The sequence below is a fragment of the Trachurus japonicus genome, chromosome 14 (assembly GCF_045865225.1).
Source record: "Trachurus japonicus isolate A0001 chromosome 14, Traja_1.0".
Classification (NCBI taxonomy): Eukaryota; Metazoa; Chordata; class Actinopteri; order Carangiformes; family Carangidae; genus Trachurus; species Trachurus japonicus.
Window position 1 is genome coordinate 12250370 of NC_140920.1, and position 121896 is coordinate 12372265.

At 40.1% G+C, this 121896-nt stretch overlaps 1 protein-coding gene across 2 annotated transcripts; it reads left to right on the forward strand.

The window, feature by feature from the left end:
* The first annotated feature begins 45400 nt into the window (after positions 1–45400).
* LOC146974350 (roundabout homolog 2-like) lies at positions 45401–121229 on the forward strand. 2 transcript variants are annotated; one of them, XM_085797548.1, is made up of 28 exons: positions 45702–45961; positions 49213–49539; positions 87389–87546; positions 87686–87806; positions 87954–88092; positions 90403–90539; positions 92238–92249; positions 92789–92913; positions 93771–93942; positions 97704–97909; positions 101054–101135; positions 101250–101415; positions 101764–101930; positions 102017–102138; positions 103986–104217; positions 108136–108260; positions 108369–108540; positions 109671–109847; positions 110810–110836; positions 111006–111045; positions 112642–112769; positions 113437–113709; positions 114599–114761; positions 115104–115361; positions 116151–116359; positions 117879–118031; positions 118171–118425; positions 119733–121229. In XM_085797548.1, coding segments are annotated over exons 1-28 (4203 nt in total). In that variant the 5' UTR covers positions 45702–45906; the 3' UTR covers positions 119735–121229. The 2 variants fall into 2 exon arrangements, with proteins under 2 accessions (XP_085653675.1, XP_085653674.1); XM_085797549.1 differs by lacking the exon at positions 92238–92249 and having other exon boundaries at positions 45401–45961.
* The last annotated feature ends 667 nt before the right edge of the window (positions 121230–121896 follow it).

Here is a 121896-nt window from a genome sequence, read left to right on the forward strand (position 1 = left end):
ATTGTGAAGAGGAAGTTAACCGACCAACCTGGCAATTCTAATGGTTTCTAAGGTCAAATCACCAAGACACTCTTGCACACAGTCTAACCTTAGTCAATTTGTTTCATCTAATCAATTTATCTGGAGTGATTCGGTGCTAGACCTTCATCAGACAAGGTCAAGACTGACCTCTTCCCATGTGAAAAATATTGTGCTCAGGTGTCTGGGAACATATAGTAGCTATCAGCTATTATATGCCTACAGTGATGTGTACTCAGTTGCTGAGTGATAAAAGCCAGTTTCAGTTGCAAAGGCGTGCAGGCATGTTCTCCATTCTTTCCACTTGCTAATATGGATCATTTATTTTTCAGGCATCACTATGTCAGTGTGCAAAAGGCAGGTGTGTTCCCAGTTGTTTGAGAATGCACAGTGCAGTGCAAAAGCTGTCAACAGCACTTTCATACAATAATTGCTGTGAGGATGAGAAGAAATGGATATGAGGTGCCACACATGCCTTTGTCCATTGTACTCACTTTTCACTCCCCCACAGGCCCTCAACAGTTCCTGCCATGTGGCACACAAAATGCTGGCTGGAGATAGCGCCTAACTGGAGTAAACCACTTTGATGAGAATCCAACTATTCCTAGAGAGGAATCACTTCTTGAATATTGTTTTCCAAACATCTCTTTCGACATTGAAATGCAACGAGAGATACTGCACCAACCGTGTTTAAACATGCAATGTCAGTGTCTGTTAGTAGAAGAAAGAAGCTGTCTCTCAGCTATGCATGGCATGGCAGAGGTTAAAAGAACAAGCTTGTGCTGAGAAGTGGTGTCTCTTTACCAGCCGCAAATTTGGTCAGGAGGCTGAGAGAGGAGTGACCCCACCTCTGTCATCCACCACAGCTGAATACCCTTGAGCAGGGCATTAAACAAGGCATGGAGAAACTGCTTTGCTCTCAGGCCAACAAGACAAGGTTGTAGTGTTTGTACTCGGTAGCTTGGAGCTATAAGTGTGGGTACACATAGCCTATAACTTCCCCCCACAGCTATTGCTGTAAATAGGGATAGTATTTTTAGCAAACATGCCTTGTTAAATCAGTAGTAAGAATTCTAGTTGAGTCAATGCTGCCTGTCGAGTGACAGTAGAGTCCGTAAAGTCCGATAGTATCTTAAAGGTGGATGCTTCTCTCCACCCCAGGCAGTATATTTTCCTGTGTATGTGAGGCATAAGCACAAGTTTTCATCAGCATTCTTGTAAATTCGGTAAAATAGAGTGTCGCCATTCCAACATCTTGTGCTCAGCATGAAGTAACTTGGCTCCCTGGTGTTGGTCTTGTTTAGTTTCTATGTTAGTGTGCGATATAATGAATGATATGCTTGTAGTTGTTCCTTATGAGCTAGCACAAATGGCAAGCATATATTTGTACACTGAAAATACTTCTACAGAGACTGTGTGGGAGGAAGAGAAGGAGAGAGGAAGGGGAGAAGGGGTAATTGTTTGAGAGCTTGTTATATCATCACGGAGTAATAATTGCAGTAATTAGTGAGAATGTACATCCATCTCCTTCAGATCGGCTCATGGAAAAGGGATAAATTTGACAATAGGGCAAACAGATTGTTTTGTTGCAAAGCTTACTCGGAGTTTAAAATCATATCAGATGTGGGGAAAATCTCCTCTGTATTCAAGCAGTTAGTGATAAGAGTCTCTGGCGATCCATAATGTTTGTCTGCAGCAATTAACTCGAGGTGAAGATTATGGGAGATTTCTTCTCTAGTGTGTACACATCATGCAGAATTCATATTCTGACCTAAGCCCAAAACAATGAGCCTCATTTATAGCTTGTGCTCCAGCTGATGGAGAATGGCTTTGACAGCGATCAAAACCTCACTGTAATCTACCCAGCTGGCATTTGTCATTGATATGTATTTATGGCACCCGCACCATGCATTTTAATGCACTTTTATATTATAAGCAACAGAACAAAAGGAAATGTTTGCAGTGTTGCTGCAAGAACAAGGCCGACAAAAGAAGTTTTGTAAGACTGAAGTGTCAATGTTCAGGTAATCATGCAATATCAAGGTATCATGGCTGCCATTTCTTTGCATAGAAGTAAGTCTCGGCTCAGGTTTGTCTTTTTCTGGTGATAGACCTTATATAAAAGTGAAGAATAGAAAATAAATTGTGTCTTAAAAAAAGGCATTTGTGTCATTTTCTATGGTATTATAGTGTGGTTCTGAAAATGTATCTTTTTTTTTTTTTAAGTATTTTTGGGGGGGGCTTTTTTGCCTTTAATGTACAGGAGAGTCGAGAGAGAGACAGGAAATGGGAGGCAGAGAGGGGGGAATGACACACAGGCGTGGGATTCGAACTGGGGTCGCCTGCAGTGAGGACTCTAGCCTCAACACATGGGGCGGGTGGTCTACCAACTGAGCTAAACACCGCCCCCTGAAAATTTTAACACCATAACATGTCGGCTAGAGATTACTTTTTTTTTTTTTGTAGGTCAACCTGCAAGTTAGCATCACTCTGACATTTAGATTACATATATTATTGCAGAAGATGGCTATGTTTTGCACAGCATGATTTATTATCCTCACAAATCACATCAAACGCAGCCAACAAAACCATGATTTTTGGAGCCTTACCTCTTAAGCTGTGTACACACCAAAGTGACAGCATCGCGTGGTTGCGCGTCTTGGTCAAATTAATTTGTCGCCCTTGTCCCAGGAGTGACAGTATGGAATAGGGGCCAAGCGCAAGCGCCATCGTGTCTTGGTGCACAACATCCTGCGGAGGCGCACGCAGCTTGGAGAGTTTCATCGCCTTATCCGGGAACTGCGCCGTGATGATGGCCGTTTCCAGCGCTACCTGAGGCTGTCCAGTGCCCAGTTTGACAGTGCATTTTGTTCAGTGGTGATTGGCTGTTTCTGGCCAGATTTTGTGCAACACACTAGTCGCCTCCCGGCACCCGCTCTGTCAGGTCTGTTGAATCATGCCATTGACTTAGTATGTAATTTCGTTGCACCACAAACAAAAGTCACTTTTGGTGTGTCCACAGCTTCAGTCAGTAGGAGTTTGCAAAAACTCTAGACACAGTGAGGTGGAATTGTTTAGATCAGCTTTGAAATTCAGCATAATGTTGTTTATCGTCCGTGACAACCTCATGGTCTCATTAGCCACTTGTTATCAAATAGTCTTTTTATCAATATAGCTAAAAGTCTTAATTTACAACTTGAGTATCTATTGACATGCTTTTTTGTTTTAGAATAGAATATGCAAATGTCTTAAACTTCTTTTAACCACAGACCTTATTTCAGTCATCATCCATTAAAAAAACAAACAAACATAGACTTAAGAATAAGGGAACTGGAAGTGGTAAAATGCTAACTAATTTAAGGCTCATTCCTGTGGCAGTCTATTACTTAATGTAATGGAATAGTTAAAAATCTTAGGATCAGTCACATTTTAAATGTTAGAGCATGACACATTCTTTTTTTATTTGACTAAAGATCCAAATCTAAGAGTGAATAAATTAACTTGGATTGAAGAATACATATAGTATTTCACATACAATACATTTTCAAGGTAACTGTCTTCATTTTTCATTTTTCCATTGTATATTAAGGGTTTGAGTCAGTTAAGTAACTGTGGCTGGTGTGGTCCCATTAACACAGGGGAGACCTGGTATTTGATCCACACAAATACCATAATACCACCACACAAATAATCATAACTTGTGAAAAAGCTTCTGACATTAATGGTGCAAGGCATTGAGAGATGCAGGCATGCCACAGTGCTGCTGGCTTTGCATGAGTAGAGCTTCGATTTAAATATGGAAAGTCAAGTCCTTTTATGATTACACATTAGCAGATTCAAGAACAATTGTAAACTCTATGTGCCACTTTCCAGTTAATCCATTATACATCCATCACCTATCTTACAGAAGCCACCTCTTGTGCTCTCTGAGCACGGCCCAAGCCGCAGAAAAGGTTTGACTGTGGAAGCTCCTGCTATTAACAGAATTAACTCCAGCCAGGAGCACAGCTCAGGGAGAACACACCAATTCCATTATCTCAGCTGGACGGAGGCCATTCTCTCTCTGCCACTCTGCATCCAAAGTGCTCCAAGCATGGAGCCCACCAAACCCATTGTACAGAGACACAACATGCACCAACTCTCAAATGCACTCTATCAAAGCCTTTCTGCTTGAAATATTCATCTAGCTGGAAAACCACATTTGAATCTTCTGAAAAAAATAAAAAGGTACAAATATTTAATTCGTTTTTCCTTTTACTGAGGGAGTTAAGTGAACCACAGTGAACCCAGAAATATTTGGTACACTTTAGTTTACATAAATACCCCTTCCCATGACACTCTCAACACATTTTTTTTTCTCAGCTGTCCTTACCCTTCAATAAATACAGTGAGGTGCAGACATATACCAGTTTAAAAAATATGATCTAAATATAGAGACAAATAATTGATAGCATATTACATGGCTCAGTAATCATGCAATAGAGGGGTGATACAGAGATTACTTGTAATAACCAGATGATTATATATGAAAGTGTTATAATGTGGCAAAAACATTAGGGTAATGATAGCAAAAACTAATTGTGAAGATTAGTATTTTAAAAGTGGTATGAGAGTAACAATGGAGTAATGAACAAGCAGTAATTACTGAAAATTAAAACTGCATAAGGTAAGAATATACTGTAAGAAATCGGCACAGTGATGAAAAAGCTATGCTACTTTGCCTTTCAGTGAACAACAATTCTGACGATGTATATTAATGTAATTGAATAGATGTACAATGTTACTGTATATTCCTTATATTCAGGATACAGTACATGCCATTTTAATCCTCAGGAACAATGATATCAGTGCCAAGAGGGAAAGTTTCAAAATATGCTTTTTTCTCTTTCCCATTGTTATTGAGCCGGTGTATAATAACCATATATGAATATTGCTGTAGAGAAACACTGCACTCGAAGCTGCTTGACTGTCTCTTGAACCCAGAGGAGGGTGCAGGGTTTGTTTGTGCTTCACAGTCAACTTGTCACTTACAAAGTCACAATACAGGGGGAAGCCACAGACACTGGAAAGTGTAATTATTATGATTACGGCTTTAAACAAATTGTGCAGCATATTTCATAATATAAGGCAGTTTCTGATAAAGATGGATATAATGGATCATGTTCAATGTGTTCCAGGTATGAAGTTTTCCTGTGACTGAGGATATGTTTTAATTCAGAGAGGAAGATAGCTGAAATTTTCAATAATGTATTTTTCTGACTGGGGTGATGGAAAAGCTGCAAACTCAAGCTGCTAGGGTCGTTCGCTTCGTATGTGAGTGAGTGAAAATATCTGACATTGCAGGCAGTGGTAAGTGGTTCCTTTTGTTAAAAAAAAAAAGAATGGCAATCAATGCATATGCCTTCACATTGCACGTGTCAGGGTAAAAATGGAACATAACATTGCTTGTGGACAGTCAAATGAGTGCATGATACATTGGTTAACCTTTTCCATGTCATTTTTTATGACGATTGAAAAAGTGTGCTACAGCTTTGTGTCCTTAAATTGCATACAGTGCATGACTGTATGCAAGGAAAAAGTACAAAAAGAGAAATGGTACAATAGAGCAATGTGCTGCATGTGGTGGTAGGGTTCAGATCAGGTCAATAGGTGTACATATTCTGTTGTATGTTTATACGGACTAGTACAGTATATTACTCATAGTAAGTGAAGGATTGATCAATGGGAAAATGTCTGTCATATAGTGTGTTAACTGTCTGGTATTATTGGTAGCTGGATGCAAGTGTGCACTTTTAAAGTAGGACTGTTTACAAAGGCAGTACAGTTGTCGGGTGGAAAAAAACATCATATATGGTAAAGGCTGTATCCTCACATTTGAAGGTAGTTTTTGTCATCTGATTATAAATTATTCAAGTCATGAGGCAACTTTTCTAGGTGCTGTCTAAACATGAAAGTGTCTGTTGCATGTCTGTCTGTTTTTACAGAGTGTGTTTTATAATTTCTTTATCTGTATACATCCTGAATATCCTTGAATATAAATGTCACATTCAAAGGTAAAGCCGAGTCATTATGTTGAGAGCAGATAATATGAAAGTTTATGGACTCACTGCCAGTCTTTCACCCATGGTAGTGGTTGCTAATGGAGCCCACCAGCCACCCACTTTTACAGGCAAGTTATTTGTCAGCCAAATAGCTTATTTTTGCACTATATATAAACACATTATGTCCTTGCAGTCGTGTAGAAAGCCATTAGCATTCTTTAAGAAGTAATATTTCTATTCACTTTAATGTTAAATTCAGAACAAACAAACACATGTTTGTTTTTTCTCTTGGCTGTTGTTAAAGCAGGATCAGACGCTTAGAAAAAGATGATCAAGCCCACAGGCAATGAGATAGGAGAGAGGAGCAGGTGATGATTAATTTGGGGTATAATAAAGTATTATCACAGAGAGCGTGGCTTGAGAACTTGAGGACTATTTCACGCAAATATGCCTGCTGGCTATTTAGGTTTTCCGGAAGATTACTTGTGCAGTTGTCTCTTCCAACATGGCCTCTTATAACCACTACAGTGGTGGAGCTGGAGAAATATTGGAAAGATCCCAATGTTATGATTGTACTGTGACTTGTTTACAATATCTGGTGATAAAGAAGCACATTTATTACTATTTGTTTGACACAGAGTAAGTGTTGTTCCCTTCTAACATAGAGGGGGAAATATGCATTCTTTGAAAAATCTGCATTCTTTCTAAGCACAGAAACACAACAAATTTATGTCTTAGTGTTTTTCAGTGCAGAGGCATCAAAGAGAGAAACAGACACAATGAGAGCCAGGCAACAAGAGGGGAAGAACAGCAAACACTGTACACTGTGAACTGCATTGTTATTTCACACAGCCCACTCCTGTGACATTTTCTGCAACATACATGGGTAATTCATAGCAAGTGCAAGATCAAAACAGTAAAATAAATTGTAGGGGAATCGTATTGAGCCTGTCAATACAGGCATCCCAGGGGAGGCAGGGGATGTTAGAAAGAGAGGAAAGAAAGAGAGCATTACAGAGAAAGTAAGTGACCAGGAGGCTCATATTATCAAATAGAGCATGTCGCTGATGTTTACACATTATTCTCCGCAATTTCCTCCCCAAGGCAATCCATTCTGACTGACAGGAAGTGTTTAGTGATGCAGACTGATGACAAAATGGAAATGTTACTTATATCAATGTACATCTGTTTATGTCCAAGTAAGCTGAAACTAAAAGTACATTTAATGAGGCATACCTTGCAGTGTTCCTCAGAGTCCAAGAGTGTACACATTGCACTTCTTCCTTAAATGTCCTGAATAAAATTGGATAGTAGACTCCCGTATTGTGCTTATAACAAAAAACAAACAAACAAAAAAAACAGCTTTTCTCACGGGCGACTGATTTGAAGAATTCTATGAATGTAAGGAACTGTGAAGTGAGTTACTGATGAAAACTTGCCGGCATCTAACACCAAGTATGATCAAGAGCACTGCCAGGGATTTGGGGGCCCATAGAGACTGAAAACACTGTGCAGACCTGCATGTAACATTATGTATACGGTCCAATTCACTATTTGATGCAAGACTGACACCCTCGGTTTTTCTGAAGACTCTCAATTATATTGTCATCATAACCATCCATTAGCAATACCTCTTATCCTTATGTGGATGTGGGGGAGCTGGAGTCGATCCCAGCTGACACTGATGGTAGACAGTCTATAACAGGGCTGACATATAGTGACAAACAACCAGTCATGCTTACATTCACGCTATGGACACTTAAGAATCGTCAGTTAACTTACTGTAATGTGCATGTCTTTTGTGGTAGGAAGGCAGATGGTACCCACACAGGTACAGGGAGAACATGCAAACTCCACACAGAAAGGCCCCGAATATAAACCCAGTACCTTGTTGTTGTTGTTGTTGTTGTTGTTGTTGTTGTTGTTGTTGTTAGACATCGTTAACCACTGCATCATAATCAACAATACCAAAATGTCACCCACTGCCATTTTGTTAACTTAAGTTAACTTCATAGACTACAGAGGACATAGATTCTGGATTACCTGCAGTTGTGTATCACCAAATGGCCACATTTCACTCTGCATCAAAGCCACAGAGACATACAGAGCCCTGGCCATGTGACTTGAAGATATTATTTTATCACTAGCTGTCACTTCAATAGAGTCTGAGGCACTCAATACTTCAAACTGTCTAGCATCCAGTGCAGAGTGCAGGGTGTTTTTGTTTCTTATGCTGATCATTATATGGATGGAAAAACATCATCAGTGAATTTAATAGCTTGTCTTTATTTTCTTTATCAGGGACAACTCATTTAGTATGAATAGCTTGTGGAAGGGTGCAGAGGCACTAGATGTTTGGCCTACTTTTATCGCCAAAAATAAGAAAAGAGAAACCTTTAGTTTTATTATTGCTTTGTAAATAAGATATGATGTTAATGATGACTAGTTAATAATTTAATATTCAGAGAGATTCATTGTACTTTCTCTTGAATTTTGCAGTAAAGGTCTGAGGAAATAGAACACAAGTCTAGTGAATGCAACTTTACTTGTGTATTGTCTGATGGAGGTGGCTGTGATGATAAAAGTTGCCTTTTCTTTGAAACCCCAGTAACTGCAATGAGAGGGAGAAGATGACTCTTTTAATTCATGCGAGCTGTTCAGCTGCAGTGAATATACTCTGGACTGGTTCATTTGATTCATGATTAATTCCTGTGAATGTGGCTGATCAACCACTTTTTTTGGCGAGCGACCAGCCAGAAGGGAAGTCATTCCCAGAGGTAGGCAGGAAGTAATTGTGTTTGTCCTGAGCACTCCCTTTGTGTTAGCGAAGTTGCCAGTACACTTAGATCTGTATAGACTCGGCTGTAGCACAATCTCTGGACATTGATATATTTGCAGTTTAAGCTCAGTTGAGCTGAGCCATCCAATTTAATATATTATTCAGTGGCTCAGTGATATTAATGCCTAGAGTTGGGGCAAAAAGTTGTAAGTGCCATAGATACCTCATGCTGTCGTTACAGCAATCTATACATGGGAAGGGAAGACATAAAGAAAGCCAGTGCTAAGATGAAGTATGGGCAATGCAGTGTATTGTTACTATAAATATATTTTAAAAAAAAAACCCAAAACAACAGAAAACACACAGGCTAAATTTATTCAAAAGTTTAACTTAATCACTCCAACAGTAACGTTGTGATTTTGATTAAAGCAGAAGGGATGATGATTTTTTTTTTTTGGCACTGTGTTCTGGCAATAGTGTACACTTATTTCAAGGTTACAATTTCAAACATTGCAAATTCCATAACTGAAACTTAACCAGAAGGGGAGGGAAATTACTTAGATGTTATCTTGTTTTACTCTCATTACTCTCATTCTCCTACAACTTCTTCTGTATGTCCTGTATGTTGTTGCACTTTAGTTAGAGGTTGGGGAGGAGATCTTTTTCTGGAGCATTTTTTACTTAATTGCATGAAATCCAGATTGCAACTGATTAAGTGCTTTTTCCCCAAAATGAAAAATGTCAGTCACCTGTGGAACGGACAATCCTGTAAAAACACCATCCAATCATTTTGAACGCCACAAATGAATTCAGTTGTAATACATCTATCATTATTTCTCACCCCTCTGCGCCTACCCCTCTCCGTACACTAATCACACATGCTCAGAGTCATCAACAGTTTACGATACAGAAAAGACAATGCCAGAGCTTATGCGAGCTTGCTAAATTCAACAAGACAGTTGTACCGTTATGGCAAAAAAAAGAAAAAAAAAAAAGATTGAGCGTTCTTGTGTCCTGGAGGCGTGGCTTCAGAGAAAAGTCTGAAGAAATGGGCTTGGGCTTTTGGATTGTGTATTATTTAAATGCAGCGTGCTCGAAACGTTTTTCCAGGATCTCCTATACTCCACCTTTAAGTTAATCTTCTTTTGATATAGAAGTGCCATTTCACTTTGATAGTGAGAAGTTACAGTGTGTTTTCTTTACAAGGTATCTGCATATTGCACAGTGTCCCAAATCAAACCACTATCCATGTGCAGCATACAGCAGCGTCCTTGTCAGACACCTAGCTGCTTGGCCCAATGACTTAAGGTGTCGCTCAATTAGTCATAAAGCACTTATGTATCTGCTAAATGTTGAATATGTCTTTATTTGTCACAGAATCCCATTGGAGCCTTTAGTTTTCAAGAACAATTTATAAATAAAATATTTCAATATAAATTTGTCTCCCATATGAAATCTTGTTATTACTAAAAAAAATTTAGAATGTCTTGAAGACGCAAGAAGATATATATATATATATATTTACCAGAGACAACCTGGTAAAATAAAGGTAAAATAAAAATATAAAATAAATATTATTTCTTAACACCTCTAAACAAATAAAGAACTGAAGATGGGGGGTTGAAAAAGCCTTTAGTGCGCAGATAAATCAGGCATTAACTATTAATGCGGTTTATTTAATAGTATAATCAAAGGAAGCATAAATAAACTGCAGTTCAGCACAAGCGTGCACCATTAAGATACAAAACAACTTTAAGTTGTAACAAAGACTCAACGACAATAAACACTTGTTTGGTGTTTTTTCTAACAGTGCTGCAGTAGTTGAACACATTTATAATTTACCATCCAGACAAATATTCTCTAATGCTGTAGTAGCTCAGCCATAATAACCACATTTTTCTTTGTCTAAGCAACCTTAACATGCAGTGTGAAGACATTATTACTACTCCTTATACGTCAGTATTCTCTCACTGCTCAGCATGCTACTAGTTTCATTTAAATTACTTTAAAAATTACTCTTTGTATTAAAATTTGATTGTGGGCATCCTGGTGGAGGCGAGGTTAGAGCACATACCATGTGTGGTTTCATTTCCTGTTGGTCTACACTATAAAACTGTCCAATAAAGGCAGAAAGTAAGAAGACTTACTAGTTCAGGGTATAATATAAAATAAATGTTAAGGGTGATAACTGCAGCCTTTTATATATTGCCTTGCATATCATAAATGAAAAATGTGTGCACTAAATTATTATGTGTATCATATATTATGCTATAGACCTGAGCATTTGAGACACTGCATCAATTGTGTTCTCCTGTACTCTGCTGGACTAAGGAGAGCCTTCTTCATAGATGTGCCTTCTATGCCGGCCAATAGGGTCGATTATAATGCACTCCAGTATGCTCAAGCTTACTGTAAATGATGCAATTACATGTTAGCCTAATTTCCTTACAGTATAGCTTTATATCTTTTTTGTAACACTGAACAGAGGCAGCAGTGTGGTGATATATATATCACCACACTGCTGCCACTGGGAGAGGAAGCTGGACATGGAAACTTCACACAGAAACATCCCGAGTACAGAGGCAGCAGTGTGGTGATATATATATATCACCACACTGCTGCGTCTGTTCAGTGGGTAGCACTGTGGCTTCACAGGCCACTCTGGACTCGGGATGTTTCTGTGTGAAGTTTCCATGTCCAGCTTCCTCTCCCAGTCCAAAGACATGCTCATTAGGTTAATTGGCAACTTGGCAAGTAGCCCTAGGTGTGAATGCTCTTTCTTTGTATTTAGTATAGAAGTGTTATTCCCTCTCCAGACACATTGGCTACATTCCTGTTCTCTCAATCTTCTTCTTCGCCTGAAATTGGAAGCTGCTGTGCACAGTTTTTAGGGTGTATCTTCAGTGTATAGCAGCTTTATAAATGAGCCCTCAGAGATCCACGTCTATGATCTGTCATGTCACAGTGATGTACAGCCCCGAGCTGTTCTTCTACTTCAGTGGATGGGAAACTGACTAGGTGGATTTTTTAACCATTATTTATCCAACGAAACCTGGATAAGCACACATGCCTGTGTTCAGCGCGACTGTACTCGATTCCCTCGGCTGTTTGGTAGAAACATAGAGTACAGTGGCATGATACTATTGATCAGTCAGCCTCTGCACTTAACCGCTGTAGCATTTTGGAGGCACAATTTGTTATTCGAGTCTGAGCAAAATGATTGACCCACCATCAAATGTCAAAATCTCAGAAACTGTTAGCACTGTCAGAGTGATTGACGAATCTTTTAAAACCAAAACTAGACAACAACTGAACCTTTTCATGCCTGCTTGCTTGTATCAAAGGATTATTTGCATCAATAACACTATAAACACACCACCAGTGTGTGAAAATACCTGTGCATCATGTGGTCATAAATAACTCATTGGGCCTTTTTGTGTCGGGTTATGCTGTCTCGTTAGTTATGCACCACTAAACACAGCTGTCAGACGAAGGTATCTCAAACATCTAATTTCACTCCGTACCATTTTAGAGTGTTGATGAAGGCACTACATCTGTGAAAAAAAAGAGTTTTTCATCCGTTTCTTTCAGCATTTGCAGCAGGTTTTGAGATCCAAATGAACAATTTCACAGTCACTTGTCCACATTTCTCACTGCAGACCATTTTTACACTGTTCTTATGAGCAATAACATCTTTTCAGTATTATTTGAGAAATCTGTTCAAACCAGTAAACCTACCCTTAAACATCAAACACTGTTCTGGTTATGTCACAGTTTCCTTTTCTGTCCTTTTCCAAATCAATTATGCATCAGTGTGGTATCTCAGATTTAGGGCCTGAAACAAACTGTCTTTTGACAATTTTTGTCTGCACAGGAGGAGACAGCGGTGAGGCTTCAGTAAAAGCTGAACAAACTGTCCAAGGGCAAAAGGACCGCGTGTGAAAATTCACAGGTGTTCCCCTGGAACATCCAAATTTATTCAAATTCACTCGCATGAGGCTAGATTGAGGATGTTTAATAGGCTGCTGGAATCCAATAAGTCTCTGCTGATTCACCTATAAAAGCTCAAAATTATCTGTCCAGAAAGAAAAGAGGAATATGCAAGTTAAATGTCACAGAACAATTTCTGCTCTTATGTGGACCAAAAGGTTAAAGGCTTTTCATCCACGAGGAAAAATGCTTTTTCCCATGCATTTATTTATACACTGGCTGTTATGGCTTTTTCAAGTGTCCCTACAGGGCTGTCTGCACTTCCAGCACCTCTCCACTCTGACGCACTTCCCCTGGTGGGGCTTGACTGCACTAGTGAGCATGTAAAGCTCGTCTCAGAGCACTCTTCCCCCTGCCTGGGGAACGACACCCTCAGAAAACACCTACATGAAAATGCAATTAAAAGCTTCTTTCTCTGAATAGTACAGGCTGTTTTAGAGGACAGTGGCAGGAAATGTAGTGTGAGAGCAACATGGTGCGGGATGGACAGAGAATAAGGGACGGAGGTGGGGTGGAGAGAATGCCATCTGCATTCCCCATCTAAGCCACTTACATCCATCATTTCAGCACTCACTCTTAATTTAGCATTTTTTTATCTGATGAAACACACTAACATCCACACACACACACACACACTATCTATTTATAGCAGGACTAAACACAACCGATACTCTACTACACCCACCAACGGAAGATGTAATATGACTTTTCGATTACAAGGCGCAGAAGGTCTCTCTCTTCATACAATAACCAAACCAGTACAGCGCATGACAGCCTAACAATACATGGTATGAGATATATTGCACTTTGCTTTTAATAATCCTTCCTCACATATTAATCAGTTAATTGAGTAATCTAAAAGGTGGAGGGATTATTTTCCATGAGCAAGTCCTACCTTTGAGAACCTGCAGTGAGTGGAGACTCACAAGGGAAAGCAAAGCAAGTGAGCCAAATATTTAATTGCACAAATGTTTCTGTAAAGGATTAGTCCGTCTCCCAAGAATTCCATGTGCATTTCAACCCGTACTGTAGTTATGGATTTCAAACACTACCTAACTTTTTCCCATGAGCTTTTGGATATAGTTAAGCATACGCTTACAGGACATCCTCCTTAAACGTGATTTTGAGAACCTGGCCAATCAAAAATACCTCATATGGCCGTCAACCGGTAGCTTCTGTAAGCATTATTATTTTCACAAGTGCTTCCAAGCGTTTTTGCAGACCTCTGCAAGAAGATGCAAGATGAGCATTATTTGGCAAAAAGAAAAGGCTTATTTAGTGGCAAGGGACCAAGCAGTACATTCCTTGCCTGGCATCGTATGTGTTTTTGTAATCATGTGTGGAGATGTGAAATATCTTTTGCGGTATATGGAACACCCCCCTAGATAGCATTTGGTAGCGAAATGCTTCAAGTGAAGTAATCTCTTCTGGAGAGTTTTGGGTGATTCTGGTCCTTTATGCAAGATACGACAAGATCCAGGAGGAATCTTTTAATTGGCATAAAATAGGGCACATAAAGACAGCGCATCCTAGCCAGCACAGGTGTCTTTGGGCAAGTTATGCCTCAGATATATAGATCAGAGCGGATGTCTTATAGGCTATGCTCTGTGTGCAGCAGATGTTAAAAAGAATTAAATATTTTCCTCTCGTGCCCTCAATCTTTTGATTTAAACACCGAGGCAGTGTTGTAGAAGTGAAATTTGTAGCATGGAGGACTGTTGATTTAAGGCAGCAGATGACTTAAGGCTTAAGAAACACCTCAGGTGCTGTGCAAGGATTTTAACGAAGGTTTCTGAAGCTGGTTAAAGGAAACACAGTGGTGTTGTGGTAACAGCTGGGTCATTTATCAAGCGTTATCACCTCCGTTAAAAGAAGGAGCTGGAATTCACATGTCCTTATCTGCGTGTATGGAAATCTGTGTTTCTGTCATGTCTTTGCTTGTTGAATCAAAAAGAAAAACCTATTTAGCTACAACAACTCGTCTTTGCTTTGCTTTACTACGGACTATTTGTGCACTGCTGGAGGGCCATCAGAAAAGTAATTATCGTCAAACAAAGTGAAATATAGTTGTTTTCAGATTGCGAGCGTGAGACTATGAACTAAGTTATAATTATTTAGTGATTATCATTACTGAAATCTACCCCTCTTATGAATTTGTTGTTTCTATGAAGACACCATAAACTGTGTGGGTGCTTGATTGTATATCTCTCATTAAGCACTTGCACAACTTGCATTCACCATCATTGCACAATGCAGACATTGATTGCAGATTTGAGAAACCATTATATATATGACTAAAACCCCCTTTCCCTTTATTCAATACATCTGCATTGTTATCCAGCCGCATGGAGCTGTTTTTCAGCAGTGTGCTGCTAAAACACCATAGTTGAAATATGCAGCATTATTGGCCTTTGAGAGTTGCTGTGACATGTGTAAGTGTGGGTTGCCTTTGAGAACATTATGTGCAGGATGTTGGATATGAGCGAGTGTACAGTTTAAACACGATTATGCTTGCAAAGCAAACGTCAGAGAAAATGACAAAGCTGTTAATACACAACAAGCAATAAAATCAAAAGTATGGAGGAAAATGTGATAGAGGAGACAGGATTATTGCTACACCACTGTACGTCTCCTTTTTTTTTTTTTTTTTGCTTTAACAGGAAACAGAGTGCAAGACTATGAAAGACTTGCAATGATATTATTTTTCAGTGGTTCTCTTCCTCAGCACAAATGAAAATGTTTTGTTTTTTGGTAGCATGTTCGCCCTCTCGCTGCAAGCATTCCACTGCACAGTGTGCTTTAACCCTAGGTTCAAATTGCCTGCACTGAAAATTACCATGGGCTTCTTCTCTTCTCTAATTGCTTAAGATGCTAATTGGACTGTGGAAACATCCTCCTGCGTTTCATTGGGGAATTCTACAATCTGAATTCAGAAATAAGACGCAAAAAGGTTTTCCAGATGCCACAAGACATCTGGATGGCCTTGCCCTGAAAGCATATTCATAATTAATACACAAAGTCTGGTGGAAGGTGGCTTTTTGATTGAAAGGTCTGTCTGCATTACCCCAGCTAAATTTATAAAAAAAAGGAAGATGTAAATTTGGCATGCAGGAATATGACATCTGAATTAGAGCACGCTGCTTTCATTAAATTTGAAGTAGAGGGGCCAGAAGTGATTTTTCTGTGCACAGCCTTGCCACTAAATGTAAAGGACAGAAAGTAATTTAGATGATCATAAAACCTCATTACAAACATCAGGATTTTTTAGTCTGAAGCATTTTTTGATCATGTATCTCACACCACATATTGGTCTAAAAACCCCAAAGCCGTTAAAAGTTAGCCAAGACTTGCAGAAATTCTTTCTTCTTTCAAAAGGCAGTGCTCCTCATTCACATAGCAAGCTCTGAATTCGTAAACAAATCAGTAAGTGTTTTATTTCAGTGTATTCACTGTCCTTGATGTTGTAAAAAGTGGAGAAGGGGAAAAAAAGAGGAATGGATCAAATGTGAAGAGTTGCATTTGCGGCACATTGTGTAGCATCAGACATAAAGGTCATATAGTGCTGTGCTGCCGTTGTTATGTTTTGAAAAGTGTGCCAATCTGAAAGCGATGGCTGCCTTGAATGACTGTGTTACAGAAAGGCAGGGCAGCTAATGGAGACAAGCTCTTTCCATTACAACACCATCTGTTCCACTGAACAGTACTGCTGGCAGCTGCACACATGTTGGAGTGAGACCTAGAAACCAGACAGAAAGGTCCGAGTCCCTGTGCTCTGAAGACCTGACAGAACCAGTTATTTCAGCACAAAGGTCCAATTAGCTGAACTGATCAGTGGAAGTCCTTTGAATCCTCGGCCTGATTGGAAATGAGCAGTGTTTTTAGATGCTTTAATATTGGATTTCATTGACTGAAATGCAGAATCAAAGGCAGTAAACAATTATATGGAAGCATTAATATTTTTTTTGCACCATGAGGATGTGATTAACCAAATAAAACATATGGTATCATTTAAATATATTACAAATACAGTGAAGCGTACCTAAGCCACTCCAAGCTAACAATGTTTTTTTAATGTGTATATGTGTGTGTGGGTGTGTCACACTGGACCTTTCTGTCACTGCCATAGGACCACTATAGAATAAATGAACGCAATAAAGCATGGCTGTTGATTTGGTCAGAGGGATTCACCGTCAAGCCATCCTTCTACATGAAACATTTATTTCTCCTAATTCTCCTTGCAGAACCTTTGAGTGGTAATAACATGTTTCTTTCCGCTTGGCCGTGCCAGACGAGCGACAGGAAGACTGTAGGCCATAATTATCCTATTTGTTCAGAGGCCCAGTGCTTTTTATTATTTAAATCTCCTAGGGCTGTGAAAGTGCTGAGAGGCAATTCTTTCTCCCATTTTTCGCCATGCTGTGTTAGTCAGTGTTAATGCCGCTCTGTAATTTTTTGATGTTCTGTTTGCTCAGTGTTCATCAAGAATGTGAGAGATGCCTAAACCAAGGAAAGGAAGTGGCATGACAGTGTAAACAAATATCTTGAACAAATTGTTTAATTCAGGCATATGCGCTGATAATAAAAGACACCAAATGGCCACGTTATTATGAAGAATTAAGTTTTGGTCTGGATGTGCCGTGGACTGATCTCCTCCAACAGTGCAAAACACTGAGGCCAAACAGAAGTGGCAGTACTTTTTCACTGTGAGCACTTTCTACATTAAACCACACTACAATTTATCCCCAGTCTTAACCGAGTGCTGTGAGTGCCTCAGCATAGCTATAAAAAGAAGGTTTAGCAGCGCTATAATCACAAGAAGTGGTTAATGTCGTACAAAATGTTGTACGAAGTTTTCTGTATGTTTTCTAATTTTTAATTGTAGGACAAGTGACAACAAATAAGAAGGCTACATTAACAACAGTTCCTCATTAAGTTAATAGAAAAACATAATCCACTAATTGCAATTGAATTTCCGACAATTTGTATTTGCTGTTGCAAATGAGTTATATGAATGTACTATTTAAGAGACAGGGTGGCAATCTGTGTCCTGGTGCAGTATTTATGATTTCTTATGACTGCTGCAAATGCCAAATGTTTTATTATAATTAATTGATTTAAACAAGTAATTAATTTATTTGAATTAATATTCATTATGTTTTGAAGTAAGCTGAAAATCTTAAATGACTAATTTCAGTGTGTGGTAGTAATGATGTTTATTACTTTGTACACATCTTTTGACGGTTGCTTTTTAAATACACTGTCATAGATATCCATTCCCACCTGATTTTTAACTGAGATTTATCAGATGTACAATGTCACTTCATACAGTCACAGATATTGATATTATAACATATCATTCAGTTATAACCCAAACCAAAAACAAAATGCAATAAAAATAAGTAATAACCCTCCCCTAAACCTCCCACATCCCTTCAGATGGAGTTTGTGACCTTTTGGTGCCTGTGGTTTGGAATAACTTGACAAAGTACATAACTTTACATGAAATGAGCTCGACCCTGATGACCCACACCAGTAGGATGCTGCTGTATTGATGTGCTAATATTGACAGGCTCAACTTCATTATGTAACATAATATCAGTCACTGATAATATCTAACTCAACTAAACCTTTGAGTTTATCTATTGATGCTTTTAATATTGTATTTTTAATTATGATTGGTAAATGATTGAAAGGATCGGAGGACTTCTTCCATTATGATCTTACAGTCACTGAAATACAATACAAATAGACTCATATCCACACTTACTGTATCACATTTGGCGAGAACAACTGCATTGGGCTCATATTTGTAACTTTTATCTTGTATTCTGCAATTTCACATACTAACAAATACTAGGAGTCACTCTTTTCCCCATCTTTTTATGACAATATTTACCATTCATCATTAAAATACTTCCTTTCTAGTTGTCAAACCCCCCTGCAGACTTTCCATGAAAATTAATTCAGAGCTGATAGTGGGCTGCCTCTCTCAGCACACGAGCTTATACAAGACAATTGTACGCAAGACAATTGGAAGAGAAGGAAGCCGGACCCTAGGAGAGCAGAGATATTTGAGCATGGCTGAAGAAGCCTTTGTGTGGCTTATGCTGCTTGGAATGAGACCCCAGCAGGGCAGCACTGTATCCTCTGTATCAGTGGACCATAAAAGGTGCTTTGGTTAAACTCCCCCTGTCATTTGTAGTCATGCTTGTCTTAAGTTTTTAACAAACTGATTTCAGCACTTGTCTGACCGTGAAAGGAATGTATGCTTCATTTCCCCTCATTAAGGGCTACTCCATTTCTCTGGCTATGTTTTTATCACAGTATGACCAATATTTGGCTTTTATTAGACGTCAGTCTGTCGCCGAGGTTCCTCCTCAAACAAAAAAATAAAACCTGTCATTAAATTGTTGTTTATCATATCAAATTGCCCCTAGTTATGTCCACACTGTCTTGCAGCTGGAGAAACAAGCTGGAGATAAAAAAGCACCTTTTCCCTATAACAGCCGATCATCACAGGGATTCAGCAACACCTATTAAGTAAACACATTTTTGTTGTTTGTATTTGTTGTGTGCTTATGGGTAATTTATTTAATCATGCATTTACACTTTTTCTGGAAATATCTTAATTTTTTTGGAAGGCAGAATGTCCTGCATCAAATCACAGTGGTTGTGGTCACAGCTAAACAATGTTGTGTTGTTGGGCATGTTTTCTCCCTTTTGTCTTCAGAACAATTCCTTATACATTAGTTATATTTACTCCTTCAGCAGACGCTTTCATCCAGAGCAGCTTATAGGTGAAGGACGACACCAAAGCTTCAAAGCTTCAGCTTATTAATAGAATATTTTTTCAGTCTAGGCTTTTGAGTTGAGAGTATGTGCTTAATTACAAGAGCAACCCAGGAACCTGCAGACTACCTTGGAAATCATCTTGTCAATAAAGTGTGCCTCGCTGTCCTCTTGACCCTCTTCTAAACCTGCTCTATGACACTGTCTCCAAAAGGATAACAGCCTGATGTTTACAACCCTTAAAAGCCATTAGACAGCCCTACTATAAATTAATGAGACATGTTTATCAGCAGTTACAGGACATGTTGGGCATTTTAAAGAAACGATCCTCAATAGATTCAGTTATCTTTCTTATACATATCGGAGACTGTGCTTTAATATCTTATCTTGTTGTCTAATTATCATATAGTTGGACATTAAAAATAGCTATGAGAGTGGAGTTTTGAAACTAATCCTCTTTTTCCTGTTTAATCAATAAAATACAATCAAGCAAAGTGTGGAATTCAAATTTCCAAACAGCAGTGATCAGTCATGCCACAAAAGCTAAAGGTTGATATCAGTTTGTCATACGTAGACATAACAGTGGGAGCATCCTTCTTTACAGTATGACATTTAAGTATAAGACCTAAGGGTAGCACTGTCCTTTGGTAAATGCTGAGACAGCACAATAGCATCTCTTTGCCTCCAATGCTGGTTGTTTACAGTAGGCTGAGTAACAGAGTTTGGGATTTATAGGCAGTTGTGATATGGGCGACCACAAAGACATGAAAATGTCACAGTTTGTCAAATGGCTTGTGACCTGGAAAAAAAAGAGTACTGTTCAGAAAGCCCGGTGAGCCAGTACAGTGTATACAGTATCACATGCATAACCACCAATAATGATTACCCTTGAATGCTCATATGCAAAAGTCAGTGTTTGTGCCTATCACATACATATTGTGACTGAATGAGCATTAATGATTAAAAAATCAGCTGCAGGCCACTCATACAGGTAAAACACAATGGTTTCCTGCATGCATAATGACGTTGATTGGGTTTTTATTCTTTCCTTTACCTGTCCAATATCAATACAAAAATGACTGGATGAAAATAGATACATAGATATTTAAAAATAAGATTAAATAGCTCAGTTTACTATGTATTTGGTGTACAGTACAGATTTGAAGAACAGGGAATGTAAAGACTTTTCTTCTTGTTTATTTGTATGTTGTGATTTAGTTTTTGAACCTACAGTATATGGAAGGCCTTTGTCCACAAGTCATTTCTGTTAAGTGAAGTGACGGCTTTGTCAATCTCTCATTGTGACCAGTGTAAACATCTCTTCCCAGACAAGTACTGTGTATACCTGTTTACCTATACCTGTTTCTACTGCATGCACTCCAGTGGCAAACACTTGTTGTGTCAGTAACATTGCACATTGACAGATATAAATAACATAATAGCACATTGACAGCTATTCTCCAACAGTCACCTGCATGTTCAATAAAACATTATGTAACCGTATACTGTGCATATAGGTGCAGGGGTCTATATGTGGAAGCAGAGCTCACTTCTTACTGAAACTATTCTCAAAGTAGGATATTATTGTTGCATAGAGATGTTGGAAAAGAGTAATTTTTGCATTAGGAAGCAGCGTGTGTGACCCATCTTTTCCTTAACATTGCCCACGAGAGAGAGAGAGAGTATAATTACAAATATTAATGTATCATGATTGCTAACTATCTTAATTTCAACATAAATGTTGGTAGAAACCATTATCAAGAAAACTTTCATTTAACTGATAGCCTCACATTGGTGTCATCAATGCTCTGGCACATTTCTTAATTTGCTTGTTGTGATTCAATACGGTTAATGAATCTTGCCGAGTGGGCTGTGGGACTTAATGGGAGTCAGCTGTGCAAATCTTCAGTTTTAATAGCTGATTGTTCAGATGATGCTTTGCTTACTTTGAAGCACATTATTATTATTATCATTGCATGATGTAGATTTTCAATTTAACTATGTCCTTAATTGATGTTAATTTAATTAAAGAAATATGATTTAATTGGTTCGCGTTGGACGCTAAATGCAATCTAGGGGTTGCATGCCATAGGAAAAGCCTCAAGGACAAAGACCTCAATTGTAAAACATTTGCAGCAAACATGAATCTTATTAGGTTGAATGACAATTGGCAAATGTTATATAAGTATAAAAAAAGGACTGCCAAACAGTGTTTGCAAAGCAACATGAGCCAATAGATAGAGCTCCAAAAAAAGGCCAAATCATCTATTGCCAACAGCAGAAGTGGTGGTTTATCTGTGGTGCTTTCATGAAGTATTTATGTTATTCCGTTGTACTCTGTATACTAGTCTAATATTTTAAACAGGGCAGTTTATAAGTTGTCAGTTCCAGTTGCTACCTCCTCCCATCTGGTCATCTTTGCATCTAAACAATTACCTTCTGTGTCCAACATGAGTAGTAAGGCAATTAAACAACAAGACATGTACACAACAACGGCAAAAACATACACACAAAATAATGATGATAATAATATAGCACCAAGGCTTTTTTGGAAAGTGCTTAACTTAGCAAGAAAGAACCACATAAAAACTGGAAATGCATAAAAGCAAAACCATAAGAGAATGCATATTAAAGAAACCACAAAAAAGAGAAGGAAAAAACATAAAAACAGTCAGATGAAATCAGTTAAGCTCATATGATAAAAAAAAACATACTCTGTACCTAGATTTAAACAAATCCACTCACTAAGCTTGCTGCATCTCCTCCACTTGTGTATATTTGAGCCTCAAGGCTGTTATTTCAAAGTATCTGAGGATATACTATAGATGTGGTATATGGCTTGCAAATATTTAAAATTATGTTAAAACAAATGGTAAGGAAGTCACTGTAAGTAGGTCAAAACTGGGGGATGTGTTCAAACCTGTTTACTATGGTTAAGTTTCTGTTGGTCTAAAGTTGAACTTTTTATATAAAAAAGCCCCAGTAATCCAGATGCGATGAGATGAAAGCATGTAAAATATTCTTAGTTATTGTAAAGCTTAACATAGGTCAGAGCTGGCAAAGTTAAGTTATTGATCAAAAATGTTGGTATTAGTTATACAACTAATCAAAGCTTAGGCTATAGTCAAACAGCATGCTCAGATTTCTATCAGGAGGCTGTACTGTATGTATTCAGAGAGGGATCCAGTAGATGGCCGTATTTGTATGTTTGTGTTGCTCCAGCTACGTAATAGCAAGTATGTGTTGTGGTTTAGTTCAGCTGCAGATGATTCTCAGTGTACATCTCCTGCAGAGAACTCAGCATACTGAGATGAGCGGGCTTAGCATACAAGTGTGTTGTCAGTAAAACAGTGAAGGCAATACTGTGAGAGGATAAAGATAGAATAAATTTGGTTGAGAAGATCAGCCCTTGAGATGCCCCATACTTGATTGTAGCAAATGAAGACAAATGGTTGTTAATGGACACAGGATTTTCTTTCTGAAAAATCCAACTCAGAGCAGAACCTGCATGCCCTGCTTGATGGTATCAAAGGCAGCAATTAGATGAAGCAAAAAACAATAATACAATACAACTCATACCAGAATCATGCATGATTAAAAGGTCATTAGATACTTAAAGAGGGGGGGGGTTGTGCTGTAAAACTGACAGAAACCTGATTGGGCCACTTTGAAATGTCTGTTTTCTTCCACAGCAGCACCAAGCTGCTTAGCTTTGATTAGTAGTAACAAGTAGTTTGGAGATAAAGGGTAGTTTTTTTGACACAGGTCTGTAATTTTCAAGAACCACTTGGCTATTTTTGAGGAGTGGCAGTGAACAGTAGCAGATTTGAGTCTTGGATGCATCCCAGAGACAGGGAGCTGTTCAAAGCTGAGTGCAACCTGGACCCAACTGTTTCAATTACACCAATTAAAATCTCTGTTGGCATTGTATCGAATGAGCAAGAGAACATCTTCATGTCGGATAATATATTTAACATTTAAGTGACAGAAACTGGGCTGAGGTGGCTCAGGGTGTCTAGTCCTTGGGTATCAACATCAATGAAAGCTGTACAAGGCATTGCATTGATTTTGATGGATTCCTCTCTGTCTGCAAAACAAGTTAACAATATTTCAGTCATCGTGACATTCAACAGAAATATTAGGCAGGTCAAGATTTACAACCTCCTAGTTATGAACGTGGCCCTCCGGCAAACTGTCCGGCATTTATTTATTTATTTCTAAAATCCCTCCATGTTTTCAACAACCTTTACCAAACATGTCGATTACAGAGACACAAGATTAAAGGTCCCATTATTTTACATTTCTGCAGGGTTTTTATATTCATATAAGAAGAAATTGGTGGAGTGGTCCATGGCTGTGCTGCTAAGGAAAAATGCACTGGTTTTTCAGACAAAATGAACTTTAGCCACTGGTTTTTAATGTTTGTGTGTCCTTGGGAAGGCTGTGCAATGATATATTGGCTTCCTGACATACGATGGTTGTGGTGCATTTACTCGCCTTGTAGTTTGCTCGCTCAGTGACAGAATAAGCACTTGGCGTTAATCTCTAAATGAAATTAAAACAGCCTAAAAAAGCCTAACAGTGGCTCTGGGTGGGCCATGTTGGTGGCATGAATGAGAGTGGTGACAGTGAAGTTTGACATAACAGCATTTGGAAAGTCCTTCAAGCTTGTTTTAGTACACAGTTTGGCAAATATTTTCAGGTTTAAGCTGTTTTTTAGTTTTGAGTTGAAATAATTTAAACTATGTGGGCAGTAAAAATCTAACATCTGTGCAGAAATCAACGAGTCTCTGCTGCAAGGTTAGCTTAGCCCAGAATTAAACAATGGCTCAAGCTGATGGACAAAAAACCCCTGTTTGTGTGTACAGTATACTGCCTGGGAGCCTTAATGTGAGAGGACCTATGTTAAGCTGTGGTGTACTTTCAGTATTAATACTGGATTTTGAGTGGCATATACTGCTAATGAACAGGTGACAAAGTGTAGAGCTTGTAACGGTTGATTATGTGTTAATGAAGTCACCTTTAACCCCCAAAACCACAGTTTAAATCAGAGCTAAACTGGTGTTTCTTTAGTAGCTCACTGAAGCCATTTGAATTTTGGACTATCTTAGAGAAATCTGAGGGAAAAAAAATCTTAATTCCTCAACCAAAACATGAAAGTGGATTTGTGTCTTTAATTTCCTGTTGTTTTGCTTTTGTAAAACAGAAACAGTTGTGTTAAATAAGGAAGGTTTGATGTAAATAATGCAATGAGACCGTGTTACCAGAAGATGGCAGCAAAACTTAGTTTCAGTGACAAAGTAATTGTTTTTTTTTTGTTTCTGTGACTGGTGTGGGTGTGTGATGGCAGGTTGGTTTCCCCATTGTTTATTCACTTATTATGCATTTAACCAAATGCCTCAACTCAGAGTCGTACATGGTGCACACTGCACGTTGGTCTGATTCTCTCCATGTAGACACACACATTTACATGGACCAATTTTCAATTTTCACATTTTATCAGTGTGACAACTCAGACCACATCAGCCTTTACCCGATTATTTACCCTCCTCCATTCTATTCCAGTTTATCTCTGAATCCCAATGAATCATCTGTTACTACCATACACATACACACACAATGAAAATAGAAATCATACACATGAATCCAAGTAAATTGTCATAATATATTTTCTGCTCTGCCCTGGTGGAATTCTTCTCCGTTTTTATAAAACCCTACAATCATGTTTAAGCCAAAGACCTGAAGGTTGCTGTCAGCTGATGGAAAAATAACGTGATGGGAGGAACATGACATTTATCGAATGCAGGCAGAGAGAACAATGGGTTTGTCAAAAGGATTGACATTCATCCTAAACACTGGTTTCTATTTTTCACCACTTGATGGCAGTGTAACTGTGGACATCTGCATAAGCCTCTGTGATAAAAATTGCAATTGCCTGTGCCGTGAAAAATTGCTCATTACCCATGTTCACAATCAGAAAGAGTTATTCTTTTAAAATATTTAAAAAGTAGGTCACACATAGACTCTTTACTTTATCTATACAGATGAAATAATGTCACAATCATGTCACAGTGCATCAAAGAAGACACTATTTAAGACTCCTGTAACTGCTATTCATTAACAGACAATAGTTGTGATAGAAGAAAAGTCAGTGAAAATGTGAAGTACACACCACTTTGAGAGCAGAATAGCAAATCAGCATGTGTATGTTTACCACTGTGTCAGTGATGGTGTACGCTAGCTTATTTCATGGAAAATCAAAGTGTCAAACAAAAACAAATTGCTTTAAAAAACCGTCAGACCCTAACTGATGTTTGTTCCTCTGCTTTTGAGTACCCGCTGTACGTTGTACTTGTAGTATGTTGAGTGTGGGTGTCTTTCTTATTCAGCGGAGCAGTGAGAAATCCAGCAGACAGCACTGTTTGAAATGGTAAACAGCATGTTGTGGAGACAGTCACCATCAGTGTTATGAGGACTAGAGGCAGCCCGCTGGCCAACTTTTAAGCAGAACACTGCGTACTGAGCGACAATGACCATTTCATTATGAATGTTGTAGCATGTGGTGAGGTGACCCTGCCACTGTATAAAATGAGCAGCATCCTGCTACTATCTAAGCAGTGCTTTGGCAGGGATAATTAGATGAATCCATGCCCTAAAGATGTCAGGCTGTTCTCGGGTCATGGGGGTGTCCAGTCTGGTGCAACATGGGTGTAATATAATGTAATTATGTACCTAGTGTCCTCCTCAGTGAATGTTTTTAGCTGTTGACATCTCCAAGTGGGCAGCCTGTAGGCATTTTAAGGCCACCAATTTGTCTCTTCATGACTTAATCTTGCTCCTTAGCCTTGTTCCCATGTGGTTGCGGAAGACATGTTATTTCACAGTGAGAATTTGTTCTGTTAGCAATTTTTAAATGAGAAAAAGCAGTAGGAGGACAAAGTGTAACAAGTGATCCTTCCAAAAACGTTTATTTGATATCTTGCTGGTAAGAGTATGTCACTATTTTCTATCTAAGTGATTCTTTATTGCTCTCATTTCACTTTTGTCGAAATTATCTGCAAATTAACTTTTCTCCAGCTCTCGGTGTCAACTCAAGTTAGGCTCCGTGGCTGTCATTCAGCGGGGAACATGGTGAAGTTGTACAAGGTGTGTCAGCGAGATACAGCAGAGTCAAAAGCCTGGGGCACAGTGTGTATTAAGGTTAATTTGAACTGATTAGATTAAGCAGTGGGGCTGTTGCTGTGGGGAACGAGAGCACTGTGGTGTGTCCTGCCATGAAGGGTGCGTTGAGTGCTTTATCTCGTGCTTCTAAGTGATCTTGGAAGGGTGCTACAGTACTTCATGCTTAGGGAGACCAGGTCACATGAGTTCAACTTTTTGATAGTATATATCCAGCAGCTTGTCACGCTTGATGGGAGAGTCAAATTGGCAGTGTCTGAAACTAGGGAAACACTCTGGTGGAGGTTGGTAAATGCTGGATTTTATTAATGGCAAATCCTCCTTTGTAATTTTCTATTTCTGTTCAGATATATTTTTTCTATATGGTGATCTGTCTCAGGTAAGCTAGAGTCATTTCCCCTGTTTTCATCATTTATACGTCCCTATGCTGCTGCTTGATACTACATCTGCATGTACATTACAGCATCTACTTGCCTTTTCTTCCTGTGTGTGATTTCTGCTCATCATACTCTTCAAAAAAAAATCAATTTTTCAAGCAAGGTCCTTCCAATGCTCTCTTTTGTTTGTCCCTGGGCCTTTTGGAAACCCCATTTCCCATTACACAGTATTTCCACCTTTAAGAGCGCTGTGTGCGTAAACCCAAACTGAGCTACCACAAAATAGCCCATTCAAAAAATACTGTTGGCCTTAACAGATTACAAAGACTTGACCAAAATCTATGATTTTTTTTTTCTTTTTGCAGGCTCGAAGATGTCCAAGGTAAAATGTGTCTGAAGCCATAACTCTGTCAGACAGATCACACAATTATATTGACAGTGGCAATGTAATGTACTGATGTGCAGCTTGTATTTTTCATGTTTTCCATGCAGCAAGCTAGTGTTACCACAACATACAAACTATGGGGATAATGTCATTATAGATGTTTTGTAAAGGCAGGGGAAAAAATCAAATGTTTGACCAAATTGCAATATAGACATGTCAAATGTGCAGGTAAAAAGTCAGAGGATCACTGGTGCATCCCATGGGGAGCATGAATACTTTTTCCAAATTTCATGGCAGTCTATTCAGTGGCTGCCAATACATTTCACTCGGTGTCCTAAGTATTGAACGGACTGGCTGACTGCCACTGCCATCCCTAGAGCCATGCAAGGACAGTAAAACAGAGAGGAGAGACTCAGTGAAATTCTACCTCTTCCCTCTGCAGCTTGCAACTGACTGACTGAATACATTTTTCATATTCTAGCCCTGACTCAGTGACCCAGAAAGATTCAATATTAACCCAAAATAGTTTTCTCGACTATGCTAAAATGTAAACAAAAAGGAATGGAAAGTACATCCTTATGGCTGTAACTCCAGGCATTATTTGATACAAACTGTTCTGCAATTCTCAGGTGCAGTTTGCTTCATGCCCATGGGGACAAATGTAATCAAAATAAAAAGTGGAGAATATATCTACAGGAAATGAAAGTTCTGGGATGATTGTATGCGAGCATCACAGAAACAAAGAGGAAAGGAGAGAGATGGAATTTACCTGGTTTAGTCAGAGACACTTAGAGGAAATGATGAGCAGCTCGGTTAAGCTGACAGATCTTTAATCTGCCTGTTCTGTTTAGATATTCAAATTTGTGGTTGTGGAGATGCGGCAAAATACAGCAAAGTTGAATGATTATAAGATAGTAAACAGCTGGTATTAGCAAAAGGAGAGACAATTTAGACCCATCCAAATGTCTGGATGTAACTGTAAATATCAAATTTGGGTTACCATGAATTTTTGATAACATAACAAATTCTACCACTTTTATTTTGCTTGGGTTTGGGATGAAAAGATTAAGATTAAGTATTTTTTTCCCCAAAAAAACAATTCGTTTTGAAAGCTTCATTCCATTTATGGATTCATTTGGATGTGACTGGCCCACTTTTTAATTGGGAGTCAGAATGATATTAGATAGTGAAGTTGACTACTGTAAACATGAGGACTACATGCTACTGTAACAGTGCTGCTTTCTACACAGTGAGCAGATCAGATCTGCACCACTGAGGTATTCAGGTCTTGTTCCAGACAGAGCGTGTTATGGATTACACTTGAAAAGAAAACTAAAAAAAGTAACATAACTTTATCAGAAAGTTAAATACTCCGCACGCACAGTTTAACAACATTTCCTGTCACTATGATGGGATGTTTCTGCAGGTGTACTGCTCATCTGAAGCTTTGAACCAAGCTTAAGTGCCAACTTCCATCTGAATTCAAATATATATCACCTAGAGGAAATTAAATCTCATGAAGACAGGGCTGGATATGGATGGTACTCTTGCATTAATGTTAACATTGTATAAAATTTCATCAGCCAGGAATGAAAGTGTCTACATCTCCTTTCCAATTAAGCTCCCTTTATTACATATTAAGTGCTCAACCTAAGCTGTAGGCAGTAGAGGATGCATTTCAACAGAGCTGGATTTATTTTCATTCTGTCTGGCGTACAGTATATGTGAAGAAATTACTAAACCTCATAAGATTTTAGTTTTTTTTTTTTTTTTTTTTTGGTGGGGGGGTGGGGGTATTGCAGCCAAATTGAGACTCTCTTCATCTGTAAGCTGCTTTAAGTCTCACTGAAGGCTTAGCTATTCCTTATTAGTATTGGCTGCTGTGTAGATCCAGCAGACTACTCCCCTACTTCCCTGGCTTTGCCACCCAACTATTTACCTTTGATACAACCATGTGCACTGATCACTTCAAGCAGACCCCTTAAGCTCCCTCCCCCCGTCATGGAGCTACATACTTAAAACCAGAGCGTGATGGTTATATGTGAGAAGATCATGCTGATTGTTTGCCCAGCATGTGTGTTCTTCAAATACAGCGTTCAGTCAAATCCAAACAGTTGACCAAAGCAAAATGTGGTTTATTTTATCAATACCACAAGCTGTCCATTCAATTGTAGATTCTTTTCCATAAAAATGTTTCACCATTGGAGGTAAGATTAAAGCAGGTGAATATTTTTTATTTTGAACGACATATTTTATGTATGTGAAAAAGCACATCTTCTTCTGAATAATCTAAGAATAGGCTGTTTTTCTGCCTAGATGTGCTGTGAGGAGCACCTCCCCTGGGAATGAATGCAAATGTGTTGGATATATTCCTTTGTATCTTTGCAGTCTTGAGAGTGCCATCTATTGTATATTATGTGTCGACTTTTCTCCTGTCTGTTTGACACTCAAAACAACAGCACTGAATGAACAAGTGTCTAGAGGCTGCAGGAGACACTGACAGCTTCTGTCATTTTTACTTTTGTACATTGTTTGGAATAGAATAGATGATTTTTATGGAAATGATAAGATGTGTTTGAAGTCTTGAATATGTAAAACTGCAAACTAAGTCTACAAAATATTTTGTACAACTTAGTGATTGTGAAGCGAGATGTGTAGCTTTTGGAGAAGCAGATGTCTTTCTCACCTCCTGCATTGACAATAAGGCTGCCAATATGGTTTTGTTTACCACAGTCCATAAGCAGGGGGCAGCAGTGCAGTACAGACATGTGTTAATTGTGGTGCTGGAAAGATGATCATCAAAACAGCAGAGGAGGACGAGGCAGATGCCTGTGGCAGAGGCTGCATAAACAGAGTGCAGAGCCTACAGTCTATGCAACCGAACAGTTGAAATGCTTTGCTAAAGCAAAGCAAAAGATTTGTGATGAGATTTGCTCTGATCGCTGAAGAAAAAGAAAGAAAAAGAAATACTGATCACAAATATTTAAAGTCCATCTATTAACAGCTGCTCAGCATCTGCAGCTGTGCCACATCCACTGATTACCTCCTACAGCTCTCGTGTTTTTCAACATGCTGGTGGCAGAAGGCCATTCCCAACCAATTCTAACTGTACATAGTAAATTCAGTGTTACTGTATTAGTGAGACAGAACAGCATGCTGACCAAGATCTAGATTGTAACTGATTTTCTTCCAATAAATGCACACAAACATAAAATGTCCAACCCGGAACTGTGATTCCACATCCTTTGTATTGTCATGCTGAAGGTTTTGCCATGTTGTGCTTGCCCAGTTGGTGCTGCAAATTACCATCTACCTTAACACACAAATACCACCAACAAGGTAAGACAATTTCCCAAATATGGCAAAGAAGCAGAGCTGCAACAATTATTAACATTATCAATTCATCTCTCAATTACAGTTTCCATTAATGTTTTTTGTGTATAATCCACTGTGTCAAAACCTCAAGATTCCAGAAAAATCCTGTTGTAGCTACTGTAGGTCTGTGCAAGAATCAGGATTGTATTTGTTACTCATTTTGACAATTTTTGATATGACATATGTCATTATCTCACCCATATCCAGTCCAGATCTCTTCATATATGGGGCTATAGTATGATGGGCAACTAGATCTCTGGATTCTGGGGTATTTTGTACAGTGATGTGTTAAAAAACAACATGCAACATCACAATGTAAGATGTAGTAGTTAGCAAGTTAGTAGTTATCCACAGATTGAAGTAACTTCCTTCAAGCCCCCTCAGTACCAAACAACTCAGTTTTATCAATTTACCACATTTCCGGCCAAAAACGTAAACCAAGGAGATCAAAATAAAGTATTAAAATTCATGGTCAGATTAACAGAAATGTAAAGGGTGCTCACTGTGCCGTAGGCCTGCCAGTCCCTTAGACTTCTGGGAGCACTGGCACTGACCAAAAAGATTATTTCTCTGGGCAATAAATCAAGTCTTTAGGGAAAAAAGAATCTCCCTCCCTGCTGTTTAATACCCAAGTGCAGCATCCAGAGCTGATCTGGCCCCCTCAGCACCACCATGTACCAACTTGGACTGCTACAGCAGCATGATTGCATGTACACAAACACTTGAGATGGATGTAAAACAGTTCTGTGGTCCTCAAGCTTGGTTCTTTTTCTCAGTAAGGTTGGTCATGCAGTTTTTAATTTGTTATGTTGGGATTCAGCAAATAATTGCTGAAAAAAGTTGGGGAAAGAATGCAGCGTGAATACCATCCTGTATTCGTGTCAGGATGTGGGATACTTTTTTAATCCTTTCCAAAAACTAACTAACTAAATACACAAAATAAAATGAAAAAACAACAACAAGAGATAACTAATTCAGGCTGGACCTCTAAAGAAATATGTAGATCAAATCCCCCGTGGCATCTCCTAGACACTGTTCAGATTATGTTGACATGTCTCAGTTCTGGATAAGTGATACACCTGACAGTCAAACAGATGCTGCATATCATCAAATCTCTCTGGTGAATTGCATGTCTTGCACAAGGGGATTTAATGTAAACCAGAAGTTTAGTTCTAAGACTATATGTAAAGTCTATAAATGGCTCTGTAGGCAAAAGTTGATGAGGTAATTTGATTCTGCTGTGTCCTTAACGGACAGTAACATCTGGCTCATCTGGCAACGATAGTGATGGTGAGGATCAAAGATGAGGTCAAAGGTTAAGTCAAAACTAGTTTCACAGGTGTCATAAGGGGTCTTCCATATACACTGGGGGCCAGAGGTCCTCACTTTTCAGAACTTGTGTGAAACTGATGTAACAGATAAATCTGTTAAAATCTGTTAACAGAGCTGTTAAATGCAGGCTGACGCTCAGGAGTCCTTATTAGGTTTTCACCTTTTTCATTTGGGAATTTGCTAATTTCCTCCATCTTGTCAGAGTCACAAGTGGCGGCTGCTGTGACATGTCTGGTGGTGATCATTTTGTCACACATAATCCATTTCCCACAAAGAGTGTTTCCTATACTGATGATTTGTGATATAATGGTTTTGTGAAAGCACATCCATAAAATTTGTGACACCAAAAGTGTTCCACAGATTTTCCAGAGCAGATGCCATTACAGCAGGAGAGGCAAGTTGTTGATGGTGGATTGATTGGTAGATCTGATGTCAGATAGACTGTGGAAAGGCAAGTGGTGGGCAAGCAGAGGGGTAACTGTTTGTTTCAGCTGCAGTGAACAGGGTTTAGAGAGCCAAGAAAACCAAACCCTTTTCCATCAGGTCAACAAACATGAGTCAGTGCCAGTCAGTTTAATCTGGGGGAAATAAAATGGAAATCTGGTCTAGTCTGGCCAAATGATACAATTATCTAAAACAGAAACAATACAGTGTGTTGCTGTAATTATGATGAAATGGTGTAATTAGTGACACCATTTCATCAAACTTGCCATGATATAGTCACCAGTCTTTGTTTACCTCGGATAAAAATCATCCACATTGTCAGTGTATCCACACAATGGACATGTGTATCCACACTGACAATGTCACACATGACAGTTTGTTTCAGCTCCTCATTGACACTGAGTGAAACCTTTCTGCAAAATGAAGGCTGACATGAGTGATATCTTTTTAAACTTTACGATGTCCATTTGAATCAGAAAAAAGAGTTCTATGGATTTAGCATTAGTTGACAAGCCAGGCGTTGTAATAAGGCCCAACAGCTACTTCAGTATTAGTTTATCAAAACTCAAGTTTTAATCACAGTTTTAACCAAACTCTCATCATCAAAACTCAAACAAAAGTATAAATCAATAATAGTAACTACAAGGAGAAAAAAGAACCTACACCCACTCTACCTTTTAGTCATCAAACAGTGTTTTAGGGTGACCAGTATCAGTACTGCCAAGACTTAAAATCCAGTCTGAGTGGAAAATAAACCTTTCATCCATGAAGTCAGCCTCCAGAGATTGGTGACCTGTTCACGACAACAAGCACACCAATACAGACACAGAGTGCAGTCCTGCAATTGGTGCCTCCAGGGTAGACAATGATTAGCTACTACGACACAATTCAAGCAAAAACAGGTACACTGTCCAAAATGGAGACAACAGCAAGATTACCATCTGGTGCATAAGAGGGTGGATTCAGTCATGCAGCATTTGAAAAACATGATTTATGATGTAATTTCTCATGTACATTGCAGTATGAGGTGATTAGTCACTCAAATACATTTAAGTAAAGAAAAACCGGCACATATATTACACTCAAACATTTTTATAGGTCACAAATCAATTTTCAAAACAATAGAGGAGAAGTATTTTCAGTTCAGTATTTTCAGCTGGGTATGTTTTTCAAGGCTTAAAAAAATTGGCCCACAGATCTGTGTGTGTAGCATTTCAATCTTAAGAGTACCAGCTGTCATAATAAATCTGCATAAGGCCTATTTCCAGCATGCACAAATATGCTTCAAAATGGTGGAATTTAGCACAGCATGCCAACAACAGGGAATTGGTATCATTGGAGGTTGCACATCTCCTCCCCTACCATTCACCCTGGTGATAGGAGTAATCATCGGAGCCTCACAGAGGGTTGCGGGCATTCAGGGTGACAGGAAGGGCCACAGTTTCTCAGGGTGAAACGGCCACAGCAGCAGTTTCACTTGGTGATAAACCGTATTGTACAAATTACCTCTACATAGTAGTTTCTCTGATTGCTTCCTTTTTGGCCATGTTTCAAATTAAGAGCTTGTGTTATACTGTGTTAACCTCTACATATCAAGGTTAGTTTCTCTTTTACAGTGATACACATTTACACCTGGAAGCTGCACTGATCATACCAGGGATGTTGAAGCAGTTGGACTTGAAATCTGTGCTCAAGAGCATCACAGTAGTATTGCTGAGGGCTAGGAAAAAAAAGCATATTGCATCATAATTGTATTAAACAGTAGGAAGATATTGCCGAATGTATCGTTCACTGTGTGTGGAAGATGTTATTGAAAGATTTATAGTAGGCCTGTCTGTCTTTGGCTAATTCAATATTACCAATGGTCATTGCCCACAGCATCTCTGGCCTGAGAGATGTTAAAGGGGTAGCTGCCTCCGTATAAGCAGAGTTATGAAAATCTATTGATTGATAAATGAATTAAGAAATATCTTTATGGTTGTATCACTTAAAAGACTACTTAATAACTAATTCATTATTAATCAAAATAGGAATTTAGTAGGCCTACTTTATTTGTCTGCATCAAAAATTCTGAGCATTTTACTTGTGCCATATAATATGTACAATATATATGTGCACATATTACAACAATAACTTAAACTAATCTACAACAATATCTATTCAGAAAACAGTTATTTTTCAATTGCTAATGTGAAAGTTAGGGTTAGCAAAACAGTTAAGCTGTTGGACCTGAACATCTAACCTTTGAAACATCACACACACTCTGTTATCTCTCACTATTCTAATTAATTTTTACCGTGATTTAAAATAAGCGTGTATACACAGAGCGCCGAGCTTGCTCTGTTTTCCAGGTAGCTGCTTCTGTGTCATTTGAATTTAAAACAGCAATGCAACATTAGTCCTAATGACAGCAGCAGAGATAATCCATCTGCCTGTTTGTATTATCATCATCTCTCACAAACATAACCTACACCACTCATCACTCATCATACAACTCAACAGTCTTAAAATTGTATGGAAGCTCTCATTTATTACAAGAACTCACTCAGCCAGTATTTAATCAGTATTAGGGATGGCATGTAACATTAACAATACTTGACAGTGTTCTCTATCACCGAGGCCAGCCGTAGAAGGCTGTTTCCCCCAGTCACTGCTGGGGCATCACTATACACACAGCTAAGTCTACTATTATTGTACACGAATCAAGTTATAATATTAACTCAGTTACGGGCAAAGATTAAATGACGGATTTGGCTTTCCATATCAGTGGAGGCATGGCGGGCCTCTTTCTGCCCTGTTACTGTAATTGTCTTGGGTTCATGTGTGTGTTTTCATTCTACCAACTGCCCTTTTCCCTAAACTTCACTCATCAATCCAAGTTTATTTCCTGATTTAGGAACAAATAATGAGCTTGTACTTGAACATTGATCTCTCTAATGAAGACCTACCAGGTCCTGTCTAATCGCTTTTGACTGTCCACCACCCTTGAGCTGTTTCACGGCCCAGCTCTATTGAGCTCCACTCTACATTTCCTTGCAGGAATCAGATCCATGTCAGATAGGACATGGATTTACTGAGGAGGACTGACAGAGACAATGCACAATGTGAAGTCTTATTGTGAAATATAGTCAGTCTTCTTCATACTGTGGAGTATACTCTAAATAAAATCTATAAATACTCTGATATGAATAATATTCTGGTTAACATCGTTTTCCCACATGATAAGTGAAAGCTTTTCTCCCTGTATTGACAAGGTTTCCACGACTGTTAAAAGAGCAGGATATCAGGATGGGAACTGTTGGAGGAAACATGAGAGAAACGCAGGCATATGTTTGAGCCTCAGTCAGACCCAGACTCAGATGACGAATCGACGATGTGCAAACTTATTGGGATGGTTAGCCTAGTTAGCATCTGTTTGTTAGCTTGCAACTAGCCATGGCTAACATGATGACAGTGGTAGTACTGCTTTCTGTAGGCCTACTGACATGGTTTTGGGTTTATTTTTCCAGGCCTCTGTCCTACTGTAGCAAAGTTGGTGGGATTAGTTCCATAGGTTATTAGACATATCTGGTTCTGGTATTAGTTCAATGTACAGTAGTTCCTAGGTGGCAATATAGTCAAGAGATTGGCATTTAGGGTAAGGATGAACATGTAAACAAACTTGAAAACTTTAATTTTATTGAACGAACATTCATCCAGCAAATGTAAATGCATATGATTGATTATTTTTATTTACGTGTCATGCACATTTTTTGTGCCCAGCCCACATGGGCTTACAAGACAGTAGTTATTCTTGAATGTATGTATTTAAATGCTTATAGCATTAGAGGAGAGAAAAAGAGAATTACAAAACAAAACAAAACAAAACAGAACAAAACTAAAACAGAGCACAATAGAAACAAACAAACATACATATATACATATATGTATAAGGGTGTCAGTGTGATCTTGAAAATACATGTATCATGTATCTTTCTTTCATATATTCTAGAGTAAAAAATATGTCTGATGATAAAACTGACAGAGAATCATAGGAGGATGACAGGCAGAAGAGAGAGCTTCATGCTGTTTCTTTACTTTTAGTTGAAATTGCCGTCCCTGGCCTCCCAACCACCATGTATATTGTAAAGTCTGCAAGGATCATTTTGATGTCAGACAGCAGGCACCAGCAGCCAGGTTCACTTTTAAATACAAGGTAGATCTTAAATTAAAAACAGGAGCTTTTAAATAAAATATAGTGCTTGACTGTGTTTTACATTTTAGGCTGCTTGGTGGGAGTGGTGGTTTGTCAAGGTCTGGTTTCACGAGTAGCTTCCAACTACACTGCTGTGAAGTTTGATATATCATGTTTGACTGCTGCAGTGTAAGGGTTTGAGTTATTTTAAAGAAATCTTACCTCACATCGAGTGTTTTGCTTAACTTGAATTGTTCTGAAAATGAACCATAAAATCACCAGTGATTGTGCGAAAAAACATTTAATTCTAAAACCATTCTTAATTGTGTTGCTTATCCCAATCACCAACAGCAAAAAGTGAATCATTATAATTTGCAGTAATACAGTACACTAGTGACTTTGTGTGATAGTGCTCACGGTTACATGAGACTTACTGCATATTGAAAAAGTTTGAAAAAGAGTTTTTCTCAGCTTTACAGAATTAATGTGAAGGTGACATCTTATTTCCTGTCACTTGCCCTTATTCCCACTCTATCCTCTTTCAAATCAACAATGAACATTTTTGAAGTAGCACTGCCGATAACCTTCCAGATCATTAGATGTTGTTGGGCTGGTTTGAAAGGTATGTGTATCATTATGTTGTACATGAAACCACCACAAAGCTACTTTAGCATGGTGTGTCATACATCTTCCCCACTGCTGTTGGAACACAATCACTCTGTTTTGTTGAGATTGATGGAGAGATCAGAAATGACAGGGTTCCATGTAAGTGTCTGAGTAATGTCAAGGTAGTGTAGATGTGTGGAGTAGTTTTTGCAGGTTGCCATTTGTGTCACAGAACACAACATTGTACAACTGTGTGTTTTTTTTTCTCTCTTTTTTAAGGTTGAAAATCTGAAGTATTGAATTTTCCACAGACAGTGTCATTTGCAAAATCAGCTCCATCTCATTTCTGTGTCTGTGTCATCACTAGGGACAAGAAGACTAACTTGTAAATCTGTTGCACCAGGATGCTATCTTAAAAAAGACTAGTGTGAACTTAACACTGTGCCAAACAAAACATATGATGATATGCCAATGGATCCACATAGCCCATATCTACCAATTTCATGTACTGCAATAGTATAACCCTTCAACCTGGTTTAAATACACTCAATTGAAGTAGCTCTAATATCTCTATCTTAATTTTGACACCTTGCAAATTAGATGACATCCAGTTGATAAAAGCCACCACTTATACTGTACTTTACATCTGTTCAGTGCATCGGAATTAGTTTAACAATGATTGTTGGCCATCAATAGTAAAATGCCCAATGCTCTATAACAGTAATTGCTTTTACACTGACAGGAAAATCATGGTGTATAAGCAATCAATGAAAACCAACTAACTTCCCATATACAAATGTGTACATACATTACATTTTCCTATATGAAATATATGCACATAAAATAAAAGCACATTTATTTGTGTGTGCCAAAGCCAGTATATCTTGATACTACATACAGTAGGGTTATACAGTCTGAGACTGCTTTCTTAGAATGGAAAGATAATGGTAAATCAGGAAACTTGTATATAAGCATATGTTTTGTGTGTTGTCTTCATAAACATAAATTACACAAAGTAAAAAAACACAAAGTAACATGTTTAAAAAAGTAAAGGAACTGTTGTCCATGTTACTTCACCTGGCGGAGAAGCAGTCTGGCACATAACCCTTTGGATTAAATAATCATGTGTAATTTTCTAATTAGTGAGTCTCAGAGGTTCTACTAGGTTGATTTATTTGTCCTTGGACTGAGCCAGGCTAGTTCTTGTCTTTGTGCTAAGCTATACCAGCCAGCTTCTGGCTGTGGCTATTTATTTTACAGACATGTCAGTGGTATCAATCTTCTCATCAAACGCTTGAAAGAACAGAAGGTTGTTCTGCCCATAATGTCCAACATGAAGCAAACTGTTAAAGTAAGAACAAAAGCCTTCAACAAAGGAATATATTTTATTGAAGGAAAAAGCATTTTCACTACATTCCCCAGTGGATTTCATGACGTCCCTGGGGGCCAGCCGCAACTACCTTAGCTTTTCCTGAAGGAGCAGCAATGATACAAAGGTCCTTCTGGATCACTAAACTCCTCACAATGTCACACAGAGACAGGCCATAAACCCTCTGTCACTTGTGTCCACAATCTCATTCTCCCGGTCACTGCCCAGAAACCTTGTGACCGTGGGTCAGGGCCAAAGAGAAGACCTGACCAGACCAACCAGGAGCTTCAACTGATGCACAAAATCTGCAGTCAACCTCACTGTCCCTTTTTTCCCATTCCCTGAACTCTTCGACTTGGATCAGATAAACTCATTAGTGGGGCTGACCACCATTTCTCTGTGACAGAACCACGTCTTCAGAAATTGAGGTGCTGTCTCTGTCTGACAGTTGTTGAAAATGAATGTGGTTTTCCTCACAGAAATGCAAATGTGTCTGGCAAAAGCCCTCCAAAATCTAATCAGATCACCTACTATAGAGGGGTGAATGGCAGGTTTCAAGGGTAAACCTGTGGTGTATTACATTTCTGCCATGTATTGTTCTTGAGTTATGCTTTCAAGACTGTGCCCACGCAGACAGATGCACGGAGTCTCACACCAAGTGTGCTGAAATTAAACACAAATATGTATCAGTAATTTCTCACTTTGTACCACACAACTACAATATCATCGAGTTTTCTTCAACACCTCTTAGGAGGTGAAATGGCTGGGAAACTTTCTTGTCACTATTATCACTTTCATAAATTATCTCAACACCACTCAGTCACAGTCAATATCATATTCAAAATATTTCTCTCTATCAGTTTTAAACAATTTTCAAAATATAAAAATATTTGATGTGTAATACAAGCATGACATTGTGATCCTGTTTGAGATTTAGCCTCAGGATGTTTCTGATGTGCTTAGTAACACTAAAACAAATCAGATTTGAAAATACAATTTCATTGACCAAATACTTTATCTTTGATACATTAACATGTACTGTATAATCAAGCCACTGGGGTCATGACAGCTTACATATTACTATTTCTTGAGTGCATATAGCACAAAGGAAGTGGTTTAGGAAATAAAATTACAGCAAATTTGTTGAAGAAGCTGGATATTTTGGGATTTATATTTTGGAATTACATTCTAGATGCACTTAAAATGAAAATGCACACCATAAAATTGAACAATGGAAAAGTATGCTATAATAAAAGGAAATAACATGACACCAGCCTGTGGCCTGATGCCACATCTATCAACAGAGAAATCACATTAAAATAGAGCATATCTGATGGATTGATTGGAAGTACCATAATGGTTGAAGCAGAATTCAACACTACCATTTGCTCTCCTCTAGATTCCTCCTGCATTTTTTCCTACAGTATGTCCTCCTTAGACCACAGAGCGGCTGCCATTAAAAAAAAAAAAAAAAACATCTAACAAGATTAAGAGGTGAGTGCCACATAATTCTCTCACCCATGACTACCCGTTTGAGACCCGGAAAGAGGCCATTTCTATGGAAATGCAATGTTTACACGCTTGGTAGAAGTCTATTATCTGCCATTTTGAAAATGTTAAGAGCACAGTTCTTCCTGGGGTTTCTCCCTCATATTGCTCTCAGCATTTCCTTCCTTGTTTTTCTATTTTTCTCCCCGTGCTCATCCAGAGAAAAAACAAATGGTGTAAATGTCCTTCTGCCTGATTAAACACAAACCCTTTCTTTTTCCTCCACATCTATATCACTAGAGCAATATCTTGCTAGTCCCCCACCCGCCCTCCCCAAAGTACCTCTTCCAGAAGCTGAATGGGGCCTTTTTCACCTTGAAAGCATTTAAATGGAGTTGGAAGGATTGGGCCCTTCTCTCCCCACTCTAGCAAGGTGTATCAGGAGTTCAACAGTGTTTTGTGGAGCGTGAAGGTATACAGATGAAGCACTGTGTCCACCGCAAGAGAATAAAGTGATAGTAATGCATTGACAACACCACTCATCTCCAAGAGAGAAAACTCCATCTCTTGTGAAGACACATCTTGTGATGCCTGGATTTGATTTTAAGAGTCCTTTGCGCATTACTTCAAAAGTGTCCCACAAGGAGCGGTACAGTTTGAGATTTAAAGAACCGCTTTGATCCAGAAAACCACAGAAACACAAGAGCTTGAAATAACCCATATCATACGGACAATTCTTAACTATATCTTTTAAAATAACCTTTTCAGATGGCTTTTTTAGGGGTAGAATTTATAGCATGGTTGTTGCTTTGGTTAGCGCAGATATTCAGTTGTCGTGTCTACCTCCTGTTGGGTGTAGAGGATACTTCCTGCCTTCACAAACTCAAAGAGACAAAGGGCAACATTTCAGGGCGAGGGGCAATGCCCTCTGTCCTATAACAGGTGGTGTGGCTTACAGTGATCTCGCTACACCTGTGGTAGTTGGCACAACCTTTTTCTCCTGTAGGTACTCACAAACAAATACACAGCCTACTTTATGATCTCCGTCATTCATTGTTGTGAAAACTCAAATGTATTCAGTGAATAATAGAAAATAGGACGTAGCTATAATCAAAAGGAACATTACTTAATGCAATGTTAATGCCCTTTGCCTGTCTTTCTAATCCTCTTTAAACAAGAAAAACATAATTTCATTATCTCCAAGTCCATCAAACAGGCCATTAGTGCATGATGGAAAATACTACTCAGTTTGATTGCAACCATACAGCCTGTAAAGTACCACGTGGAAATATAATGAGCATACTTTTAAGCTTTACAGTATCATAGTCCAAGTACAGTCACCTACCATTTGACCATCAATTTTCATGGCTTGGTTCAAAGTCTGCAGTGCACTGTTGTGCTGCAACTGTTCAAGCAGAAAATCGCCCAAAGGGATTTGCCCCTTGAATAGTCAGCTGGACCTTCCCAACTTCTGCAGTCACCTTGCAGCTACTGACAACCTCATGCTGTATTCGTAAGGAATCACAGATCACATGTTTCCCTGACAGCCATGAAATCACACCCACACATTATCCTAATTACTCGTGGAACTCTGCCAATGTGAACAATAGGGGCGATGAGCAAGGTAGACACCAACCACAGCCAGCAAAGTCCAAGCTTATTGCTTCTGGTAGATCGTAAAATACATTAAAACATCACATCATAATTGATATGAATTTAGCTCTTACTGTACTATACTACTTAATGTATTATGTAGGGCCGTTTGAGAGCCAGGATGACTCAGTGATCTGTGAGTCAAAATGATGAGCTGAAACCAGCAGCCTCAGGTGTTGGTTCTCAGTAGGACCAGTGACCCTCTCAATCATTCAGTTAAATGGTTTTAATGTTCATGTGAAAAGTTTTGCTGGGTGCAGCTTCAGGCAGTGATTGACCACGATTTAGATTTCTTTCATTTCAATTTTTTCTTCAATTGATTGCTTTCTGTGTTGAAACAAGAGAATGGAGAAGAAGAGATACATAAAGGCCAGGGGTCATCAAAAATAGATAAATATAAATTTGAATATGCCATGCTTTTCCTTATAACATAGGTAATTGGGTAGCAAGGTAAAAGAAACACTTTAAAACCTTCTTTCTTCTTGTTTTATGCATTCCATTAGCTTTAGAAATAAACCCAATCATGGCAAAAGTGCTCAAATATTTTGATGCTGCAATTTAAAATGTTGTGTGATAAAGTCATTACTGTGTCTTAACTGTTTGCACATACAGTACAATACCATGAAAATACCAAGATTGCTGGTTTAAATTTCAAGGCGCTGTTTCACCGCACTGAGCAGCCGGAGCTGTTAGACAGAGGTTTGTCACTTGAGTGCAGGTTTGGGCTTTGTGGTCAGGACACATGTCTACTCTGTCTACTCTCGCTAAGGCTGAGCATGCCTTGTGTTGAACACACTGTCACACACACCATCTGTTACCTCCAACACTCCTGGCTTGGACAAACATGGTTATGAGTAGGTAATGGTGCGGACAAAACTTGTGACCTTGACACTGTCTCCTATGTGTGATCAGCAGAGAGAGGGAGAGGTAGATTGATGAGATTCAGTGGCCCTTTTGATTTTGGTTTGTGTGAGAAAAGGCAGCGGAATCCCACGTTGCCTGGAAACATGTCTGTCTCTGTGTGTGATGTGCGATGGAGTCTTTCTCTGCCTCCCTTATCTTATTCTACTTCAAAGATTAACATCAAATCATCTCACTCAATAAACGCACTGTACATTGTCTTTTTCTGACCTTATGTGCGACATCAAATGCCATTATGTTATTACTTAATCCATGTGCCATTTTCTCCTGTGTCTCGCCTCAGTCACACAACCAAATATGTGAAAGTACCTTTTCCAGATGTATTAAACCCATTTCACAAATATAATACAATATATGATCAGACTGGCTGTGTCAAAACTGATCTGCATTTTTTAATATAATTCATTTCTGTAATTCAGAGATTCATCAGAATATTACAGTTTGCATACATACAGTCCGACACATAACATTTTACTTCAAATCGGGGCTTTTCAGTGGACCTGTAAAGGAGCTTTTCAAGTATTTTCTTTGCATGACAACATCAGATTAATATCATAGGCCAATACACTTACATACTGTGTTGTGGTCAGTTGTGAAGATAATGATAGATGAGAACCTTATAGAACTTTTGTATCATAATCAGGTTGTAACTGTATGCAATAAATTCACTGGACCTAAATAACAAGCCTTAAAGTCTTAAAACAATGTACAATTTCAGTGTTTTCATAATTGCATGTTTTTTCTCACAGACTTACTCTATCACACTTTGCGTCTATAACTTAAATATGATCACAACTTCATTTGGTGATGTTCAATAATCATCAAATGTGCCATTGTTATGACTGGACAACATACGACCCAATGTTTATATTTAAGTGTTGATATGACTATTTATGCATTAGCTCCATCATAGTTTTCCTCTGGATTCTCTATGAGAAGAGATATGAGACGAAGTAACTAAGTAATGACTTTAATAGTAAGTTCTAATAATGAATTGGAGCATTACTGTACATCAAGTCATTTGGTACAATTAGCAGTAACCATGTTCTTCAAGTTTCCTTCTCACATCATTAAAGTTCACCTTGATAGATGTAGTGAGGTTATTAATTTCCTCGAAAAGCCTATTTATTATCTCCTCCCTGCAATTCTGAAAGAGAGGACGTGCAGTGGGTTAAGGTCACATCAGCGAAAGATCTGAGAAAAACAGTTATCGGGTCATAAGATATTCAAAAGCCTCATACTGTTGTGTTTCTGGGATGGACAGACTTTTTTTTTTTTAACGAAAAATGCCACTTCACTGTTGCTGCACTTCAGTTTGTTAAAAGCTTGCACTATTGAGGCACAACCAACATGTTATGGAGAGAAAAGCAGTGTGTCGTTATGAACTGAGTTGCTGCCATAAGAACAACTTGACAGGAAAATTCGACTAAAAACATCATTATCTGATGGATGAGATCTATCCAATTTATATGATTGCGTTCACTTTACACCCCCTTCATATGGACTCGATTTAGCCATCGTCCACAATTATTATTTGATCTACTGCTGCAAACACAGTGCCAAAAATGGTTTAATTTCACCCTCTGGATCAATAGCACCTGATACAGCCCATCTCATTCCCATCTCACAGTGAGGGGCTGCATTTATAATACTATTGACAATATTGAGCAGTATTGACGAAAAGCAGGGTAAGCACCTCAGGCGGTGAGCAGGAATGAAGTGCCATTTCTTCACAGCTGTACACCTTTGTAATAGCCTTTTCAACCATAAATATAAAATAAATAAATAAAATCGCAGCCAGTAAAACTGGAGGCTTTTGTTTAAATTATTTTATTCAACATCCATTGTGGGTTTTGGCAGGATGGTGTAAACCTACCCATGGAGCATAAGGGGTGAGGATTTATAGGACTGAAAATACATAGCCTATTAATACAGATATGATCCATCAATTATGTGAGAGCAGAGAGAGGTGGATGGTTTGTTTATTGGACAAAAGTAAACCTCACTGGCAATAATTTGTGCAGGGTACATGTGTCCTTGTGCTCCATGCTAATAGAAGCTAAGAGGAGACAAAACACAAAAACAGTTTTTCAGGAGAAAGGGACATTTAAAGAGTTCTCTTGTTATTTGTAAATTGATCAGGAACTTCCATCCACTTAAACAAGATTGATAAAATCCACCATGGAAGATTTCAATATACCTAATCTGCACACAAAAGATATAGTAAAATGAATATATTAAAATTTAAACAATACAACGGATAGAGCAGAATACTTTCACATAAACACATAGTGCTGCTCATGCAACCCAGACTGTCTGCTGATGAATACATTAACAGAATGTGTACAATTGCCGCCCGCAAACAAGGAAAAGAAACACTAATGAACATCTGTATGTATCCCCATCCAGTTGTTTAGAGACTACAGTGAGTTTTAGTATTCAGATCTATTGTGCAGGCTATGTTATATCCGCCGGGTTAGTTTCTCCCAGGGCAGCGGAGGGGAGAGGAGGGGCTGAGCTGGGCTGCACCGTTGGAGCTCCTCACCTCTTGACTGAATCCCATCTCCACCTTTCATCTCGCAACTTGTCCCGCGTGAGGAGGGATGCGTTTCCCCTGCGGTCGGAGCCGGTAAAGTGTCAGAAGAATGCAGTCGGACGGGGGAACCGTCAGTAACTGGAGCGTCTTTGGGCGTCGGTGATGTTTTCAATTGGTGACTGCAGAAATTTCCAACGTGTCGGCGAGTCGACAGACCACTGCTCACTGGTGCGCTCTTGGAGAGGAAGAACGGACATGTGAATGAGAATGATCTGCTCCGAGCGGCTGATATAAACTGCTTTGGCTGTTTTAGTTCACTAACTTCGAACGGCAAATTGTCACTAAGTGGCGCAAGTGAAAACGGAACTGATTGATTGATTAATTGATTGTTGTTTTTTTCGCTTGAGGAGGAATTCATGCGCCGATAGCTCACGGGGCCAATATGCCAGAATGGGTCCTCTACAGTATTTATTTCTCTGTGGACTTCTGTACACCCAAACCGACGGTAAGTTGATGAATGCATCTCTAACTAAATGTTGTGGTTGAAAGTGTTCTTGTCCCACATTAAGCATTAGAAAAGCACGCTGGGCTGTGACCTGAAGCGTGTTCGACCCCATGCTCTCATCAGCTGAAGCGCACCAAGAAGACACGGAGTATGGTATCCCACATGATTTACAGTGAATTTACTGTTCCCCTTGAATTCGTATGCCTGATCACAAAATGCACCATTCAAGTGCGCCATATCATAGTTGGTTAATTCAAGTCTAGACATTGAGCCAGGCCAAATATGTAATGGCATGGTAGACGGAAGTTGTTCTTTTATTCATAAGGGCTGCCTTAATTGAACACATTTGTTACATGAATATAATCTCTGACAGCATTTGAAATTGCCAGTTTCTTTTGCCAGGGATAATGAAATATGTTTGAAATATGAGTTTGTAATTTGAGTCCTGATAGCTGCACTCAACTTTTCTGCATTTCCTCAAAAGAAATAAGCTTTTAATGTTTTTTTTCCCCAAGTTGGATTCTTAAAATCTCAAAGGCTGCTTGTCTTGTACTTCAAGTGCATCAAAAGTGTTACAAAACTATGTTTTATCCGATTCTTCTGTTTGCTTCCATTATATCTATTTGTCATAATCTCTGTGGCCTCATGCTCAGGTTGCTGTAACAGATGATGGAGCTACTGTAGGTACAGCTGAATTGTCTAATGTGCCATAGAGAATATGCTTACTCATATTGTCTGGAAATCCACCCTTGACCGTTGGTGTCTAGAGGTTACTCATACATTACAGGGACCTGCTAAGAGACGTACAGTATCAGATCTATGCTTGACAGGAAGTGCTGTCCTAATCAGGAGGAGTTTTGCACTGCTTTCTCCCCTCTTCAGCCCACAGACCACAAATCTGTGTCAGTGGAGTAAACTTAAAGTAGGTGTGGATATGGGTGGTTTCAGGACATTGGAGCTACTTGGTGTAATTTGGTACACCACATTCTTGTTGTGAAGCAGTGCAACGTCTCTGTTTTTGTTGACATTATCTCAGGGTGGTGTTAATTAAATTCTCAGGTAATTTTGGAGATTTTTGGATTGTGATGAGCTGCCACTGACCAGTACTTCTAATGTTTTGTATGCCCTGTCTTGATTCAATAACATCTAAATGACAGACGACTTGCCTTCTTATATTTGACACATTCAATTAATTTGAAGGTTACAAATTTGAACTGCGTTCCTCTAGACTCTACTGGTAGAAAGATGTAACACCAAGTGACTTTCATAAGTGCCCTTTAACAAACCCTAACAAGTCCCTGACCAGTACACATTGAGTTTCTGTTTCAGCACCATGGATAGAGCTTCATAAACAGAAAGGATTTGATGCATTGCAGTCTGAAGCAGTTCTAGACAAAAACAGTGTTCAAAATGCATTGTTACCAAGAAGCTTTAATTTCAGTCAAATTAATCACTGAATTGATAACCTGTACAGTTATCAGTGCAGGATTATTCAGATGTTAAAATGTCAAACAAGTCTTTTAAATCATTCATATTCTGCCAAACTTATTGGTATTCAAGGACATGGGTTGCTGGAGCTTGCTCTGAGCAAAAACCGGACAAACCCCCTGGACGGGTTGCCAGTCCATCATAGGGCTAACAGACTGACAGGACCCCGCAGGACCTTCTTGTTGTTATGACAGCACCAACAACTGAGCCAATGTGCCACCCACAACTTAAATGATCTAATTTAAATTCTGTTTTTTTGACACCATGAAACTCAACATTAGCACAGTGGAGAATGGATAATTGGACAACCAATTAATATTCCATACTGTACAAACTCAGTTTTTTATTTGTGCATTACTGTGGATCCACACAAATCTTATATACATTAGAAACATATGTATAGGGTTTTAAAAGCATGTTAAAAACCTAATCCATCAACGGGGATTGGTGTGGTAGAGCCAGCTAATGGAATTCTTTTTTGTCAACAAACCTCTTAACATTATAGACTGTTGCATCAATTGTACTCACATTTGCAGCTTTATCCCAGTCCCTGTGCAGCAGCCAATCATCATGGCTGCTTTTGCAATTTGTCACCATCAAAGGCAAAAAAAATAACAAGTCACTAGAGACTATAACATCATTTGTATTCATTTATAGCTTATTTATTTCTTTACCTTTCAGTGGACACGTCCGAAAAGTCGGTTGTACTGACTGAAACATCAAACCCTTTGGTTTGTTTGCGTGCACACTACAGCAGCAGAAGACCTTTTAAAATGTATATTATAATGTGCTCATACACCATGAAAGAGATGAGAGTTCTGATGCTGTCATGTCTGTAAACAAACACAGTGACACTACATTGGGGTCACTCCTCTGTGACCTTTAAAGGAGGAATTTATGGAACAGCGCTGAATGGAGCTGAGTTGTTCACATGGCCAAAGAAATGGAAAGAATGAGCAAAGTGAAGGTTGCTACACAAATTATGACATTATTCTTATCAGGGTAGTGAGGCTCAGGCATTGTCATGACATTTGCTGAGGACTGACTATCAAACGCTGAGGTTGCAATCTAAATATTATGCTTGTTAATATAGTAAGCTGGCCTTTAAGGAGGACGGAGAATTATTAACTTTGCAAATCCATGCAATTACAATACAAAGTGAAAAAGAAACAATGTAGCAGTCACTGTTAATACACCCACTGAGACAACATGTTTGATGATGTCAGTGTTTGATGGAATGTGTTAATGAAAAACTAATGAGATGTAATGACTCCTCAGCTTCTGTCTGTGAGAGTAAACATGGCAGCATGGGTGTAGTTTCGTAGCATATACTGTAGTACTGCTTGTACTGTAAGAACCAGACATTTCTAGTCAGCAACATAAATTTAATTACTACAAATTTGATATGTTTTACTCAACCAAATCTGTTGAAAAGTTAGTGAGAGATGAATACCACAGGCCATTTATTTATTGTTTTCAGAATGGCTCAACATAACCTTCTGTCATCCATTGTCAATCTTCAACAGTTGCATAGTAATTAGCAGCTCCCTTCTCATTTATTGTTTTTGTTTCGATGATGCTGTGAAAAGCTTCTCTGTTGCTCCTGCTGCTCATTCTAAATAGTTAACACAGTTGATTCCCAAACATACTTCTGTTGCTTCTGCAGAAACATGAAAATCCTGTCCTCCATTATTAATGTGTGTGTAAATATTGCTTTAGCTATTACTTTAAGAGGATTTCTCTACTCTCTTCTAAACCTCCAGGGTCTCGTCTTCGCCAGGAAGACTTCCCTCCCCGCATCGTGGAGCACCCCTCTGACCTCATTGTGTCCAAAGGGGAACCAGCCACTCTCAACTGTAAGGCAGAGGGCCGTCCAACCCCCACTGTGGAATGGTACAAAGATGGGGAGCGTGTTGAGACGGACCGTGACAACCCCCGCTCCCACCGTATGCTGCTGCCCAGCGGCTCCCTCTTCTTCCTGCGTATCGTCCATGGGCGACGGAGCAAGCCCGATGATGGCAGCTACGTGTGCGTGGCCCGAAACTATCTGGGAGAGGCCGTAAGCCGGAACGCATCTCTAGAAGTAGCACGTAAGTCTGACTTTTCATCATGTCCCTGTGGGCGCAAAGGTAATGCCCTGCTTAAAGGAGTCTCACTTCTGCATGACTGAAAGATGGAAAAATTGCTATGCAGCATGCATTAAGCTTGGTAACCTTTTGTAGGGTGTATGAATATGTGTTTATGTCACATTTGAAAAAGGTAGAGTTTATGTTAAATTAAGCATAACATTTTGGGGGCTGTTGTGCTAAGGCATCCATATATAAGATGTCATCTGTCATAATATGAGCAACGTCACCTATCCACTGAACCTACAAGTGTGCATGAGTGTGTGTGTGTGTGCCCAGCTTGTGTGCGCATATGTGTGTGAATATGTTTTCAGACTGCTAGTGAGACCTGTTTGGATGACCTGTTTGAGTAATGTATGGGCAGAGCTGTGAATTGCTCCAGGGAGGGAGAGAGAACGAGGGCAGGATTTTAACCTAGCTAACTCCCTTTCACTGTTTGGATTTGGAAAGATGCAGCCTGCTCCCAGCCAGTTCTCTCCCTGTGTGGGAGATAGGCGCTCTAGGCTATTCACATTTCCATTATGTGCTAAACTGAGCGGATTTCTTGCCATGAACAAGATGCACACACGCTCGGACGCACACACAGATCTACATGCATGCACACACAAACACCCAAACTGTCTCCCGTTGCTCTGTGTTTCTCACTCTCACACAGATGTAGCAGACAAACAGAAATTAGAGAACTCCAGGAAAAGATTAAATTTACAAAGTATTTGGGAAATTTTAAACCTAATGTAATGTATTGCATATTGTAATTTGTTGTAAGAAAAATTAATAAAAGGGACTCTGCCCCAATCTAATTATACTCTTTATGGTGCTGTTTGAACTTGTGTAGGTTTGCTTTGGGAAATCATGGAGTAGGTAGAAAGAAAAAAAAACTGAGATAAGAGTCCTGAACCTAATAGCAGCTCTGTCGAGACATTATCTGAGATCTTTGTTTCTTTCTGTGCACAACATCTTCCCTTTGTCTTATTACCTTTTCCATATTAGACACTTGTATTTCTATTGTCTCCTTTTACTGGTGCTGGTTCCTCTCCTCTCTCACAAATCAATAGTGGGGAATTGTCCTGGAAATACTAATGCTTCAGAAGATGCTGTGTATTTGAGAGGACCTGGAAATCTGCTTTTAAACAGAAATGTGTGTGTGCATGTGTGTGTGTAAAGTATATTGTGTAGCAGGATATAGCATTAGTTTAAATGTCTAAAATGAGACATCCCAGTGTTTGATTTTCAGCTGATTACTATCTATAGCTGAGAGCCATACTAAAACATCATCCCTGTGCCACTCTAATCAGAATTTATTCTGTGCTATACATGACATTTACTGTACATTATCTTGAGCAGCACGTTTGTGTTTGAAGATAGAGAATAATTCTCTCTCATAACAAAACCAGAGACCCAAAACTGTCTCTACAGTGTCAAGAGACAAATGTTATAGCTGCTCCACTGACTCTCTTGACTGAATAGAGGCCGACTTTATGAACACAATGACTGTGTCAGAGTGATTTTGTGGGGATTTTGTGGTTCTCCTTAAAATACAATAAAGCTCATTTGTATTTTGCAGCTCAAACAGCCATTCTGAATTCATTTTCTGAGTTAATTGTCACATTCATTGTTAATGCAGGAGCTGCAATTACTATAAGAAATCATTTTTTCTTCTCTATTGTTAGAGAAGAGGTAGGCTACTTATGGATCAGCAACACATACATTATGTGGGCTGAAATAAGACACAATACACAACGGCAGCAAAGATCAAATACTGTACATACAGGAGTTAAATCTAAATATCAGAAAGTAAATAGGGAATATTCGTATGTTTTCATCCGGAGGTAGCTTTGATGGTCCTTGAGATGCTGTCACATTAGTATCTAACAATGTATTGTAGCACACTTTATCATTCTTGAAGCCTTGTTTAAGTTTCTTCATGAATCTGTTTATAATTTGCCATGTGGATGGGGAATGGTACCATCTTGTTGTAGACAATGGGGAAACCCTGAGGGAGCAGTGTTTGTACAGTGGAGTGCACCTCATACTTCAATATGTCTCTGTATTCCTGCTATATAGCTGTGCAGCCCAAACACAGGACCTGCTGTAAACCCCCCCACCACCCCCAAATTTCCAGTGCACATTACATCTCAAGTACCTTCTGTTTGACTGTGGAGTTGTTGTGGAACCCTGTGAGGTTTTCAGTTGTGTGTTTAGCAGGTGTCTTTTAAACCTGGATGGAAAAATTCAGTCCCACAAGACAGCAGAAGAGTTTCATGTGGACAGGAGCACAGGCATGGGGTTGGGAGGGGGTCTTCAAAAATATTTTTTTAAAGAAAACAATGGAGAACCTAGATGGAATACAGTTGTTGTTGTTGTTGTTGTTGTTGGCGTTGTATACTTTTAACTGCAAAAGTCACAAATGGGCATTGAACAACAAAGTGCGAGTCAGGTTCATCACGTTTCAATGTCCCTTGGAAACACTTCCATTGTGTTGTGAGAATTTGCAGCTCATGTGATGTCGAGTTGATGAAAATGTTTTCTGAAATGCATCATTTTCTATTTGTATTGTATTTGTATGTGTTTTCTGAAGTTGCAGTGTATTGAGCTCTCAGGCCCACTGTATATTTCAATGCTGGTTCGATAATGTCTCCTTTTTACATTGACAGCATCAATACGTTGTTTTTCTGACACAATGACCAAGGCCGCCTCTGGTTGTTTTTGTGTAATTCAGAATATCGTGGCTGCAGGAATGAATAATCGCATGACTCCTTCAGGGGGCTGGAGGATCCTGCCAGTATTGCTGCAGCCAAAGTTGTCATGCAGTGCTGCGGGTGGGAGCAAGCGGGTAGATGAAAGTGCTGTGGGGATGCTCTGACAATGAGCCCAGCTCAAAATGGTTTGTTTCCTTAGGAGTCCACACACATCCTCAAATTTTCTAATGGGCTGTAGCTTTGTATCTCAACCAGTGGTTTAGAAAATGTAGCTAAGTAGAGGGGTGCTGCTCCCTCGGGTGCATTTGTGCTGTACAAGCTCAATTTTGGTGGTTCGTCGTGCATTTTATGAGCTTCAGTCTGACTGAAATTTAAAGGGGCATTATTCATTCCATGTGATGCAAACACTTCAGCTGTTTCAGATGGCAGCAAGGCTTTAAATATGTAAATTATGCAGATATGCCAGATAAATATAGAGTTGGCAGCCTGGCAAAAATAAGTAAAATACCTCATAATAATTGTTTGTGTTATAAATTGGCGAGGCCTTACTAAAAAAGCACAGACTCATTCCAATGCAGTTGTATTTCAGTACATGTTGTATGATAGAGCATGTGACAAAGAATCAATACACAGTAACATGGCACAATCATATTTTCTGTCGTGTGCTGGTGTTGGTCTTCTTACCTGACAGCAGATATGATGGGAAGAAAGCAGAATAGACTGGAAAACAAGCAAAATGTCTCTTTTTCTTAAATCTAGTGAATGATTAGATTTATTCACCACATATTGATTGTCTTGCTTACTTCATTATCCACTAACACAAGTTCTTTCCTCCTTCTTTCTTACATTGAGATTGTATTAACACGTTTCTCTTTCCATCATGCATTTATTTCATCTTTCTAAATCTTGCAGCTTATTGTAGACAATGAACTGACAGAGGAGATGGTTAACATTCAACACGTAGCTTGCTTTAGCTGGAAATGAGTGAATAAACCCAGTGCAGAGTGGGACCAAGGAAACCAAATGGAAGACACAGAATAGAAGTGTGATCCAAGGCTGTCGAGGGAACATGCACTGTATTATATCAACTGTTACACCATCACTGGGCACAAATCTGGAGCAGTTGCAACCTTGTTGAAATTCTATTTCCTGAACAGTCTTGTTGGGTGCATATTTGACACAAATGATAACATCAGCCATTTCACCGAGAAATGAGGCCATGTCTGTTTATTATTAGAAGGTCTTGTGTTTTTTTTTTCTTGATAAACAAGACTCATTGTGTTTCTGGTACAGTTGCAGCATGTCACTTGTTTCACACATCCAAGTATGTAATTTTAATAATCAAGAATCACCTGCTGTCAGTGTGTACAATCGAGCCTGGCCAGCCACTGAGTCGGCTTTTCACATGTTCAGTTTGTTTAGTCAGATGCTGCAGCTGAGCACTACTTCAAGAGCGACTTCAACAAACAACTGTGCGACCTCCAGGCCACCAGTGGACTGGCACTAATCATCAGAGTGAGTGGCTGTTGATGGAATTAGAGCAGCTCCCTCAAACGATTAAGAAAGGACAGAAAAACATAAACAGCGATGTGTTGAAGGGAGGTGTGGGTGGAGGGGCGGCAGATGCAAGACTGTTCATTAGTACAAAACTCCAGAACAAGACGAGCCCCCCCTCTGTTTGACTGTGCCAAGTGAATTACAAGTTTTGTCACTCACTCACTCAGACAGTCATCAATTAAATCTGTCCTGTCACAGCCAACAAAATAAGCAGCCACAATGACAGAATAGACTGTATTATTAGTTTTTTTTAAATCTTAGCACAAAGATTGCAATTCTTCAACACTGAAGTTTGTGGATTCTCAAAAAGGAGCCTGTGATGTGTAACAAATAACTTGAGAACTGTCACAAAATGTTTTCCATGCAAACAGAGAGTAATGCAATTTTTAGTTGGAGCTGAACCAGTACAGGCTACAGACTTATTGAAACTGGTGGCATGCTCATAATTACAACACTAACATTATGATGCTTGACAGATATAATTTCAGAATCTTTGTTTAGCATGTGGGTGGCGGCATGGTGGTGTGGTGCTGTCAGTTGCCGGGCCTGGGGCGTTCCTGGGAGGAGTTTGCCTGTTGTCCTTGTGCCTGTGTGGGTTCTCTTCAGTTCTCCAGCTTCAGGTTGACTCTAAATTGCCCATAGATAGGTTAGATTGTGAGTTCATGAGCATTGTAAGCACAGTCTATACAGTAATTTATCTAGAAATTACTTACTGTATCTGTTGAACTACAAAAATACACAATCTAATGGAAAGTTAACGGCAAAATGAATTTTTAGCTAGAACTGATGTATTCTGGTACAAACAAATATCAGTCACTTCAACTGACAAATGTCCTCTCCACCTAGAAATTAGGGTCTATCTGAGTATTTTGTGCATTCTTGTTTGCCAATAAAAAAAAAAGCAGGGGGATTAGATTTTTAGAACATAGTTTGATTACTTCAACTTGTTATTACAGCAAGCAGAAGAGTTTTCCCCGTCATACCAGTGATTTGTTTCCTCTTTGTTTCCTCTTGTTCATTTTTCACACATCTCTGCAATCAAAATAAACACGTAATTATGACCCATTCATGGACCATGTAAGAGTGGAAACCTGGGATCCTAAATGGAGCCAGCTATTTCAGTCCAACCCAAGGCAGATGGCAGGGAAAACAATTCACCAAAAGCAGAATAGCAGTTGCTTACAAACTGTATCCTAAAAGTGATGGGAATGTCATTGTTCCATCTGTCCCAGGCTTTGCTTTCCCCAAATGCCTAAGGAACAGCATTGAAGATGGAAGTGTTTTGTGTAGGTACTGCAGTAAACACTGGTCATCATTGTTAATCACTACACCTAAAATCCCTCAGTGAAGAAGGAAAACATCTACTCAGGGATCTCTACTCAATGTGGTTCGTTTTTTAGACTGGAAAGGTGGTTAAATAATTGTGTTAATTTGACCTCTGTGTGTGTTGTGTCTCTTCCCTGGCCTCACTCTCTGTGTCCTTGTCACTGTGTTGTCTTCAGTGATGGGAATTCCTCTGAACCATTCGCCACTGTACAGCCTCTAGTCAACAACATTAGCCTAATTGGCATAATTTGATGGTAAAAGGCATGATTTCTCCAGGCATGAAATAGTGTTCTCTCGCAAAGCGAATCACATGGAAGAAATCATATATCCCCACTTCCATATTCGAGCTTAACGACTGATGTACACCACACTGGTACGTGGATTAGAAAGTACTTGTATTTGTTCAAGCGTCCAGTAGATACAGGCAATGGGATATGGGTGAGATTTTTGTTGTCATACATGAAATGAGGTTGTGTTCAGTTGTTGATATAGGGCCTAGTTTCTGGTGGTGGTTGGATTCTGTGAATGCGGTGCATCACTTAAGGTTCAGTAGGCGTTCCAGTGGGAGGCGATGGCTTGTGTTTTGGAAAAGCGGGAAGTCACCATTAATCATTGCTTTTCATTCTCACCCATTGACAACATCCAAAGTTAGTGTGTGTGTTCCCAGGCAGACTGTCAATGTTTTCTGTGAGTAGATAGGTTGGGCGCATTGCACCATCTGTTGCCAGTCTAACAGCCCTCATGTGTACTTATCCCCTGTTTGCCTTCCTCTGCCTTGCTCGCATTAAGCTGGTACTCGGCGCTGAGTTTTGTGAACCCAGCTTATCAAAACTGATCTTCCTCAGCTGTTGAGGTGAAAATAAGTTTTTGTTTTTGATATCAGTGCAATTAGCATATGCCTTCACCAATAGCTGTCGTCTTTCACATTAAATCATACTGATCAAATTAAGTTGTATTAATTAGTTCATAATTTGGGCATTATGATGCAACAGGAATACAGCCACATGTTGTCTTGGGTGGCGGTCTCCTCTGATCAGTTTGTTCTAATAAGCCAAATATACTGAGAAGATGCAGTAGCCTACATTATTCTGCTGTTTCACCAGAATCAGAATAATGGTGTTACAGTGCATGACGCATGAAAGAGCTAACACTGTGAAGGCCCCTTGAACCAAATCAGTGAAATTTTAGAGATGTTGCAATAATAATACTGACAGTGGGACACATGAGGGGACAAATGTACAGAGAAGCACCACCAGTAATTGAAAAATATTATGTATAAAAATGGAGAAGTGTATTGAAATTATTTTTATTCTTGAAGCCACAACCAAGGTGTTTAAATCTGTCAAAAAACTGTATCTGTGTAACAAGACTGTACTTCTTTAAAAGCCTAAGGCAAAGATTACACTTGAAAAAGCTATGCCCCCCCCATTCATATCTGTTATCCCAGCCACACCGAGGCAGTCTTTGTAGTGGGGAGAGGGGGGCATCTTGCTGTTGCTAGGTAGCACATAATCAGCTATCAATTACTTGTGTGCATGTGAGCTTCACAACTATTTGCAGCAGCTAAATGAAGGCAATCAAAACACAACACAAACATAAAAATTGACCAAAACTGTTAAATTGACTTTTCAGTATATTGTGCCTTTTTCTAAAAGCAGATTTCAGTTTCTCCAGGTGGTCAGTAACAAGCACCGGTCTTTACTACAGTCCACTTGAAAAGGCAAACCCCTGAGCTCTTGTTTAGAGTCACATGAATGCCTAGAATGTTTTTAATCCTATTTCATTTTATTAGACTTAATTGGGTTTGTTGATGGAGAATTCACGATTTGAGAGAGAACTTACATTTATCAGACTGTGGTTTTAATTTTTACAGGCTTGAATGTTGTTTTCACAATAGCCTTAATCCTGCTTTAATGCGCACTTGATTGTGTTCTTACCTCAGTGGTTGAATCTCAATGACAGCAATTACTATCCAGTGCAGTAGTTTATTATAATGGCATATTTGACTGTAATATGGCCGATGAAATGGCCATCCTTTCCAATGGCTCCACATTTCTCTATTATTTGCAATCTGGTCTTAGTCTTAGTTTTATACCATATTGGAGATTTATTTTTCTACGTTTAAGGTGGCCTCATGTGGCCTCATACTCAACAGTGCAAATGTAGAGGTGGCCAGGGCAGAGAAGTGGAACTAATTTATGCATAATTTTTGGCTGAAGACAGTGTGATAAGGGGCTAGCATCTGGTGCTAACTGGACCATGCTCACTCCTTGGAGGTCTGTGCATTATGATGTTCGGTAAGTTAGCTAAGGGCTAGCATCTGTTGTTAATTGGACCATGCAAACACCTTTAAGAGCTCTGGTGCACTTTCTTACAGTTGGTTGGAAGAAACATATGCCTGGTGTGAAGAAGCATGCAAACTGGATTTGCTGTGTTGAAGCTTGTTTTAGCTTTCTAATTCTTTTAAGGAGCAGCTGTACTGTACACGTGTGTAAATTCAAGATATGGTTCAACATGTTACATTTTACAATCAATTTGTGCCATTTTAATAGATTTAGTCCAAGATTGATCTGCATTTTCCACAAAGGTTTTGAGCTGTTTCAGTCAGCCGAATGAAACATATTATACCCTGATAAATGTTTTCAGCTGGTTTTGCCATTTCCCCAAATGGTATCTAACATCAATTAAAAGTGGGTGGTGATGCTGACAATCAGCAACTTCAACTTGAAATTTATATTTAATTTAAGTCAGTACTTAGCACTAATATTTGTATGAATTATTGCATACCTCTTTTTCATTTGATATGCATATTGAGTTTTAATTTGAATACCAACATACCAACTCAGCAGAGCGCATATCCTGCTCCATAATGAGGAAATGCAAATTTTGTCAAAGAAAAAACAAGATATTTACTGTATGATTTATTTTTTCCTGTAATGACAATAAACAGTAAAATGTATAAAATAAACCAAGAAGTGTTTATTAGAGTATAGCAGTTTTGGGGGAGCATGCGCTCTATCTACAGTCGCCCATTGTCAGTCAGTGCCATCTCTCAGTATAACAGTGGTTGTGTTTGGAAGTTTTAGGCAAAACTCAGGTAAAGGTCATATTGGGTCAAGCTGCTCCTGTCATAGCCTGTGACTGAGGATATCTGTTATGAATAAACCAAATATGTCTGTCTGCCTGAGGTTTCCTGCCCACAGATTGAAAATCCTCCAGCAAAAAAAAAAAAAAAAAGCACTGTGGAAGGATGCAGCTCCCATCTACTCTGTCCCTATCTGACTGATTTTTTTTTCCAATCTGTAAAAGTAGCCTCAAGTTTTAATGCACAAGTTGCTCTAGTCCGAGATAAGACTTTTTGGTAATATAGAGCCGATGTGTATAGTTTATATACAGAAAGAGAAATAATATATATTACTCTCTGTCACATTCACCTGTACTAAACATACATTTGACTATTTGATCATTTTGTTTCGTATGTTTGGACTGGGATTTAGACCATGCAGCACAATCCATTTTCAATATGACGGATCACAAAATGATTCATTACGCGCCGCTGTCTACCTTTCAAGGTTATATATCACAATGCCGTACACAGTACATTATTGGCTATAATTTAATGCAGTCATGTTTCTACATTTGAATTTGAAATATGGCCATACATCTCCTTTTGGATGAGTTGGCACTGGCTTAAGCTACTGCATTAGTAGACCTTGAATGAGGCCTTCACACTATTACTGATATAGCTGTAACTTATTGCTGCTGTCATCTATGGAAGCTGCAGCTGGGTGTTGCCTTGTGATTTCAGGACGCCACACACAGAGCCATGTTTTAGAGCCGTTCCATAAAGTCAGCTGTCAACACTGGGATGTCCAGAAGGGATTATGATGAAACAAAGTAAAATCACATTAGTAATGTTTAGACAGACTCCGAGCATGCCCATGTGCTCATACCTCCGCCCGTGCGTCTGTGTGTGGGGCATGAATGCCTTTACTCGTGTGTGACAGAACCAAGTCTTGAGCAAAATGATAATGCTTCACACAGAAACACCCAAGCACAAGCAGTAGTATTAGAATTTATTATCTTCATTCTCTTCTGGTATATTAAACAGGACTGGAAGCAAGTCATTGTGTAAAACTATCTGTCTTTTCCTGGTGTAATACCACTAATTTGAGTAAGCTTATCCGCTCCCTTCAGTGGTCTCCAGTCAGGCTGGGGTGATGAGAGTGAAGAACATCACCAGCCAGCCAGAGGGCCTCTGTAGTTGGTTTATTATTCATGTGGCCTACCCAGCATTCCACCCAATCTAGGCCAAAGCCCTGTTATAACTGCTAAATGTTACATTCCAGACGTCCCCTTGCCCATTCATTCACCTCCATCACATCATTTTACCCGCGAATCGTCAACAAGCCCATCCACTGCATCCTCTGATTCACAAGAAGCGGAGAGTGCCGGGGCAATAAGGCAACAATAAAATGACATCAGACTTCCCCAGCAGGCATCTTGGCGAGTAAAAAGGAAAAGGGAATATCCGGAAGTTTGATTAATTCATGAAATCCACAGAATGTGGTATCTTGTCTTTTATCCGACCCCCAACACACACTCTACCTATTTCCTCATGCACTTTTTACCTGGGTGAGGTCAAATCATAAATAAAAGCTCTACACAAGAAAGAGTGAGCACTGTCAGTGGCTTTTATGCCTGCACTCCAAATGTGTGTCAATTCATTTTTCCACTGCTGTACGGGCTGTAATTGGAACAAGGCAGCAAATATGACTCTGTCCCATCTGACAAGTGTCTGTTTGTGTAAAGCAAGCAACAGATACTGTTGGTGTTGTGGCGGGGGGCAGAAGGGTGGACTGAATGGCAGAGTCAGAGACAGTGCACCAGGGGGTTATCTGATAATCAGACAGCTGCTAACCAGCCCTGCACTGCATGCCTTTGTAATCAGAATCTCAATGTGCTTTAGTTTTTCCGGCCTTGAGCTCCTATTATCTTTCAACACTTGTTTTTCTCACTTTACATTCTGCTCATTAAGTTATTTTGAATGCCCCCGTCATCTCCAACCATCAAAACATCACAGCACTTGATGTCCTTCATTTTCTCAACCCACAGACCGGATCTATGATGCCGTAGCTTTTCACATTTTGCAGAATCTACAAGCGCGCTGAGTCTCTAGGTTGTTTTTATGAATCCTCCTGAGCCTCTCCCACCTCATCTCATTTTTGCACACTGCTCCTATGATCCATTTACTGTGTGGTGTGGGGACTCATAAGTCCTTCACTGCAGCTGTAAAAATCCTTTATCTGAATTAAAAGTGATAGGAAACACATGTCATGAGCCACAGGGTGTGTGATGGCTTAGCTTCATACTTTAAGACACTTTACACTAGTTCACAATGAAAGATGGCATGCCGTGTAATTGCATTTGTCCCCCAAGTTTTTCTTTCCTTTTTTTTCAAAGACTCTTTCTAAGAGGATCTTTTCCATTCACACCAATGTGTTTTAGTCACACAAGAGACAGTCCTGCCACTCTACATTGTAGGGGAAAGAATTATTGTAGGCTGAATTGGGTGTAAATGTGAAGCAGACACAACCAACCTAAGTGGGTGTTGGACAATAGCAGCATTTTGCTAGATCAAAAGAGCCGCAATGCTCTGCTATTTCTTCTCTCTACCTTTTCCAAGCCTTTATTCTCCAGGCTGAGTGCCAGGGAGGGGAAGATGGCACACGACAACAGAAATACTGACACCAAATTCATATGCATCATCTCATTTGGCCATTAAAAATGAGGAAAGTCATGGCAACTATGATTCAGTGGTTATCACACATTAGATTTTAAACAAAGACAAAACACACATTTTGGTTTAAAGTACACAAAGAACATATACAGTATTTGATAATGTGCATGGCAACACCGGCAAGCCGTTTTTATACAGCGTTCATATTGCTGTGTAAAGGACGATGCTCTCATGGTTAGTGGCTTAGCTTAGTCTCATGCTCCAGTAGTTAATGTGCACTAGTCCATTGCTGCAGATGTTGTCCGCATGGGGACTGGAACTGAGGAGTGACCAACAGAGCTCAGCATGGGGAGGGATGGACAGTGTGTTCCAGAACAGATGTTTCCAGCCTTTGTGCATTTGTCATTTGGGCCTTAATCTGGTCAGTGAAGGGCATTAGAGTATATAGAAGGCAAAGGGGAAGGGATGCTGCATGCATTGGGTCCCCAGCTGTCACCTCTGAAGACACCCCCACCCACAACCAAACCGATGCCCATCCCCGTTCTCCTCTCTCATCCCCAACCCCCCTCTTACAAATCCTCTCCCAAATTCTCTCCCACATTGAAGTTCCTCCCAGTCAAATCCATATCCACGGACACATGCAAACCATCCAAACGGCACACACTTTGTAATTGGCTCAGAATTAGGGCACATGGTGTATTGTTGAACCTGTAGAGATTATGCATTATGCTTGAATCTGTGGAGATTAAGCAGCACTGGGTTATTATGCCTCCATTTTCTCTGATTGCCTCTCTGTTTTATTTCCCGCCTGTGCTATAGTGAATATCCCACTCATTTCAGCCCCCCCCCCCTCTTCCTATTGTACCGCATTCTTTTTTACTTTCCTCTCAATTCCCCTCTGTTGTTCTGCACCCTCCACTTCTCTCTTTCATTCTCTCTTCTTCACCCCCCTCTACCCCCACCACCCTCCTCTCCACTTCTCCTCCTTAGGGCCTCTGGCTGTCTCACCACAAGTGATGTTCTCCTGGCCAGATGATGCATGCATATCTCTTGTGTCTTCTTGATGCTAACTCACGTCGACATTTGCACGGCATTGTGGGATTCTGCTCTCGGTCATATTTCATGTAATGATGAAAATGATGATGGTGATGAGGATTCAGGGAGGGGCAGGAGGAATGTGAGGGAGGAGGAGGGGGGGGGGGTGCTTCTATTTTCTGCCCTTGTCTTTTCTTCAATATCAATCAGTGCAATGAAATAAGATGGGACATAATGGGTGTTCGCAAAAGTATAGAGGGAATAAACAAGTTCAAGTTTGAGTTTGGATGGGTTCATTTTCACTTTCCATCTCTTTAAAGCAGCACCCTGTGAACCACCAGCAACACTTTCTCATCTACTAATCCCAGGGTTGTTTGTTCTTATGTCTTTTTTTTGTGCTCCTTCTGGGCAGCCCTGCTTACATGAACACCATGTTCCGACGAGGAGGCAGGAAGTGAAAATCATCCCTAATAGCATAGCATTTTCCTTGCAAGTTCGCTAACAAGGGGAAATGTGTTTCCAAGCAAAAACAGAGTGAGAGGGAGGCAGGGAGGATAAACACATTCAGGGAGAGAGAGGAGGGGGGGTGCGATTATTGGACTAACCCTGGAGAGAGAGGATGAGTGAGGGCCATGGCAGACTTTTGGCCCTCCAGCAATGTCTCCACTGTGTGTGTGCGTGCAGTATGTTTGTGCGTGTCTATGACAGAGTTAAGAGTGGGATGCGGGTGGTAGTGTGCACATTTCAGGGACTTGCCGGTATGCAAAACTGTGTCAGTGGATATAGCATCTTTGGAAGAGAGATTTCTTCACAGTCTTTGCTACACCCTAATTAATCTGCTTAAACCTGCTAGGCCTGTCTCCAGCACTCTTACACATCAGAAAAGCCAGGCGGCTCCGAATCCAACCAGGATTTTCTCCATGGATGCCAGTGGAAAATCAGTCCAGCCCCACAGCTGACAGCTTTCTGTCAGAGTGTGCAAAAAAAATGCATATGAATTAGAGACAAACATACACCATCATCATTTCCCATGATGGATGTTGGAGGGGAAGCAGCTGTCACAGGGGGTTTGTGAGGCCCCTGAAACAATCAGTTTGTTGGGTTATGTTGCCTTCCTACATCCGCTCACTATTGGCGAACAGTCACTTCAATAGCCGACGGTGCTTTTCTAGTCTTACTCAAAGCCAAAGTGCTTTACAATACTCACACATCCATACATCACATCCACACACACACTCACCAGGGCCAACGTGAGGTTCAGTATCTTGCCCGTGGACACTTCGAAATGCGGCCTGGAGGAGTCAGGGATCAAACCACCGACTGTCTAATTAGTGGACAACCCGCTCTACCTCCTGAGCCACAGACGCCCCAGTGAAGTAATTTATGGTCAGCAGTGCTCTCTCAGCCTTGCTGCAGGCTATGACTGTGATCTGGATCTTATACAAATACCAATGACAAAGGGGTGACAGTCAGTTTTTTTTGTCTCTGTCACTCACTGTAACTGCCAAAGCTGTTGTAAATAATTCTCCCGGAATATGTACCGCGGGGTATTCAACTGTTTATGAAAGCGGTTGCCCAGCTCTGTCCAAACTTAACTTATAAATCCAAATTATTCTCCTAACCTCATTCAAGTGTGCTTAGAAATATGCTCTGAAAGCAGAGTTTTCGCATAGCAGCATTTCTACAGCTCCTGGCCACCACAATAGACTGCACATTCGCATTCCGAGTATCAAATCACAGCTGGAGATAAGGTTTCAGGGTTTTGGTTGCACTTAAGCAGATTACAGCGTAACAACTGGTGAATAAAGGACTCATCACTGAAGCAAAAATTAAATGTCCAATAGCAGCCTGACAGTTCACTTCACAGTATCTACAGCACATGAGCCAGTGTATTGCAGAGTTCATGTATTCCCGTGATTTGGCAAACTAAAGTTACTTGTAATATTATGTAAAATAAACAGAAAATATTGAAAGCTTGAGAACAACAATTTCCTTGTGTGATTTTCAAATTGACCTCTTCTTGGATGATGTAATTTTGTTTCCAATCATTCAAGATAGTGTGTTGTAACATCAATTCTACTCTTTGCAGCCAACCCTGTCTCCTAGAAATTATGTTTGCAACAGAAAATACATTTTATTGGAAATTTGATTTAGGCCAGATTATGTTTGTTGTGGACATGTTGGTAATTAGCATACTTGGTAAATCTGCAAATATGTTGATACTGAGAAAATGAGTAAGATGTTCACAGACAGCGCGTTGGTTTAGAACCAAAATATCTGATGATTGCTTCACATTTTTGCAGTTACAGTGTGTTTAGATTCTGATAGCACTTGCTGTGTGTGTGTGTGTGTGTGTGTGTGTGTGTGTGTGTGTGTGTGTGTGTGTGTGTTTTTTTGTTGTTCATTACAACAAATTCATGATAATGATATTGCAATGAATGAATTTGGCGACATGAGTGTAAGGAGGCAGAGAAAGTGAGTCTGTAACTGTAATTGCACAAAAGTGCAAAAAAAAGAACAATTACAGTTAAGGGCCAATAAAAAGGCAGCCAGATGAGTCGACAACAAAAGATCCACATGTTCTAATATCTGCCATCATGGTAATATCCTACTTCTCGTCAAAAAACAACAACATGAATACATCCGTCATAAAATAACACAGTCATTAATACTGGTATGTCTTGACGCCCCTTTTCTGAATGCAATCTCGCCAGCAATTATGTTGTCAGCACATACAATGCAATTGGGAAAACAATCCCAACACCATTCCTAGGGAACATGATTGGTGCAGTATTTCACGAGGAGTTCTACCTTGCCATTCTAGATAATGGGCCAAGAATTGTGTTTCTTATTTAAATGTGTTTGGATCTGCAGAGCTACTTCCTGCCTCGTTTCTGCAATGTTTTTGACAATAATCGTAACAATGTCTCTTACTCGATACACCACTTTTATGATGTTCTGTGGTTTGTATTGTGGGACTCAAAGCTTGATGAATTGTAATGAAACAAGGATGAATGAATAAATGAAATTATGAAGTTCTTTTTAGACATTCTGAGAGCTAATTCTTACGAGCAAGGGCTTACTCAAGGACAATTACATAGGAGAAAAATATGGTAGTGTTTTGAATATGAAACCGGTTCTCATTCAACTGCGAGACAATTACAGTATTAACACTTGACCCGCCTGTTCTGTTGATTTGAAATGAAGCATCTCCTTGCTTGATCTAGTGTAATGAAAAAAAGCAGTTGAAGCATTAGCAATCATACTTATTAAACTTTGAGAGTGTCCGCTCAAACTTGATTAACTGACTTCAGAGTCATATGTTTAAGTACTAAGGCTTTTTAAAACAGATTGAAATAAAGAATAATCCATCCATGTGTGGAAGCAATTTTTTTTTTTTTTCCGCGCTGGTCTATTATGTGGAAGGAACACAGATAGTGTTTTGGGGCTTTTAGCATAATTAATTTTTATTTTGAGGTGTGCCACTTGTTGAGTGGAAAATGGAAGAGAAGATTAACAAAATGAGTCCATTCATGTGATTTGCTGAGCCAAAAAGCATTGTTTGTGCCGATTCATGTGGTGTTTCCAGTAACCTGTCAATACAACAATAGGTAAAGCAAAGAAATGGGAGAACAATAAAAAAAATGGGGGGTGAAGATGAAGATAGCAACATTTCTCTGCTTTTGAATTTATGTTTGTGTTGCTGAAAAGAAAACTAAATCTAGAGTTGATTGTGGTTCACAGGGGAATTGATGTGACTATAGTGTAAGAAGGAAAAAAATAGACTCAGTGTTGCAGACCGAAGCCTGTACTCATTTTTCAAAATCTGAAATTCTGGGTTCATGTTTGTGTGGGTGCAGAGGTAAAAAGTCAGTTTTCTTTCCCAGACAGCTTAGCTTGCACTGCCTCCGATCACCAGCTCTTACCATGGCTGAGTTGCAGTCCATCCTTGTGCAGTCATCTACAAAGAATCTTCTTCAGCATCAAATATGGACAATTTTCTAGTCTGTTTTGCATATTTTATAGAATTAATTCATGTTTTCATCAAGTATTTACAATATTTGATTTTTTATGACTGTGCTAAGTTGAGTTCCCTGTGTCACGCCGCCACAAAAAGAAAAGAAAATAAATATTCAGCTCTCCTGTTCAATTGGGTTCATTTATAATTTTGCTCAGGCTCAATAGGACAAGGAACTAAAATAGCACTTTTCACTTGACATATTTAGTTTAACTTTGGCGTGGATTGCGCTTGAAGTCGTTATCTTCTATTATATGCAGAGAAGTGGGTTATTAAGATCATTTATGTCATTTGGTGTGACCTGATTTTACTAATAATTTTTCAGGCTTGGTTATTTCAGTCTAGCAGCTTCTGTGTTTCTCAGATTCGATTGGCACATCAAAACAGCCTCACGTCATCAGCCACAGCTCGTTTGCTCATTATGAAATCTGATTTAATGACACTCAAGTTGCCAACAGTAACCAAAACGGAACATTTTTTTTTCTGATGCAGTGCAGCAAAAAAAAAAAACGAGACAAACTGCTGTGTGTAGAGCTGCAAACGTGACTGTCCAATTCTTGACCTTGCAAACAGCAGTTGCCAGAACAATCTCGACTCAAGGTCTCTTCCTCTGTTCGCTTGTCGTGAAGCTTTCTGTGATGTTACGCTGAGCCCTGATCAGTCGAGCGAGCTTCGCCAGTCTCCATCGAACTGCAGATGTTCGCATGATGAATTGGATTGAAATCGTATATGCACTTGCGACCGCATAAGCAAACATACTCTCACATACATCCACGCCTGTGGTGACAAATGCACAAATAGTGAACAGTCAGGCAATCAATGAAATGATGTTTTAATTTGAGTTAGAACAAATGCTAAAGCAGAACAATTCCAAAACCATCCCTCTCCTTCTGTGTTAGCTCAATTAATCCCTGATTGGAGCTAATTGCTTGTGCAAAGTCTATCTGAAACAACAGTGGATATGAAGTAGGCTGAGTGTGCCTGGCTGTGCCTCCTTCGCTCTTTAATGCAGTCTTCCTGCCAGACAAACCAAACATTTGATGACGGAGTGTCTAATTGCCTCCTTTCTGTCTCACTTACTCTCCTTGCCTTTGATTAACAAGCATGGACAGGTGTGAACCATGCTGATGTATGTGGGGGTTCAGATTTACATTCACACACCATGGTTTATACATTAACGCTAGACGTTTCTCAATTACTAATTCACCATTCGCCAGCCCAGTCGTCATACTTGCTGTTCTCCAGCCATTAGAACACTCTGGTCTGGCTTCACTCAGGCTAATAGCAGCTGTTAAGCAGGCTGAAAAAAAAAAACGGTGCTAATGATTAGAATGCATCTGCAAAATCTGAACTCTATAGCACCACATTTAGCAACACTTAATTAATCTTAATGGATTCTGAAATAAGCCAGCCAAACAAATATCTTATCCATAAATTACTTTTCACTGTTGCGCACCACACATTGCCACAAAGCACTCCCGAGGGACGCTTTAACTCCTGCACATTAATGTATATGCGTGTGATATATTTGTGCAAGGCGAAACACTTACAGTTAACACACACACACTGTATTACACAACCTCTCCCTTCCCAGAAAATAAGTATTCGCCACAATATTAGCTTCTTGAATCAACCTTTTTCCTCATTTTTCCCTTTCTCATCATCTTTATTCAGCTCCTACATTTTTTTCTTTTCTTATACTGTAATTCTCGGCCTGTCTTCTGTGATGCACGGAAACAGAAAGTCAGGGATTGCACCGGTGCAAGCTCAGTTATTTGAAGGGATGCCATTTAAATTTAGTGTTAAACTTGAATGAACAGTTTCAGTAAGTGGTATGTGTGTGTATGTGCATGTTTATTTGTTTGCGTGTGTGTGTGTGTGTGTTACTTGTGTATAGTGCCTGCCACGGCGTTCTTATCACCTCCTCACACACCTGCTTCCGTCGAAGACTGAGCCTTCCCTCCTCTCATGCCTCCTCATCAAAGCCAGATTCAGCCACAGTTGTCGCTTCCCCTTCCCTGTATGCGCTCCCCTCCCCCTGTCTAGCTGGTCTGGCTCCCGTTCAACAGCCACCACTCCCCTTGTGCTGTATCACTGTGTTGTCCAGGCAGTCAGACCTTGCTGGTATCATTACCATCCCTGGGAGGAAAATTCATGCGGCTTGGCGGATGTACATACAGGTGCTGTAACTCTTGGAAGGACTATTAAGGATTAGGAAGGATGACAAACTGCTAAGAGCTTAAAGTTAGTGGCACCGGATGGGAACACATCAGATCATATCTTAGAAAGTCAGCAGTGATTAATGTGCAATGCCTCCTATGAATAAACAAAAACACAACATGTGTGTGTAAATGAGAGGAAGACACTGACTGAAACATGTAGCTGCTAAGAGTAGAAGATGGTTCTGTCCCTATCCATTGGCTGACGGCTTGAACACAGTCCTCTTGTGACTGGTATGACAAGGACAACATTACATTGAAAATGATTTTCCCCCTAAAAACAACAAAAACACACTTTAGACCTTTCTAATTAAAAGCCATCTGTGTAGGTGGCAACAATGTAATTTGGTTTGCAGTCCTTCCCGTTTGCCCTTTGTTGCAAACGAAACCCCTCACAGACAACAGCACAAGTTAAAGGCAATGGACCGTTTAATTAAAACCACAAATCTAAAGCAAAACTAAAAAGAGCAGCTGATTATCTGATTGTGTGAATGAAAATATAGCATTTATAGTGAAAAAAACTAAACATAGCAAGAGCTCTAATAAAGTCTTTATGTGTGCTTTAAATCTCCTTCAATGGCCAATACTGGTGTTGTTGAATTTAGTTTACAAGGTGACATTGCTATGCTCATTTGCGTCGGATGGGGTTGCAATTAATTATTATTTTCCATGACTGTTAATTATTTTTCAGCCAAGAGATTAATTATTTGTCGTATAAAATGTCCGCTAATAATGAAAAACACATCCAAGTTGACATCTTCATTACAATCTGTTGTATCCCAGTTAGCTATAACACATAAAAACTAGGAAGGTGAATCGTCAACAACCAGATTCAGGTTCATCAATCAACTTACACTTTCAGATCTGATGTTAAACACAAAAACTGAGAATAAGATTTGTCACAATATAATCAATAAGATAGGCTCCAGTATTTTCCCTATGTTTTGTCATATTTTGATGTCTGTATTAGACACAGCTCTTAGCTCATGTGTCTGGACGCAATGCAAATTCATCACAGTTTGGTACCATAGCATAATATAGGAATATTGAATAAATCTCTTTTTAAATGCCACTCCTCTTTCTTTCTCAGAACTTACAGACCTTCAATCAGCCAACCACTTAACTTCCTCTAATTGCCTTCCTGTCTGCCATTAATGCACACGCAACGTGAACTGTCCATTAATTCCCTTTCCTTTCCTTCTCATTCCGTCTTCTTGTACTCTCATGTTTCTTTCCACATTCCTCTTCATACTAGTGGTTAAGGGTGCACATTTTAATTAACTTTGCCAAAAGATGGAATGTCTTTGGATTTCTAATTAACAGACGCAGAGGTTTTATTGGGAAAGTAAAATGAGAATCTCTTATTTCTTTGTCTCCCTCGAGGCTAGGATTTTGGGAGCAATTTTGTTATGTCTCATCAAGCATCTAGTGCGGGGTTATCATATCTGAGTGTTCGCCGCTTTCGTGATTGGTTTGATAATAATGTGTCTGTTAAAGGATTACTCTATGCCTGGTGCCTTTTTGTATCTGTTTGTACAGTGGATGTGAATTTGTCCAATTCCTCACCCAACAGGAGCACCAATTTTCATGTCATTGATCATCCATGCATGTAATGTAAACAGTCCTTCCTACAGTCGTAGAGATTTAATGCCAGCATCCACATGTGTGGTATGTATCCCTCCCTCGCTGCCTGCTCTGTCCTCCCTAGAGAGCTGCAGCATTAATAACTCTAAGTGGATAATGCCCTAGCTTGAATTCCGATCAAGGTTTAATAAGAGCATGATTCAGTCGGCCACTGGCAGCAGGAGGCACTTCTCTGTGTGTGTGTGTGTGTGTGTGTGTGTGCGGGTATGTTTGCAGACATTTGTAAGCGTACATGCACCTTAACTTCCAGTATGAGTGCATTACTGCGGGTGTGTCCAAGCATTCCTGTGGTCATTTTCCGAACTTTTGCCTCATATTGACACAAATGTGGGACCTAAGTGTGCTTCACGTGACTCTATTAGTGTCGGGGTGAAACAGTGGTCAGCACAAATTAGAAAGAGGACATCGTGATGTATTAATAACGGAATGGGGTAGAGGCAGTTTATGCACCTGTCCTCTCTCTGCTTACTGCAGGGCCTTGTTCTGAGCCTGTGCCGCTGCATCAGTAGGTGACTGGAATTATTCTGTCATGGCTTTTTCTTGCTTCCACACATTGGCTTCATGTTTGCCACTTTAGATTGAGCATATCTGCAACACAGTCGAACGCCATGTACAATCAAGCGCTGCGCAGCTCTGCATATATATAGTTTCCAGTGATGCAGCTCAACGGAGTTAATTGGAGCGTTGCATGGCTTCTATACGGGCATGCCTTCAACAGCCAGTGTTCTAATGCAAACAGACTGGTAGGCACTGCAACACTGAATAACATAAAACGTTACAGCAAGAAGAACAGGGATGTTAAAATGTACTGCAAAGTCACATGGAGACATGTTAGAATTATTAATGTTATGTAATATTAACTTCACGGTGGAAGCCAGAGGACAATGCAGAGGGAATGTTATTCATGTTGAGAAGATGCGTGTTTTGCTGTTAGAGTTGGAGCCATTAAACATGCTATCTGTTCATTGCCATTAGCTCCAAATGCTCAGAGAGCAAACCTGACATTGACATCTAATCCTCTTACTCAGAAGAGGACTAATGCACGCAGAGGATACAGCACGTCCCACAAAACAGATCTAGTTTTTTATGTGCATACACAACGGTTCGATATCGATGAGAGTCCCGTTTGCGTTGACTCCCCAATCTCTACTCTTTTGACTCCCCGTCTCCATCCCTGTCTCCCCCCTTCTTCCATCCAACCAGATGGCCTCCCTCTAACAGAGCATTGACACCAGATGTGCAGTTCCAGTGTCGACTCAGAGACCAGCTGGGCTGAGTGTGCCAGTGGTTCTGTTAATGAAAATGGCTCTGCAGTGTGTGCGTGCGCGCGTGTGTGTGTTGTTTACTGTGGTTCAGTGGCATGTGACAGTTGGGGAACTCTCTGTGGGTGAGGGTTTCAATAGTGAGCCACAGCAAGTTGCACTGCAGCTCAACTCAGCCATGCAGTGCTCAACAGCACACCCACCAAGGCTGGAACTATACAGCTACTCATCCAGAATAAACACTCCCTACATCATATCCCCTGTAATATTGCTATTCTCCATTGTTTTTTTTTTCATTTAGTTTTTTTATTTTTTTATTCTCTATAACTATTTCACAACCCCCATCTTTGCTCATACATAATAATATATTCTTTCCTCTAACCTATTTAGTAGCAGGGGGATCACTGGGCTTATTATTAATTCATACATACCCCTCAAACGAAGAAGTAAGAGTACACACGGTCTAGGACAGAATATATATCCAGCTGTATTTGCTTGCAATGAAATATGTTAATTTTTGTGAAATATTGCTCTCATTTTGATTGGTCTGCAGATAGAATGCGAATGTAAGCCTACACTATAATGAACGTTTATCCTGATAAAACCTCAAGCCCCAGCTAATGAAGTTGTTACTTCATGCTGCGCTCTGTAATTTATGAATTTGCTTAGAAACAATTCATTATTACAGATCGTTCTGCTGATCAATTAAATGATAAGGAAACAAAGAAATCCTGTTTGCTCGGTAATAATTGTGACAGCCTCCATAGGCTGAAGACAAATGAGCTAAGTGAAAAATTCCTACTGAAAAGTGTGCCTTTAAAAAAAAAAAAAGTAACTCAAAAATGATAGATACGGAAGCCTACACTTCTGTGACAGCCTGGTTATCTGAGCTGATTATGTTTTGCCCCTATCTCCCATGCACAGAGATCATAAGTAGAGGGGGGTGTAGTTTAATACCTACACCAAATGGCTGACGAGGTGGATGAGATTCCTCAAGCTCTTAAGTATGCTCTGAAAGAGGATTCTTGCACTTACAGGATAAATCATAGCCTTTTTGAAAGGGAACGTGGAGTCCACTCACCTTTAGACTGTAATATTTTTAAAATTTGTTGTGCCAGCAGTGGTGCTGCAGAGTGACACAGGAGTGAAGGCTCCCATAGGACTCAGTCCATTAAGCCAATGGGGGCAGAGATGTGATTCCAGATATTGGAGACCTTTAAGCTCCACGGTAATCTATCTGCCTGCACCGCAGCATATCCATGAATAGTTTTCACCTGACTTTTGCTGATAAAAAATTCCTATATGTCCACGTGCGCTGTTCTTTTTTTAAAAGGACTCACTTATCATATTGACTCCTTATCAATTAAATCATGTGATGTAATGTAATTTATCGGCAGCTGCCAGTAACCTTTTTTAATCCTAGTTACATTATGACAGATGTGATACAATTTAAAGTGGCTGCACACATTCAGTACATGATAAACATTATATACAGTAGACTACCGTATATCGACTATACTTCACAGGCATTTTTCACTCATAGACAATCTGTGTAAACTGGCTCTTTCAGACAGTAATATTAATTTAGTTTAAACTACTTTTTGTCTTTAGTGTTAGAATTTGTGTGTTGTGGTCTGTGGCTGTTATCTGAGTCATCAAAAGAGCATATTTAACAAGGAGCGGTGTGACAACAACAGGACAGCCCTGCTAGCAGCACTATGAAGCTATCTAATTTCCATAAACAGATGCTTCTTTCTTGGGCCTTAATTTACAAGCACAATTTCTCACCTCACAGATACTACATCTGGAACAATAGAGATATATTATACAAACGTAAAACTTTATTTTTTGAAAACTGGTTTGACCATGGTATCTATTTAGTCAAGCAGCTTCTCAACTCTAATGGTTTCTTATTGTCTTACTCTGATTTTCTCAACAAGTACAGTATTCCATTTTCTCCAAAGGAATATGCTGTTGTTTTTGACGCTATTCCGGCTGGTGTTATTATGCTACTTAGAAGCTCCATTACATCTGAACTGTCCTTTTTGGAGTTGGACCCTGCTGTCACTACTGTTGGTCAGATCTGTTTCTCTTCTAAGAAAAGTAATAACAACTGTAATATACGTGCCTTATTTCAAAAGGACTTAATCTCTGTTCCAAATGTAATTTCTCACTGGAATAACTTTACTCCAGACTTGAACTGGAAAAAAATATGGTGCCTTCCCTCTAAATTTCTGATTATAAATAAGATTAAAGAAGTTTCTTTTAAAATGATCCATAGATTTTATCCCTGCAAACTATTTTTACGTAGATACAAAAAAGACATTGATGTGGACTGTTCATTCTGCAAACAATGTGAAGAAGATCTTTATCATCTGTTCTGGTCCTGCCCCTTTTCATCTGCTTTCTGGCAAGATATCTGTACTTTTATTTCTCAGAATATCTTGTCTGGTGTGTCTCTTACATATGTGAATGTGCTGTTTGGGTTCCACTCTTATCCTGCGAATAACAAAGATCATTATTACATCATCAACCTGCTTGTTCTACTTGCAAAATACCACATACACAAATCCAAATTCGCTAATCACAATCCATTGTTTTTAATTTTTGAGAAGGAACTCAAACAATATTTAACAACTATTCAATATTCATCAAACAAAAAAGCTATTAAAACCACTGAGCTATGCATTTTATATAATATTTTATTGGATTAATTGCAATGTTTTGTATACTATTTTGAATACTGCGACCCTCTGGCATTGTATTGTTATTTGTTTTGTATGTTTTACTAAATATAATACCTGAATTGTCAATAAAATTTGCCTTTAAAAAAAAAAAAAAAAAAAAAAAAAAAAACTATGAAGCTGTTTTTGGAAACAACGGTGGTTTGAGCTGAATGCTAATATGCTAGCAGTGATAATATTGTTGATGTTGAGCGGGTGTTTAGCCTGTTTGTGTTCTAACATTTTTCACCTTGACCATATCAACAGGCGAGTAAACATGCAGTTAGGCTTTGGCACAGGATACTACCTGGTTAGGCTGTAGAGAAGACTGTGGTTTTGGTTAAAAACTATAAGGTCAGGGGACTTTGTGTTTCCATGGTTACAATAATTGAAATGGTGGGAAAGTCAAAGGTTCATGAAACTCTCAATGATTCATCCTTCAAGGATCATAAAAATTTTATCAAACACTCCATGGGAATCCAAGGTGCCATAGATTGACAGTGACAGGATTAGCAGCAAAATCAGAAGGCGTCGTCCTGTGGGGGATGTGGAGTGTGTTCAAAATCCATCTAATGTATGTTAATATATTTCAGGTCCTAAGTGTTGGACTGACAATCCCATCTCTAAAGGCATGTGTAGTCCAGTAATGTAATGAGTTATTTTTCTGTTACTACCTAAATTTCATACTGGTCAGAGTGAGAGGATGGAGTCTCTATCAGCACCAGCAGGATTTACTCTGAACGAGGTGCAAGTCTTTCTCTGGGGTAACACACACATATGGACTGACAAACACATTCACACCTACAGGCAATTTAGAGTTTCCAATTCACCTAACCTCCGTGTCATTGGTCTGCAGTGGGAAACCAGAGGACCCAGAGGAGACCAACACAGAGAACATGCAAACTCAATTCGAGTCCAGGAGCTTCTCGGTGACCTGCTCCGTGTTTGCCACTTAGTGTTCGCTCTGCCCTGTTACTCCTCTTCTTTTCAGCAAGGGAAACTTTTCACACATGGCTTTGACGTAAATTTCAATATACACACGCACGTTGGAGAAGAAAAGGAGGAAGAGGAAATAGCTTATTTATGTGCAGCCTTGGATTCAGAGCAGTTGGAAGGGAGCAGCAGTGATGTGTGTGTGTGGGCTCAAGACTGAGACTCCGTCTGAAGGATGATTCCTCTGCTGCTGTGTGGATTAGACTATCTACTGAACATGCTTTGAATGCAGCTGTGTTTACTCACATCACTGCTGCCAGGAAGAAGTGAAATTCTGAAATGCACATACATTGACACATGTTAATCTTCACTCCAAAAATGGTAATTATTACTCTCATAAGCACCGTTCCACAATTCATATATTTGAAGAAAAAAAAAGTTTTATTTTGAATAATGAGGTTTTTTTTTTTTGCCATTAACACCATTCTATTTATTCAACATCTCTCATTCAGAGTACCCTCTAACAGAATATTAGGCTATATTCAGGAACCAAATATTATGAAAGCAACATCCAGGTAGACTCCACACATACTGTAAGCCAAGTAATAATTTGCTGTGGGACTGGATGCTCCAGTGGGTGTGTTGTTCCACAGTGTCTCATCAATTACATTCCCTGAGAGAAAACACCCGGCTGTTTTCTGTTTCTTCGGATGCCGGGGTTAATGGTGCTTTCCTCAAATGCTTCCACCAGCCAGTAATTGGAGCAACTTAACAATCATAAGTGTAGTCTTTGTAGTGTAGGGAGCACTGGCTTAATGCAGCTTTATTAACTGTAAAAAAGTTATCTTTTATTAATTGACCCCTTCCTTCTCTCTTTCCTCCTCTTTTTTTCCTGTCTCTCAACTCTTTTGCCCTCCCAGTCTTTGTACTTCTCTTTGAAAAACACCGCCAACCAACTCATTGTTATGAAAAGACAAAAAAAAAATAAATCACATGAAGTCACAGTCTGGTCCCTGTCAGTCTGCCTTCAAAGCATGGGAGCTTCGAAAAAGATTAGAAGATTTGATAATTAGCTCTGAAAGGAAAACTTGTCTATTTGTTTTGGTCTGTTTAGAACTTCATGCTTTGTAAAAGTCAGTGAAATAAATGTTTGAAATCGTGTAGGCATTTTGGCACTCGTACACACAAACCGATTTGTCTGAGCTCAGCTTTGGGTTATCCAGTGTCATCCTTTTTCAGAAATCTAAAATGCATTTAAATTTCAGTAGAACCACCTCCTCCCAGTTTTTGAAAGCCACGATTTTGAGTGTGATGAATAATCTATGGGTTTCGAAAGTGAATTGAAAGAAAACAAGCTGTGGAAGCCAACTGGGTATATTTTTCTTGCACTGTCTCTTTGTATGCTGTGGGGGTGTTGGTTGATTTTCCTTATCCGGAAGATTAAGACAGGATTGTCAGTTTCCTTATGCCTCGTACCTAGAGAATATGGTTTGGCATCCATGCCCATGCTTGCATCTGTCAGTCATTTATTGGCTGTCTTACACTCCTGACCTTTCTCCTTACTCCTTCCTGATACGTGACACAGATGTTGTCTTGTCTCTCCCTCTCTTCTTGTTCATCTGACCTCAGACAATTTGGTTTGGCTCATGGCGTTGTATGCAGATCAGACAGTAAAGTCAATGCAGACTGGCTCCAGTATGTCAGCAGCAGAGAAGTGCAGCACTTCATACTGCAGAGTCAGCCTCTCTCAGCAGTCATTTTTACCATGATTTAAGGCCTTATTACACTGCCCACAGAAGAGGAGGGGAAAAAAAACAAAACATCTGTGTTGTGGACTGTATTTCATCAGAGGGGAACTCTCTGTGTTGAGTGATAGCTTGTCAGTTACAGGTCTGATTGACAGGTTATGAAAGCGTCAACAAATACAATTTGATTTTGATAAAATCAGATAAGACATGGGACTAGAAAATCAAATGGGTCTTATCCGTCTGTATGTGGAGAACATCTGAGCCAACTGTACTGGTGCATGTCACTCGTAGCTGTCAGTCTTAAACGGATTTTAAAGAGAGCGAGAACAGCAGCTAATGAATCAGAACAAATGTTTGCTCATACAATAGCAAAAGCTCAGTTTTGTTTGTTGTTTTCTTTAGTCATATTTAGACACAGGTGCACTGTCTCGTTCAAACAACTTGATAGATTTCACCACAATATTGCAAAAACGAGGAAAAGAAACTGTTAGAGTTTACGGTGTAGCAGGATTGCAAACTTTACGTATATCGCAGTGCTTGAAAATAAAAAATACAGTATCTATCCTGTGCATAGCCTCTGCATTGGTGTTTTTCTCAGCCATTGCAATTTTTTTGTGATAAAAGGGGAAAAAGTACAAAATACATTTCAGAGATTTGTTGTGCTGTGGGATTGCAGCGGTGTCAGTCATATTCAGTCAAAGGGCCGTGTGATGCAACACAAAGACCGTGCTGTTGGAGGCTGCTCTCCAGGACCCACAGATTCACAGCTTATCATGTCTGAAAGGAAGCGTCAGGCCAGTCTGATGCCTTTAGCCCACTTGGCAGCCTGGTGGCTGTTGCTCATCTGTCCCCAAGCCAGTGTGAGCACATCACCGATCTGGACCAGGATTAAAGGACCTAATACTAACAGCTGTGCTGAGATTAGCCATGTCAGTATTTACAGTTATTTTGTCAACCAGTGCACCACACACGCTGCTCAAATAACGAACAGCTACATTTGAATTATTCCTTGAAACTGTTGAAATTCGATTTGTTACTGGACCATGGCTTTAGGTTCATCCTAAAAAGCTCTGCATTTATTTTTATCTTCAAGGAGAGGTACGGTTAGACAGGAGAGATTTTTACGGTGGAGAATTACAGTTGGGATTTTACAGATGTAGGTGGATGAACCAAGCAGTTTGAAAGGCTGGAAGAAGGCAGCTCTTTGTTTCAAATATATGATAAATGCGGGTAAAAAAAAATAAAGAGTGAGACTGACAGTGGACAAAGAGAGAGATGAGTAACTTAAGATATGAATTGCTGCAGCATAAACATGTTGATGGATTGAGCAGTTTTATCTTATCTGTGTGTGTGGGAGAGAAAGAGATGTTATGTGTGATTGTGTTTGCACACGTACAGTACCTCCCTCTGTGTGTGTCAGTGTGTACCTTCTCCAGCAGGTGCATGAATATGCATGTGTGTGTTCACACAGGGAACTACGTGCTCTCTCGGCGGAGACTGATCACCCCATGATGGGCGATCACTGGAAGATTAGACTGGGTTTCCATACCCATCTCTCTATGGAAATGTCTAATATAAAAAATTGATGCCATTTTCTGAAGTGGCACCACAGTCTTTCTTCTGATGGATGGCGCATTTTAATCTGCGTAGACGCTTTATGTGATGGAAGCAGAAGAAAGAGACTGTGGGAAGGTGCGATCAGAGCACCAGGTCAGCAACAGCCACCAACAGCTGCTCCATCCCAGTTTCTGTACAGTACATACAGGATCTGTGCTGGGTGGCCTTGGGCTCACCAGGGGAGGTGCATGGATGTGATTAACAGAGATTTGGGGGTGAATAAGCATCTAAGCTGCTCAGTGGAGCAGCGGTGTTGGGGGCTGGGGTGGAGATGGGAGGGGCTCGGGGGTACTGAGAGATATACCTGCATCTCCACTCTGGTGGAGGGTGATTTAATGGCTTTTAAATGCCTGAGTTGGGCCTGTCCACACATGCATACTAGTTATGCAAGTGTGTAACTCAAAGATTTTTCAAATCAGTGTCTGTGTCAACATGGGCTCGCTTTGGATTCAGCCCGTATGTCGGTCAAAATTATTGGCAGCTAATAAACAAATGCAAGCATGTGGGTGGGCGTTTCAGTAAGAGGAGGGGGGTTGCCCTGGATACGTGCGTGTGCATATTAATGTTAAGACTGAGGTGACAGATGTTGTGCATTTCATATATTGAAATCTGTAACCTGAGGTATTAATATTAGAGCACAAAAAACACCATTATCCATACTCAGCTGGTGCCGGCTCCCTCGAAACTGCAAAACTAAGAATAAAAAAAAAATGAAAATGAACACAGTGGCATAACGAGTGTAGGCTAATTACACCTTATTTTGTGGAGTTTTATTCAAATGATGCATTTTGTTTCAGATGCAGCAGATGTCCATCCTTTCTCTCCTCAGTCATTTGTTAGCATAACTGCACCTGGAGATGTGTTTCTTATGCAGCCTATTGACTCAGTTGGTTTTGAAATATTTACAGTAAATAGATGCTATGTATGAATAATGGTAATGTTATTCTCTGTGCAATTAATTTGCTATGATCAATTGCTGTTACTCTGAACTTTTAGGGGGGTGTGCAGACATAGAAAATCATATACATGTTTATTCTTTAGATTTTCCATATTTTTCATTAAAATAATTTAAACCCTCACACAACTTTAACCCCTCCATTGTTTGTGTGTCATGCCACCTTCCTTGATCCCAGTGTCAGTCCTAATAGTCGATAGGTGTGTGTGGTTATATGTGGCATCACCTGCAGGTCAGATGAACCTTGTGTACTACACTCATATTTGATCATGTCAGTTCATTCATTTATTTAAAGAGCAAAGGTCAAATCAGTGTAATCAAAGCAACAAAGCATGCCATATATTATCAGTTAATGTGATGGCGTGACATTACCATATTAATTAGTTTTCTTTTGTGCCGAATGCCAGCAGTCGTGGTAGAGAGCAGTGCTCTGCTGTATAGCTCCAAGCGTTTATTCAGATGCATTCATACATATCTATATACTATCCAAACATGCGCATATTGTGGCCCATCTGTATGTACCCATGCAAAGAAAGATATAACCAGGATGTTGTGGTAAACACTGCTTAGCACCACTATCTCTGGTGGCCATCATGAGATGTGTTTGATCATGCTGGATGGTGCAGATGCACAGACAGACCAGGCAATCACTGCTTCCTCTAGCATCACTTTCTTCCATTAGAATCCACAAGTAATGGAGAAATATAATATAGCATGCTCAAGTCTATATGCAGCAACAATTCCCATACATCAGCACTGAAGCAAAAGTGGTTGATATAATTATAAGGAAGGGTGGAAAAAACAATACGTATTGCACTGTGTATCCTAAGAGGCCACATGTAGGAGGTTTTGTTTTTTTTATAGCTAAATGTTCAATGCTGTGATGACGACGACGATGATGATGATGATGACTGAAACACAGCAGCATGCATAATTTCAGTTAGAGAAGACGAGTGCATGTTAGAAAGCTCTCTCTCCCTGGGTGACCACTGCTTTAGTGAAACAAGGCGTATAAAAGGCTAGATTCTGATCCCTGACTCATTTTCCAGCTCATGTTGTACATCTCCACAATATTGCTGTAAGGGTCTATGATATCTATGGTATTGAGAAAAAAATGTGCTTTTCTATATCTTGCTTTCTTCCATTTTTTTTTTTTTGCATTACTCCTCATTTTCCTCCAGGAAGAGCTGGAGCACAATCATGAGTTAAGGTCATGTACAAATGTTTGCATAATGACACACACACATGCATTTGGGATTTACAGGTGTACGTAGATGAGATAGGCTGAGGAGCAGGCAGCAGAAGAAGATTTACGTAGGCTAGTCAGAGAGATAGAGGAATGTGTTCCTGTGAAGAAATGCATGGAGACAGGAGTAATTAATTATAGATGTGGAAATGGTCCGAGGGAATGCTGTTACAGTAACTAGAGGCATGGCAAGTGAGAGAGGGAGACGTGGAGAGCAGGGGGAGGGGTGAAACCCTCCTCCTATACCATCCACAACTTCAATTTACATTACATGACAAGGGAATGGAGGTTAATTAAACATGACAATGGTGGGGCATTTTTATTGTTAACCCTTCATGGTGGTTGACTTGTCTCCTGACGCAAAAGGCCAAAGAATGCATAACAAATATGAGTCTACCCCAAAGTGTGAATTCACATTCAAATATGTGGTGGAAACAGAGGTTATGGGTAAAGATATGGGTAGCATGGGCCTTGCGGGTTTGCGTGCTACAAAATTTGCACAAAAAATAAATAAATAAATAAGAAGTAGCACACATGTCTATGTTGGGATAGCAGCAGAGATCGCGTTCACCCTGAAATGCTGTCTGTTACTGCAGCTATACTTGTCCTCCCAGCTTATAGAAACTAAATTGCGTCTAAAAGTCAGCTAAATTTTGTGTTGCCACAGGCGTCTTCACATTTCACCGTGCATCTATTTCCAACCTTCATATTGACGCTAATTGGACTCGACACTAATGATGCCAAAAAAGCAAAGCAAAGCCGTGCTAGGTTTTTCTAGCTGCCTGCTTTTACAAATTTGGAGACTGCTGAGTTCAGTTACCGTGGCCCTTCAGATCTCACACTGCCTTTGAGATTAGATTTTGTCGAGTTTCAAAAATGGAAATGAACTTGGGTCATATTTGGTCCCTGTGCTGTACCCATCCCTGATGAAACCATAGCGAAAAGTTAGCCTTTTTTTAACCACATTTTTGCTCTTACATTGGACAGAAACACATGCAACCAATAAGTTATACAGTATAGCATTATAAGACTTAGAGATCACTGTAAAGATTCAATTTATTCCTCATTCCAAACCAACACTGGTTTTCACTTTGTGTCCTTTTTTCATTCATTAATTGTCTGGAGATGATACCCTAAATAAATACTTGAAATATATTTCCCATTTGGTACATTTCTTCTGTGAAAGTGCCTTAAATGAACTCTTTTTTTGTGTCCTGCTGTCAAGAAGGCAGAATTATAATAGGTAATATACAGTACATCTGTGCAGAGCTTGTGGCCTCAGGGGACATTGTGTAAACGCTCTTCATCTCCCCGCAGATTGTAGTCTTGACTGATTGCTGATGACTTTTTTAGGGCAGAGACATGTTAAGTTGTTTATTTATTCAAAAAAAATCCCCAATGCAAATAGCCCTCTCCGCCAGATTTCCCCTCCCCCTGATTGTGTGTCGGCATTTCTGTCTCTGTGTCTGTTTCTGTCTGTTGGATAGGGACGATCACGTTGTGGTCATCAGCAAAGTTAGTGATATACGAAGTGGACAGCTGTTTTTTTTTGTTTGTTTGTTTGTTTTTGCTTATTTATGCATGTGTGTGGGTTTGTGTTTGCGCGAACGTGTCAGTGTGCATTTTATACATGTGACAGATATGGGACATCTGTGACTGCCGTCGTGAATGTGACACACCCCTACAGGCCTGCGTGTTCAAAAAGAATCTTCAGCAAACTCCAAACCGCAATTTAGCAGACCACTGTCATAAGAAATCACTTACTGTAGCTGCTGTAATGCATTTTTTGACGCTGGATCATGAGAACTTCACAATACTGTTACGGTTGTACTAGGATCACAGTTTCTGACAGTAGACCTAAAGTATACATAGAACAAGACTTGCTACTCCTATGAAAAAAACCTATCCGATTGCAATGTAAACCTTAGTTTGGCAGCTTTGTCTGCATGCAGCACATCACTTCATCGCTGCATCTGTGATTCTCGAATGGAGATACAGCCATCTGTTACACCCAACGACTGGCGAGGTGCTAGTGTCTTCATCTTTCAGCTCTACTCATAAACAATTCTGTTTCTTTTTCGCCTCTGCAGTGCTTCCCCTTTCTTCTGGGTGGGGCTGAAAGGTGTGAGGTTATGCAGCGTATTTCCCTGCAGGACCACCAGCCAGCTTGCACGGTCATACACACATGCAAACAAGCGGATCTCCACAAAATAAACAAAATGCTGCATGAGTTAATGAGGTTGTAATTTGGTCACCCCATCACCATCTGTCTGTCACACCTTATTTATTTACCATTTTGCATTATGAAGTGAATTAATGTCGTTTTCAATTGATTAATGCCCTGAACCAACTCAATTAGTGCTAAATTAATAGGTCAACAATGATTAGAAAGTGCAACTCCTAATTTGCTTCTGATTTAGTATCTCGCTGTCTCTTCTGGTTCTTTTACAGATGCATGAATAAACATGCATACAGGTCCAAAACCATGAATGACCATATGTTGTGCCATTCCATCATGCATGTTGAGATATTCCATAGAATAAATGATAATCACATCCATTGATCCATTGGAGAGAGAATTACAGTCTGGACTAGCCACTAACATTAGAGAAATACCGTAGACCGTGAAGTTGATATGTAGCTCCTTCAATGATATTTAGTGCAATAGAATCTTTCATTATACAAATGCAGCCTAAATTTTCCACCTGAGGTCACCAGAGAATTAAATAATTAGATTAATGAATAATAGAGAGACTTTGAGCAAATAATTCAAGCCATTTACAGCAATGTCATGCTAGCAAGCCATTATCTGTTAACGTCCAGTAGGTTAACAACTGATTTTAACATCCTAGCATTAAGCTGATACATTAAGCACATTAGCATACTACCCAACATCACCATCCCTCAGCTGAGCTGTGACGACTACAACACAAACGCATCACGAATCACAGTTACTTTATACTACTGACACTCAACCACACTGACTTACATGCTACAGACAGACACTGTAGTGAGTGAATGCAAATGGAATTCACAACACATTAATTGTAAGATCCTAGATACAGTGACCAATAAAAATCACAGACTGAATAGGGATAAACAAGCTACTCCAAAACAAAATGGAGATGATATTTAGTTTGTTAGATGAGCAACATGCATCAGGACCTTGAGTGGGATCTTCAAGATGTGCAATTGTGAAATGAAACTTGGTTGTACATTGCTGCTGCGGCTGAAGAGGGTCTCAAGAAATCAGGATGCTAAGATAGAATATATCAAAATTTACAACAACCACACAACTCCCCCTTCTCCTGTTAATCTTATAATGAGTCCCTGAATAGTTATTTGTATTCAGATACTTCCACCTTGTCACATATTTTACCACCCATTGTGTCATGAAATGAAGCCCATTTACAAATCATTCTGCCTCTGATTTGTTAAATGAAACTGGTGAACAAGTGAGTCCTCTGAATGGCTTGTTTGAATAATTGAGCAGTACTCAATCAGACAACATTAGGCAGTGGTAGCGGCACCGCCATCTGAAATAATTACACATATGACAGCAGACTACACATGGGTGCTGCCACCACGGGGGCTCCACATTTGAGACCAATAGATTAGAACAACACCACCCCCACCCAGTGTCCTGCATTCCCTCATAAACACCACCTACAGAAACCTGCAAAGCCCTCACGGTGAGAAGGGAGTTGGGGGTGTGGGATAACTGTCATATACTGTCAAGGCTGAATAAATCACAGCCACACTACCAACAGTATTCATGTATTTGTGCAAAGAGCTCACCCCCTTTAGCCTTTTAAATTTTCAGAATCCTATTACCAACTGATTGTATATACGATGTTGAGTTCTTCACTTCCCATTCAATCAGACACAATTTATTATGTACACCATAAATCATAAAGAAACATCCCCATGCATTTAATTTTGGGATAGTGAGCAAATTGGAAATTTGTCAAAAATTGAAAATCACAAAACATGTGACAAGAATTTTCTGACATTTAACTGATGTAGTTTTAATAATGGTTGACATCTCGATCACTCTGTTGTAAATGCCATGTAGTTATTTTTGTGTTTTTAGAAAGCAGTTACCCGCACAGCGATGGTACGTAAACTTTCCCGTTCTGTTTTCACCATCAGCAGCGTTAAACGAGACAGTGTTTTTCTCTTCTTTACTTTTCCTATAATTGGGTTTTTCACTTCATGGCTTGAATTATCCACTTACTCCTGATTTTCCTGTGTGGCTGGGTTTCACAGTCTCCTGAGACGGGCTTTGATGTTAGGGGAGTATCTTTAATGTGACAACACAGAAACAGGAAGGTAGTTGTGTTACTGGATGAGTTGAGTGTTGGCTTCGCTGGGACGGGTCACTAAGCGTATAGTACCATGTGACAGCCAGCCAGGCATATGTCTGTGCCAAAGTAGTGTCTGCAACTGAGACTCATTTACTCCGGCACAGACTGGATGTGATTGACAGCTGGGCCAAAGGGCCTTTGGCTCCTTCCTGATTTTCTTTTTCACTAGGTGTCCTCTGGGACTTGGAATTCCTGCTACAGTACATCAGCAGAACAGCTTATGGCTGTAATGAGAATGAAAAGCAAACTGAGCACCAAGCTGGTGTTTTTCAGTTTTCTTTGTCTATTCAGTTTTACAAACTATTGTCATAGCCTCAGTATTGTACCACGTACTTATTTTTATTAGCTGTTACACATTAATAGGTTGAATGAAAAAAGAACACAGATATTGTTTTAACTAATGTACACATTTACAGAAAGACTGAATTATTATCATAAAATTAGCTCTCTAGATTTTCATTAATTAGTCATTCTTGAGAAACGTGAGATCAAAAGTGACACTCGGCAGCTAATTTTTATTCACACGTGGAGAAAAAAAGTCTTAATTGATTCTTTTCATCTTTTTCTTTTATTTTCACAGTCATGGCTGTTGTCACACAATCCACTTTATTATTTAAAACTTGCCTAGAGTAAAGCTTTTCCACAAAAACAGCACGTCATAAGCTATTAATGCAAAGAGGACACAACTCATCGCAGGATCCAAATCACGGTCTCTATTTTTAAACATAATTCCAGTGATGGCTTGAGAGTACAATCACTCCTGTAGCTACTTGAAGCGCAGCGCAGAGCAGCTTTAGAATTGATATTTGGGATAACAGTTGTGACAGAATTAGGGAGTTTTGAAGATATAACCTTTTAACTTAGCCGCAGCTAGCTCATATGTCTGTTCAAAATGCATGAGTATGGCTTTTACATGGATTGCTTGAAAATTCTTGATGTTCTCACTCCTTTGAACACACCAGTACAGACTGCCCTGCCATGGGGAAATTAAAGCATCTGTCCAACAGTGGAAGAAAACAGAATATAAAGTCGCTTATAAATAAAATTCTAATGACCTGAGAATGTGTATGTTTGGTATGAAAATAAGTAATTGTGGCATATTTCACCCAGTACATTTCAAGCAGCTTCTTTATTCTGGGCTATTTTTATTAGTGGTTGTCGTCCCCTGTATCTCTATAGTATTGACTCATTTCAAGTATGGAGGACTCTCAGTATACAGTATGTTTTTTAGTTTCAAAAGTGACACAATAACGCCCAACGAGGAGTGTTGCAACTGTTCATGAGATATTTGAAAACAAATTTACACTTGATGCTGAATGAAGCCTTGCACATCTTCCTTTGTCATTTAATAAACATTTCATAAAGGATTGTCTGATTCAGTCAATACCACACTAGCCATTGCTGTTTTCTCATACCAAAACCAAGGTCTGATCCTGTGTCTTCTACAAAGTTCAGGCCCGCCATTGAACTGGCATTTTTTTTCATCAAAGCTTTCAGCCAAGCTGATGTTTTATTAGTCGAAGAAACAGCTCCGGAAACTTCACAACACATTGACCTGTATCGCCCTTGCATTTGCAGAAGTCACAGAGACTGCAGTGCAGCCTTTGATGCTGTAGAGTCGACCACAGCGTTTTATGAGTTTTGAAGGAAAGACAATGATGGCTCAGGCTTATTAAATAGTCTTTGGTCCTGATCGTTCCTTTGCATGGAGATGTTTTCAGCCATCAAAACCAACTTATCTTCCCTGGCCCTCATGAAAATAACCACCATAAAATACGTTTTTTACTATTAGCAAGAATTTGTATTCTAACCGTGAAACTCATACTGATACAGTGTCTGTACTTTCTGTCTTACATTGCATTGAATTTATTAAGTGCTGCTGCAGAAATCTCTATGACTGTTCAAGTTTCTCAGAGGACGAATTCAAATGGCGGCTCTTTGTCACTTTATGTCAGCTCTGTGATAGACTTGGCTCCAGCCCCGCTCACAGCCCAACCCCCTGCCGTGACCCTGAGAGGATGAGTGGTATAGCTAATGGATGGATGCATGGATGAATTTGAATGTTTTGGTGAATTCCCTTTGCTGCAATGATCTCATTCATGCTCCCCGGAGGATGATCCCCTCCAGTCATGCACTGTGTGCGATACCACCAGTGTGTCTTGGAGTGATGTATAGTATCAGCAGGATATTTGTTTTATCCAGCATGTTCACACTGTTGGATATAGCCTGAAGGAAGTCTGTAGTCGGGCTTTACAGATTTATTGTTGCTTGAATTTTTAATGGAAGATCTTTCACTTATTGTTCTCAACCTCCCTATTTGTGTTGCTTCTGCAGTTTTACTCGGCTTTTATGTTCTTGCTTGTCTTCTCGGTGTCTTTCTCCTGCACCTTGTACTGTTAATCCTACCTGGCTTTACACCCTCTAACGTTTATCTACTGAGATCAAAGGAAAGCCTGTACCTATACCCTCAGGGGGAAAACTGTATTATTGAAGACGGATAGATTGCTGAGGGTCCTGTGAGGCAGTCTACTTCAAGAATTATCTTTCAGACTCTTATATTAGACAAAGGTGGCAGCGGTCATGGTTAGCCCACGTCAGTGCAGCCATGGAACCTTCTGGTTGAAATAATAGAGCTGAAACTAAAAGAAAAATCTGATCAACTGAATGAGAAAAGTAGCACACAGGACTAACGGCCCCTTCTCCCCTCTCTTTTTTTTCTTATAGTGTTACGTGATGACTTCAGACAGAACCCACAGGACGTGGTGGTGGCAGTCGGGGAGACCGCCACTCTCGAGTGTCAGCCTCCGCGTGGGCACCCAGAACCCACCACATTCTGGAGGAAAGACTTGGGGTCTCTTAACCTCAAGGATGACAGGATCACGGTGGGTTACTCTCCTAGGGGCCACTCCTGCGCCTTTGACATGACCCTTACTCTCAATCACATGCTAAGTGATTCATTTCGACAATGTAAAGACCTTCTAATTGAGCTGGTTGGCTCTAATTACATGCATATGCCGTCAGGTACGTGGAGGAAAGCTGACCATCTCGAATACCAAGAAGAGCGATGCAGGGATTTATGTGTGTGTGGCGGTCAACATGGTCGGGGAGAGAGAGAGTGAAAAAGCTCAGTTCTCAGTGTTTGGTAAGAAGACATGAACTCTTTGCCTGTGTCAGAAACTAATAGAGCATGACTTTTTCATAGTTACATACAGTACTGCCCACTAACACACTCTGTGCAACATTTGAAAGTATATTTAGCACCCATCTTATGTATACTGCCCACATCCAGAAAGACCAGTTTTTGTGCAGCGGCCTGTGAACCAGGTGGTCTTAGTTGATGAGAGCGTGGAGTTCAGGTGTCAGGTCCATGGTGACCCCCCGCCTACGGTGCGCTGGAAGAAGGAGGATGTGGAGATTCCCCGTGGCAGGTGAGGAATGTGTGTGAATGTGTGCTGTGCCTATATCTGTGTGTATGTGTTTGTCTCCATCTGTGCATATTAATACAGTGAAAGCGAAAGTGGATAAATGGTCAGGGAGAGCCAGCGAGGCACTAAGGTACTAAAGGATCCAGAGATATGTTTAATATAAAGCACTCCAATACATCAGCCCTGCAGGGATCAGGAACTGCGTGATGTTTGATGATGAAGGGTCCAGTTGGTTGGCAGGGTGATGATTCAGTTCTGTGGTCATTTCTAAGGCCAGTTTATAGTGCTGCGTGTACCCATACCGTAGACATGTGATAATTGCTTTCTAACCCCATTAGAACACTTAGTTTTAAATCATTATCAGTCCACCATGTGGGTTTTTACAGTCTTAATAGTTAAGGCTCAGCAGGTGAGACTTTTAAATGCCGCATGTCTCATTATGCATGAATGGCCATCAATTCAAACCTTTTAATTCAATGCTTTTGTTTAGGTTTTGAATAGCAATTTCTTTGTGATGTTTGAAATCTAAAGATTAAAATGACAAACTATGTTCATTGTCAGTGCATAACTTACAGTATGTTAACTCCCCCATCATTATTAAATGTTCTTACACTTGATTTAGATGATGTAAAAATGAAAATAAAATGAAATAAAGCGTTATTATAAAACCTAAGTGGCCTCTTTGTTTGGCACACATCAAGGGAGATGACATATTCCTGTGGGTTAATGTGTTAAAATAAAAATAAACCTGGGTACCTAACTGTGAAAAACCTAGTCAAGATGCATAACTCGATGGAATGATAAACCAGACTTATTATATACCATATTATATATTGAAGTTCTTGGAGATTGTTTTAATTACTTTGGAACTTGAATTGCTATCAGGTAAACCAAATATATCAAGTGTGTCAACTGAACAGAGAAGCTGTGATGCTGGTGAGTCATCTCTCTCACATTAGTCTTCAGCTGTGAAAAGCGAAGCTGAAAAATGTCACCTCAAAAAGAGACACATTTATTTATGCTACCACGAGTTTAACAAACACCTGTGACAAGCCATTACTGCTCTAAGGATGGAGTACGGCTCCTTCTCAGATGTGTCAACATTGTAGGATAAATTGCGATGTAGATTATAGTAACTGTCTGTGTCTGTCTGTCTGTCTGTCTGTCTGGTGCCCCCTACCTTAGTGCCCCTTGACTCCAGAAACATGTCCTACTTTTCAGACCTGCCTCGCCTCACTTCCCTCTTTCCACTTCTTTCATTCTTTTCCTAAACCCGTCAGTCTCCTGGGGAAGACTGTATCTGGGTCAGAGATGTGCTGTGAATGGAGTCCGCACCAGACTCCGGACAGACCCCACAAACCCCCGTCGATATTCTGCCCACACCCTTTGGAACATCTATTTCAAATGTGACTTTTTCTCACCCCTTGTGCCATTTCTCTGCCTGACTTGTCTTCCATCTCTGGATCAGTATGGCTGGCTAGACAATTTCACAGGATCTCTCAAACCAAAAGGGACCCCAGAGAGGGAGAGCCCGACTCCTTGCTCCTCCTATGCTCATACTGTTTGTAGCCCCTCTGAGGCACTTATCTAAACTCTGGTAGCTGAGATGTTCCTCTCAATATAACTGCACCACTGCTGCATTACAGTACGCTGCACTGGTGGATACACACTGATGCATGGAACATCTCTATGAATAAGTCATTCCTTACTGCTTGGCTCATTCATCAAATTCAGTTTGTCAGACTGTGCCACTCCCTTACTCTCAGAGTGTTTGTCCTCCCCTCCTCCCCTCCTGTCTCCGTCTACCCTTCCTTTTGCTTGCTCTTATATACACACACACACAAACACACATTCAAACACATTCACACATGCACATATAGCATTGCATAGTGCACAGCCCGCACCACAGTGGGTGGCTCGTCTTTATAAATATTGAAATAGTGGAACAGTCAGGGTTCCAGCTGAAAGCACCTTTCATTTTGCCATGCCTTCATCTCAGCATAATTGCTCCCCTTTTTCTGCCTCCGTAGCACAGTGTGTGCAGCAGAGAGTCTTAATTGCCTTAGAAAGTCTGTCTTCGTTCTATCAAAAATGACACAACCTTTATAAAAGCACAGAAAAAAAAACACATCACACAAGTTTACACACCCTTGATTTAATTCCAGTGTTTATTATAGGCATTTCCTTGATCAAAATATATAAATATATATTTGAAAAGAAAAACGTTTATCAAATGTGAATTTTAATCCACACATAATTGTTTTTGATCATTTTGCCTGACTTAATGTCACTCCACTTCCTCTTTGTTGCCAGGTATGACATCAGATATGAAAAAGAAGACTTCCTCCTGAAGATTAAAAAAGCATCCGTCAGTGATCAGGGAACCTTCACCTGTCTGGCGGAGAACCGTGTGGGTAAAGTGGAGGCCTCTGCCTACCTGACTATCAGAGGTGGGTAACTGCTCGTGGATTCACTTGTGGTAAAGCTCATAACCCATCCCTGATATTTTTTTGTATCTCCCAAAGCAGGCCGCAGGACAATCAGTCCTTTATTGCCCACTTTACGAGTGTTATTGCCCCCCTGCTGAAAGGCTGGGCCTGGCCTCAGCTTTTCTTTCATATATATCGGGCTGATGTAGTTGATTGCCCTAGATCTCCAGCTAGGCCCCAGATATGAACAATCTAACCAGCTTTAAGTGAACTGTTATGACCTCTCCTGGGGGTCTTATTCTCCCTGCAGCCCACTCACTTCATATTTACACCATATCAATGGGAGGAAGCTATTTCATATCAAAGGTTCATATTATAAAAATCAAATAAATGTTCCGCTCTGCCTTCTGCTCTGTATGTTCTCATCATAACCGTCATATAAAACATTTTCATGTAACTTAAGTAACACTTGGAACCAACCAGTAACGCATTCTTAACATACAGTATGAATAAATGTTTCATACATCACCATGCATACTGTACATCATAGATCTCACGACATTAACTGTTCATTCTGTCTTTATTATAATGAAATTTTTATACTTGTTCCTATTGTTCATGCATGAGCTATCTCATATGTTGGAAAAAACCCAGAAGATTTGTGTTGGAGTCAAAGCACATTTTGAGTTATAGCCAGGGCTGTTATTGTATGTGTGTAAAATATTCTAAGAATTGTATAGTGCTAACACAGTATTTAAAAAAAAAAATATATATATATATATAAATGATAAAGGCTATGTCCACACTACTACCTTTTATTTTTAAAACACATCACTTTTTCTACATTTACACCACCACTACTCCAGAGTTTTCAAATGCCTAGACTTTTGGAAATGCTGCTGGCCCCATTTTAGTTTGAAAACTCCAGACTCGTGTTGGAGTCTGGATTGGCAAAAGTGGAGAGCTATGGGAACGATGATGTAAACACCCCTGTTCGCTCTCCGATTCTTGTCACAACAGCCTCAACTACCAGTAGTGAATGAAATACAGACAACAAAGTGCAAGCGTTACTGACCTTGTTGTCTTTGCTAGCATCTGTTGTGCTGTTCGCAGTAACTAATTAACTGCAGAATCTGCTTCCTGCTTACAGTACATGCCCGGTGTACATGAATGGTGATTTACAGTATACTATGTGTGGTTTCAGGTGCGTTAGTAAGGACACTCAGTCTGGATGCAGATTGTTTTCAGAGTCTTATAAAGACAGCTTAGCAGTGTGAACTTAGCCAAAGGAAAGCAATTGGCCTTAACCAAAATATATCACGTTACATATTAGTGTTGTTGTGATGTGTTGAGACAGGACATGTGACATGAGTCATGACATATAATGGGCAGCCAGGTGTAAGGCACTTGATACACAAACAGATCTGTGTGAATGTGTTGTTTTTATGACATGAGTCAAGCTGCTCCGTGGCTTTTGGCATCGTTTCCCTCCTCCCTATTGCCAAGGTGCTATTTCCTTGTGGCCCATGAACTCACCTCCTTTGGTGACTTGAGCATTTACCCTCCTCCCCCTTGAAACTTCATGGATGGAAACCCAACTCCATCTCATTCATTTCTGATTTTCATTCTTTTCTTTTTCTGTCCCTCTATTCTACTCCTCTGCTCTCCTTCTCTCTGTGTCGTGTGTTAATCTCACCCACACCATTGTTGTGTCACCAGCTCGCCCCGTTGGTAAGTAAGAGCTGATCCCATTGTGCATGCGTTGACTCTCTTTCTGTTTAAGATCACACATACAGTATGCATGTACTGTTGTGGCATTCCACGAACACATTCATCAAACTAATATTGGACATGCATATCTACATTGTTACGATCGATCAACCCCTGACTTCCCCTGGCAGTCTTTAGTAGCAGCAGTGGATTTACCACCTCACTTTTTTTTTTTTTCGTTTCCAAATGGGGGTCCAAATATGGATGATACGCCTTAGAGGAAAAACTTGAATTGAGGACATCAAGGCACCCTGCTAATTAGCTAGTATCATTCATTCTGATGTTGTGGCAGCTGAATGAATGGCTTGTGTGACTGGCATAATCAAGAAATAGCTCTATAACAAATGACTAAAACCTAATGCATGAATCTTTTAGCTTGCAGCTGGACCTTCATGTCCAGAGTGTTTTTAAAAGCAGTCCTGCTACAGTATAATACACACTTAGAGCTCTGTGCCAATGTGTTGTTATTGTGTTATTGTTTATTTTACCTTTAACCTCAGAGGCGCCCCAGTTTGTGGTGCGACCCCGGGACCAGATTGTGGCTCAAGGACGAACAGCTACCTTTCCCTGCGAGACCAGGGGGAAACCTCAGCCCACTGTCTTCTGGCAACGGGAGGGCAGCCAGGTGAGGATACTGATTCAGGCAAATATACTTGTGTATGTGTGTATGTCTATGAGGATTTGTTCATGCCGAGGAGTTATTAATCAAAAAATATAAAGCATTTCTCAGATGTGAATTCAGCAGGCACATCAAACGTAAAATATGTAAAATAGAATAATGGCCAAGGAGCTGACTAAAAGGATCAAAGCAGGGGACCGCAGGATATAGTTCTGTCCCACATATAGATGAAGTGGTCATTCATCATCAATCGACGCCAGTCTGACCAGCCAAATCACTTAGCAAGAAACAATGTCATGTGCTGCATTAGAGTCATTAGACATAATGAAAGCAGGCTAATGTCCTTTGCTGCCCATCAGCTTGTCTGCTTGGGGTGCAGAAATGAGAGAGAACGCTGATGCCTCAATTTCATGACCATGACTGCAGGTTATCACAGCACAGATTATCACTCTGGGGGTAAACTGCCATTCAGGCTTAGTAGGAAAGAGACATTGACCCACTTTTCTAACCGAATTGCACATAATTGTCAGAATATGTAAGCGTGTTGAAGGCATGTCTTGAACACAATGGTGTGTTTTTTTTTTCCAAAGTCATTTATATTGGTCAAAGATGTAACATAAAATACAATTACCTCAGTTTGCCCCCATCAAGATAATCGTTATAGCAATCAACAGTTCATTCGGTAAAATAATTCCTGACAACACATTGGAGAGGGCAGCTATGAAATTCTCACATTCATATGGGAAATATGCATGTTAATAAAAATGAAAAATGAAATAAAAATAACCGGTCTCTGAAGTCAAGATTCCAAATTCAATCCCACTCAATCACTCAACAGTACTTTCCACTTTTACCCTCTGTAGGATCTTCTGTTTCCCAACCAGCCGATACAGGGTGAAAGCCGAGTGTCTGTGTCCCTGAACGGAGAGTTGACGATTTCATCTGTGCAGCGCTCTGATGCAGGATATTATATCTGCCAGGCTCTCACTGTAGCAGGCAGCATCATGGCCAAGGCACAGCTTGAAGTAGCAGACGGTAAGGCTGGACAAATACACTTAAAAATATAAAATCAATAATGTGAGATATTAAAATATAAAAAAACTACCTTTTTTAGATGATGTCATAACATCATCAATATTACTTGGTATCAGTTATGTGCCAACATTTTTTATACTCAGATTCTATTGTAACACCCTGTTAGGTACATTGTACATCACAGTGGTGAATACACATAGTGTACAGTCAAAACAATATTGCATGATTGCACGGCTCAGTACATATCTTGCCAGAATGACGCCATTTTTTCATAATTTGGGCAGATTTCTCTAAACAGCTAAAAACGGCAAACACTACAGCTTTTTGTATAAACTTTGGTCTGCAGCAGACTTGATTTGTAGATGATACTAAAAAGTTATATTGTGAGATTCTTTAGAGCAGCACTCTTTCTGTTTTTCACTTAACATTCAGACATGTTTGAAGCATAAAACATATTTTTCACTTAGCTGCTTGAAGTCACATTGTTTGGGCAATGTTCAAACTGGGTCAGCGAAAACATGCATTATATTTTAAAAGCCCTGTCAATGGAATTCTGTATTTGATGTTGGTGCATTTTTTTATATTGTGTTTATTTATATTGTGTTTTAGAATCATCTAAAAAACACACAGGCATAAGCTTGTTGCATTATCCAGACCTAATAAAACATTCAATACCAGTATATCACAGGTTATTTATCTACCCACACGTTTAAAGCTGAAGATGCATCTGTATGTTCTAAAAGCCAGTCACCCACAGTCATCCTTTTTATTATCACCTCACTGTGGCAAATGTGAATGGTCTGAAAAGACTGAAACTGTATAGAATAAAGCTGTCTCCTTGATGGAGAGACACTTTGCACTTTTTCTTTTTTTTTGACAAAGCTTTAATGTCAGCATTAAGTGCTGAGCCACTGCCAGCTGGGAGCTGTTTATGCACTTCTTTCCATTTGTTTCTTGGCTTTTTCTCCCACACATTATTAAATTAACATCTGTTGAAGTGTTTTTTTGGAGAGGAAATGACTTCTGTTCTGTCACTCAGAGGAGACGGATCAATATCCAAATGTTTGGTGTAGAGCACAGGGGATGGGGGAATGCCTGTGATTGATGGCTATAAACAAAGATGAATAGGGATTTGTGTAGTGGAGTTTTGGATGCTTGAACATCGCTTCACATTGGGGTGACATGAAGAAAACCTTGGAGGGTGCAGATATTGATGTGCTCCACTCTTGCCATTGGGCGTGTGACAAACAAGTTTATTAATCATCCAATTAGACTTAAAGCAATGGCACTTTATCAGCTGAAAGACTGGCTCTGATAAAAGTCAGGTTTCAACCCAGATAGCGTCAACATTATGTGTTTTTAAATATATTTCAAGAGGAAAAAATAGCAGTCAACACCATGACTATATATTTCCACCTGCAGAGAGTCCAATAAAAACTGATTGAGTCCGACAGGATTTCATATAACCATATAACCTAAGAAACCACTCCTGTCATCTTGTGGTGGTGGGGGATGTGTTAAAATAACTCCAAACCCTTGGCAGTAAAGAGAAGGAGTTTGCATAAGGAGAACCACTCACACCGTATCAACTACTGCTACTTGCAAGCTAAAAAAAAACAAAAATAAGATAAACAAGTGAAAGATGCTGACTCTCTGTGATGTTTCCTCATCTTGATGCGAGCTGCTCCTTGAGCGGGGCTTAAGACCTGATCCAGAATTTCTCACTGATGAAGTGAGCAAAGATGTGCTTCCAGTGCCAGCTTTTGATTTATTTCCCTTTTTATGTGGGGAGGAAATCATGTTAAACAAAATGTTAATCACAGCAGAATATTTTTCTTTACACAGTTTAAAACATGTCTTGACAGGAACTTGAAGATGAAAGATTAATCTTTATGCAGTTCTAACCAGGAGTTGTGCACTCCAAATGCTCTAGCAAGCACATGAGCTGAGAAAACTTGTGTGTGAGGACTGAAACAAAGTCGTTGTATTCAGCCATGTGTTGCTGAAAGTCGCTGGAGATTTCTGGGCATACTCGCAGACGGATGAGATACCGCAGAAGTGGTCTGACAATTTTCTGTGGATGTGAAACTGGGTCACTGTTAGAACCCATTGTAACTGCAGTGAATCCAAGATGACCACTGCCGCTGCTTTCCAAGCTGCACATATTTCAAAGCCATATTTCAAGCCCACAGGGGGTGAGTTTTTGATACTAGATAGATTTTGGGTGAGCTTGAACCTGTCTGACCTATTCCTGTAGACACTGAGGATACCTGGAGGCTAATGGTGGCTACTGCTGTGATGCTTGATCAAAGAGTACCAACCAGAACCCTGACAGTTACCTCTCAACTCTAGCTTAGAGCCATGGTGCGGTGGTATTTGCAGGAATTGGTGATCTTTCTATGTTAACTCATCTAATTAATAATACAATCTAATAATAATCTAATAATACAAAATAACCATTCACTCGGTAGCATGCATGCAGTTAGTAGCTGGATCCTTTTACCTGAAAATCTGTAAAACAGTTCAGTTTATTTGGCCGCCTGGGTAGCTATAGGTCATGAGAAGTGACAAACAATCTCCAAAACAACATTTTATTATTGCCTTTGTCACTAAAGCTGGAGAGCATGATTGCATTTTTTACCAGACTTCCACTAAATCAGGAACAGCAATATAGTGTTGGTGTTTGCTCTCCTGTCAGTTGGGAGAATGATTGCTTGCTGTGCAGTAGATGTTTTCCTGAAAATGCTATACCACACTGTCTATAATAAGTGTGGAGACCTACAGTACATTATATTAAAAAAATGGCAAGCCATTTCTAACAGTCATATGTCAGGTTCCATTATTAGATGCTTCTCAACGACATAATGTGCAGCAAATAATGTTTATTTCGCCACATGTATGCAAACAATTCTCTTCCTATAAAAATAGAGGATCACATTTGGCTCCCCTCACTGTACTCTTTGCTTCACCAAGTTGTACCTGATTTTGCTCCCATTGTGCCGGTGTTGCTGTGTTCCTCATTGTGCTGAAGGAGGTGTGATGGAAGATAAGGCAGGAGGAACCTGCTGTAAACACTTGTGCGAATGGAGACAGACCTGATAACAGTGGAGAGCAGCAGTGAGGAAATTGAAAGCGGGGGGCTGGTTACAAGGCCTAGAGAGAGATTCAGCACTCGAGAAATTACTATTGCAGAGTGCAGAGGCTGTTTTCTGGGCGATATAACATGCTTTAAAAAGCTTTAAAAGAGATGTATTGTTGTCCTGGTTGGCATGCTAATTCAGAGTTTAGTTTAGTGTATGGGAGGTGGAGGGGGGGGGGGTCTGGGTGGGTGAGAGATGCCAAGAGGGAGGAGGTGCAGCCCTGAGTCAGAGTAGTGAGAGAGGACAGGCATGAATGTGTTGAGAGGTGTTATAAAGAAGGTATGGTAATTAGCACCATGGGTGAAGCGTCGTTAATCCTCACCTAGTAATTAAAGCTCAAAGGTGTGATGCAGTGCCATGAGCGCACTGCCCTGCTGTGGAAAAGGCTCACTAAACAGTCACTTCCTCTCACAACAAATCCATCAGATTGAACTCTAACATATTGGGCCTGCAATCACTAATGCAATTACTGCAATCACAAATTAACACCTTGTGATAAGGTCATGTTTTTTTCTGTTTCTTTTTGTTATCTTTTTTTTTTTGCCAAGATCATGACATCAAAATTACACTATTAAGAATGTATTCAAATGATAACACCGGTTCCTTGATTATTATCCTTAGCGCTGAAGGACCGCCCACCACCCATCATCCGGCAGGGTCCATCCAACCAAACACAGGCATTAGGAGGTGTGACCCTACTCAGGTGTCAGGCATCTGGGGAGCCAGAGCCCACGGTCTCCTGGAGAAAGAATGGAGCCAGTCTGCTCGGGAAGGACCCGCGGTTTTCTCTGCTTGACCATGGAAGCCTTCAGATCCAGAATACAAGGGTGGGTTCACAGAGAGATGCATATACGAAGCATGCAGGGATCATGCACGTAACATTAGGTGGCACAGTGAACCACCATTCAAAGATAATTCTGCCTTGTTATGATTTATTTTCACAGTTTTTAGCCTTATTTTGTAGCAAATATGACATCATCATAGTTAGCATACTCTTGCTGGGACCTGGGAACATGACACCATTGCAGTCAGACAAACAACCAGGTGTCAAACAAGCCCGCATGTTTTAAACATGTATGTTCACACTCTCATTAGATCTTATTTTTAAACAAGCATCTGTGTTCTCAGATCTAGGCATTTAACTGGAGCGGTGGATGGTGAGTGCACTCTCATTATTACCAATAGCAATTGTGCCCATTGGTAATATTAGTAGAAAATTTACACCATCCAATACTGAAATAAACCAGAATGATTATTTGACTAACTGATCTCGAGTTAAGCTATAGCCAATGCAACAAAATATGAATTATGAAATGACATTTGAAAGAACTTTTTAAACCAAACTGGAAATCAGATCAGTTGAATCTCCTGTAGATGTACACCAGTAAATAATCATACTGTTCACCCATTTCACATTATGCAAGTTATACATGTAGTGCCATGTACATTTACTTCTACTTAAGGCTCCTCATTCTACTGTATGTCTGTGTTTGATTACTCTCCTTTCAACGCACTGTCAATAGACAGGTGGATGCCTTGTCTGTAAAGATGGAACCACATTTATTGTTATTGTACACTCAGTGCACATGTACAAACACAAACATTCAAACACACATGTCCAGGGGTCAAGTTTTTTGTTGTACATCTTGCCCTTCCATTGCATGCAGACGAGGAAAGCAAAATCCTTTCGTCTGGTGACTGATGTCTGCTGAATGTAATTCAAATGGACAAGTGCAGTCAGGTTGCCTTTTAAAAGATGAATAGTGAGTATTGACTTTTATAAGTCGTTAAATGCTGCAATTTAGTCTGAATCTCTGCGGCAGCAGTTAGAGTCAAGGACTCAAGGACAGGGACCAGTAAGCAGAGTTTAAAGGGGGTAATATAATGGAGGAACTGCAATATACAGTGTCCTGTCACAGTGTCAAAGTGCTCTCTCTTTCTCTGTCACCCGCTCTCTAGAGACATAGCACAGTTGTGAGTGACTCCTGAGGCACTGCCAATATGAAATAGATGGTCATATCTCTTATTTCCTGCGTCAGCACTGATGATGATAATGTTGATGGCTCCGGTTATGGGGTGGGGTGGGCTGACTATTATTGGAAGAAATCAATTAAGAAAATTAATGTAAGCTCTTACTGGGCTCTTTGTTTTTCATTGGCTGGTGTTAGAATTTCCTCTCATCCACTCTCGGGCTGTTCTCAAGCCAAATGCAGGCCAGTGGAGGTTAATGCATTTTTACTGTACTACTAGCTGTGAACCTCTTCAAAAGCCCGGACTGACGTAAGAGCTTGTAGAAACCACCTGGGATCAGAGTTACAAAGGCTATTGGATTCAGTCAAACACAGTAATAGACCGCCTCTTGAAAGGAGTATTAGTAGTATTATTTGGTTCAGTAGAGACAATCTTTATAGGCCAGATTCGCTGAAGCAGAATCACCTCTTTGTTTTAACAGTTATACTTTAGTTCTTCAGATTCTGCAGATAGTCAGAAATGCTATACTAGTGTAGTACAAATAGCAACTCAAGTTTATTGGTTCAAAACTTTTTTAAAGATAAATCAAAATAAACAAAATCATATTTAGTATTTTGTGGAAAATCTTTTGTAGCCATTGACTGCCTGAGGTCTTTGACCCATGCACATCAGCAGACTATCTATCCTCATGATGCTCCTCCAGGCCGTCACTGCGCCCACTTTCAGCTCATGCTTGTTGTGGGGTCTCTCTGCTTTGAGTTTGATCTTCAGCAAGTGGAATTCAGCTCAAGGACGCTCGAGGCTATTCAAGTCTTTAGTCAAACATATTCCACCTACTTCTCCATGAAAACCTCTCTGGCTGCCACGACCGCATGTTTAGGATCGTTGTCCTGCTGAATGATGAAATGCGATGCAATGAGTTTTGATGTTTTTGGCTGAATCTGAGCACAGACTGCTCCCATACACCTCTGCATTAATTCTGCGGCTTCCGTCAACTTGTCAAATCGTCAATAAATTTCCACCGTGCCAGCGCCGGTTACAGCCACACTAGTCCAAGCCAAAACAGAGCCAGCACCATGCTTGACATGCTTGACAGATGAGGTGGTGGCTTTAGGTCATGAGCTCTGCCTTTTCTCCAAACACTTGGCACTTTCCATCATTTTGACAGAGGTTGATTTTTGTTGCATCACTCCATGGAACTTTCTTACAGTTTGTTTGTTTTTTAGGCTGTTTCTTGTGAACCGGAGTGTGGCCTTTCTGTTTTCGAAGGGCTTAACAGGGGTGTTGCATCTTGTGGTGAATCCTCTGAGGTTATGGCCATAAAGTCTTCTCTTAATCATTAACAAGGAAACATGTGCAGCTACATCCTGCAGAGCATTACTGGCTTGTTGTGCAAAAGGGCTTTTTCTCCACTGTGCAAAGGATTTTCTGCTCATCCCCCCCAAAAAACCTGTGTTCTCCAGTCTAGCAGGTCACTGCCGCTTTAGTTTTCTACTGTAGCTTTTTACAATATGCCCAACTACCTCTGATATGTCTGTGATAGATTGTTGTTTTTTTTGTTTTTTTTGCCTCGTTATTATCTTCCTCTCTTGCATGGTCACTTCATTATTCCTCATATTGACAGATAACTCCACCTCTATCTAATTGGCAAGTCCTTACTCCTCATCAACAATACACAGCTGACCAAGAAACATTTAGCAACCAATTGCTTTTCGACACTTGCAGTTCCACCACTGTGTGGGCTAAAGGGCAATACTGCACACACAGTTCTTTTAAGTGTCAACCTAAACCTTCTCAAATTAAAGCTGAAGCGTGACATTTTAATTTAGTATCCATTATTTTATCTCATGTTGAATGTGCTGAAGCAATAAGCCCCGAAGAATACAGATAATAGTGTAAGCTGTTCATGTTAACTGTTATAGTGAAGATCACACTTGAGTTTTGAAGTTGGCATAGTGTGTTTGAATGTTAATGATGGTGACTTAATCTGTCTCACATAGATGTCTGACTCTGGGTTGTACACGTGTGTGGCCACCAGCTCCAGTGGAGAGACCTCATGGAGTGCCTTCTTGGATGTCAGAGGTCTGCTTCAATACAAATAATCAAAAAAAAAATTAACACAATGCTTTTTTTTTAATCACAACATTTGCTTTTGAGGGTATTTATTTTGTCTCTCTACATTTCTTCCTTTCTCAGACTCCACTGACCTCGTAGACTTCATGTCTCACAATGCGACGGCCCTCCCAGGGCCGCCCTCCAAGCCAGAGGTCACTGATGTTACCAAGAGCAGTATCTCGTTGTCATGGGAACCCGGGCCAGAGGCAGGCTCCCCGGTGTCCTCCTATGTCATTGAGGCCTTTGGGTATGTCTGTGACCTATGGCCTCCAGCTACATTTAGTGACCCCAAACTTTCATTGCGGTAACAGATGTGGGTATTTCTGTGAGCATTCAAGCAAGTCAGGACAATGTCAAGCAGAATGTTCTGGATATGTTATCTATTCGAGTTGCACTTACAATGAATTAGGATGAGAAATGTTCTGATAGTCAAATTTAAAAGCTAGTTATTTGTAAAAATGAAAACTCACCTTAAGGAGAAAATAATTCTCCCTAGGAGCACAGGCCACCAGTGTTGCCCCCAATAAACAGTTTCTTCTCCAGTCATGAAAAGATTCTTCCTAGCTGATTAAATTTCTTCTTTTTTTTTTTACAGTCAGTCAGTGAGTAACAGCTGGCAGACAGTGGCAGACCATGTGAAGACCACTGAGTACACAGTGAAGGATCTACGACCCAATACTGTCTATCTTTTCATCATCAGGGCAGTTAATGCTCAAGGGCTTGGGGATCCCAGCCCCATGTCCGAGCCTGTGCGGACACAAGGTACAGGAATAAAAATGTTTTGTAACGGAACCTAAACGATGAGCATCGCTACTTTACTCTTAAGTGCCCCTCTTCCTCTCTCCCAGACATCAGTCCCACTGCGCAGGGGGTGGACCACCGTCGTGTGCAGAAGGAGCTGGGGGATGTGGTGGTCAGTATGCACAACCCCGTGGTCCTCAGCTCCACTTCAGTGCAGGTCACATGGACCGTGAGTAGTCGTTCTATTTCAAACATTTTTTATGGTTTATATTAATTGTGCTACTGTTACATTCACAGCAGCCAAACCAATCTTGTCTAAGCTTATTTGAGAATTTTTAAATTTTAATTTAGTTTTGGATTAGCTGGCGCACACACATTAAACATTATGGAGCGGCTAAACATTCATAGACTGAACAGCTGGTGCTCCATTAGTTTAGAACGGGTTGAGGTGATGCAGGAATCAAGAGTAATGTTCCTGTTGAGGACAAATACATCACCATTAGGTGCTACATGTGTCACTTCTGTGGTCTGTTTGGAGTCAGCCCTTTATCAGGGGAATGTTATCCCTGTCTGTTGGCAAGGTGTCCCTGCTGCCAGCTGCTGTAGGTTAATGGCACACCAAGGTTGGGTTTGCACCAGTCTGCTATTACATGCTTGTCAGTACAACTATTGACTATGATGCTGCTATTAGAGTGACACAGTGACAAGTTAAACCTGTATTTTTGGTCCATCCCAGTGGGTCCAGAGATGACCTGGCTCCATTTGTGGAAGAAACACGCATTCATTTTCTGATAGACAGCACAAAGTTTCTGCGTCGGACTTTATATTTCACTAAACGTGATGCTCACTCAGTGTCAGGGGATAAAACAGAGATGACAAGTACTTTTTCTCCTCATTCCAGACGTCATATCAAATTCAAAAACCCTAATCCTTGCCTATATACTCAGAATCTACAGGCTACCTGTCAGACTGTGTTCACTAATTACAGCTAAGTATGCTTTTCTGGGAGATTCCTATAAGACTTCTGGGACTTTGTCATTCCTCCTGTTTTAAGAAATAAGAGATATTGCAATATTTTTGTCTGAATATAAAAAACAAAACTGATTTGTATAAGACACTTATCTGTATATTTTAGGTATTGGTGTAAATCGACAATGTTAATCTGGTTCAGCAACTTAATCATTGCATCAATCAATCATTCAATCAATCAATCATGTGCCCAGCATTATTAATGTCATGTTTGATAATGAAAAGATTGGTATGATTTTGCAAGATCTTGCCACTCTGAATGGCAGGGGAAGTGTGCAGTAGATCTACTGCAGGTGTTGATTAATGATGCAGCAACCCTTTAAGACAATAGGAAAGTGAGCACGGTGGAGGCTAATTTATTTTGATTCACAGTCGCAACCATAAATTCTGTTTCAAGTAACATACGGGAACAAATATGTGGATGGATCGACTTCCTCTGTTTATAAGGCTTTTAGATGCACAAATCATTTTGTTAATGAAAGAGAAGGGGAGAGAGAGAGAGAAGATGGGAGATGTATCCTGATATATTTTGACTGGCCTGATGATAAACAGCTGCTTTATATCACTTGTAAAAGCTTTGTTCTTGCTTCTGTCCCTGTGAACAAGCCAATAGTAGGAGTTGTATATCTGTTATGTATTTTACTCTTCCCATGAAATCCACTAGCAACAATGAAAACGAAATAGATAAAAAAAATTGTAAGAAAAAAAAGAAGAAGAAAAATCTGACTCTTTTGATCCAATATTTTGAGTCTAGACTGTGCTGGAGGTGTCTGACTCGGGGGTGGTGTTCAGCTTTGGCAAATATCCTCTAACTGTCTTCATATGGTACCTTGCCTGTCTGCTGCTGCTAATGAAACTGTATGATTAACTAAGCGTGCATTGACACAGACCGAGGGCATAAACTAAACGCTGATCCACTGCTCCAAAGCAGTTTTCACACAGATGTACAATGTCTTCATCCCTCTCTCTCTCTCTCTCCTCTCTCTCTCCTCTCTCTCTCTCTCTCTCTCTCTCTCTCTCTTTCTCTCTCTCTCTCTCTCTCCTTAGGTGGAGAATCCATCCCAGTTTATTCAAGGCTACCGTGTACTTTACCGACAAACATCAGGGCTGCCCTCCCCAGGGCCTTGGCAGATACAGGACTTGAAGGTTGCCTCGGAGAGGGACATAACTCTCTCTGGTCTGAAGAAAGGCATCGTCTATGAGATTAAAGTGCGGCCATACTTCAACGAGTTCCAGGGTGCAGACAGTGAATCCATGACAGCGCGCACCATGGAAGAGGGTAAGTGACAAATTCACAGTTCTGACAAAAATCAATTTGTCTGCTGGGTTTGTGTCGCAAGAAATGTAAGATTTAGTTACTTATGCATGAGCAGACGCTCTTGTGTAAATGATTCTACCTACTTTTATATTTAGCTGCCTCTGGTAATGGCTTCATGGCTAGATAGTAATGGATAATGGCATTTCAAGTACACCCACCCACACACGCATACTACTGCAGTGCCACGTCCCCTGTGTGTGAAAACAGGTCTCCCAGACAGCACAGTGGGGGTCTGTGACAAGCCCAGGTCTCTGTGGGTTGGTGGGCAGAGGGGGGGTGGGGCAGAAACAGTCTCCTTACGCTCAGCTCTTTGCTCTTTCCCTGCTCCTCTGTGGACCCCTGCTGCCTTCACACACACACACACACACACACAGTCAATCTCCAATGAGCTTTATTAATGATAACACCTACTGTAGTGTCCTCCTTGTCCCCCTATTGTGCCAGTCAATTGATCAGTTACTGCTAAGGTTTAGCAAATTTTATGGAATATATTAATCTAATACTGTCTATATTTATTTTTGACAAGCTTTATTTGCAAAGTGGAGAAATTTGCAGTGTAATTTCATATGTTAACTTCACAGTCACCATGTTTAAAAATGTACTCCCCTCTTCTTAGCTCAAAAAGCAAAACCAAGACAAATACAGTATATGATATACATTCATACACTTGAACTTAAATATCATCATGTCTTTAAGTTTGCTTCCATCTCAAAGTAATAGTTGCATACATGGGCTCTTTACAGGAACTACTTAAAGTTAATTTGGTTAAAGCTACTAACTAACAGCCGTGAACTAAAGACAACATTGTTGTGACCGTAGTTGAATAAACTGCTGGTATAATGTCATCTGTAATGGCTACAGGAATCAATAGTATTAGACAACCTCTACCTAAAGGGGCTATTCAGTGTCAAACTTAATTCCATTACTCACATAGAGCCGTCTCAAGTGGTGGAGAGCAACGCCAACTCTCGTTTCTATCGTGTTTTTTCTTGCACTCAAGTTAGAGCGCTAACCAGCTACAGTAGCCCCAGCCTGTGTCATCACTGTACCATCCCACCCACTGTAGCCTCCGATCTGCCCTGAGGACATTGAACTCCTCATGCAACGACATTCAGGTGTTGCATCATCACTGTATGGAAGATGGCTTGCACTGAGAGTCATGATGCGGCCATTAATGTAGGAGAAAACTTTTGCCCACAGCTTCAGTGTCTAATGATGAGAGCATCACAGTGCTGCATCTTCCTCCCACTTAGACCATGAGGAAGGGGTTATGAACAGGGGGTGCAATTGGTGGAAGAGGAGAAACTCGCCACACTGGAGTCCAATTAAAATCGCCACACAGGATCACTGCAGGTTTTTGCAGACTGGGGCACATGCTCTAGTTACTTGGGGTCCTGGGGACAAGGCATCATGGGAAAGGAAAAACTGGCTTGATGTACTAATTCTTTAGAGTCTGAAAATATGCTGCTCTGCAGAATTGCAAGAAAAAACATTCATTATCAATCAAAGACAAATAGCAGAGAGGGCATCTTAAGGGTCTCTGAGGTCAAAACAGCTGAAAATTGTGTACCAAGATTGATGATATCCACAACCCTTCGATGAGTTTTCTTTGAGACCAATTATGAAACCACCATTGCTAAGGTGACCAGATATCTGAAACGAAACCATGGACATTTCCAGTTCAGTGGTCAATAAATTGTTAAAATACCACATTTTTGCCCTGTGGACTCTCTAAAGGTCCCAATCCCATTTGGACAGCAGTTTGGGCTTAACGGTTTTTGTTTGTTTGTTTGTTTGTTTGTTTTTTTACCATTTTATATCCTGACAGCTTATGCACAAGTATGAGTAAAAACTGAACCTCTTCTCCCGGACATTAACAGCATTAGAAGCATTAATTTCTTTAAATTTTTCTCTCTCAGCTGAATTTGTCAGTGTTAGTCACTTTATTAAGAACCTACTCCTTGACCCATTCATCTGTTGTGACCATTTGTTGTAATGTTATCCTTAGTTATTACTGGTATTGTAGCCATTATTCATCCTCAGGGAATGTCCTGTCCTTCATACATACGGAAATTGCAGTGCTACACTCGATGCCTTCTGTCTTCTCCTAATGTAAACCTACGACTGACTGGACAAGCTCCATCAGTTTGCTGAAGCAGCAACATTGAAATGACATTTTGAAAAGTGGAGTTTGAAGTATGGAGTTAAGGTTATTTGTATTTATGGCACAAAAATGTAGGTATAGGATCTTTTCTTTAGTTTTTAGTCTTAGTTGGCTTCTCCTTAGTTTACTTTCAAAAGTCATCATCATACTGTAACGACACATCTGTGAGACTTGGTTCTACAGTAATTGTTTTGGAAAGTCGATACAGTCTTAATGGCTGAATATAGATACCCTCAAACTAGGTTGAGTCAATTTGTTAAATGTAATAAAAATAAACTGTGTCTCATATGGCTGATTTAATTCCTTTGTAGTGCCAGGCTGTCAAATATTTTTGCCGATGTGCTCTATCTGTTTAGATTCTCTCTTTGAAGCACAAGTTAAATCATTCTGGGAGATTTGTTTCATCTTCCGATTAAAAGAGAAAAATCATCATTATGTGAGATACCTGATCCAGATGTTGGGAGTTATTTAGATGTTATAAAACTGGCACTGGTCCTTTATTGTACCTCTAATAATATTAGCAGTACAATAAAGGACCTGTGCCAGTATTATGGCCTGGCTTCATCAGATCATACCCACCAATATACATGCACTATGAACATGGCTGAACACACTGTGCACATGTTTATTGCTTTTCTGACCAGCCATTGGCAGGAACGAGTCCATCTGGAGAATTTAAGTCATAGTATTTTTGTTCCTCTCCAGCCAGGTGGCAAACAAGACTACCATCATGGCCCACCTGCTTTGGCTTTTTACTGCATTCCTGTGGCATCCATTTCCTTGCTAACATGGATCCACCGCAGATAACATTATTATTTTGCAGCTCCTTAATTGGATTCAGAGTGGTTATTTCATCCACTCAGTCACAGCATAATGATAGTTTTAATGGGAATCATGAGAAACTATGTACCCAGAGTGGCTGTGCAGTCCATTCAGTGAGAGATCATGCTTTGCTCAGCTGCATAGATATGGTGTTTGCCTCCTGCTGTCTGCAGTCTCTTAAAATCTCTGATCTGTGTATGCAGGTTATCAGGACCATTTCCTACATTTTTTAAACACCATCCCTTCCAGTGGGTGTTTTTGAAATTGGCACTGTTAGGCCGTAGCTCTACAGACAAACCATCTCAAAACACTTATTACAGAACATTACAGGAGACTGTCCATTTTCATATCATCAAGACATGCAAAATTTAATACAGCTACCTCAGAAGCATTTAAAATGGTAGTAATCTGTTATGGAAGTGAGGTGAGTCAGTGTGCACAGCCATTTTTGTCTTGGCAGAGGAAGGAAATTCCACTCATTTCTAAACTTTCTGCTCTGCTTGGAATGGTTATCATTTGTGCAATTAGTAAAGCACAGTTTGGATCTCAAATGCTTGGTGTGTCTCATAATGCCAGTAATATAATGCTATGTTAAATTCAACAAAATGGAAGAACTTTTTCCAGTCCCAGTGCATCCCAGTTGTGAAAAAAAAATTACCATTAAAAAATGAAATGGATATGGAGTGCTCTGGTAGCCATCTGTCACGCTGGCTTAGAAAATACCTTGTTGTATGACTGGCTGTATGAATATGAATCGAGGCACTGGATGAGACAAATCCTTCTTTGACATAAAAAAAACAGGAGGCACACCCTTATCTTTTATATCAGTTTATTTTTGATTTCTTATATAGTCCCTATGTTCCTTTAATATTCTCACCTTTTTGACCCATCAGCACCCGGTGCACCTCCACAGCAAGTGACAGTGTTGACAGTAGGGAGCCATAACAGCACATCCATCAGCGTGTCATGGGACCCTCCTCCCTCCGACCAACAGAACGGCATCATCCAGGAGTACAAGGTAGAATCAAACCCTGCACCTGATACACGATACCAGCCTGAATGTTTTAGTAATGTACTGTATCACCTTCCAATGAATTCCGTCTGGCATGTCTTCTGTCGTTGTCAGATCTGGTGTTTGGCCAACGAAACGCGGTTTCATGTCAATAAGTCTGTGGATGCAACCATCCGTTCAGTGGTTGTCGGGGGTCTGCAGACTGGAGTGCAGTACCGCGTGGAGGTGGCTGCGGGCACCAGCGCAGGAGTGGGGGTCAAGAGCAAACCCCAGCTCATCATCTTGGGTAATCCACTCAGCCACTCTCACACGCACCGTACTGGGAGTCAAATGAAATGACCTCATAATGGGGACCCAGGTCTCCATCACAGATTGGGGGTCTGGAAAAATGATTTATCAATTTATCGCACTTGAAGAAAGAAGATTGCACTTTACAACGCAGACGTCGACTGAGAAATCAATACCAGTTCATTAAGTGCAGAGTCTGGTAACACAGTGCCAAGTACTGTTAGCCATATCAATAATCCTCTTCAATCTGTGGGCAGCTGGTGCTAACAAAGACAGTGTAGACAGTGTTTTTGTTGGAGCTTATCAGCCTATCACATCTTATCAAATAGCTAAAGGATGCCTGGTTTATATAAGCCCAGAATCAATATGGGAGCCCTGGCCAGATGCTCTTCATCTATGACTTTTGACTGATAATAACACCCTTAACGCACAGAGAAAGGGAAACACAGGCATGTGGACTGAAGCTTAATGATGGGGGGAGTTTCCTGCTGGAGACTGTGAATCTAATTTCACAGCACAGTAGCCGCAACAGAAAATCAAACTCTGTCAGAGCTGCTCTGTCAATCTCGTGTCTTGCAGCTCAAGTTGATAAGTGCACTGCTGAATTGATTAACTCTGCCGACATATTGGATGCACTGATGCTGTTTTCTTTTCTTTTTTTTCTTTTTTGTTTTTTTCACAGTTGCTTTGTGTGTTGTTTTTTCATTTATTCATGGTCTCACATTTTGGCTCCTGTGGTCCATGTGGCCTGATGTCTGATGAAAGTATTCCATGCTTTTTTTAATATTTTCACCTAAATGATCTTATCTTTATATCCTTATCTGAGCCAGATGCATACAATTAGACAAACACTGTTTGAATGTATTGTTTTTGTTTGTGTGTTCATTCACGTTATCCTCGGCATAATTTTTATTTACTTTGATGGCATACAGACATGCCATATTGTAAGCTGCGGAGGACAGCAATGTTAAAGTGACGTTTTGTCCTTACTTCATTTTTAGCTCAAATTATTTTTCATTTATAATTTGTTCATTCACGTGTATCTAAATTGACATTTAACCATTCGCTTGTTTCTTTCCTGGGTATGCTGTGTGCATGCGTGTGTGTATTTGTGTGCTGTGCCCCCAGGTGCAGAACTGAGGGACGTAATGACGGGATCAGAGGGCAACAATAGCATTTCAGACGTAGTGAAGCAGCCGGCCTTCATTGCTGGTTTAGGGGGGGCTTGCTGGATTGTCCTCATGGGCTTCAGTGCCTGGCTGTACTGGAGGAGAAAAAAGAGGAAGGGACTCAGCAACTATGCAGGTAAAAAATCAATTTAACATGGTTCTGCATCAACACAGAATCTCAGAGCACAGCAAGGTCTGTCCCTTCAGTGAAAGCTGATGTCATCACAGATGTCACTCCATTTGAGCTGGCTAAAATGCAGAACAAAGGAAATATTCGGCACAGATGGAAATAGGCCCTATTTACTTTAATTCACTGTGCACTGATGTGCATCAACTGTGCTGAGTTCCATCAGCGCCGCACCTCAACACCCTAATACATTCATGTGAGATAAGTAATTTAACATCCCCTTCCATTATCAGACCATAGCTGGTGTTGTTTGCACATTAACATGAGGTGTGTCTAGGTTTAGGTATGAAATATTCTTTTATCCCCCTATGAGTCAAGCATATAGCTGTGTGCCATCATTATAATGTGTATGGCAGCTTGCATTGCGGTGACTTGGGGAGACGGATCTGTGATTTTCTAATTCAACAGGGATTTACATGATTGAATGCTGCTTCTCTGATCCGTTCTCTCAAAACAAACTGAGGGGTTCAATTCCAAAACATCACAACTCCAAAAATTTCTTTCTTTACATATAAAATATCCTCCCTGTTTTTTTTAAGAAACTTCCACTCAATAAGTAGAGGCTATAAAATAATGATGAAAATGCTCAAGGGAGTAAAAGGTCAACAGTGACACCTTCATTTGAACTTTACCCCTCAGGTCATGCAGTGCAATTTCCAAAAAAAATGCTGGAAGTGCAGTGGTGTGATGCATTTCCACACGGAGCTCCATCAAAACCTGACCAGTGCTGACATTCAGCAGTGATAGATGAGCAAACAAAGCAAAAAACGAAAGGACTTAATTCCTATTTTCACACCTGATTTCATGCTTTTTTCTTAGCATGAGAATATGTCTGCACCTTTTCACTTGTGATTCAGAACACGTTATCTACCCTTTCATATGAACACTTTCCCTGTCTTTTTGAATTGCAGTTCAGTCCTTCACCTTCACCCGTGCAGGTATGCCTTTACATTGTGCATTATGCTTTAAAATATCACAGTAATTATCTGCCCACACTCTGACAGCAATAATGTATCAGTCACTCAAGCTGATGGTGGTGCAGCACAATTTTAAGGCAAAATGATTTGTCTCATTCTCTTTCTCCGTCCACTCTCTTTTCTCCACCAGTTACTTTCCAAAGAGACAGAGGCCTGATCAGAAATGGAAGGTGAGAATTTAAATTAACTTATAAAATCCAAGGAACCATACAACTAAAGCTTTTCCACTGACATCTTGGTGGCCGCGGTGCAGTGTTAACCCTGCCTTTTTCAATGACAGCAGCCCTTTGTAATACCTGAAATGAAGAGTTCTTCCATGATGAATATAATTTGCATAGATGTTCCAGTGTTTCCCCCCCTGCTTACTCATATCAGTCTATGATCTGCAATGATGTACACTTGATGAAATCATTAATCACGCCTTTGAAGTGAGTGCTACCAATTAATGCAGGTGGCTGCGGTTTTATTCACTGGCTCTATCTCAGTTCATTTGAGGTTGCTGGCAGAGTGAGAGGTCGTGGGAGGAGGGGAGGGGTGATGAATGTGCTGTTTAAAAAGCTTGGCATACATTACGCCATGAGGGGTCGTATGTGCGCATGCAGAAACAAAGCATTGGACCTTGAGACTCAGTCGGGTGCCCATGAGAGTCTCCTTCCTGCTCAAAATGCCCATGGTGAAGCCTACCTCTGCATCCACTGAATATCAAAGTGTAGCGAGACCACAAGAAGAAGCCGGTGAATTTGATTTGCAGAAAGTGGAAGAATGGAGCTCCTCTTATTTTTTCTTTTTATTCCTCCATGTTCCCTCTTTCCTTTTTTGTTGTCACACCTTAGCAAGCAGATAAGCCCAGAGCAAGAACAAATGTTGCAAATTGCGGACTAAAAATAAACAGTTTCTTGCGTGCATGAGTGTGTTTCCTCACACTGAATATGCACACGTGTCAATGTGTCGGCCCTCGCATGTGTTTCTCAGTAAATCTATGCAAATGTATGTGTGTGCTTGTGTATTTTAAAGGGAAATTATTGACATAATTGTTTGAACACCTTTGAGCCATCACCAAGTCAGCTGTGAACAATTCCCCTGGTACTTGGCAAATCAGGCTCAGTGGAAAATTCACTGTGTGGCTGCACATTAAGCAAACATATGCAAACCGGATGCAGGAGGCATGTGAATGTTTTGCCATTTTTATAGCAGCTGATACAATGCGGTTGTTAAACTGTGCTTCTTTTTTCTCCCTGAATTGATGCCCACAACTTTCCTACCTTGAAGTCAAATCCTGTATTCATGACTGTTGTATTTCACTAAGACAAAATGACACGGTAGCTTTCCTAAACCACCTAATGGGCTTTTGCTGTCTCTGTTGCCATGGAGACAGTGCACCAGTGTAGCTGATCTGCCAGAGGCTGTCCATGATTCTCAATTTAAAATGTAAATTTCTGTTGTGCTAAGGCTCTAAAGTGGATTTAGTGTGTATTTAGGCCTGCCTTGTCTCTCCAGGGAGAGTTAGGGGTGGTGGAGTTGAGGGGAGGCAGAAGTCTGATTTATAGACTTGCCATTTTATGTCTCTCTGTTGTTTATTGTTGCCTGTGCATTGGGCTGCTCCAGGGGCGAGAATATGCTGAATGAGTTTTCACATCAATTTGTTGTTGATGCAGCAGGAAGAAAATGAGCAGTACTGTTAAGGTGCAGGCTGGGTATTTAACTATGTCACCACTTCTCTGTCTTTCCCCACACTCCTCGTCTCTCTTCAAACATCCTCTCAACAGCCGCCCTGGGCTGTTAAAGACGGGTGACCCAGGCCTCCCCTGGCTGGCTGACTCCTGGCCCTCCACAAGCCTCCCGGCTAACAGGGGCTTAGGAAGTCCCAAGGGGGGCAACAACTTTGGCCGAGGAGGTAAGAAACATGAGCAGGCTCTGGTGTTGGAGGATAGAGCTTTAGCAATGCCTGGTCGGACGGTTTTGATGTTCATCCTTTGAGAAGCACAGTGACACGACATCAGACTTAATCACACACACACAAACAAACACACACACACAAATTAAAAGCGCCTTTGAGGGCCATACTCTACTAATTTGATTTGACAGGCTTGATATTTGGCTTAAAATTGTGGTGTTTGCATGTGTGTTTGTCGCCTGTCATTCTATCTCATGCTCTGACATTGAGCATTTTTCAAGGTTGTCTAAGGTGGATAGTCAAAGGATATGTTTTTTTTTTTTCTTGCACTGCGTATTTGTATGTTTGCATGTTCTCTAAGCTTAATGGAACCTTATTGAGCTGCAGGCTTCATGTGTGCAAGACAGTAGAGCCTGAAGGTTAGCGCCGTTTGAGTGTTCCTCTTGTGAGCACTCCACTGGGCTCCCACAGCTTGTTGCATGCTAATTATGGTTGTAGATAATCACTTTCATTCATATCAAGTCCATTTGAGACCTGTATTTAACTAATACGGAGTGCCAGAGCAGCAGGGAGTGTTAATGACCTTAAAGATCGTTAACTTCATGTCAACTTATCTCTCCATGATCCCTTTCCCTCCTCGCTTTGTCACCCTCCTCCATTGTTTCAGATGTTTTACCGTCTGCAGCGGTGGAGAAGACGGGCACCATGCTGTCTGATGGTGCCATCTATAGCAGTATTGACTTCATGGGGAAGGCAGGCTACAGCAGCCCAGCACGAGGCACTCAGCCCACCCCCTACGCCACCACTCAGATACTCCAGTCCAACAGTTTCCATGAGCTGGCGGTGGACAGGCCAGATCCCCGCTGGAAGGCTTCTCTCCAAGCCCAGCAGGAAATAGCAAACCTGGGCTACTCGCTAACTGACAGACGCCCTGGCAGTGGTAAGAGAATAAGTAATGAGAATGTGCAAGACAGAGCCCATTGCTTTGTGTTTTTACTCTTTTTTTGTGCAATGTTTGCACTCCTGTGTATGTATGCTGGGTCTCCTAGGACTGCAGTAGTGCCAGAATGCCCAGTAAAAGAAATGTTTATGCAGTAAAACGACAGGTAATATGTCCAGGTTTTTGTTTGTTGTTTTTGTTCAGTAAAAGTACTTTAAGGGTGCTGGCAAACTAAACTAGAGAAAGAGCAAAATGGAAAGGATTTTATTTACATATTATATTTACATAATCACTGAAAATGGACCCTTAGGATAATGTTCTTAATTACTCTTCTGTCTTCATCACAGTTCTACCCTGGGAGCTTATCTAGCCCAGAAATGTCACACAATCGTGACGCTTTTCTTTGGGTTAACTTGATTAGTGGTGGCGGAAAATCCCTCACTGTTCGAGTCATTTATGCAACGTATATACACTTGGTAAAGTCGTGGAGGCATTTCTGCCTGTACTTTTGTAGTCTTGCACAATAGGCTGTGTGCTTGGCTAAATGTCAGGCTTTCCAGAGATAAAGTAGAGCAAGTGGAGAATGTGCATGGAAGCAACTTAGAGTGGAACATTTAGAAAATGTCGTAATGTGCTGTCAGCGTACGAAAAAGAGATATAATGAACTTCGGGAGGGAGACAGGTTTGAAATATTTCAGATACCAAAGAAAGATTGCTTTCACATCAGTGCAGTGTGTGTGTGTGTGTGTGTGTGTGTGTGTGTGTGTGTGTGTGTGTGTGTGTGTGTGTGTGAATTCCGTGTGGAATAATATTCGGTGGTGAGTGCACAGGGATTTCTTACTGTTGTGTATCAGAGGCTAAACCTCTGTTCCTCTCTGCCTACCCTCAGGTGCAAAGGTTGGGAAGAAAAAGAAGGTGAAGGGTGGAACGAAGACCTCTAAATCAAATGGGACGTGTTGGGCTAACATGCCCCTGCCTCCACCACCCATGCACCCACTCCCTGGTACAGAGGTTGACCTTGACCGTTACCCCCAGGAAAACCACGGAGGAGGGTAAGATACATTCATATCTCATCAATCTCTGCCCTGAAACACACAAACAAAAAACTACATCTCAACAGAGGAAACACATGCAAACACAGAGGTCACAATATCCTGCACCTGTGGCCAGAGTGTGTGTTGTTTTCATCAGAGCCCATATGGACCTCAAGCTGTGTATTTTTCCTATCAAACCCAGCTCCAGCGTTAAGCTGATTTACACATTTAAATTGCAAATTGAAGAAATGGAAATCAGTTTGCACAGATTTATATTAAGATAGTGACAAACAGTTTGTGGTTCCAATATTTTTTCCTGGGGAAAAAAAATCCTTGCATATTTCCTGTGCGTGTTGCCAGATATGACAGCAACAGTTGGGCGCCACCCATGTCCGTCCAGACCTACCACCACCAGAATTTGGACAATGAGGTAGAGGACGAGAGAGGTCCCACTCCTCCTCTGAGAGGAAGATCCTCCTCTCCGGCAGCAGCTCCCTTCAGCCAGCCTTCGTCCTCCTCTCTCAGCTCTGCCCACCATGAGGAAATGCAGTCGATTCTGCAGGCCCACTTGGACGAGCTGACCAGAGCTTACCAGTACGAGGTGGCCAAGCAGGCGTGGTAAGGATCTATAAAAGCTTCAGTTAACTGTTTCTTGAGACCATCCTCATTCTATATCGTTAAATGTCCTTTCTGACCTACGAAAAAAAACAAACTCTGTCATGTGTCGTGCTTGTTCGCATCGGAACTTTCTTCAAATATGTGTGTTTGACACAAAAGGGGAAATACCTGTAATTTTATTCATTTTATTCAGTTGATAGTTTGCGTTTTGCATATCAATAGCCTACGTGCGCACGTCCTGTAACGCTGGTATTTACTTGTGTCATCTGGAACCTGTGGTCCATGTTTCTTGTGACTGATAAAAACAGCTCTCCATTGATTACACCTTTGATGGAGCATTGGAAAACTTGACAAGTCAGTGGCGACATGTGTTGGAGGGTAATGACTGGGTTTAGTCTAACATGCTGTTCTGACATCAGTAAATAGAGTTGGTAATTATGCATGCATCTCCTCTATGGCGGGATGTGAGCCATCATGGGGGACAGCTGTGGAGGAGATAACAGGCATGTTGGTGACAGCCCTGCCCATCCAGATATCCCTTATCCAGTCCAATTACAACTCCATTGTGTTAGCACAACACACACCAGTGCGGAGAAAGTAATCAGTGAAACCACTGCAGGCATTCATCGTATCTGCACATTGCATCTCTGCCTTTCTGAATATGCAGTGATTATGCATACTGGAACTTGTTTTGCCGTATTTGGGCTTATTATCTTACCTCTGTTTTTTTTTCTAAAAAATAAATATGTTTTGATCATTAATATACAGTATTTCCCAACAATTAATTAGGCACATGAAGGGCAGTCCAAATGTGTCCAAGACCCCCATCCCTCCCATGGACTTCATGTCCAGCACACTGGGCTCTGATCTGGGAGCCACTCTCCTTTCCGAAGACGATGAGGATGAGGAGGAGGAAGAAAGATACGCCGTGGTGTCAAAGAATTTGTGTGGCTTTGAATACACTCCTGGTCACAGTGTGGATAACCTTGAGGGCTCAGGTATGTTTGCCAAGACTTTGGTTCATGCAAATGCCCGCCCAACCTGTCACTCAAAGTGAAACACCTTCAATTACACAAAGATATAAGCCTTCATAGAATGTATTTTGATTTGAATTGTATTTATTCATGTTAAAATGATGCTAGATTTATGTTCATGGCTATCTGTTTTACAAACATCGTTAGTTGTGCTTGGAGAACATCTTCTCATGCCGGATTAAAACATGTGAAAATATTTTTTAATGTAGCAAGGAAATATTAATGTGCTGAGATGTTGATTTTTAACCACAGTCTTTGAAAACATTGGCAATAATTGATCAATGATGTAATATTTTAACAAAATCAAGGGTTTTGCTGAATTACCCAACATCAACATTTGTCCTGTCAGTGTGGTTTGGACCACTGAGGCAGAAAACACTGTGCAGTCTGTTGGCTGACTGAACTATCACCTATGGACACACTGCATAGCACCAAGGAATACAATAGTCACACACACACACACACAAGTGTACTGGTTGTAGTTTGGGAAATTACATCGTAGAGCAGGAACACATTTATGGAACCAACAGGGACAGTGATTGACACTCAAAGCTGATGTGGAAATAATAGCCTGTGTCAAATAAAACAGCTTCATCAGCTCACAAATTCATTTTATTCAGATATCCTAATGTAAATGAAGGATGCCCTTTTTCACTCTGTTTCAAAGGGATGTTCTGTCAGTCTATTCAAAGTATCATCAAAACCACAACATATAATCTCTCACCAACTTTAGTAAGGCGCTACTTAAAAGTCACATGTCCAACGTTTAAAATTTGATGCATTTATAAATAGGGTTCTGTCTGAAAGCAGTTTCACATTTCAAGAAATAACTTCAAAGTTTCTCCCACAGGGACACAACTGTACCATTTTTAGACTCCATTGTTTGATAGGTTAAGGGTGCGTTGAGAATATGTGTCTTGAACGCTCTTAAAAACCCGCCACAGGGCAAAATGCAGGTCAGTGTGACTAAAAATATTTACAAACATTAGCAATGCAAACATTTTATCAGCTTGCTTTTAGCTGTCACACACTGTAAGTCGCTGTGTGTGAAATGCAGTCGGGGAGATTGAGGAAATATCTTCAGTCCAGTGAATCAAAGCATGAAGAAAGCCGGCATGGTGGCAGCATTTCCACAGGGGATGCCATGTTACAGTTGTGGTTTATTGATTTAAACGGCATGTTTATTCATACATCTTTAATCTCCTGATTCAAATAAAACATTTATATACTTCTCTAGCTTTCGAACCTTTATGGATCTAAGTCCTCATATCCCTGCAGCAAAGAAAATGGTTCTTAAAGGAGACTGATTGAATAATTCAGTAACATCTAAGAGCGATCACAGTGTATCCATAGTTATTATGATTTGACCTGATCCACATCACACTTCAGTGTACTGTATGGCTCAGTCCACTGTCAGTGAGCCAAATGCTTAGCCAGGCCAACCTTGGCTTCATTATCTCTCTGTTGCGGCTCCTCATTGTAGGTAAAACCTCCCAGCAGGGTCGCTCAGAAAGCTCGGGCACGGCAGACCAGGGCACACATAGCCTCGGCCACAAGAGGGCACCACTAACTGGCCTCAAACCTCAAACAGAAAAGGTTGGGACTCTGCCCAGACGAAGAGACACCAACACAGACAGTAAGTTAAGTCTTTCACACTCTCAGCCATTCTTTGTCAGAGAATCTTCAATTAGAGTAAATCCAACCAGAAGGGCCCATATCATGATGCCTCAATCGCGTCCTTTGCCAAATACCCTTATCTCCCCTCCACTCGACAGCCCACACACCGGCCATCAAGTCCCTGCACAGCGTGGGCTCCCGCATGCACAGCTCGTGGGCAGCTGCAGGCTCAGACCCCTCTGAGGAGTGCATGGTGACCGTGTCGACGCTGGAGCGGCAGCATATGGCTTCCTGGAGCGGCACAACAACATCCAACAGGGCCACCCTGAGTAGGGGTTCCCACAAGAGACCTGGCACAGATCCCTCCCACAACGGGCATCCTCCCACAAACAGCACAGAGAAAAGGGAACACTGTGAGTGTCTATCCTCATGAGGAGGAATCCATGTGCACATTACTCATAATGGATACAACCTGATGCAAGCAGGCATCTGTGGAGAGCAACAACATGCTGATTTTACTCACACCTTATTTACATTTCCATTAACCCATTCTGTAGTTCTGCTCTGATATAAACTGACTGACAAAGTGTAGATCAGAAGCCATGCTGTTATACTTATGTCGAAATGTTCAATAACAGCATTAAAAGAGTGGAACTTCACTTGTCTCCAATTTGCCGCTGTCACCGTAATAACAAAAATCAGACAAATCAGTTTTGTCTCCCTTTTTGTCAGTTGAGACTGCACTTAAGTACAGTTATTTGTGTATTTCTGAACACAGATAAAAGACACGTAATGACAGGGCATGAAAATAAAAGAAGAATCAAAATACAAAGCTCTGTTATTCCAAACTGTGCTGCTGTTTCAGATCAATTTTTATTTGACAGCAGGAGTTGAGCTGTGTGATATTTGTGAATTAATCACAATATACATTTTCATCTCATTAGATATCAGTTATTTTTGATAATCCTCAATTACCCCTTTTTAATATCAGGAAGAGAAAAGTAGTACACCACTGCATGAGTCAGGTTACCATGGGGTGTTGCTGAGAACCTCTCCCTGTGGGTCGTCTCTTCAAACATAGTGGTTGTTGATCATAACTGACGACACTGTATAATTCAAAAGTGATGTAAAAAAGTATCTTTTTTATTTCCTCACCATCTTCACTGGCTGCACCCATTGTCTCACCTCATGCACTGCTGTTGTTGTCAGTGTGAGAACAACTGTTACATGATTGGCTGTCTGTCAGTTGTGGCAATAGCGAATGGGCTGTTTATGAGCTTGGCAGGGAGGAAGCTTTGGGTTTGTTCATAACCATTAAACTATTTGATTTTTTTCGTATTGCTATTGATGAAATGTCTATGCACTGTGTAGCAGGTACATATCACTATCATATTACTCTGGGTTGTTTTTTTCTGGTGTTAAAATTCAAAGTGGTTAAGTGACCCCTTGCTTTAAGCCAGCATGGCCATCCCAAGTGAAGACCTGCAGACACAGTGGATGATTAGTAGCTACAGAAAATGTCACTATCGTCTCAGTTTTGATATATGGATTGCACAAAGTCTTCCAAACTTTATCCGTATTATCTGCTTGTATCCCACCAATTTCTAACTTGAATCTAAGCTGAGACACACCCTGGCAGTGTAAAAATGAAGATGTAGAGAGTGAAATATTCACTGTCATCCAGACTTTACATTGTGCCGTGTGCCTGTGTGTCTTTCAGAGTCTTTGTGAAGCATCGTTCCCTGCAGTTGCTGCCTGTCCCAGGACACCTTGTTTATAAGCGCTATGAGATTTTCTCTCTGCGAGTGACACAGAATGATGTCGGGAAGACGGAGACGAGACAGAATGAAGACACAGACACGGAGTGCGAGATAAAATGCAGAGCTGTAAATGTCATGTACAGACACAGACACCACTCTCACATTGTTTTTTTTTTCATCCCCCTCCCTTATCTCTAAAAGAGTAAACAGTATGTTAACTGACCGCTTCTATTTTCTGTCACATGATGTACAACAGTTCACACAGTGGAGATGAAGAAGAAAATCACAAAATGACTAAAATGAAAAAGAGACTTGCATAATTTGTAAATATATTTTTTAATGTTTTACTCTTTCTTTTGCTTTGCTATGCAAGCCAAACCTAATGTCGTCTCTTTTGTGTTTTATTACTGTGAATCATTTTTCATTAATGCTCAAACTGTTAGCTTATTTTGATGAAGCTACTGTATTGTTGTACTTTGCACAGAGCGTTTTTGGTGAAAATAAGCACAAACCCATTGTCAGCCGAGCTGAGGAGAGGAATCATAATGGCAAAGAGGGACGTCTATGTTGAACAGAACCTAAACAAAAGATATATAACTTGGCTGTGCTGTAATTGTTTTGAGAAATACTCATATATGGAGAGTCACAAGGAAAAAAAAACACAGGTAAATACTTTGAAATAATATGCCAAAATAACTAACTGTGTTTCATACTTGTTTCTGGGAGTCATATTATGCGTTATACTAACAATGATTCTTAGCAAATGATTACCAGAACATTTTTTATGGTAACAAAGCAACACATCAGTTGTGATATCCAAAGCAAAGACATAGGAAAATAGGTGTGTGTCACTTCTTTGCCATTCCCTGAAAGAGTATGTTAATAATATATATATCTGTTTCTTTTCCAACACACACAGTGAGATGGTGATAGTGCAATATTAAAGGACAATATGATAGTAAAGGGAAATAAGAAGATGTAAGTGAGTTGTTGGGAGCCACAGGACGTTTTTGAGTCTTAGTGGAGCAGAGACGGATGCATTGAAATGTCCTGATGTCACCTGAAGACAAATAAGATGCGAGATTTAATGACAACTATATCTGATGTTAAACATCAAATAAATTATACTAGATCTGTTGCTATGTACTACACTGGATTTACACTATCATCTTACAAAGATCTATAGACTTGAAAGACTGCTAAATTTTAAAGAGGAAAAGTTTGAAAAAGTGGCCAATTAGCCAATTCATTTTTCCTGCCAATGAGATTCACGATGCAATGTCTTTACACTTGTTTGGATCGTTCTGTTGTGATCATTGTTCTGGGAATGGTTCTCCCTTTGATGAATCTTTACCTGCCAGATTGGTTTGCCCTCAGGAATACACAGCCACATACAGTAGGGCCGTTTTTCAATACTTTGATGCAAAATAAAAACGTGTATGTGAAAATGAACTGGATTTCTCCTCCCAGTGCCTGTGAGTCTCACACATTTTACTTTCATGTCTCCATTTATCTTTGAAGGTTCAATGGGGAGTTTTGAAATTTCTCATGTTACAGATTTTTTTTTTTTAGATTAGACAGTGTGTTTATTCTTTCTTACAGTAATTTACAAGTGATTTGAATGCCTTTAAGTATGTCTTACTTCTCATTACACTGAATGTGTAATGTGTACTATTTCCTGTGACTTTTTCTCCACTGAAATCATCCAGGGAGTTCATAAATCATCGCCATCAGGCCTGAACATTAATTTAAAAATCTGGTCACACAGGAGCTAAGGACTTAATGAAAGTTTATTTGGGCTGGGTTGGTCTATATTGATCCAGTGTGATACTATACCCAGAAGACAGCGCATGCACTTCAATAGACCACGTGTTACCGATATACTTCTTTAGTTATATTTGACAGATGCACCAGCGCACTGTAAAGGGCGTGTTGACTTTCATATTACATTTCCTGTGAATGTGAGAATTGTGGGAGATAAAAACAAAAAAGAAAAATTTTGTCTCAATCGTTGCTTGAACTTTGTCAGGGATGGATTCCTTCATGGATCCAGAGTCTCAGATTCAACTTCATTGCATCAGCGTTATCTCTGGGAAACATGACAGCTCCGTGGAGATAAACTCA

Bases quoted from the DNA above. Each gene is read 5' to 3' on its own strand.
- LOC146974350 (XM_085797548.1), top strand. From the start codon at position 45,907: ATGGGTCCTCTACAGTATTTATTTCTCTGTGGACTTCTGTACACCCAA. The intron at 88,093-90,402 runs GTGAGGAATGTG...CTTTGTTGCCAG, and splicing joins GTGGAGATTCCCCGTGGCAG to GTATGACATCAGATATGAAA. The intron at 93,943-97,703 runs GTAAGGCTGGAC...TATTATCCTTAG, and splicing joins ACAGCTTGAAGTAGCAGACG to CGCTGAAGGACCGCCCACCA.